Source organism: Marmota flaviventris, chromosome 2, assembly GCF_047511675.1.
Source record: "Marmota flaviventris isolate mMarFla1 chromosome 2, mMarFla1.hap1, whole genome shotgun sequence".
Lineage (NCBI taxonomy): Eukaryota > Metazoa > Chordata > Mammalia > Rodentia > Sciuridae > Marmota > Marmota flaviventris.
The window spans coordinates 80,535,689-80,647,416 of NC_092499.1; the positions used below are offsets into that span (position 1 = coordinate 80,535,689).

General features: G+C 43.0%; 5 protein-coding genes, 1 non-coding gene and 2 pseudogenes across 8 annotated transcripts; 3 read left to right on the forward strand and 5 right to left on the reverse strand.

Moving 5' to 3' along the window:
• Window positions 1-6,243: 6,243 nt before the first annotated feature.
• Tep1 (telomerase associated protein 1) lies at window positions 6,244-45,660 on the reverse strand. Its single transcript, XM_027929466.2, has 55 exons — window positions 45,465-45,660; window positions 40,128-40,646; window positions 38,832-39,011; window positions 38,454-38,588; window positions 37,590-37,751; window positions 36,998-37,159; window positions 36,629-36,706; window positions 35,158-35,282; window positions 34,794-34,951; window positions 31,141-31,250; window positions 30,525-30,615; window positions 30,129-30,315; window positions 27,557-27,725; window positions 26,907-27,065; window positions 26,200-26,277; window positions 25,169-25,299; window positions 24,763-24,822; window positions 23,889-24,047; window positions 23,023-23,199; window positions 22,456-22,576; window positions 21,517-21,641; window positions 21,128-21,241; window positions 20,917-21,034; window positions 20,555-20,749; window positions 20,263-20,438; window positions 20,029-20,185; window positions 19,713-19,892; window positions 19,179-19,271; window positions 18,775-18,907; window positions 18,466-18,616; window positions 18,072-18,205; window positions 17,797-17,885; window positions 17,416-17,530; window positions 16,721-16,961; window positions 16,415-16,538; window positions 15,545-15,669; window positions 15,322-15,421; window positions 14,990-15,145; window positions 14,634-14,846; window positions 14,233-14,386; window positions 13,920-14,132; window positions 13,092-13,252; window positions 12,745-12,858; window positions 11,735-11,842; window positions 11,227-11,359; window positions 11,059-11,135; window positions 10,818-10,950; window positions 10,543-10,679; window positions 10,257-10,381; window positions 8,951-9,097; window positions 8,707-8,803; window positions 7,460-7,565; window positions 7,137-7,354; window positions 6,919-7,023; window positions 6,244-6,668 (listed from the first exon to the last, which is right to left on the reverse strand). The coding sequence occupies exons 2-55, from the start codon at window positions 40,620-40,622 to the stop codon at window positions 6,546-6,548; spliced, it is 7,827 nt and encodes a 2,608-aa protein (XP_027785267.2). The 5' UTR covers window positions 40,623-40,646; window positions 45,465-45,660; the 3' UTR covers window positions 6,244-6,545.
• A 3,361-nt stretch (window positions 45,661-49,021) lies between these two features.
• LOC114087905 (ribosome maturation protein SBDS pseudogene) lies at window positions 49,022-49,769 on the forward strand (annotated as a pseudogene).
• A 1,400-nt stretch (window positions 49,770-51,169) lies between these two features.
• Window positions 51,170-51,275, reverse strand: LOC114088298 (U6 spliceosomal RNA). Its single transcript, XR_003581960.1, has one exon. It is a non-coding gene; the product is annotated as a U6 spliceosomal RNA (small nuclear RNA).
• Window positions 51,276-62,160: 10,885 nt separating this feature from the next.
• Window positions 62,161-70,645, reverse strand: Klhl33 (kelch like family member 33). The gene is made up of 5 exons (XM_027929379.2): window positions 70,563-70,645; window positions 69,620-70,384; window positions 65,223-66,147; window positions 64,929-65,096; window positions 62,161-64,831 (listed from the first exon to the last, which is right to left on the reverse strand). Exons 2-5 carry the CDS (start codon window positions 70,362-70,364, stop codon window positions 64,279-64,281), a joined length of 2,391 nt encoding a protein of 796 aa, XP_027785180.1. The 5' UTR covers window positions 70,365-70,384; window positions 70,563-70,645; the 3' UTR covers window positions 62,161-64,278.
• Window positions 70,646-79,936: 9,291 nt separating this feature from the next.
• LOC114087906 (growth arrest-specific protein 7 pseudogene) lies at window positions 79,937-81,154 on the forward strand (annotated as a pseudogene).
• A 9,205-nt stretch (window positions 81,155-90,359) lies between these two features.
• Window positions 90,360-97,654, reverse strand: Osgep (O-sialoglycoprotein endopeptidase). Its single transcript, XM_027929491.2, has 11 exons — window positions 97,135-97,654; window positions 95,960-96,079; window positions 95,612-95,787; window positions 94,113-94,208; window positions 93,597-93,646; window positions 93,364-93,442; window positions 91,824-91,889; window positions 91,226-91,316; window positions 90,922-90,997; window positions 90,729-90,827; window positions 90,360-90,596 (listed from the first exon to the last, which is right to left on the reverse strand). Exons 1-11 carry the CDS (start codon window positions 97,247-97,249, stop codon window positions 90,557-90,559), a joined length of 1,008 nt encoding a protein of 335 aa, XP_027785292.1. The 5' UTR covers window positions 97,250-97,654; the 3' UTR covers window positions 90,360-90,556.
• Window positions 97,655-97,770: 116 nt separating this feature from the next.
• On the forward strand, window positions 97,771-100,602 carry Apex1 (apurinic/apyrimidinic endodeoxyribonuclease 1). 2 transcript variants are annotated; one of them, XM_027929493.2, is made up of 5 exons: window positions 97,771-97,813; window positions 98,125-98,250; window positions 98,461-98,648; window positions 99,524-99,716; window positions 99,842-100,602. In XM_027929493.2, exons 2-5 carry the CDS (start codon window positions 98,193-98,195, stop codon window positions 100,357-100,359), a joined length of 957 nt encoding a protein of 318 aa, XP_027785294.1. In that variant the 5' UTR covers window positions 97,771-97,813; window positions 98,125-98,192; the 3' UTR covers window positions 100,360-100,602. The 2 variants fall into 2 exon arrangements, with proteins under 2 accessions (XP_027785294.1, XP_027785293.1); XM_027929492.2 differs by having other exon boundaries at window positions 97,776-97,844.
• Window positions 100,603-100,677: 75 nt separating this feature from the next.
• Window positions 100,678-104,444, reverse strand: Pip4p1 (phosphatidylinositol-4,5-bisphosphate 4-phosphatase 1). Of its 2 annotated transcripts, none has more exons than XM_027929600.2 (7): window positions 104,164-104,444; window positions 103,658-103,848; window positions 103,213-103,319; window positions 102,376-102,481; window positions 102,164-102,216; window positions 101,984-102,074; window positions 100,678-101,525 (listed from the first exon to the last, which is right to left on the reverse strand). In XM_027929600.2, exons 1-7 carry the CDS (start codon window positions 104,324-104,326, stop codon window positions 101,382-101,384), a joined length of 855 nt encoding a protein of 284 aa, XP_027785401.1. In that variant the 5' UTR covers window positions 104,327-104,444; the 3' UTR covers window positions 100,678-101,381. The 2 variants fall into 2 exon arrangements, with proteins under 2 accessions (XP_027785401.1, XP_027785402.1); XM_027929601.2 differs by having other exon boundaries at window positions 104,185-104,443.
• Window positions 104,445-111,728: the final 7,284 nt, after the last annotated feature.

Sequence of the window (111,728 nt, forward strand, 5' to 3'; positions counted from 1 at the left end):
ATTTAAAAGTCTGGGATATAGTTCAGTGTTAGAGGACCACTGGTTGAATCTCCAGTACCTACAAAAAAAGAAAAAAACATATATTTCAAAATTTATTATTATGATTTTTTAACATGTGACCACAAATTCTTTGGAATTTCTCCCTCCTGGAGGTTTAATTTGCTTCTTCTTGTGTGGAATAGACTTGGTTATTTGCTTCTAATAGAGTATAGTAAAGGTACAGTTTTAAAAAATAATGTTGGCTGAGGGTTTAGCTCAGTAGTAAAACATTTGGCTAGCATGGGCAAGACCCTGGGCTCAATCCCTAACACCATCAACCTCTCCCTGACCCCCCACCCCCTCAAAAAAAGAAACAAAAAAAAACTGGCAACCACCTTAATCCAAGAAATGATCAAGGTTAACATCACCAGTAATAAGTGAAGTTGTTATTACTTGTCACCTGACAGGATGCAACAAGAACACGTAATCTCTTGGATTCTCCCCTTAAATCCATAATCTCAGTCTATTTGTGAGAAAACAGCAGAGAAAAATAAATTGAGGGACATTCTACAAAACACCCAATCAGTACTCTTCAAAAGTGCTGAAAATACAGAAAGAAAAACCATCACAATTGGAGGAAGCTAAGGAGTCATGAAATATGGTATCCAGGAACAAAATAAGGATATTAGTGAAAAATTGGAGAAGTCCCAAGTGTCCGTATTTTAGTTAATATTGTAGACTTGGGCACAATGACACATGCCTTGTAATCCCAGAAACTTGGGAGACTGAGGCAGGAGGATCATACATTCAAGGCCAGCCTGGGCAACTTAGCAAGACCCTGCCTCTAAATTAAAAATAAAAAGGAATGGGGATGTAGCTCAGTGGCAAAGCACCTCTGGATTCATCCCTAGTACCAAATTATAATACAGTAGAAGTGTTTTACTGCAATCTGTGTATGGGGTGAAGGTGGGAGTTCATAACCCACTTGAATCAAAGTGTGGAATATGATATGTCAAGAAATTTGTAATGTTTTGAACAACCAACAATAAAAAATTAAAAAAAAAATAAAAAAAAAGAAGTGTTTTAAATTTTGATAAATGTAGCATGGTTATGTAAGATGTTAACATTAGAGGAAGTGAGGTAAAGGGTATCCACAAACCATCTGTACCATCGTTGCAACTTTTTGATAAATGATTAAAGAGGAAAAACAAAGTGGAGATATAATTCAGTGGTAAAGCACTTGTCTCATATACATAAGGTCCTGGGTTCAATCCCCCACACCACAAAAGATAATTTCTTTAAAAAAATTAAGAATCATCTAGTGAAAAAGCACCAATACAGATAAGTTCTGTAGGGGTATATTGTAGTTTGAATTTGGAATGTTCCAAATTCCAAATTTGGAACAGGTTTGGTTCCCTTTGCAGCAATATTCAGAGGTAGTACTTTTAAGGAAGTGATTGGATCATAAGAACTCTGCTCATATCAACAGGTTAATATAAAGATGGATTAATAATTTAATGGACTATTGGGAGGTGATGGAATCTGAAGGAGGTAACACCTAGAGGAAGTGGGTCACTGGGGAACATGCCCTAGAAGGATATATCTGGCCCCTTCTTCCTGTTTGCTGGCCACCATGAATAGCTCTGCTCCATGTTCCCTGCCATGATGTTCTGTCTCACCACAAGCTCACAGTGATAGGGCCAAGTGATTATGCACTGAGCAAAAACAAATCTTTCCTCCTCTAGGTTGATCTTCCTGGGTTATTTTGTGATAGCAATGAAAAGGTGACTGACACGGGGTATATCTGTATTTGGTTCCTGGTTCTCTTTACAGATACATGGCTGAATTAAATTTCCCTTCCCCCTTGACATTAGTATAGCCATGAGACTTCTCTGTTAATATTTATGAAATCTGAGTGGGAGTGGTTTGTTTTATTTCCAGGTGGAAGATCTAAGTGCCAGCAGTTACTTGCTGCATGAAGCAAAGTCCGTAGTGTGGATTAGAGCCCCCTCACTGGACATATACCATGAATAAGAAATCAATATTTACTATTTCAAGCTGTTGAGATTTGGGGGTTGTTACCACAGTATAACCTCAATACCTAACTGATATAGAGACACCCATCATCCAGATGGAAATATTAGATATTTGAAAGAATGTCAGTTTCACATGTATATTTTCTAAAAACTGAAAAATTGAATCCAGGTTTCATCTGATTGATTAAATACAAACTAGTAGCCATTTTTGTGAAAGAATAATGAGATGATACTTGTACCACTGGAAAATAAAAAGAATAGTCAAGTTAGCACTTATTAAATACTTAACTTAGACCAAGTCAGTTTTACACTACTCAATTCCTTTAAAACTATTAAGAGCCCCATGAAGTAGACACCATTATTATGACCATTTTTTAGGTGGGGAAAGGGAGGCATGGAAATTGGAACTCAGACAGTTTTGTCCCAGGTCCATGCATTTAGCCACTGTTACTCAGTCTCTCTAAGGAAGTATTTTTTAAGCCTTCTGTGGTGAAGAACCAGTTGTTCGTTTCTTTGTTTTAATCTGACCTATCATGAAATAATACTTCAGTAAAATATAATTACTAGTAAAATGAAATAAAAAACAAAATGCAAGGCTATGTTTTTATTATTAAATTTGTCAGCTCTAAGATTACTTTTCAAATGTCTATATAGTTCTAAATGCTTATTCTCAACCTCTATATTAATCAAACTTAATAACTTATGGGCTAGCACTAGTCTGTGAACCAAACTTTGAGGGTCTTTGCTCAAGATTTCCAAAACAGATGTGGGTATATATATATATAAAGATGTATGCCCAGTGCAGTGATGCACGCCTGTAATCCCAGCAGCTCAAGAGGCTGAGGCAGGAAGATTGCAAGTGCAAAGCCAGCCTCAGAAACTTAGTGAGGTCCTAAGCATCTTAGCAAGATGCTGTCTCAAAATAAAATATAACAAATGGGGGGGCTGGGGCTGTGGCTCAGAGGTAGAGCGCTCGCCTACCATGCATGAGGCACTGGGTTCGATCCTTAGCACCCCGTAAAAATAAAATAAAGATATTGCATCCACTTATAGCTAAAAAATAAATATTTTAAAAAATATATGTAATAAATGGCTGGGGATGTGGCTCAGTGGTTATGCACCCTCAGGTTCAATCCCTGGTGCCAAAAATAAATAAAAATAAAAATAGTTGGGGCTGGGGATGTGGCTCAAGCGGTAGCGTGCTCACCTGGCATGCGCGGAGCGCTGGGTTCAATCTTAACACCACATAACAATAAAATAAAGATATTGTGTCCACCTAAAACTAAAAAAAATATTTAAAAAATATTTATATAAAAATTTAGTATATGAGAAAGATGCTTTTGTGGATGTGTAGGAGAGGATATGTCCTATGATCCCACAGTCCAGAGACTACAACTCTAGAACTTACCCAGGCACTGGGAGACACTCAAATTTTTCACTTAATAAGAAGAACCTAAAGGATCATTATGTTAAACATAACTGGATCTTCTTTTCAACTCCTCAGGTATATCCAGTGGTCCCTGTAATGCATGGGGGACATGTTCCAAGACTGCTAGTGGAAACATGATAACACAGATGATAATATTGCACCCTATATATACTATGTCCTGTTTTCTTTTCTTTCTTTTTGGGAGGATACCAGGGATTGAACTCAGGGGCACTCAACCACTGAGCCACATCCCCAGCCTTATTTTGTATTTTATTTAGAGACAGGGTCTCACTGAGTTGCTTAGTGCCTCATTTTGCTGAGACTGGTTTTAAACTATTGATCCTCCTGCCTTAACATCTGGAGCTGCTGGAATTACAGGCACACACCACCAAGCTCAGTGTCTATGCCCTGTTTTCTTCAGACATATCTAGGATAGTTTTATTATAAATGGGGCACCATAAAAGATTAGCCACAAGACTAATTGGATAATTATAACACTATACTGTAGCAAAAGTGAGGTGTTTGGTCTCTCTCTCTCTTTCAAACTGTCTTGTACTGTACTCAGCCTTCTTGCAGTGATATGAGATAATACAAATCCTTTGGGATGAAATGAAGGGAGGCAAATGCTGTAGGCATTGTAATGTGGTGTTGGGCCACTATGTGAGGGCTACCTGAACACGAGCCCTGTAATATCATTACAGTTGATCTAAGTAAATAAATGGGAAAAGAGATGATTTGTGTTCTGGGTGGGCTGGAATAGGACGGAGCAAGACATCATCATGCTACTCAGAATGGCATGCAATTTAAAACTAATGAATTGCTTATTTCTGCAATTTCCCATTTAATATGTTCAAGCTATGGTGGAAAATAGGTAACTGAAATCACAAAAAGTGAAACCATGGATAGGGGGAACAACTGCATTCATTCTTACTAAAGTCTGTTCTTGTCTTCTCACAGCAAACATAATATGATCCCACAAATATACTATGACCTGGGTGTATATCTCCAAGATAAGAAGTGAGGGGAAGACACTTAAGATTCAACAAGGTTGAATCTATTGAACATATTAGCCTATGTTATTACCCAGCTGATACTGTTAGCCTTAACAAGGGTGTTTTTGTAAAATTTTCAGGGAAATGGAAGACAGACAACTAGAGCTTCCTTCTGCCTATAATCCATAATTTTAGAAGAGAAAAAACAAAATTAAAATCAGTTTCCACCCCCGCCCTTTTTTTCCTAGGCAGTGCTAGGGGTTGTACCCAGGGCCTAGTGTATGCTAGGCAACCACTCAGCTACACTCCCAGCCCTTTAGTAACTTTTAGAATAATGCATAGTTCTCTGCAGGATTTCTGGGTAGGATTATAAATCATAAATTTCAAATTAACCTCAAGTAGATCTTCCAGTCACAAGGTAAATATGGAAGTTGTGATCCAAAAGGTATATTTAGAGCCTTTGCATGAGGCAAATATGAAAAGATAGAAGCATGACCTATCAAAACATCAGCTGATATTCTTATCCTCTTTCTGAGAGGTCTTAGGGCATTGGGTAGAAAAGGTAAAGTCCCTCAGGTGACTTCTCCATGTAAAATCTGGAATCTGGGCAAAGTGACAGCAAATTGCAGTACACCTAAACTCCCCAAATTCTTAAAATCCATTTGTATCCCACAGTGCAGTGATATATCTATGAGAGAATCCTATTGACCCAGAACAAAATCCCTGTCACATAGTCCTGGCTTGTCTTATACATAAGTCCTTGAATTCTTGAAGAGTTTCCTTCTTCCTTAAGCCTTAGAAGGAGCCTAAAGGAATTACCTCATCCATAAGATAGAATTTTGGGAAAACAAAAAGGTTCTAGAGGGCTGGGGTTGTAGCTCAGTGGTAGAATGCTTGCCTCCCAGCGCTAGGTTCAAACCTCAGCACCACATAAAAATAAATAAATAAAATAAAGGTATTGTGTCCATCCACAACTGAAAAAAAAATATGTATTGTAGTAAGTACTTAAAAAGCTCTTGTTTTCCTATAGTAAGACCATGTAAGTCCACAGTAAGTCCATGAATAAGAATGTTTCACCTTCCAACATGTTTGAGGCTTTGTAAACCTCAATTTGAAAGAGACACAATTTTGTGATTTTTTTTTTTCCCCAAGAATGTCAATTACTCTGGTGACTAATGTTTCCAAGTCATGTGGCAAGCCAAAGGAGACTGGATCTGGTTTTAGTGCCTTGGCTTCTCACCTTTCATCTGGGCAATTAGTTCTGAGAAGAGGGCTGTTTCTACGTGAGGAACCTAAAGTTGTCCTACTTACATTCCAGTTTTGTTTTGTTTTGTTTTTCTTTCACAGTGCTGGGGATTGAACCCATGGCCTCAGACAAATGAGGTGAGCACTGTACTTCTCAACTACATTGCCAGCCCTATACTAGTTCTTTCTAAATGCCCTGATGCTGTACTTCTCAACTACATTGCCAGCCCTATGCTAGTTCTTTCTAAATGCCCTGATGCTGTACTTCTCAACTACATTGCCAGCCCTATGCTAGTTCTTTCTAAATGCTCTGATGCTGTATTCCTTCCCTCACTAACTTTATCTTCCATCAAATGAGAGTTCTTTAGCTCTCTAATCAAACCAAGTGTTGGTAAAGATCACTCTTGTTCCTCCTCCAGGAATCTAAAGCAGTTTCAAAGAGTACAGATGTGGCTCACTTTCTTGCAGTTCTAGTAATACTTAATGTGAAATCAAAATAGAAACATCAGAATATCCATATTCTTGATCTAAATGCACATGAAAACACAAGCAGGGCTGTATGTAAGAGTTTCTGACACTTTATTTTTATAATCTTACTAAGAAAATAGCCCCTGGGAGCCAGAGACTGGGGAGGCTGAGGCAGAAGAATTATAAGTTCAAAGCCAGCCTTAAGAACTTAGGGAGCACCTCTCTCAAAAATTAAAAAAGGGCTGAGAATGTGGCTTAGTGGTTAAGTGTTCCTGAATTCAATCCCCAATACCAAAAATAAAAAGAAACAAAAAAGAAAAGAAAATAGCCACTGGTGTCTTCAGGCTTTGCATCTGTAGCACAAGTGGTATCATCCTTCCCATGAGTAGTGCACTTTCATTCCCAACACAGAAAGTACACGTTGCCTTGTGTGTCTCCCACAGCAAGGTGCAGGGTAGAGTTGGGTCCCAGCCAAGGTTCCAAGCAGCTCACTGCCCCTTCACATCGGAATAGGCCCAGCTAAAAAAGGAATGAAAACAAGAGTCGGTGAGGGCTACAAGATTAGGGTCTCCTTCCTAACTTATTTTTCACTCATGTCAGTGTCTTTTATTTAGAAACAGATAAGTCAGCACAAGAGGGATTTAAGAAACAGATTTTTAAAAATCTTTTGCCCTTACCCTAAATTTGTTCTCTTGCAATATTCCATTAGCCCCTATTGCACATGCATACACACACACACACACACACACACACACACACACACACTTACCAGTTGCATACTGGGTCTCTCCCACAGCTTAACATCTCTATCCTTTGAAGCTGTCACCAGCAATTCAGGCAGCACATGGAGGGCTGTGACAGAGCCTGAGTGAATCTGAAAGGAATGGGACAGCAGCATGGTGAGTCCTCAGTTAAGGAAGCATAGAAGCCTGCTGTGTAGACCTAGAGCCTCCTCTGCTATATTTGTGACCCCTCCCTCAAACTCACCTTTCTACGCTGCCGTGTCTTTAGATGTGTGGTTGTCTGCCAGGATTCCATGTTGGTATCTAATTCACAGCACACAGATGAGTCTGTTTCTAGAGTCTGGGTTTTAGGCATTTTTACTTTTTTCTGCCAGAGATGACCTGTGGTCCATTCTCCTTCAGGGGTGCATTCAGCCAGGTTCCACAGCATCCCATCAGAACTGGCACACAAAAATGAGGACTCTGCCATTGTAAAGAGATAGTTAGAGCCAGATCTCAGGCCCTGAAGGGACTTCGAGGTCCCCTAAAACATCTTAGGGATCCTTGGGTCCTCCTATTCCCACTCACCAGATTCAGGTTTGGCCTGAGTTATTGTTATCAGGGTCCTACTAGGATTATCTAAATTCAAGTCAAAATCCGGGATTTCTTCAAACTCTCCTGATTCCTTTTGTTTCTGTGAAAAGACAGGTAACTTTGTTTAGCTATCCATATCTGTTGGATGAAGCAAGAGTTTTCTGCTCTAGGATGGTCAGGATGCTTTTTTAAAAGTATAGTATAGGGCTGGGAATATAGCTCAGTTGATAAAGCACTTGACTAGCATGTGCAAGGACCTGGGTTGAATCCCTAGCACCACATGAAAAAAGATAAATATTATAATGTAGATAAAAGTACACAAATCTTAAATGTATATCGCAAGGAATTTTTATACATGTATCCATGCCACCACCCCCAAAGTTACCCTCTTGCCCCTTCCTAGTCAATTCCAGGCTATCCCCAGAGCCAACAACATTCTGACTTCTGTCACCACAAGTAATTTGCTTGTTCTGGAACTTCAACTAAGTGCAATTGTGTAGTACGGACTCCTCTGAGTCCAGCTTCCTTTGCCTAGAAAAATGCTTATGATATAAGTCTGTATTGTTTCATTCATCAACATTCAATATAACATTCTTTTTTTATTGCCATGTAGCATTCCATTGTATAAATATTTGACAAATTATTTATCTTTTTCCTATATATAGACTTTTAGGTTGTTTGGGTTATAAAAAATAAAGCTGCTGTCATCATTCTTATACTTATCTTTTGAGAGAAGGTGCACTCATTTCTTTTAGGGATATGCTTAGAAGTGGAATCACTGGGTCATGGATAGGCTTTAATACATAGCAGGTCAGGATTTAATAAACTTTCTGGAGACAAGGGGCTCATCCTTGAAGTAAACATCTAGGAAGTATCAGATGCCTACAAGGTAACTATCTGCTAAGCATGATGAGAGAGACAAGATGCAATCCTTGCCTGCAAGATGCTAACACTCACAGCAGCAAGACAAGAGATGTGGGGAAAAAAAATGCATTGAGAAAGCTCCTAGGTTTATAATTTCCCACGATGTTTAAGAAAGTAGAACTCTTTTTTGTACCAATGAAATCTCACATATCTAAAGCTCTAAAATAGTGTTGCTCTAGCTGATAAGGATAAGGAGGATAAGGAGATTTGAAGCCAAATGCATTTCCCTTCCCCATATCCTGCATGATGGACCTCATGGTTTAAAAACACAGGTCCTAGACAAATGTCAGCTTTAACACATACCAAATAGGACTTACCCAGAAAGAAAGAAATCCAGGGTTCCCTGGCTGCAGGAAAAACACACCATACTCCTTGTGAGTGGACAATATCACAGGATGTCGTGCATACTTTTTCCTGGTTTATAAGAAAGTGAGAGGCTGAGCTAGGACCACTTTTCTTAAAGACCTCAGTCTTTGTTCTAAGTTGTACTCTACTTCAGGGTAACCACTATCCCACTTTTTCTTTCTCCAGCTTAGGGGAGAAGAGCATTTCAGACCTTACCCTATTACAGAGGGAGCATCCCCTGGCTTCATGTGTAGTAATTCCAAATCTGCTTTGGCCAAGATGAGGGAACATCCATCAGGGGCCAGGCCCAGCCCTATCAGCACCCCCACATCTTGCAGAACTTGTTTTAGGTGAAGACTATAGCTAGAAAAATGTACATGGACAGACAAAGATCCTACTTTAGTTAACCTCCCTTAGTTCCCCATGAATTCTTCATGAGTAAAGTACAAAGCAAAAGACACTAGTGCCCCCTCCAAACCCTGTTCCTCATTTTTCTGTTTGTTTTTGCAGGACTAGGGATCAAACCCAGGACCTTGAGCATGCGAGACAAATTCTCTACAACTGACTGATGTTCTCAGCCCGTATTTTTCTTATATTCACCATCACTGTTCCTTTGCTTGCTCAAACTAGGAATTTCTAACATTTTTATTTTTCCCTCATATTCCTACCTGCAACTGATCAATAAGTCCTGTGGATTCTATCCACGACACATACTTAAATCTGTATCTTTTCTTCTCATCTCTACTGCCCATATCAGGGCTTATACTGTGTCTTCTCTTAGTATTTCTCCATCACGGTCCATCCTGTATATTATCACTAGAGTTCTCTTTCTAAAGTTCAGATCATGGGGAATAGGGGTGTAGTTCAGTGGAACAGTGTGTGCTTAGTGTGTGTGCAACCTTGGGCTTGATCTTCAGCACCAAGAATATAAATAAGTAAAATAAATAAATGATAAATAAAATTCATATCATAATTCTACTCAAAATACTCAGCACTGTACTCTCTACAACCTAGCCCCAGTTTACCTTTTCAACCTAATCCTCCACCTGCCCAGCTGCCTCTCCCTGCAAGAACCCAAGATCTTGGCTACACTCAGAACATTATGTACCCTCATGCCCTCAGAACTTCATTAATGCTACTTCCTTTTCCGGAAACACTAAAAGAAGGGAACTTCTTTTACTAGTCCAGAAAAGTCCTTTCCATTCTTTATGCCCAATCTCAAATGTCAACTCTTTCCTACAATTTCTCAAATTCTGCAGTCCCCAAAACAACTGTAGGCTTCCTTAGTTAATAAAATTCATTTGTATCTGGTTCACACTGCCTGGCCCAGAGCCTGTCATCAAGTGGGCATTTGAGAATTATTCATTTAAATTGTCATGACTGGAAGCAGAAAACAATTGCCTGCACAACAACTAACAACCTATTGACCTTGTTCAGAAGCAGGAGTGGAGTTATTTGAATAAAATCCCTAGTACAGGGAAACGACCATTCCTACTACATTCACCCAGCTGCTTTGTTTCACCTGAAATTTCTGGATGTTGAATCCTTCTGTAGTTCCACTTGCCACTCACTGATCTTTTCATCAGCACTGAGGACAAAGAAGGTGTGTGCTGAGTACCAGATCAGAGCACTGACACGGCCTGGAGCCTGGTGCATAAGACAAGTTTCATTCAGTATTTCTGAGGACCCAGGATTAACCTTCTTTCCCCTCCCAGACATACAAGCAACCTCTAGCCATAGCAGATACCAGGAAATACACAACCAGGGCAGAATTCATGTGGACAGAGAAATGAATTGCCTCAACTCACCTGTGCTGTGGCCACAGACTTAGCTTCCTGCCACAGAGTTAATTCCCCAACTTGATTGCCAGACACTGCCACAGAACCATCTGGTGCCCAGGCCACAGCAGTGATGGCTGCAGAACTCTTAGGTCTGTATATTTCATCTGGAAAAGGCAGGAAGTGATTTGTTAGGAGTTAAGCTACTGCCAGGCTACAAGAAATGACAGCAGTTACCCTTGACCTTATCTGTGTTGGTAACACAACCCTCTCTCATGCCTTGCCTCTGTCCATACCTCACTTACCTGTTTCTTTAGGTACCTGCCAGAGCCGCACAGAACCATCCTCTGAGGAGGTGAGCAAGAGGCCTGAGGTCTCTGAAACAGCAGCTGCACTGACCGGGCCACTGTGTCCCAGAAGGGTGTGTTTTTGGCACACCTAGGAGGAAGGGTTTCAGATGGGCCATTAAGGGGTCTGCCCCTACAGATGATTATCCCACATACCTTCTACACCTTCCCCCACCCCAGTTTTTTGCAGGGAACTCACCAAGAGAGGATGCCACAACCGTGTGGCCCCATCCAGTCCAACAGTCACCACTAGAAGCTCTGATCCAGGCTGTCCAGCTGATAAGAGACAGACCAGGTCAGAAGAAGGAGAGAAGCAAGGGAGCAGAAAAGAGGCAGGGAGGAAGGGAGATGGGTGACATGTCACTACCTGGGCAGGGTTCCAGAGCAGCTGCACAGTGGCTGATGGGTCCTGAGTGAGCAGGGATGCTGGTCAGCTCCACGCCCTGATGGTCCCACACCTTCAAGGCCCCATCCCGGCCCACGGACACCACATGTTCCTCCTGCCCCCAAGAGCACAGGATCAGAACAGGGTCATACTGAGAAGGACATGGGAAGTAGGACTCCCTCTAAGAGCATCAGGGACTGGGAAGATGTCAAAGAATGAGGAGAACTCAGGAACAGTGGAGTTGGGTGGCTCAGGCCTACAATCCTGCCACAAAGTCATGATACTAAGATGCCATATTTTCATGTTTCCATCTCTCTCTGTATTTTTCTCGCCCTCTCTCTTTCCTCATATCAACCCTCAGCCTCAACCCTATAATCCAGTCCCAAGTATCTCATTCTTTTCACTCCTAGACTAGGTACTCAATGCGTCCAGCCTCCCAAAGCCCCCTATCATTTCCAGAAACACCCAGAAAACTCTATTGCATTCTCACCACAGCCACTACAGCGCTCACGGCACTCTGATGGCCTCGGAACTGGCCAAGCTGCTGTCCCGAATCTGGGTCCCAGAGCCCCACAGAGCCATCCGTGGAGCAGGAGAGCTGCAGAGGCAGAAGTCAGAAGAGTGGGACTATTGGCATCTCTTCAGCATCTCTGTATGTTCACAATGTGGACTGGAGGGTAATAAGCCTTGTAATCAAGAGCATGGGCTATCCCAGGCTCAATCCCAGCTTGACTATTCATTGCTTTGTGATCTGGGGCAAGTTTATCTCTCTGAGCCTTGGGCTGCTCAACTATTCAAGGAACATAATGATAGTGTATCTCTTTTGAGACAGTGATTTGGGAGCTGGGTGCCTCTATATAAAGGACTTAACACTCTGCCTGGTACACAGAGCATAAAAATTATTATTCTTATGGTTAATATTACGTCAATCAACAAATCCAGATAAAGATGAAAAATCCACAATGCTAAGGAGAGCTCTGTCTGTCTAAAAGGCAGGGGTAGGATAAACTATTCAACTGATATTCCCTCCTTTCTCATCTCTTCTCTACAGTGGAAAGCTAGGCTTTACCAACACTAAGTGCAAAATTTGAGACTCAAGTTGTGCCTTAGAACCAAAGAAGTCATAGCAGTACCTTCAAGCTGCAGAGCCAGGGAATCCCAAGCTCTAAAGAGACAGTATTGTCTTATTGTTAAGAACATGGGCTTTTCTATCAGAATGTTTATTGGCTTAGCTTTATAATTGACATGACTTTGGAAAATGTTCATTATTCTATCTGAATCTGTAAAATAAAGATAAACGAGTAGGTACTTTACAGGGTACTATAAAGATTAAATGTAACAATATTATTCAAAGAGCTTCAAATGAGCCTGGCACTCAGTAAACAGCACTAAGTACTTTGTAAATGTTAGATATGATTATTATTAACAAGTGCTAGAAAAGGAGTGTTGTCTTCCCCCAGGAATACTGCTGGACTCTGCTGCCCCTATTCTGGCACTCACCAGAAGGTTGTTTTTGGTCCAGGAGCATCCAGTGACCCAGTCACGATGACAGGCAGGGAAAGAGCGAATCAGAAGAGGGGTTTGGGGCATCCTCACGTCCCAGCAGAGAAGATTCTGGATAGGTTCCAAGGACAGCAGACAATCAGGATCATAGGAGGGAGATAGGAAAACAAGGGCCATTTCAGGTAAAAAGTTTTCAGGAGAGGGAGCACAAGAGATGATAGAAAGATTTGCAGGAGATTTGGCAGAGCAAAAAGCAGGAGGAAGTGCTGGGAAATGGGTTGTTTAAGAAATCCAGGAACCCGAAAGGCTGCAGGGCCCTGGGGATGTGTCCCTGTTCAGCTCACCCGATCCCTGCCCCCAGTGGCCAGTCTGCCTCCATCAGAGCTGAAGCTGCAGCAGTTTACAGGGCCCTGGTGTCCCAGGAGCTCAGTGTCACAGGGAAAGTCTTCTGCCTTAAGCGGCTGTGTCAGCAACTGCCTCGACCACAGCCGCACTGTGAAATCCTCTGCATTGGAAACAGAATAGAAGGATTTCTGAAGGAAGGAGCAAGATAGTCCTGGGAGGCCAGAGACAAAGGCAATCACGTGGACTAAGGGTGATGTCTAAAGCTACAGCTTCAAGGGAGGGAGGCAGTGAGTCACTTGATGTGGAGAGGCCCTGGTCAAGGGTCACACAGAAATGCTCGGCAACTCCCAGCTCCAGCTCTGTAGCTTAGGCAAGGAGCTCCACATCTCTCTCTAACTTCACAGGGCAGCTGCTCCAGGGCCCTCCCCTTCTCAAGGGTGCAGTGTCACTTTCAGCTTACTATTTGTGAACATCAAGCCTCTGGCCACAGAGAACCAAGCCCATTCTGCATTTTCACCTCACATCTCTCTCTCCTCCTGAGGGAAACCCATCTGTTCACACTTTTATGTGTTTCTCTCACTGGGCAGAAACTCAAAGCATTACTGGAAGTTTAGAGGTCCCAAAATGAGGGTAGGGGAACAAGAAGAAACAGTCTACAATGATTATAGAAGACAAATGCATTCAAAGCACCATGAAAGTTGTAAGCAAACAGACATTGCCCATGTGTATGTGTTCTCATACATACATGTATGTAATTATAACTTGAAGGCAGGTATTAGCATATTTAAAGGAATAATTTGGTAATCCTGCCCTCTGTTCAGTAGTACCTGAGGCAGCAGCCAAGAGTTCCTGGGAGGTGGCCAGTCCCAGCACAGGCTTCTGGGATCTGGACAGGAGCCAGAGGGACTGGAGGGAGTGTTTGTTGAGCACCCAGCCCTGCAGGGATCCGTCTTCTGCACCACTCACCAACACCTTGGAGCTTAGCCAGGCCAGTGCAGACACTGCTACATCTAGCACCTGACACTGAGCTCCCTGGGAACCTATGGAATACGAGAAGAGAGTAAGACATTTGAAAAGGGGTGGAGCAAGACGTATGCTCTTTCCAAAGGTACAAAAACCCATCCACTTTCCCTTTGGTACCTGAAGATATTTTGTAGATCCTAATGCCATCTGCTCTGTACCCAACAGCCACCCGGTCACCATCTGGGCTGAGAGCCACAGAAAGGGCAGGAGAGACAGGAAGAGAGCCCAGACATCCCCGAGGCTGTCCCAGAGACCCTGACCACACTTGAACCTGGGAACAGGAAAAAATGACTTAAGGATACTCTATCTCTACCACCCGGTACTTCCCACCAAAGGTACAGTCACCCCAGTAATGTCCTTCCATGAGAACTGCCCATGCATATACCACACCACTCTCCCTGTAGCTGCCACCATCTGTGACTCCAATCACCTTGACAAAGCCCCCTGCCTTCACTCAAGTATTTTCTATCTTCACTACTCCCTCCTAGAAACCCACAATGTGCCCTCTGTAAACTGACCTTGCCATCCTCTCCAGCTGTCAGCAACTGGCACCTGGCATTCAGGAAAAGCACAGCAGCAACAAAGCCACAGTGGGCGGAGAAGGCAGCCAGTCGTGCCCCATCTTGCCAGGCCCACAGCTCCACTGTCCTGTCCAGCCGGCCAACAGCCACAACCCTTCCAGGAACATTGAAGGCCAATGTCCGGACAGAGGCTCCTGGGGCGCCCAGTTCCTACACCAGGAGACCAAAATGGAAATGTCAGGGCCGACTCTTAGCATAAGCCCTAAGTGATACAGAATGCAAATGTCCATCATTTCCTTCCTCCCACTCCTGTCCTCAAGTGCTTCCTCCCCAGGGATTACACAGGACCTTACCTTGATGACTTGGAGGCCATCCACCCGGAAGAAGCTGACGCTGCCACCCCAGCTGCCTGTGGCTACTACCTGCCCTTCAGGGTGGAAGGCAATACAGTTCAGGGACTTGGGACAGGTGTGTCGAAAGGCCAGTTTCCCACGAACTGTGTCCCACAGCTAAAGAGAGAGAGAAGAAGCTTCAGGGTATGAATACAGATGCCAGAGTTTCTTAGTCCCAAAGCTCCAGAGGCTACCTTGTTTAGTCTCCTACCTCAGCAGGTAGGATCTCCCTGCCATATGGAGAGAACAAACTTACAAGGCTCACTCACAATTTAGGACCACTTTGTCATTACCTTTAGGCATCCTCCAAGGCACACAGTAGCCAGCAGCCTGCGGTCTGGGCTCAGGCAGCAGCCGGTGATTTGGTACTGGTGAGCCTTGGTCTGAAGCACCCTGTCCCAGGAAGACAAAGTCAGGTCTCTGGGGCTGCCTAGCCATAGGCTCCCTCCTCATTCCTTTTTCCCAAGGAAAGTAAAGGGAGTCCTCACTAGGAGACATGGGGAAAGAAACCCTTACCGACAACCATGCTGCAGGTCCCAGAGCTCCAGTAGCCCATCGAAGGCAGTAAGGAAAAGGGCACTCTCTGAGAGGAATGCACAAGAGGAGATTCCATCACAGCCACTCACCACAGACTTCTCCTCCTATGAGAGCAAGCAGGGAGGCATGGCTCGGCCACTCCCTCCACCCTCCATGTCCAACCACTCCAGGCCCCAACCAAAAATGAGACTAAGACAAGAAGGGCTTAAGCCCTTAGCTCTCTGCATTCCCAGCTATAACACAACTTCTAGTGGGGCTCATGATCCAAGTAGGGAAAAATCTTCACTCCAAACCCTATTCCTGTTCCCCAAGTCACGGGGTTTCATGGGTCTGAGGGAGTGAAGTTATATACATATATATATGGGGGTTACAACAAGTGGTAGGAAGAGAAGAAGGAAGCTGTGGCTATGGGACTCCCCTCCCCAGCCTAATCTGCCATTACCTTCTGCTGACATTGTTCCCAGAAATTTATAAGGAACATCTCCTGTGTCTTTTCTGAGGCTCCTCACTCAACCCAAAAGGCCTACCCTTCTCTATTCTGTGTCCCTCTTTCTAATACAACTCACACAGCTCTTAATTATGGCAACAGCTGTTCTGGTTCCTTTCTAACCTTGTCTGTGTTACCTCCCAGTATGGCTGATCACTTAGTGGACAGAGACAATGTGCCAAGACCAAGCTCCCTGCAATACTTAGTATTGACTTTCTGACCAAGTCCTTTGACCCACTGTGAGGGGAGTCAAGTTGCTAATCAAACAGGATGATTATGGGTGTGTCTGGTTTCTCCAGGGCTTCAGGGTAATCTATGAAGGTTTTCTGAAGGTAACTTCTGGCCTGCCTTGAGTGTCACACCTGCCAAGTTCTCAGGTCCAATAGGTAAACTGTCCCATTGGCAGTTCCCACAGCCGCTCTTTGCTCACTGGGGGAGAAGGCCACAGCAGTAGGAGATGAGGAAACTGCCAGAGACAAGCTGGAGCTGGAGGAAAAATAGGAATAAAGAAAGAAACTGAACGGAAGAAAGCAAATGGGAATATATTTCATTTCTGTGCCTGAAATTCCCCTCCATGGTGATTCTGGTCTGTCCTTTCTTCTCCAGTTTCAAAAAGGGCTATAGCTGTTCTCTGTGGGCTTTGCAGGACTTGGCATCAAGGGTCTTACTTTTGCTGATCCCCCATGGTCTGGGGTTTATTAAGCCAATGTAGTGTACGCTGGAGGTGCCAGCGCTGGGACAGCAAAGGAGCCTGGCAGCAAAGAGGTGAGTCCAGAGGCTGGTTGACTGCCTGCTGGTACAGGAGTAGTGGGTATTGGCTGAGGATTGGAGCCTGCTGCTGCAGGAAGGTGCGGAATACGGCAACATTAGCCTCAGGGACCATTTGTTCCTCTTCAGAGACTGAAGAAGCTATAAAAAAAAAAAGTGAAGTGAGATAGAGTGTCACTGGGGAGCCAGGCTAGACCCCACTAACTTCAGTACCAAATAAAAACATATGGTGTGCCTCAAACAGTAAGTCTCAAAGTGTGGCCTTCCAGCCTCAGATCAGAAACACCTGTTCAAAGGATAAAGCTTTGGGCCCCACTCCAGAGCTAGAAAAGCAGTATCTGGACATCTCTGGAGCTGCCATTCAAGCAGGTTTCCTAGATAATTTTTTGTGCACTAAATAAAAGTCAGAACCTCTAATCTAAGAGATTTAAGCAAAAGATCTCCTGAGGCTCATTCACTTACCCTCTTGGTATTTTCAACCTGGAATGGAAATTTGGCTCTTTTTCCCATTATACCTCCCTCTGCACAGGTCCCTTATGATCACACTCAGGAGTCCCATGCCTTAGAGAAAAAAAGTCGCAGTGACACATCTCACCATAGAGAGCATGAGCCTCCAAGAGCCGAGGGATCAGACCCAATTCCAGGTGTGCGGCCACCACATGGAGACTAGTGAGGAACTCTGCAAGAAGGCCATGGTTCCCACTATGGAGCTGGGGAGGTCAGATTGAATTCATTAGGAATGTGAAGAGGTCCCTGAGAAGGGACAATCTGCTCTTAGCCCTGCCTGTGCAGCCAAGACCTACACCCAGGTTAAAGGACCTGAAGAAGGAAGGCAGGAAAAATAAAAGGAGAGAGGCAAATGGAATGTGGAGGGCAGTAATGGCAGTGGTGATAGTAGTAGTGGTCAAGGGGAAGGGTCTAAGAATAGCCAAAGACATTATTTGGGAAAAGGTGACTATGAGGTCTGGGGACTAACCAGGTGGTAAGGCAGGTCTCCCAGAGCCTCAGGAGGGCAACTTTGGAAGGTGCTTAAGGCATCAGGACCACAGGTTTTCCAAAGCTGAGCTGTAACAGACATAAAAAAGAGCTCACTCAGCCCTGCAGTATCCCCAAGATCATATCTCTCATGCTACAGCATACTCATCTGCCTGCTAGAGTAGCAAGTGAAGTGTCCAGCAGATAGGAAGTGCCAGCCAGTAGGTGGGCCTGGCCTCCAGGTCCAGTACCCAAGCTGATGCGGGTTACAATCACCTGCAATGAGGATGTGTGCTGTGTTCTCCAGCCCTGGCCTCTTCCCATAGCGATGTTTAGCTGCTGTCCTCAGGGGCCCATCAGGAAGGCAAAGGAGGGCACCAGGGCGCTCCAGAGGGCCTTCTCCCAGCAAACTGTCCTCAAGAGAGGAGAGGAGAGGAGCAGAGGGGAAGAAGGAGGAGATCTGTCATTGAGCAACCTGGCAGAGCAATGGGCTCCTGTTATCACCCCCAAACAGTGGTAACTAGAGCAGCAGCTCCCTAAAGGCTTGGAAAGGAGGCATTGGGGCTATAGGAAAGGAAGTGTAGGATGAAGAAAGGATTACATGGAGCCCTGGCTCAAAGACGGGAAGGCAAAGTGAGGTTGGTGGGGACTCAGCTGGGGACACCTGTACCTGCGCAAACTCTGGATGAGGTAAGCGAAGGGGCCCATGGGATAGGGGTCTCCATTGTTAACAGCATCCACTGCTTCTTCCCAGCTCTGAGTCCTGCTGGGAAGAATCTGCCACGCACTCAGCACTGCATGCAGCTGGTCCATGGTCAGACCTGAAAACCCAAGTTCTCTGAGGTCCAAACCTAACCACACAGTGTACCCACCCCTATAGCACTTGATCCCTCCTTCACTACTGGCAGAGATCCCACCAGAACCAAGTTTATCTGACCCCTAAACCCTCAGCCTTTCCCAGTCTTCCCCAACCACTAACCATTACGTGTGACTTCGAGGGTGGCCAAGGCTTGGGGGAGGACATCATGGCCATGCTCTTGCTCCAGAGTGCTCAGGATGTACTGCAGCAGCAGGGGGAGAGTTGCAGGCAGGGTCCGCAATCTCTCAGACACCTGGGAGAGGAAGGAGACTAGACTTTGTCATTGCAGGAGGCGGAAAGGTAACTTTGGTGGCAGAGTAAGAGAGAAGCAACAGAAAGAAGAGTGGGAAGGAATGAAAAAGTAAAAAGAAACAGGTGGGAAAGAAGTGGTGGTAGGGTACGGTGAGGATGGGAGTAGGTGATCACAGATGGCAAAGGATGACAGATTGGAGGTGAGATAAGTCCAAGAAGCTGAAAGAAGAATGGGAAGTGGGTCAAGACTTAGAGATTACGGAGCAACCAACCTGTTCATAGACTGTAAAGAGTCTCAGGTGATCAGTGACCAGGCGCAGGTAGAGTGGCAAACCTGACCCCCTCTTCACCAGCAGCAGCCGCATCTGATGAGACCTCAGAAGATTCAGTGTAGGAACCAGGAAGCCAACCACTGCCTGCCTCTGCCCCCAGCACCAAACTAAATGCAAGACAACTCCTCTTCTGAGAGTCCCATCAGGGGACAGGTCCATGGCATCACCTCAGGATACAATCATCCCTCCTACTTCCCAGCCAGCCTCTCTGTCAGGGAAACTTTCTTGGCTCAGCCTACCCTCCAGAACCACAGCTTTACTCAACCCTCACTCCAATAGACCACTCACCAGGGGAAAACATCTGGGTGATTTTACAAGGAATCGTGTTATCGTATTAACAACTTCCCCTGGTAGGGAGTATTTGAGAAAACAAAACAGCTGTCTCTGTGAGGCAGCTGGCAGCCTCAGTACACTACAGCTTCAGCACTTCCAGATCCACCCCACATACCCAGTCAACCCTGGCCTGGGTCCAACCTGGTTGTTAAAAGGTGACTCTTCCAGCCGCTTTCCATACAGTACCAGCTCCTCTCTCACCAGCTGGGCCAGGGCAGATGGCTCCAGAGGCCCCAGGGCCACAACGTGAGCACCTTGGCTCTGCTCAAGGGTCTCCCCAAGACCTGAGTCACTAGACATGCTCAGCACAAGGTGCACCCACTGGGATAATCAGGCAAAGGACCAAAGAAGTAGGAAAAAGATGGGGAGAACAACATTAGAGAGGCCCCTCTCCTCCCAATACCATCCCTCCTTCTCTCTAACCTGTCTCCCACCCCCACTTCCATTTCATACTCACCCGGGGAAGGGACTTTGGGATCCAGTCTGAGATCTGATGCCCATTCTGGTCCACCAACCTGTCGGCCCCATCAATGATCAAGACCAGGGACTGGTCAGGTTGCAGGCACTGAGCAGCCTTGGGCAGCAGCCTCTGATGCAGCTCCCACACCAGGCCTCTGCATGCAGAGGAGAAGCCAGGGTTAGTGGGAGACAGAGATATAGCAATGAGGCTGGGTGACCAGGGGATACGTACCGGTAAGTGCTGGGCAGGGCACTGGATTCTTGCAGTTTTCTGTGTAGATATGTACAGAGGCGTCTGAGCAAATTGAGGGCAAGACCCTGGTCAGGGCGGGCCCCTGAAAAATGGAAGAAGACTAAGGGGGCCACCTTGGCCCCATCAGGAGCCTGCATGGCTGACACAAGGGATGCCTGCATGGGAAAGGAACAGAAACACGGTCACATTTTATTACATGCCCAAGTGCGCCATGTCCCACCTCCTTAGCCCATACAGCCCTCCCCCCTGCTTGGGCCTTTGAGATTCATACCAGGAAGGTCGTCTTTCCTTGTCCTGACTGCCCAGTCACCAGGCTCAGCCTCCCATGGGGCTGCATCAGCTGCCGCACTGTGTCCTGAAGGAGGCGCAGTCGGGCAGGACTTGGTGGGTTCCGCTGCTGCTGAAAGGTGGCCTGGACCAAGTCATCATCAGGGATGGGGACTGGCTGTTCCATCTGGGCCCCAGGCTGAAGGTATATGGGGTATAGGTATATAAGGCATATAGGTTCCATGTTTTCATGCTCCTCAATACCCCCAGGCCTAAACAGAGCCCCTACCCTGATACTTCTCATGCAGGACTACCCAGACCACTTATACCCTCTCCTTTGCTCTGGCTATCAGCCCTCATGCTGACCTGTAGGTAAAGATTCTGGATCATATTCCACACATCCTGGAGAACCAACTGCCCAAACTCCTCCAGTCCCCCAACATAGGGCCGGCCAGCTGCTACGCCCCCCCATTCACAGGAATATCTGCAGGGAAAACAAGCACAACCACAGTCAGAGTGGTCCTGGCTCCCCCACTCTATCTCTATATACAGGTGCTCTCTACCTCCCTCAGCTCACCTGCGGCAGGTAATCTCTTTCTGTCTGCTCAGGTAGCTCTTCAGTTCTGAGATGCGATGTGCAGCCTCTTTTGACTCAGAAATAAAGTCAGGTCTCCAGGCATCTGGAACAGAGCTGAGCACCAAAGACACCCCAAGAATGAGGCTAGACTCAGAACCCAGTCTTCCACCTCTAGCCATCAGATATGGGTGTGACTCCCTGAAACTCCTCAAATATAGGTCTCCTGACTTCAACTCCAAGGCTAATTTGGGGTGCAAAAGCATGCTCTCTGAGTATTGTTTCTCCCTGAGTACTATTTCAGAGAGTACCCCTGAATGTTGGGGAGAGAAGACTGAGCCTGTTTGGCCTCCTGGGGATGAAAAATTGGCCCTGGAGGAAACAGAAGATACCTGAGGAAACTGGAATCCCGAAAGTAGATAAGAGCTTGGGCAGAGGGCTGCAAGCGTTGGTTCCGATTCAGAAACTGCATCACCTCCATCTCTGTCACAGAGCGCCCTGAAGGGTACTGTTGCACCTGCAGAAAGAGGGCACAGACACAGATTCAGTCTAAGGTCATACAAATCTCTCCCTTGAACTGCAAAGGCCCTAGGGCTCTCTTGTTATAATAAAGACCTCCCTCCCTTCAGACACATTCAAGAAAAGATAGCTAACAGCTAACATTATTGAATACTTGACATGCATTAAGCATTTTTAAGATAGATTTTTATACTGGGTGTGGTGTTGCACGCCTTTAATTCCGGCGACTCAGAAAGCTGAGGCAGGAGGATGGCAAGTTCAAGGCCAGCCTCAGCAACTTTGCAAAACCCTCAGCAACTTAGCAAGACCCTGTTCAAAATAAAAAATAAAATAAACACAATAAATAAATAAATAAATAATAAGAGAAAGAGCTGGGAATGTAACTTAGTAGTAAAACACCCGAGTTCAACCCTCAATCCTAAAATATATATATTTCTCATAATAACCCTACAATGTAGAAGTTGTAGCATCTCTTTAACAGGTAGGGAAATTGAAGATGGGTTAGAATACATTGCTTCCAACAAGGCTGCAACACCTGTGCATGTCAAATCGGAGATCAAAATCCAGATTTCTCTGATGGCAAAACCTAAACAGATCTCTTACCTCTCACATCTCTTGGCCAATTCTAGAGAGATTTCTCAAAGGAATTTCCTCATGTAGGATCTGGTCAATCACAGAATCATCTGCCTGTGTTTCACCTCAAGCCTCAAGGACTTTTTTTATACAGTCCCTGTATACAGGGTTCCTGACAAACTGTGACTTTTCCCCACCTGTTTCCTCCCCAACCCCTCTTCCAACCTTGTCTGCCTTACCCAGGAGAAGTGAGGATGATCAGGGAGGTTGTAGTTGGGGGGGATGTAGCCATAGCGAGAGCCCAGGATCCCCACAAACAGCTGCGAGTTCTCCACCTCTCCGAGGCACACTTCCAGTTGTCTGTGGGGATGGTTATAGGAACATGCAGGAGTCACTGGGGCACAGTGTCAGGGAATAAATACGGCACAAGTACAGGGGAGATGGGGACCTAGCTCACACTGAGCAAAGTGAAGGCAGGCTACTCTTTTTTTTAAATTTTTTTTTATTCTAATTTGTTATATATGACCAGGCTACTCTTGACGGCATCCAAGAGGCAACTAACTCCCTGCCTTCAGGCTCATACATTTTTTTCAAAAAATATTTTTTTAGACGTTGATGGGACTTTATTTATATGCACTGCTGAGAATCAAACCCAGTGCCTCACACATGCTAGGCAAGCGCTCTACCACTGAGCCACAACCCCAGATCTGGCCTCATCCATTCTTACAGCCCCCAGACTGCCCACTACTTAAGTTCCCACTCAAGCCCCTGGCTCTGACCAAGCCCCTTTCTCTTTGCCCCGGCACCTGTTCCTGTGGCTCTCCTCCTCAGTGATGCCCCAGCGCAGGTCTATGCCATGAAGGCTGATGCGGTGGGGGGCTGCTCGGGCCTGTAGTGCTGGCAGTACAGACCTCAGCAGCAGGTCACGCTCTCCATGCATGTCCCGGAAAGTGGATGAAATGAACAGCCGGATGCTGCGCCACCTGGAGGTAAGCAGAGGGCTGGGCTCAGTCTAGGGATCAGCCACCTCTCAAATCCATACAACACTGCTGCAATCACCCTTCAACACTGAGCAACAGCCAGGTATGACAGACAGCAGGAGGGTGCCCTACAGGCCTCCAAAATGCAGAGCCCTGGAAGTTAAGCTCCACGTGCCATTTTTCCTGCACCCCTCCTTTTCCAGCTAATGATTATTATGTACTTACTATATGCTCATGACAACACTGTGAAGTAAACATTGTCTCTATTACCAATCAAAAAGCCATTGCTTTAAGAAATTAAGCAACTAACCCAAAGTTCAAACTACCACTTGGCAAAGCCATGTTCCTAAGTCCTCTGCCTAAACCCTGGCTATATGGCTATAAGGCCTCCCAATAGAGAAAGGTACAAGTTCACAATCTGACAATTTCTGTTTTTAGAGAAGACAATAACATGCTTCCTCTTTCTCTATAGTGAGATGCAGCAGTTGTGGAGGAAGATGTGGGAGAGGGGAGAGTTCCACAGGGACTGAGCAGTACTCAGAGAGACCCACTGGACAGCCAAAGACTGTAGGTACTTTAGTGAATAAAACAAGTGCCATCCCAAAAGCCACAATGTAAGTCATGAAATTTCTCAAGGTCTTGACTGCAGCCCTCCCAGTTCACAAAGATTGTTCACGGAAAAACAGCCTGACCTATGCTGGGAAATAGGAGCCAAGGGACGCAGGGTATCTTCTTCTAGTGGCCGGAGAGTCAGGACCTGGCTCTTCCCTGAGGGTGGTGGAATCTTGAATATTTTGTCCATTTGGCCCACATGCTCTAGAAGACGGGAGGCCCCATGCTCTGCAATGAACCTAACAAATAGCAACAAAATAAATGAGAGTAGAATCTTAGAAAGTCTTCTAAGAATGAGAACAAAAATATGGCCAAGTTAGGCCACCCAGGTTAACTTGAGCTCCTTAAGAAAATGACCAGCAGCAATGAAGGCAAAAAAGAGGCAAACAGACTAGAAAGCACTGATGATCTTGTGGTACTGGGGGTTGAACCCAGGGTCACTCTACCAATGAGCTTTTCTTTTTTCTTTTTCTTTTTTTTAATGTTTTTATTAGTATATTTTAGCCATACACAATAGTGTACAATCACTTTTATATGCTATTTTGACATAATCACACATGCATGGAATATAATTTGTTCTATTTTGGTCCCCGCTGCCTCCTCCCTCTCTCCCCTTCTCCCTGCCACATGGTTTTCCTCCTCCACTCCACTGGCCTTCCTCCTATTTATTTATTGTTTTATAAATTGGTAATTCATAGTATACAAAATTATACTATATGTAAAGTTGAAACTCACTGTGATACATTCACATATGCACACAGCATAATTTGGTCAACCTCATTCTGCTTTTTATTTTGAGATAGGGTCTCACTAAGTTGGCCAGGCTGGCCTTAAAACCGTCAATCCTCTTGGCTCCATCTCTCAAGTAGTTGGAATTACAGACATGCACCACCACACCTGGTGTCAGACAATCTCTTAAAGACATTTTAACTGCAGTGTCCATCTTGTACTCACTTTAGTATCCCATCAGTACAGCCTGCGAGTGTCACATCATTGGGATTCAAACTTGGTAATCTGGCAAAGGAAGAAGCGGTCATTAAGCATCAGAAACTGTGCCTGGGACACAGAGTCACTGTCACAACACCCTCAGATATACATCCCACCTCTGCATTTTTAATAGGATTATGTATCTGAGGATGTAGATCAGTGCTAGAACATTTTCCTGGTATGTGTGAGGCCCTGGGACTGAACCACATACACACACACACACACACACACACACACACATACACACACAGGGTTAGGTGCTAGGCTAGATAGAAGGTGCCAGACAAATGAAAGCTTCCAAGCTTTGGCAGGAGTAGAGTGGAAATATGGATCATTATCTTCTGACACTGGTAGGGAGTACAGGCAATCTTACATGTATTGTGTTTTTCTTAGGCAGACACCAACAAAGAGACACTTGGAATTCACATGCTCCCAGAAAAGCTGTTTGGCTGCATTTAACATTTCCTCATCCATCCTTTGGCCAAAGAGGATGACCCTGTCCACCTGTAAGATGAAAGGGAACAATAGAAGAGAAACTAAAGCAGTTGGGACATCAAGAAAAGAGAATTGAAAGGATTGGGGGATTAGGAGAACTCTGAAAAGGATGTTAATTGCCTCTTCTGAGAGTACTTAGTATGAGGGAAGCCGCTATCTCCAGAACTTGGGCACATCACAATGGAGATTGGGGTGTAGGCAGTGATGTGCTGTGGCTAGCTCATTTCAGCTCATGAGAGCTAACTGATTAATTTCTAGGCATTTTTGAGCTAGTTATTAAATACTGACATTTTATCTTATTTTTTGGTGCTATGGATTGAAACTTGGGCCTTTTGCATGCTAGGTATGGACTCTACTGCTGAGCTATACTCTCAACCAATATGGCCATTTTAAACATTAAATTATATAAACATGAAATTAAATAAATTAAGGTTTGGGGATGTATCTCAGTGACAGAGTGCTTGCCTAGCATGCACAAGGCCCTGAGTTCCACACTCAGCACTGCCAAAAAAAGGAAAGAAAAAGAAAAATAGAAAAATTAATTACATTTAAGACAAAGGTAATAAATCCTCAAAACTTGTCACTTCCGAATTATCTTATTATCTACTCTTGAGCTTATTCACAACCCTATCAGTACTGTGGAATGTGACGGAGCAACATGATATCAGTAGCTTGAAGTCAGCCATGATTGGACTGCTTATTATGGAAATAAGCAAGCACTATTAATCAAGACTTATTTCTCCAAACTGCTGGTTATTGAACATTCATCAGCACACTACTGGGTAGGAGGCTGCAGCAAACAGGGAGATGAACACTGTAGATAGTGTGAAAAATTAGCTTTGAGGGGTTAAGAAATGAGATGCAGCAGTTATGGGGGAGAGAGTTTCACAGGGACTGAGCAGTACTCACAGAGACCCTCTGGACAGCCAAAGACAGTAGGTACTTCCCAAAAGTATGCAGGGGCCATTCATCCTTTTCCTCTAACTCCTGAAGGAGAAACTCATGTTAGAGGTTCACATAAGATGATCCATGCTCTGGTGTGGATTTGGATTGAATGTGTTCCCCCAAGCATTCATGTGTTGAAATTTGATCCCCTTTGTGACATATTAAGAGGGTAAAAACTTAGTCAAACTATAGTATTAAGAGATGAGGCTCATTGGAAAGTGTTCAGGTCATTGGCAGAGTTGTTCTTAGAGGAGACTAAGGTAACTCTCATGAGACCCCTGAGCTCCTGCAAGAAGCAAATTGTTACAAAAGCCTAAGCCTGGCCCATGAATTGCTCTGTACTTTCCCATTTCAGGATGACATCTCTTCCTCTTGCACATGCTCTCCACCCTGAGTTGCTTAGCAGAGCCAATCTGATGCCAGTGCCATGTCCCTGAACATCCAGAACTGTGCATGACATAGACCCCTTTTCTTTATGAAGTTAGGCCTTCTCAGGTATTTTATCACAGCCATGAAAACCAAACTAACACAATCAATAAGCAAGAAACACCACAGTATATTTGGGAAAATCTTCAGAATGGTATATATCCATGCCTTTATTAACCATTTGGGCTGTTCCCGGGTCTGTGTCCATTTGTGTACTGTTTTGATGATGGGGGTGGGAATCTGACCTGGACGTGAGCCTGGAGCTTGATGGCAGTCTTCAGGATACCTTCTTCTGCCTTAAGCACTATAGTCTTCAGTGTGCCTCTTCCACACAGCAAGAGATCCACGTGCTCTGCCCGAGCCATCATCATTCCAATCAGCAGCAGCACATAGTTCAGCGAGGGCTGAGGACAAGCATTAGGGTGAAATAAAGCTCCCCTGTTTTGGAACCCACCCTTGACCACCTTCTCCTAGGGGCCAAACACTTTCACTGGTTTGGGGGAATGGAAAAGGGGACAAAATCTCCAGTTAGGATGGTCAATTTCAGTGGCCCTCAGGAAAAGCTGACAGGGAAAAGGGTAGGGAGAAGCCAGGATCCCTGCCCAAATTCAAAGCTAGGATATAATGAGGCAAGTGAGATCAATTTTTGGTGACAGAAATTTAAAAATATGAAACACCAGCCAAATGTGAAATGTTAGTATTATAATCCATATACCAGATTGAGATCACATCCTAGCCCTTGTCACTAAGGAACCAAGGACAGATACTTGGAAGCAACCATGTCATTTATTTCAATCTGTATGCTTCCCTAGGAGAACCAGGTGCAGCATCAGGATACCTGTCAGAATCCCTAGCATCCTACCAACCCCAGGGAGGATGCTTTTTGGTTTTTTACCCCTTGTATGTTGCTCTTGGGACAGAGCTTGTCTGCATCAGCGTCTGTCAAGTAGACCAAGAGGGTGCGGCCTGGCAGCGGGGGAAGGCTGTGCTTCACAGAAAGGTTCACAGCTGCCTCCAGGGCCTGTCGATACTGGTCCAGAATCTCCAAGTCATAATTCCCTTGTCTGCAAAAAAAGACACAGACACAAGGGCTCAGGGGCTTATCTGCTGCTATTTTGAGGCAGGGAAGACAAGAACTCGCTGCTCCAGTTTACCAAGCCCTCTTTCTCCTCAGGCACAAGAGTTTCCCTTTGCCCCATTCTACAGGACTAGTAATCCATTCTTAGGGGAAGTCACCTGGAGAGCCCTCTCAGAAATCACTTGCCATACTTACTGCTGATCCATATTTACATATTTTTAAATTGTATTTTAAAGAACAAATACTAACTCCTTACTCTAAAAACTTGCAATTAAAGGAGAAAAAGATTCATCCTACCTTTCCTATACAATCTCTATATCAAGGTAATTAAATAGCTTTAGCATATGAGGGAGATTTTTTTTTGTTTGTTTTTGGATTTCCAGCTAATAAATATGAGAGAATGATGGAAAATTCCTATTCTGCAACTGTCAATGAAGTAATTGGTTCAGAAAAAGATCATAAATGGATGAGGCTATCAACTCCCTAAGAGCACTGATCAGACTCTTATCCCTTTTGATCTTTCTTATATTTTATCAAGAGGCCCAGGATGAGATCTCTTCCTCTTGCACATGCTCTCCACCCTGAGGCCAGCCTCAGCAACTTAGTAAGACCCTGTCTAAAAAAGGAAAAGGGGCAGGGATATAGCTCAGTGAAAAAGTAGCCCTGAGTTCAACACCCAGTTCCGAAAGAAAGAAAGATTGATTCTTCAACACCAACAATAACAAAGGTAAATCTGAATGTACTTAGGCATTTAGAGTTAGTTCTTAGGGTATACAAAATAGAAAAAACAAGTTAGAAGATACCACGAGGAAGTAGACAAATCAAGAACATGGAACATTGTGGGGTCCCAGAGCCTGGCTTCTACAGCAAGTCAATAACATAAAAACAACTTAAAAGATTAAAAGTGATTTAAGAGATGGGAACAATCAAATGCAATGTGTAGACCTTGTTTGGATCTTGATTTGAATAAAACTGAGAGATAATACTTTTAGATAATTAGGAAATACGAATATGGACTAGATAATTAATGATAATTCCTAGGAATTGCTCTTAGTCTTATTAGTTGTTTTTTTAAAGCAGAGAAATTTACAGGGATAAAATAAAATGCGTCATATTATTTGGAATTTGTATTATAGTCATCTTCAAAAGAAAGAAACAGAAAAAGAGAAAAGGGAACAATAAAGAACATGTGATAAAATCTAGATTATCACTGAATCCAGCTAACAGTTTTTCACTACTGCTTTGAGTTTTGTTTTGCTTTGTTTGTTTATTTTTTCAGTGTTGGCAATTGAGCCCAGAGCCTCACGCATACTGGGTAAACACTCTACCATGGAGCTACATCTCCAGCTCTAGCTGACAGTATTAAAATAGTCTATTATCCTATTCTTATGTACATATTTAAATTTTTTCATTATACTTTTCAATCTAGACAATTCATTAGTCTTACCTACACTGTCCAATAGAATTAAATCATAATTAATTAAATTAAAAGCACACACATAATTTAAGATCTAGAAGGCACATTTACATAAAGTAAAAAGAGCTTGGTATGTAACTCAGTGGTAGAGCATTTGCCTAGCATATCTGAGGCCTTGGCTTCAATTCCCAGCACTTTAAAAAATAAAGAAAGTAAAAAGAAACAGATGAAATTAATTTGTTATTCAATTTCATTTAACCTAACATAGAAAAATTTCACACCAACATGCAATTAATACAAAAATTACAAGAGATATTTTACATTATTTTTTTAGACTGTCTTCAAAATCCAGCATATTTTAACACAGCTCAATGTCTTAACCCAGACCAGATACATTTTAATGGCCAAATAACCACCCATGGCTAGTTAACGGTTACTACACTGGTCTGGATAGCCATACATGTTAGATTGGTATCAAGTTCAACCTCAGCAACTTATTAAGACCTGTCTCAAAATCCAAAAAAGACTGATGATGTAGCTCAGTGGTAAAGTGTCCCTGGATTCAATCCCCAGTATGGGGGGAAAACAATACAAAAAGAAAAAAGAAAAAAAAGACCAAACCACAGGTGTCACAGAGAAGAAAGAAGACCATAAACTAGAGCAGTGAGAGAAAAAACTAAAATAAAAAGGAGATGCTTCATAGACTCAGAATTATGGGAAGCCATGAAACAACTACTCATAACAAAGTGGAAGCTGGAGGCACAGCTTTTGTTTCAACATCTCTCTATGGAAAAATGCTAAAGATAAGATGTGCTATGCTAGAAATGACTGGGACCAAGCAGGTCTGAGTCATGGATGGCCAATAAGCAGACCTTTACAAAAAAAGAGTTGGAGTTCCCAAGTGACTCCTATGTCCTGTCACCACCGTGCCTCTTACTGTCCACTTAAGGCTCCCAGATGGTGCACACACACCTGGCCTTGAGTATTTTCAGCTTCTCCCTCTGGAGTTGCTCATATATCGCAGGTATTTTCATTGCTGCTCGAAGCTCCCGACGACTTAGGTTGCAAAGATGCTTCCAACTGGCAGGCCTCCTGACCTTTTTTGATTTTCTTATCATTATCCGCCTCATCAGGTTTATATTGGAAGGAAAGGGCAATGCTGTGTGATGACAAGTAAATATCTGAATCAGGAAGCTTCTATTCCCTCATCTTGCCCCACCAGTGGTGTGTCCTGAGCCCTGATCCTTAGGGCTGTCAACTGTCCGACGTCTGCCCACCCCACACCCTGAGTCTTTAGGGCAAGAGGCTAAAAATATCAGAGGGGCTGTCTCATTTAGACACGAGGTAAGCAGGCGTTGTAAGAATTACCTCTATTTCTAAGTTGAGCCTCAAGGTTATCAATGGAATCATGGGCATTAAGGAATCTGAATGGAAACTGCCGACTGTTGATCACTGACTTCTGAAAAGCAAGAATGAGGACATGAGCAGAGGACGGGGAGGGTGGGGGCCAACAGGGCCTCAGGGATCAGGATGATGAAGTAACTACTTCATTAAATTTTGGGATGGTGAGCAAGGGAGAAAATGGAAGAAATACAAAGAAGGGAGAAGAATAAAAGAAAAAAGTTGTCATTTTAGAGTATGAGAAGAGGTAAAGATGGGGAAATAACAGGAGTCTCATTTCTTTCAAAATACACTCCCTCTGAAGTCAGTTAAATTACGGAAGGTCCTCTTTCTAGTAAGTCAATGAGCTCAGAAAATAAAAATGCAAGTTCTTACACTGTAATTTCTCAAAGGACTGGCGGAATCCCCAGGCCCGTCTTTCCCAAACATGTCTACTTCCAAACCTATTTATAGCCCACATGAAAACAGACTGGTAGTGGCCATGGCCTTCCTCAGCCATCTGGGAAAAGTCTGGCTGCAGCAGCGGCACCTCCATACCCATGTCTCATCACTGGGCCTCAGTGGACCCCCTGCCCACATGTACCTCATGCTGGAGTCTCTGGAGAATGAGCCCATGGTGGCGGGCACTGATGCCAACCCGCAGCAAGTTGCACAGGTTCCGAAGCATGGCCATGAAAGGAAGCTTCCCATTGTCTGTGGAAGGTGGGACACCAGGTGAGGAAAGCAAAATGAGGGATGAGAGAGAGGTCAGAGGCCAGAGCAAGTTCAGAGGCCATGTGGAAAGTTCAAAATAGAGGGAGTGAGGGACTAACATATGATCTATTCTACTCAAAAAGTTTTAAAGATCTGGAAAGACAGAACCAGGATTGGCCTAAAGCATGGAGCAAAACAACACTGTTTATACAATAGCTGTTTCAATAAACAACTTACACTATATCTGATGACTCTAGTCCTGAGATTGGGTTCAACTGACAAAATGTATTCTCTAGTTAGGGCAGTGGTTTCTAAACTTCTTAGATAATTGAAGAGAAATTTCCTAGAGTAAGTTTGTTTGTTTATAAATTATATATATGTAGGGCATTCATTAGTTAATATTTCAAAGCATGATATATATACATGTAAGGTGTCACTATTTATAGTAACAAATATAAATCCATATTTCAAATATTCTTCTTCCTAATTTTTTAAGTTTTTTGGGCCAACTTCTCATAAAATCCAATTACTCATTATTTTTCATTTAAATATATGTGAAAAAGATTTGCATGGTCAGTACAACTTCATGTTTGTTGCTTTCTTATTGTTCACTTGTCCTTGTGATAATAGTATCTCTTTTTTTTAAGAGAGAGAGAATTTTTTTAATATTTATTTTTTAGTTTTTGGTGGACACAACATCTTTATTTTATTTTTATGTGGTACTGAGGATCGAACCCAGCGCCCCGCGCATGCCAGGCAAACGTGCTACCGCTTGAGCCACATCCCCAGCCCAATTTTAGAAGCTTAGTTTGGTTAATACTGAATATCATTCTAAATGCATCTACAATTCAAAGATAAGTTTCTTTAAGTCATATTATGCAAAATCAGAACAGCAAAGGGTACCCCCATTGCTCTCAGGCAGAACACCTACTCTTCCCTCAGTAAACCTCAATTATTGTATGTACTACATTACCATATAATATTTGGACTAGGTAACTATATGGTTTCCATCTCTATGGAAACATTCTTTTCTTTTCTTCTCTTTCTTTCTGCTTTCTTTCCTTCCTTCCTTTCTTTCTTTCCTTTCAGTGCTGACGATCGAACCCAGGACCTTGCACATGCTAGGCAAGTGCTCTACCACTGAGCTACATCCCCAGCCTTCATTCTTTTCTTTTAAACCAAAGTGAATATAAATAGGAAGTATGAGCTTTCTTTCCTGAATACTCCCAGAGGTTCATTGAGACTACTTTAGACCCCAGGCCTATGAGCCCTCCACTCTAAGGACTCACCCTGAGTACTAGCCCATACCACCAGCAGCTTCCACCCAGAGGATGATGGTACCTTTTTATCTAAGTCTCACTGCAATTGAGATAGAAGCTTTCAGCCTTCTGGAAGTTCTATGATTCTCTAGTCATAATTCTTTTTTGGTGATGAGTATTGAACTCAGGGCTGCATGCACGCTAAGCCTGCATTCTACCACTGAGTTATACTCCTAGCAAACAAGTGCTTTTTTTTTTTTTTTTGAGACAAAATCTTGCTATGCCGCTAAGCTGGTCTCAAACTCATAAGTTCACGAGTAACTGGTACTACAGGCAGGCACCAGTAGGCCTGGTTCCAGTCATAATTCTGATTCACAAACTGTATGGAAAATACTGTAGACATAATGTAAATGATGTTTGGTAACTAAGGCATGAATGCATCCATTATCATCTCAAGTTTTTCTCAACTGTTGCTTGAAAAACTATATGAAAGGTTTTCTAGATCATTTTTATAAGAAATAAAGTCATATTTATAACATTAGAAAATTAAACATTTATCTTTCAGATTGAGAAATTCACTGATTTAATTTAAAAAATTGTTCATTATTTATAAATGTTTGTTATTAATGAAACCTATGGTCTCCAAAAAAGGGTCTCTATACCTAACTACATTTTATCTTATATTTTTTACATTATACTTCGTGTGTGTGTGTGTGTGTGTGTGTATGTATACCTTGCTTCCAATTAGTTTCCTCTTTCATCTTTGAAAATTTAAAGTCAATTTCTCCTTTTGAAAAACATCTAACTTTAGACTTATATATACTTATGGTTATATTTGTTTTATATTCCCTTCTTTTATATTTATTTATGTGTGCATATAGATAATTTTTTTTCTTTTTTGCTGATACTTGGGATTGAATCCAGGGGCATTTTGCCACTGAGCTACACCCTTTTAATTTTTTTTATTTTGCAACAGTATCTCAATAAGTTGTCCAGGCCACCCTCAAACTTGCTGTTCTCCTGCCTCAGCCTCCCAAACAGCTGGGTTACAAGTCTGTATCACCATACTGGACTGGCTATATATTTCTATTTATGCATTTCCTAGAGTATAAAATATATTAGTACAAGAAGATAATTTTTTTTTAATTTGGTTCTAAGGATTTTTTTACCGCTGAGCCACATCCCAGCCCTTTTTATTTTTTATTTTGAGATGGGGTATCACTAAGTTTCTTAGGGCCTCACTAAATTACTGAGGCTGGCTTTGTTCTTGCAATCCTCCTGCCTCAGTCTCCTGAGTCACTGCAATTTCAGGTATGTGCCACCCACCATGCCCAACCAACACAGTTTAAATTTTCAGGGTCACTGGTTCTTAACCAGAGAGAGGAAGTGAAGATGGTACCCACAGGATCTTCTGCCTATACCTGCTGCCACCCAGGCTCCTTTATCCTACTACACCTTAACTTGTTTCAGTCAGGCAGGGTGTATGTAAATGTGTGTTTTAATTCCCAGGTGATTCTGAAATATACACCACCAGTAATACCTACACAGTGGGAAATAGTGACAAGCAGCTATGAAATTCAGGCTTACTTAAGTACAATCTATAATGGGCAGTGCACAGATTAAAGAATCAAAGACATCTGGGCTTCTAAAGTTCCAAAATATGAAGTCTACAAAACTTGGTCAAAAGATGTAAAGTTAGATGTTTTTCAACAAGGAGAAATTGACTTTAAATTTTCAAAGATGAAAGTAGAAACTAAATAGAAACAAGATATACAGAGAGAGGGTGGGGGAGCCTTCTATTGTTTAAAAAAAAAAAAAAAAAAAAAAACCTCAGAGAAAAAGAGGAACTTGGTTCTCCCGAATGTAAATTTTTTTTTCCTTTTTCAGAGTGGGCAAATTACCTAAAACTTCTATGTCCTAAATATGAGTTTCTGTAGAGATTCCAATATGCCAAAAGCCAGCCCTACCTTGTTTGAAATGAGTCAATGTTGATACAAGTACAGTCAGAGAAGAGGTACCACTTTTGTCACATGTTGATAAGACTTGTATACCACCAAATCACATCTGAAATAATGATCTATTTAGTGATGCCAACACTACTTCAAAGCAAACACCACTTTCCACTTCGGTGGAGTCAATGGTATACTTTATAAATCAAATCATTTTCAGGATGCAGCTACCAGGCAAGAGAAAAACTGCATCATGCCACAGAAGTCAGGGGTTTAAAATGTAGTGGATTAAATGAGGAAGAGAACAAGGGAGCACAATGGCAAGGTCACCCTACCAATGAGTTCCTCCCAAACGGAAGCTTTGTTCCCCCGCAGGCTCAGCTCCCGTTCCCAGGTCTCTGGCCGAGAGAGCTTCATCCGCTTCCCAGCTCTGCTAGAATCCCATGGTCCAGGGAGGCCACTCCGAGAAAAGAGCTGTAGGTTGGAAGGGTACCTAGGACAAAGAAGAAAGAGTTTCTCATTTCAAAGTTAACAGGAAATGAAAAAGGGAAGATGAGTCAGTCAAAGACAGTCATGTTTACAGGTCGTTTGCCCAAACGCATGTTGTTGGGGTTGAGAACTCCCAGAATTGGGCCATGGATGTTGAACTGTGATGGAATTACCTTGATGGGATGTATGTTTGGGCTGTAAGTTTCTCACCTATAGCCCAGCAGGGCTTGAACATGCTGGGCAGGCTCATGGATATGCAGTCGCTGTACCAACTTCTTCAAGGTGAACCTCGGCTGATTCTTTTTCTCTGGCACTGCATTGTAGGTGGCCTCAAACTGTGGAAAAAGCCCCAAGTTCCCACAGAGTTTGCTTCACTAGAATCAGGGCCTTTCTTCAGAAAGCAGAACCTGAGACCACCCTATACCTATGAGAAAATTTCTTTCCCCCAAATAGACTTGGGCAAAGAATAGGAATAGAGGGTAAAAACCTATAGCAACAAGAGCTTCCATGGCAAGAAAGATAACAGATTTTAAGATGGGCATAATGGTGTACCTGCACCTGGCTACTTAGGAGGCTGAGATAAGAAGGTCATTTGTGCCCAAGAATTTGAGGACAGCCTGAACAACACAGGCCCAATTTCAAAAAAAAAAAAAGAAAAAGAAGAAAAGCAGGTTTTGGGGGGTCTCTATTTTTCATTCACATAAGATTGAGTTATTAGTGGTTAACATGGGATGACTGGCTTATGAAAACAAAGACAGAAACAGAATGAACACAAAACATCCTTGTTCTCTGAGGGAAAAGGAAAAGCAGCTCTTGTTTAAGTCACAGAGCTTCTGAACAAGTAAATGAAGGTGTTATGGTTTGAATGTGAGGTATCTCCCAAAAGCTCATGTGTGAGACAATGCAAGAACATTCAGAGGTAAAATGATGGGTTATGACAGCCTTAACTCAATCAGTGAAATTAGTCCCCTAATGGGGATTAACTGAAGGCGAGAGGGCATGGCTGGAGGTGGTGGGTTTGGGGGTAAATATTTTGTATTGGTGAGTGGAATCTCTCTCTGCTTTCTAATCTTCATGTGAGCCGCTTCCCTCTACCATACTCTTCCGCCATGATGTTCTGCCTCATCTCAAGCTCTAAGGAATAGAGCCAGCTGCCTATGGACCTCTGAAACTATGAGCCCCCAGATAAACTTTTTCTCCCCTAAAATTGTTCTTGTCAGGTCTTTCAGTCACAACAGAAAAAAACAAAACAAAACTGACTAAAACAGGAGGCATCAGCACAATGCAGCCTGTGAGGAGTTAAAAAGCTCAAAGAATCTTCTATGGCAAGAGTTGAGTTTAGGATATATTAATAGGATGAGGAGGAAAGAAGAGTTGACGAACTGGGAATGTGTCATTTTTTGTAATATCAATATATATTTTCTTTTTCTTTTCTTTTTTTTTAGAGAGAGTGTGAGAGAGAGAGAGAATTTTTTTAATATTTATTTTTTAGTTTTCAGCAGACACAACATCTTTGTTTGTATGTGGTGCTGAGGATCGAACCCGGGCTGCACGCATGCCAGGCGAGCGCGCTACCGCTTGAGCCACATCCCCAGCCCCAATATATATTTTCTTAATAAACTGTTTCAATAATGATGATGGTAATAACAGGACATATACCTCCCCAGAACAAGGGACTCACCTCAAGCTGTTCTCTTTCAAGAGGCCAAAGGGACTTTGCAAAGTATCTCTTTTGCTCAGAAAATAGAGGCTCTGTCCTCTACAGGGAAAGGAGAAGCAGTTTCAAACAGGGAACTGGACATTATCCTTAGAAACAACCATTCCAATAGGCCTGAAAATCCCTCTCCACCAGAATGAAGCCAGCTGGGAAAGAGGCCCTCCCTGCTCTTTCTACCCATCTCCTCTTAACCCCTCAGACTCCTTTAGTTCCTGGTGTAGAAACAGTCAGACTGAGTATTAGGACCCCGGGATCACCATGTTCCTTTGTTCCTTCTTTCCCACAAAAAAGGGGCCTAGATTGTGAATGACCAGGGCAGAGGCAGGGACTTACTGGAGGGCGGGGCGGACGGTTGGGGCGTCTCTTGGCACGATGCTTTCGTGGATTATACTTAGCCAGCTGGTATTCATCAAACTGTGCAAATTTGTCTGTCATAGCAGCACGGAGGCAGGCAGGCAAGGGCACCAGCTTTGTCTGGTCTCCTTCAGCCAGGCTCTGTCAGAGAGAGGAGCCCATCAGAAGAAAGACCCAACCACACCCTCCTAAACAAAACAAGGCTCTGGTGTTGAGTGTCCACCAAATAGGGAGCAAATTCCTAGCACCAGTTCTAAAATGATAATTTTGGTGATTGTGAGCAAGTCAGTAGTCTTCTCTGGTTTTTGTTTTCTTTTCTTTTCATTATAAACATAAGGTCCAGAATAAGGTAGATTTTTTTTTTTTTTCTGAAACTATAGTCCAACCCTTCTCAACAATACTCTTCCTGTTAGGCAACCCAGTCTGGTACAGAGAGAAGCTACTATCTGGGCACCAAAGCTGAGGAATGCTGAGGCAAGGCAGAACTGTCTCAGAATTTTCTCTAGGAATGCAGTGAGCAAAAGAGAAGAAACATAGTGAGGGCCAAAGCTCAAGGAAGTGAATGCCATACCTGGTAGAACTCTGCTACCTGGATCCAATCAGAAGGCAGGTGAACAATGGCACAGAAATATCGTCGCAGGTGTGGGCGGCACACTGGCAAGAAGGCAGCAATGGCCACGACTTTATTGGCCAAATCCCGGATATTCAGCTGCTGCCTGGCGTATAAAGCTGCCTAGGGCACAGAGCTTGTTTATTGAATCTGCCTGCATAAAACCTTTCCAGAGCCCTCCATATTGCCTACGAAATATAAAACCAGAGCCTCTTGGCTTAGCATATTAAACCAGGTTAAGCCATACTCTAGCTCTTAATTTCGTTTCTAGCAGGTCTTCTTCCGAGTCCAGATTGCCTTCCAAGTCAACCAGCCTCTTCCCTCTTTGGAAGAGGGTTCAGATCAACATCCATCAAAAAACTTACCAAAGGTTCAAATTGGTGATTAAACCCACACTCTTTCAAAGCCTTACAGAAAAATGTCTCCCACCCTTTTTCTGCTAAATAAGAAGTGCTAACTAATATTCTGAAATATTCACTTTCTACTACTCCACTTGCATTTATATGATATTTGGAGGAAGTGTTTCACTTTCCTAACAACACTATAAGTGCCTTAAGAGCCACAATCACATTTCATCATCTGCTGAGATAACCCTTGCAGCCTGGCATTGTGTACTTGCTAAACTAACCAACCCTGGTATTCTGTTTCCCAGGTTTATCTTTCTCCACTCTTCCCAGAACCCCAGGGACCAGGCCTCAGACTCACCCAGAGATTCTACATCCTTCCTAAGTGAAGTTTCTTCCACCCACAACAGAAGGCTAGTCACCACCTCCCGCATACGCCATAACCAAATTCCCCATTCCCACCCACTCCTTCAGACAATACCTTGAGGATGAACTCAGGCTCCAAGGGAGCAAGTTCAGTACAGACTTCAAGGATGGAAACCTGGGTAGGGTCATATGCATCTTTTACGTTTACATTTGAGGCCAAAGTAGAGCACAGCAAGCTCATGAGAGCCATCTAGGAATTGGGAAGAAGAGAGAAGGAAGGAGTAAGGTAATAAGCATCCATGCAGGACAACTTACAAAGAAAATGGACTCCAGGTTCGGGAAGACATCTGTCCAACTGAGGTTTGAACGGGGGATTAGGAAGTGATAAATAAGAGCTTGGTCATATTCCTCCTGGGGAAGGGCCCTAATCCAGGTCTCCATCCCAACCTCCCTTCCACCAACACCATCCTCTCTCCATCTCTATAAGTTTCACCTTTTTTTCCTGAAGGACCTGGTCAGTGGGCTCCAGATGAGATTCAGAGTCCTCAGAGGTGAGTTTCAGGGCCAGTTCCTCTTCTTCCTCTCCCAAGCTTAGACAATATAAAGGCATTGGGGCTTCTGCCCCTTCCTTCTCCTCTGGCTTTTTCTCTTCTTCTGAACAGTACCAATGACCCTAGGGATAGTGGTAGTTTTAAATCACAGCATGTACCCATGGCCCCTCAAATAGACGGATCTTAAGGCAGCTCCCAGAGGTAAATAATGACCACATTTCTATCTAGCATCCATAAGTCCCCTTCTTCATCCACCCAAATGGATAGGCATTGGTCTATCCTGTCTCTGACTTAGTGCTCTGTCACCCACATCTTTCCCAACTCAACCTTCAGAGCCTTTGCCCAGATGCTTTTAGGGCTTCCGCCCAGCTGTCATCTCCTTATTGATGTCATAGCCTGGGAGTCTAGGTCCCCTCACACCCTTCTAGAACAATATTAACATAGTTTTAGAGTCAGAAGAAAAGGAGCCAAATCCCATATGAATCCTCCAGAAACCCTGAATTGCTTAACTTCAGCTTCCTCATTCACTACCACTTCCCTGATAGGGTCGTTAGGAAATTAAATGGAATAATGTATGTATGACTCTGCCAACTGCAAAGCCCTAAATCAGTGTATGATGGCAATAGTTATAATCCTGACAATAACCCTGTGAAGTATGTTTCTACTGAATTCATTTCAAAGGTGAGACAACTAAGGCTATTCTATTCTGAGTCTTGGCCAAGGTTGTCTACTTGTTGTCTATTAACAGATAATGTGGGGCTCAGGTTAGCATTCCCTTAGCTCAAACCCCAAGTCCACACAGAAGAAATGTGTCCTTGTCTATCAATTCTGACCTGTACACTAAATGTGCTTACATAAGTGTGTTTGGTGAACATATCTATAAGAATACAGACAGAAAACTGAGCTCTGATAGAACAGATATACCTCATGCCTGATTTCAAAAGCATGGACTGACTAGTATGCTAGAGTAATATCACACTGGTGCTCCTCCTAAGCAGAGGCTTTCTAAGGACAAGAACTGTTTTTGATCTATCGTCTAGTCTCTGAAATAGATCTGTAGTAAGAATAAATATGTTAAAGAAGACAGCCCCAAAGTAATGAGCACCTCAGAAGAGGCTCTGAAGAGAGAAGATACCCAAACACAGAGCAGTACAAAGGGAAATTGAGGCACCAAACACTAGTGACAAGAGCATTTAACAGACATGACTGGAGTCAAGATGAGTGTCTGGAGGTATTACCTTTCTGAACTCTTTCTGTAGAGTTCCTTTCTGAACTCTTTCTGTAGCAGAGATGGATTTCAGGACCTTGGGGCAAGTCAGAAGGTCTAGTCCCTCAGAGAGACCCTGAGTACTCCAACTGGGAGGCTCGGAGACCAGAGGATTGCTGGTGTTCAGGCTGCACAAATCAGTTTGCATCATGTGAGGTATCTGGAGACACTGGAACAAGGGGCTGGCAGACTCAGTACTCTTTACACTGGGGAGGGTAGCAAGACACCGGTTCTCTAAGGAGAGGATATCTGGGTGGGCAGACACATGCCTATGTGGTTTTTTCATGGCCTTCAGATCAAGAACTGTGACCAGGCACTGGCTCTTCAAGGAGAGGATGTCTGAGTGAGCAGACATATTTTCATATGTTTTCTCCAAGGGCTGCAAGACAGGGAGCATGGCCAGGCACCGATTCTCCAATGAGAGGATGTCTGGGTGGGCAGAAACATGCCCACGGAGTTTCTCCATAGCTGGAGCCCAACTTGCATATACCTAGAAAGAAAGAAAGATAGGTGATGAGAACTGGCAAAAAGGGAATGTATTTGCCCTGGCAATATGTCTTCCCCATATCCCTCCTGGTTATACTAGTGATTTTCAGATAGAAAACAACTAATAGCAGGCTGAAGCAGAAGCATCACAAGTTCAAATCCAGCCTCAGCAACTTAGCAAGATCTTGTCTCAAAATAAACTTTCTAAAGGGGTCTGGGGTTGGAGTTTAGCGGTAGAGTGTCCTGGGTTTAATCCCTGGTACTGCAGGGTGCGGGGAGGAGAGAAAGAGAAAGAGATGGGAAAAAAAAAAAAAAAAATATATATATATATATATATATATATATATATATATATATATATATCTATATATATATCTCCATCCCTAGGACAGGATTCATCCCATTTACCACCTAGGGAATATCCAAGGGAGAAGGGTAGGAAAGGGCAATGCAGAAACTTAAGAACAGGAAAATTTAAGGAGGTAAAAAGGAATAGCTGGAGGGGCAGTGTTACAGTTTGGATCTGGAATGTTTCCCCCAAGGCTCAGGTGTTGAAGGGTTGGTCCTTAGCTGGCAGGAGGTGGTGCAAACTTTCTCAGAGGTGAGACCTAGTTGGAGGAAGTAGGTCACAGCAGTGGGGGGAGGAGCTTAAAGGATAAACCTCATCCCCAGCCCCTTCCTCTTTCTTTCCCTTTGCTTCCCAGCTGCCATGAGATGAACAGCTTTGCTACACCCCATACTCTTTGCCATGAAGTTCGGCCTCACCTGAGGCCCAAAGCAATGAGGCCAAGAAACCATGGGCTGAAACCTCTGAAAACATGAGTCAAAAATAAACCTTTCTACCTTGAGTTGATTTATCTCAAGTATTTTGTCAACAGCAACAGAAAGCTGACTAACACAAAAAGGGATATGTCTTCTCATGAGGAGGTAAAAGAGACCCCCATGACTATTAATATGATTGAAACTTAGTAAAGGGATCTCACTTTTTTCTTCTTTATTTTCAGTACTGAGGATTAGACCCAGGGATGTTCTACTACAGAGGTCCATCCCCAGCCCTTTTTATTTGTTGAGACAGGGTCTTGCTAAGTTGCCCAGGCTGGTCTTGAACTTGTAATCTTCCTGCCTCAGCCTCCTGAGTTGCTGGAATTACAGATGTGCACCACTGTATCCAGCTAAAGGACCTCACTTAAAATGTCGACTCGAGAGTCAGAGCTGAAGAGAACAAATATTTTGATCAAATTGTTTATGCCTACCATTAAAATTTCCTTGTCCTCTACTCACTCTTCAATCAGCTAAGTGGGATTCTGTCCCTATTAGTCTACCAAGACTGTCGTCTTAGATAATGAATAGACTTTTACCATAAATGCAAACACACATTTTGGCCCTCAAGTAGAATATGACACTGTTGAACTCTCTTTGTTTTCCACAATACTATTGTCCTGATCTTCTTTCTTCTTACCACTATAGTTACATCTTTTATAGGGCTCTTTTTCTACCATTTCTTAACAGTGATGTTCCTTACAGTTCTATTCTAATCCTTCTGCATACTTTCCTGGGGTGGTCTCACTGTACCTACTGTATAGTACCAAGTAACATTTCCATGCTGCCAACTCACAAATTTATTCCTTGACCTAGATCTTTCCTCTGAGCTCCATATTCACTTATCCATTTGCCTTTTGAATATCTCTACTCAGATGACTAAAGATTCCTCAAATTCCACAGATCCCAAATGTATCATCTTTCCCTCCCTCCCACCTCTGTCTCAAATCGATTCCCCCTTTTTGTCACCTCTGTTCACAGGGTTTGGAGCGACACAGACCTGACATTGAATCCTGGCTTTCCTACCCTGGGACCTTGGACAAGTTACTTAAATTATCTTCGTCTTTGTTTTCTTATCTACAAAATTAAGAATAAAGCCTACCCCACAGAGTTGTGATAGGAATAAGCAAGAAAAAAAAATTTAAGTAGCAATTAGAGCAGTGCTTGACACTTGGTAAATGTAGACTATTCTTGGTAATGGAGACTATTCTTTGTTATTATTTTCTAGTATACTACCAAATTCTATTGATTTTACTCCCTGAACATCTTTCAAATCTATCCAATTTTCTCCATTCCCCCTGTTACTATCTTTGTTGAAAACCTCTAACCCAGCCAAAAAAGCAATGCAGGAGGTATCACAATACCGACTTCAAATTATACTACAGACCTTTAATAAAAAAACTATATGATTCTGTCACAAAAATAGACATATAGACCGATGGTACAGAAATTGAAGACAGAGACAAACCCACACAGATAAGGTCATCTGATCCTTGACAACAGTGTCAAAAACATACATTGGCAGGGCACAGTGGTGCACACCTGTAATCCCAGTGGCTCAGAAGGCCAAGGCAGGAGGATCATGAATTCAAAGCCAGTCTCAGCAACTTAGAAGGTCCTAAGCAATTCAGCAAGACCCTGCCTCTAAATAAAATATAAAAAAGGGCTGGAGATGTTGCTTAATTAGACAACCCTGGGTTCAATCCCCAGTTTCAAAAAAAAAAAAAACATGCACTGGAGAAAAAACAGCCTTTTTAACAAATGATACTGGGAAAACTGGTTATCCCTATGAAGAAGAATGAGACTAGATCCTTATCTCTCACCATGAACAAAAGTCCTGGATTAAAGGCCTAGGAATTAGGCCAGAAACTATGCAACTCCTAGAAGAATATGTAGGGTCAATACACCAACATATAGGCGCAAGCAATGACTTTCTTAATAGGATGCCTAAAGCTCAAGAAATAATGCCAAGAGTTAACAAATGGGATGGTGTCAAATTAAAAGCTTCTGTACAGCAAAGGAGGCAATTAAATATGTGAAAAGAGAACCTACAGAATGGGAGAAAATCTTTGCACCTACTATTCTGACAGAAAACTAATGTCCAGAACACATAAAGAACTTTTAAAAACGTAACATCCAAAAGACAAATAGCCAAGTGTGGTGGTGCACACCTGTAATTCAAGTGACTCGGGATGCTGAGGAAGGAGGATCATAAATTCAAAGCCAACATCAACAATTTAGCAAAGACCTAAGCAATTTAGCGAGACTCTGTCTCAAAAATAAATAAATAAATGGATGGGAATGTGGCTTAGTGGTTATCGGGATGCTGAAGCAGAAGGATCACAAGTTCAAACCAGCCTCAGCAGCTTAGTGAGGCCCTACATAAGTTAGGGAGACCCTATCTCAATATAAAAAATAAAAAGGGCTGGGGATGTAGCTCGGTGGTTAAATGCCTCTGGGTTCAATGCCTGGTACCAAAAAAAAAAAAAAGATTTTTGGAGACTGAGGTTGGAAGATTGCAAGTTTTACACCAGCCTTAGCAACTTAGCAAGACCCTGTCTCAAAATAAAGAATAAAAAGAACTGGGGACGTAGCTCAGTGATAGAGTACTCCTGGGCTCAATCCCCAATGCTGCAAAATGACAACAACAACAACAAAAAAAAAAGGTCTCAGAAGAAAAATGAATAGAAAAATAAAACATGTAAAAAACATTTTGTTGTTGTTGTTACACTAGAGTTTGTGAAGGGAGATTTACACAACTGAAAAGTTAAAAGTCCTTGCCCCATATCTAGTTCCCTTTCCCATAGATAACCATTGCTAATGTAACCAGGGTCCATTTCATGTTTTGAGTTTAAAGCTTGCAGCTTGACTGCAGATGGCTTACTGACTGCAGGGGGGTTGGGGACAGGACCAACACCTTTTTCCTTCCAGGCTAAGTAAGCTCTCATGTCCTTTACTTCCTGGAAGAGTGTCACTGCTCACAAGAATAAGGAAACTCCAAATCTAGAAATTGAAGTTATACCTTTCTGAAGGACACCAGTTGGACACAAATTAATTTTATCTACTGATAATATTGGGTCCCAGCTTTTGTATTTCTCTTTTTAAAAGCCTTGTGTTCCCCCTAGCAGAGAGAATCACAGCCTCTGAGACAGTAGTCTCCAGTATTTCCCCTTTTCAAGCAAATCAATAAACTTCTTTTTCCTTTTTCTCAAAATCTTGTTACAGCGTTGGAGCTGTAGCTCAGTGGTAGGCAGCTTGTCTAGCACGTGTGAGGCACTGGGTTTGATCCACAGCAGCATATAAAATAAATAAAATAAAATAAAGATATTGTGTCCATCTACAAATAAAATTTTTAAAAAATCTATGGATGGGCAGTGGAGACAAGGACAGAGCTTTTTTTATCATGAACAACTTTATAGTGTATCAATTTCTATGCATATACAATTTATATATATAATATATTATGTATATATAATATATTATGTATATATAATATATTATGTATATATAATATATTATTTATATACATTATATATATATATATATATATATATATATATATATATATATATATATATCTTCTCCATCACCACCATCTCTTTTTCTTTTGGTTTACATAAACTGGACCTCACTTTAGACACTATTCTGGACTTAAGATCTTGGAGACCTTGTCGCATTAACACACTGATAGCCACCTCACTATTAAGAGGCAATATATAGCAGAGTTATGCATGCTCTAGGCTTCTGCTAATACAAAGCGCTCCGTTCCGGACAGCTACTTCTCCTCCCAGGAGCGCAAAGGGCAGAAAAGACGACTCATTCTCCCTTGATCTCTTCCTCCCTTCTCTTCTGTACCCCTCTGTCCCCCATTCCTCCTTTTCTCCTCATCCTTCTCTTCCTTTCTCACCTTCCCTTTCACACACTGCATGCCCTCCCGGGGTTGCCTGGAGAAGATTTGTCCCCACCGGCCCCCGCCCAGCCGGGGCCTCAGGTGGCTACTCACACTGACCCAGTCCCTTTCCACCGGCGCTCAGCTGCCGAGCCAGCGCCCAGACCCCAGGCCAGGGCAGGTTCCACCTGAGCTCGGACCCTCCTTGGAGCGACCGGGGGCTGAAGAAGTGGGTGAAGGACCTGGGGATCCCGGTTCTTGGCAATCGGAAGCACAAGTCCGGCTCTGGGCTCTGCTCCAGGGAGAGGTGGAAGTCGGAGGAGAAGCGAGGCGGAAAGCCAGGGAGGGGACGGAGCCGCGCAGTCCCAGGAGACGCACGGGCGGGGCGCGGACGCGGAGGCGGGCGCGGCTGCTGGAGGGACTGCCCACAGGGAGCCGAGAGGCCAGCAAGGAACGCCTAGAGGATACCCGAAGCTTTTTCTGGCGTCTGTGTTTTTCTTTACGCCTTTTTCTTCCTTAGCCTTCTTTTCTGCTGTTACTCAGACTTTCCCAAGTTCCCCTCCTTGTTTGCTAATTTTCGTGTCCTTTTTTTTTCTATCTTCCAACACTCTTTCTTGGAAAGGACTGGCATGTTCGCTGCCTGTGTACCTTTTTTCCTGGTATCAAAGATAATTGGACTCTTAATTTATCCTAAAGTTTCTTTGGGTAAATAAGATTAAAAGGGGGTGGATTAAAAGGAGACTAAAGAAGGATTAAAAGGAGATTAAAGAAGTAGAGAATTAAAAGGCCAGCCTGTAAAGAAGTAGAGACATAAAATGAAGCAGGGTAAACTGAGAGCACGTCCCACTCCTGTCCCTTGGGAGGGAGATTCCTGGTTGACAAAACATCTATCACAAGTCTTCTGAATGGCTAATATGGAATCGTTTCCCCCCAAATAGAAACAGGCTTGGAAAAGAGATAAGTCACCTGTTAGGGTGATAATGCTAGTGCTATGTTATAAAGATGAGGGCCAAACAAGTAGAAGCAGAGAAACAAACTTTCCTCATGCAAAATAGATTAGCTGCCTTCTGGAAAATATTATTGCTTCCCTTAAGGAGGTACCCTTGAGTCTCAGGTAACAACTGAACTTTGGTTCAGAATTGGTGGCATTCTGTTTTATCTATTAACTTGTCACAGGAGGTACCAGAGTTCCCACAGAGGGGCACCTTGACTCAGAACAAGTGGGGTTCTTGGCATACTTGATGGAGAAGGATTCCAACACCATCACTCAGAGACACGGACAAAGGTTTATTTAGGGAAGCAGATGTACATTCAAAGGAGAATGTGGGCTGTCTCCAGAGTGAGAAGATTAGGGGCAAAACAAGGAATACACATTCGAGGGAAAAATGAAGGCCATCTCCAAAGGGAAAGACTGCAACCCCTTGGTGTGGGATATTAATATTTATAGAGGAATGGTGGCTAAGGGTAGGTCTGAAGGTGGAGTCGGTCCAGTTACACAATTTTGTGCCAGTTTTCTCTGCACATGTGCATTGCCCCATGTACAGGCAAGGTGTGGGTCAACGGCCCAGGCCAAGGCTATGGGCTGGGTTGCTCAGAAATTTGTGAAGGTTCGTGACATTTCCAACATTTCATTAGTTTGTGGGCACTTCTCTTGAAACTCTTTCTTTTTTCTGTATCCCCAAATTCCTATCTCAAACTGATCCTGATCCCACCTTCCTTCATTAGATACCTCCATTACAACTCATCCCATCATTTCCACATTCCCTGCGGTGGACTGCATTTTCATCCCCCCTGCCCCACCCCCCGAAAAGTTCAATATTGAAATACTAATCCCAGTGTGATAGTGTTTAGGTGGTGAGGCCTTTGGGAAGCAATTAAGTCATGAAGGTGGAACCCTCACAAATGATACTCCTGGCCTCATAAGGATAGGGCTGAGAGGAAGCTAGTTAGCTCTCTTTCTTCCAAGTGAGGATACAATGAAAAGTCAATCATCTGCAACCTGGAGGATGGCTCTTGCCACACTGGCATCTGATCTTAGACTTCCAGCTTCTAGAACTATGAAAAATAAGTGTTTGCTGCTTAAGCCACCCAGCCTATGGTAATTGTTATAGCAACCCATACTAAGACACTCCCCTTTATAATAAATATATAAATATATCCTTATATTATCCTAAAATACAATTCATAAACAATATAATACATACCCACACAATGTAAAAGATAGTAAAATGTGAGGCTGGAGATAGAGTTTAGTGGTAAATTGTGCACTTAGCCTGTACAAGTCCCTGGGTTTGACCCCCCTAATTAACAATAACAATAATAAAATGTCCTAAAAAGATATATAAGAAATGTTTGGGCATAGCTGGAGATACACCTCAGTTGGTAGAATGCTTGCCTTGCATGCACGAGGCCCAGGGTTCAATCCCCAGCACCACAAATAAATACATAATACATACATACATAAACCAATGAATGTTGGACATAGTATTCAAGAGTATTCAAAATTTGGTAGTTAGATGCTTACTTACTGTATAGAATTACCTTGAACATAACTACTGCAAATGCAAAATGATACAAACATGTTATAATGGTGATACAGTTTGGATCTTAAATGTCCCCCAAAGGCTCATATGCTAAAGGTGTGGTCACCAGTCTGTAATGCTACTTGGGAATTGGTGAAACCTTTAGAATGTAAGGCCTACTACCTCACAAGGGCATTCCCTCAAAGGGGATATTGAGACCCAGCCCCTTCTTTTCACTATTTTCCAACTATCCATCATTAAGGTGATCAGTTTCCTCTTCTATGTGCTCCCCACCATGATGTACTGCCATGCCACAGGCCCAAAGGCAACATGACAAAATGACCATGGACTGAAATCTCTGAAACCATGAGCCAAAATAAATCTTTCTCCTTATAAATTGATTATTTCAGGTATTTTGTCACAGCAACAGAAAACTGACTAAGATAAATTGTGATTCACATACCATGAACAGAGTTACTAGTATAACATAGTTTTCCAAAACAATGAATAACTTCTGGCAGATTTTTGAACCCGACAAGGCATGATCATCTCATGATTTTTAGGGTAATTGCATTCCTGAAAAGTTTAGTGTATATTAAAGCTATGCATAAAATGCCTTGTGTTGTTTATATTTTAAATAAAGTCAAATCCTAATTACAATGGATTTCAACAACATGAATGACTGAATAGGCATTCAACTTGGAAATATAGGAATGTCCCACATTATATGGGAGTGCTTTGCACAATTGCTAAATGTCTAGCAATCTTGAGTCCTACTCATCAAATAAAAAAGAAATCTTAATCATTGTGAGATTCAACAAATACCCCCAGCGTTACTGTCCTACCCCCACATTAAGAACCACCAATGAAACAGGCAAGGTGGCACATGCCTATAATCCCAGTTACCAGGGAGGCTAAAGCAAGAGGATCATGATTTCAAGGCCAGCCTAGGCAACTTAGACCCTGTATCAAAAACTTAAAGTAAATTAATTAATTTTAAAAAATAAATTTAAAAAATGAAAAGAATTGGAGGGTGGCACGCTCTGAGCAGTAGTTAGGTTGTGCCTGCCTGGGGTCGTTGGAGGTGGGTGCCAGTAGTCATGAGGGGTAGAGCTCTGGTTCCCTGGCTGCCATCTGTAAGCTGCCTCCATGTCCATCTTCATCCCTAGCAATCAGATCCATCTGACAATGTGGCAGCAGTTGGCATGAAGCACTCGGGCAAGTGCTTTGAGATCACCTGTTACAAGAATAAGAGAAAGAGACCTTGATGAAATCCTGCAAACCCACTCAGTGTTTGTAAATGTTTCTAAAGGTCAGGTTGCAAAGAAGAAAGATCTCATCAGTGCATTTGGAACAGATGACCAAACTGAAATCTGTAAGCAGATTTTGACTAAAGGAGAAGTTCCGGTATCAGATGAAGAAAGGCACACACAGCTGGAGCAGATGTTTAGGGATACTGCAACCATTGTGCAGACAAAAGTGTCAATCAAGAAACAAAGAGACCATACACTGTGATCCTTATTGAGAGAGCCAGGAAGTACATCCAGTATTCAGAGAAACCCACCAAGAGTATAAAGCAGCAGGCTTTAGAAGTGATAAAGCAGCTAAAGGAGAAAATGAAGACCTATGTGTTCACATGAGGCTGGGTTCATTCTTCCAGTGAATGAAGAGAAGGAGCTGAAGGACAAGCTCAAGCCATTGATCAAGGTTATAGAAAATGAAGACTACAGCCAGCAGCTAGAAATCATGTCTTTTTGATGCAGGCTCCAAGAAATTGATAGGCTAATAAAAAAAAAAAGGAAATAAAGGCAAAGGTTCTTTGGAAGTACTTAATTTGAAAGCCATGGAAGAAGGAGATGAGAATTTGAATGACGTTCATCAGTCTCTTTGGCTATAAAACACTAAAGCAAATGTTTCTGTTTCTGATAGCACTGTTTTATTTCTGTGATTTGCAAAAAAAAAAAAAAAAACTTACTCAGTTTGACATTCTTGTGTTAATGTGTATATAAAAAGACTCCCTACATGAGTATAATGTGGGAATGATTTTGTTTTAATTTTAAATTGGTGTTCTAAGCAAAAATGAAAACTCAAAAGTACCAGGTTCAGAAGGTCATTTTGCTGCTGTTTCATGTCTTGATAGCTTTCCAAAATGAAAGCTACTTGAGACAACTCTTAAGGCTAAAAAGTTAAGTTTTGACATTATATAAGTAAAATTATTTGGTGAGTATGTCTTTATGATTAAAAAGAATTATCTACTAGAAAAGGAAACGTGTCTTGTTTCTATGTAATACAGTCTGAAGGGGTAACTATAGTGTCAGTAAAGCTTGGATGGTGACTTCTTGGTTATGTGAAAATAGGTATGTGATGATTGCAGGACTAAATAAGTATCATTGAACATGTTGCTGTAACTTGGATTATTCTTGATAAAATATAAAGTATATTTTACCATGTATTTATATTTATATATTTATATTTTACCATATATTTACAATATATTTCTAATTCTAGAAGTTATAATATATATTAATATAGTTAAAATTATGTGTAATCAATAAAACTACTATTTTTTAATTAAAGAAAAAGAATTGGAGATGTAGCTAAGTAGTAGAACACTTGCCTACCATGTGTGAGGCCCTGGGTTCAAATCCCACTACCATAAAACCATGTATACATACATACATACAATAAATTTTAAAAAGGGATCAGGGAGGTAGTTCAGTGGTAAAGCATTCCTGGCTCAATCTCCAGTATTGAAAAAAAAAAAAAAAACAGTCGGGGTGAGGGTGGAGGAGAACCACCATTGAAGATCTGTCTATGGAAAAAGGAAGATTGCTATAAGATCTAGGAAACATGAAAGCAAAAACTGACCAAGGTGACTTGAGGCTAAAAAGTTAAGTTTTGACATTATATAAGTAAAATTATTTGGTGAATATGTCTTTATGAGTGGAGGCATATCCAGAAAAAGGAAGCAAGAAGAGGCAGGACCCACATAGGATATTTCTTCCTTTTGGGGTTTGTGGCAGGGCAGGGGGAAGGGCTAGTCATTGAACATAGAGTTTCAAGGCTAAGCAGATTACAACCCCAACCCTTAGTTTGAAGATCTTTGTTGTTGTTGTTGTTTTCGTTTTTTTTTTAAATTAATTTTTAAAATTTATATATGACAGCAGAATGCATTACAATTCATATTCCACATAAAGAGCACAATTTTTCATATCTCTGGGTGTATACAAAGTATATTCATACCAATTCATATCTTCATACATGTACTTTACATAATGATGACCATCACATTCCACCAAAGATATGGAATGCTTCAAGGATTTGTATGTCATCCTTATGCAGGGGCCATGCTAATCTTCTCTGTATCATTCCAATTTAGTATACGTGCTACTGAAGCTAGTACTAGTTTGAAGATCTTAATTTTCTTTGTTTGTGATTCTAGAATTGAGCAACACTTTATTTCATAGAATATAGTAAGTGTTCCTATGGGTTGAGCAGAAGAGTTTTGTTTTATAGGCAAAAAATCTTTTGTTTCTAAAGAAAGAAGAAACAAAAGAACAAAAAGCAGATTGGTCATTTCAAAAGTTACTTTCTTCTACTAAACAGTGGCATGAGGATTCAAAATCATAGAAAAATAATTGGTTAGTATCAGCTTATTTCAGGCTACTTCTTTTGTGTTAAGGATTAAAGCTGAGAAATCTTCATTATCCTGCTAATTGAAACTGGCCTCTTGGGAACTTTGCAGGTATCTTTCTAATCCTGGTTTCTCAGAAAATCATATAAACAGCTTAGTTTTGGCTGGTGATATGTGAGTAAAAAACTCCATTTTTATCTGTAGCCTGGTCTGTTGGGGTCTAGTGTAGAAGTTTAGTTCAAAATGATTGCCTCTGATAGTTTTTATTTAACTAGTTTAATAAGGAATGCACTTGCCACACCTGAATTGCATGTATATAAATTAAAAATTTGAACAAATTCCCAGAGATTCTATTTCCCATCAGACAGTAACTGATCCCTAATGACTATTTCAGCTGGGTTTGGGAGGAAACCAGATAAACTATCTTTGCTTGAACAGAGAAAATCTTTCAACTAATAAGATGTTCATGAAGTTCAAATTCAGCTTTTCTTTCCCATGGACAGTGTTAAATGCATTGCCAATATTTGCTGCTTTGGGGGTCCTGTTTTCCTAGTTACTCCCTTGAGTCAAAGCAATATTTCTTCAGATTACAATCATTGATCAAATCAGGAGTTTTGCCAGTCAAGAAAAAATCCCAAAGCCAAGGAAACATTCTGCCATTTCCCACTGGATTGAATTCTTTGAATTCTCACAAAATTATCTTATTTTCCTTATTTTTCAGGTTCTAGATTTCAGGACCACTTACTTTTTCCTACATATATGATCTACACCCTTAATTGCAGCTCAGTGGTATTGTGATGCAATGGCTACTGAGTGCAGTATCCAGAATGATATATCTCTGGGACCAAGGAGTGCCACCTCTTCAGTCTTTGGAGACTCTTTAGGGAAGAGTCCTACCACCTATTAAAATTGCTCACTTCTGGTCAGTTTTATGCACATTCATTGTGAAACATCTGCTAAGCACCTATCAAGTGCATAGTACTAATTCCTGTGTAAAATGTGTAAATCATGCCTTCTTTTCAAGGACTCATGGTCCCCAAGACAGGCACATACAGAAGTCACAGAAACACATGGAAGATAATGAGAAGCGCTATATTAGACTAAGGAACAAACTATAGGTGTTTATGGTTGTGGGGAGGGATCTCAGGACACTTCCTGAAGGAGATGGACTTGGATCTGGGAAGGGCAGGCCTCTGATAAGAGCTGAGAAGGGAGTGAGCTCATGGGGAGTGGAAATGTCATTGGTTTTACTTGATCCCCCAACCCCCTGCTCCTTTTTTAATAACTACCAATAGATTCACAGTATATTTCTTTTTAATCAAATTTGGGGAAATAGAAAAGGAAAGGTAGACTGAGTCTCAAAAGAAATGCTCATGACTCATGACTTTGCCTGCAAAATTTAACATTGGGGCAATGCACAAGCACAAGAAAAACTTGCATAAAATTATATAACTCTGCTCTGACTCCACCTCTGGTCCAGTCCCTTGTGATAGTAAAAGCAAATGTGACTCCATTTCATTTTGTGACTCCATTCTGTAAAACAACCATGCCAAGTAGAAGGGTCATGACTGGGGCAAGATGTTCTTTTCCTTTTGCTATAGAAACCTTTAAGAACATGGAACTACCTAATGGGACATTGTTTCTGTAACTAGGGTAACAGGGCTCTGTTTCTGTAACTGGGGTGATTGGGCTAACTGTGATTGGTTAGGCTTCCCGCTTCAGTAACCTGGCTTGCTTGCATTGGCTAGACCCCCGAACATCCCTTTTGCAGTTTTCAAGCTTATAAGGAGCACCCTTGCAATTGTTCAGGGCTGATCAGGGGAACAGCTTTATGTTCTGGTCAATCGCCACTAATGTGCTTCAATAAAGGCTTGATTTGATTATACGTGAGTGGCCTGGAAGTCAGTTTATGAAACCCTTTAACTATAACACCCTAGCATTCATTCCTCTATAAATATTTACACCTTACACCAATGGGTTGCTGTCTTTCCCTCTGGAGATAGCCTGCATTCTCCCTCGAATGTGCTTCTGCTTCTCTAAATAAACCTTTATCTGTGTCTCTCACTGGGCGTGTTGAAGTCCTTTTCCATCCAATATGCCAAGAACCCCATTGTCCTGAGCTGGGAACTCATTGAGAGACCTCCTTTCTCCAGAGAAATCTCTTCTCCTGTGATATCACTACTACCAACTTTAAGAGTATCACAGAATCTGTGATATATGAACAAGTGCCGCAGTCCGGCTGCAGCAAAATAACCAGGGGGTGGGGGGGGGGGTGACGAACAACTTGTGTAGATTGGTACAGCAGGAGTAGGAGCCGTTTATTGTAGGACAACAGAGGTATTTATACATTCCACACAGCTTATCTTAATTAGCATAAACTAGATACATCAGTCAACCAATAAGAAATCTTCACACTTAATGGCTCGCTGGAGTTACTTCACAAACCACTCCCTCTGGCACTTTGCCAGGCACCATCCAGACTTGTTTACGAACTCTAACATTCCCCTGGCAAAATGCCAGGTGTTATTTTGACTTGTTTACAGACTCTAACAAATGATAGCCCTTGACACCCCAGATAAGCCCTTCTGGGCCACTTGAAAGCAGCAGACACCAATCAGCAGATTAAAAAAACCTCAGGGTTTTAAGATTCCTTTGACTGAAAATGAGCCTGCATTTGGTCTGGTAACTGTTAACATCATCTTTCTTCATTTTCTATTAAGGAACATTCCCCATTTACTAGACTCCCTTATCAGGTATGGTATATGAAAGGAAACCACATATTCTTTGCTTCTCCTTTCACTGAGAGTCTGATTCCTTACTTCAATCTGGGCCGAACAAGTAACTTGCTTGACCAATATAACACGGCAGAAGTGACATTCCAGGACTTCAGGTCACATCAAAGGAAACTTTCACCTTCTACCCACGACTCTGAAATATTTCCTTGGGAAGCCCTGATTGCCAAAAAGTCCAATTGCTTTGAGACTGTGTTATTCAAGATGCCACATATAGGTGCTTCTGTCAACAGTCTCAACTGAGCTCAGTCTTCCAGCCACCCCCACCAAGGCCCCAGACATGGGAACAAAGCTGTCTTGAGCCCCCCAGATCAGCCCACCTATCAAATGAATATCATATAATTTTTTATCATTGACACATGAAATAGAAGAATTATCTAATGGAACACTGCCCAAATGTAGTGAAACAAATAACACAAAACTGTGAGATACACAGTAGACCTACCCTTATTCATGGTTTCACTTTCCAAGGTTTCAGTAACCCATGATTAATAATAGTCAGAAAATATCAGATAGAAAATTCTAGAAATAAACAATTCATAACTTTTGCAATCTATTGTTACAATTGTTCTATTTCATTATTAGTAATTACTCTCTTTCTGTGCCTAATTTATAAATTAAACTGTACTCATTAACTTATTTATTTGGGGATGGAACCCAGGAGTGCTCTACCACTGAGATCCAATGGTTTTTGCTTATTGGTTTTTGCTAGTTGCCAAAGCTAGCCTTGAACTTGTGATTCTCCTATCTCAGCCTCCTTAGTTGCTGGAATTACAGGCATGCACCACCATGCCTAGCTTATAAATTAAATTTTATTGCAGGTAAGTATATATAAGAAAAACCATGTATACATAAAATTTGGTCTGTTTGAGGTTTCACACATCCACTGGGGGTCCTGGAATGTACTACCCAAAGATAAGGGAGGACTATTGAAATAAATGATTATTCTAAGTCATTAAATTTATTTATTTATTTATTGGTAGTGGGGATGGAACCCAGGGGCACTTCATCACTGAGTTTCTTCCCCAGTCCTTTTTTTTTTTTTTTTATTTTGAGAAAGGGTCTTGCTAAGTTGCTTGCTGAGTTTGAACTTGTGATACTCCTGTCTCAGCCCCCTGAGTCACTGTGATTATAGGCAAGTGCCACCATACTCAGTTTAAGTCATATAAATTTTGAGCATTGGTACAATTCAGACAAGTGTCCCCCAAAGGCCCATGTGTTAAAGGCATGGTCACCAGCATGTGATATTATTGGGATATGGTAGTGTAACTGATTTTGACCCCCCAACTGAAGGAAGTTTTATTTATTTATTTATTTGTTTGTTTGTTTATTATTAGGATTGAACCCAGGGTTGCTTTACCACTATGTCACATCCCCAGCTCTTTTTAAATTTTTTATTTTGAGACAGGGTCTCATTAAGATGCTCAGGGCCTCGATACATTGCTGAGACTGACCTCGAACCTGCAATCCTCTTTCCTCAGCCTCCAGAGTCACTGGAGAATACAGGCATGCACCACCACACCCAGCTAAGGAAGGTTTATTTTTAACCGAAAATAAGAGAAACAGGGTAAAAGAAATGAGAGGAAGGGCTGGGGATATGGTTCAGTGGTAGAGTGGTTGCCTGGCATGTGTGAGGCCCTGGGTTCATACCCAGTACCACACCCAAATAACATGCTCTTCCTTCAAGTAAAAACCTTGGTTGGAGGCTGGGGTGGTGGTTCAGTGGTAGAGCACTTGCCTAGCATGTGTGAGGCACTGGGTTCGATTCTCAGCACCACATACAAATAAATAAAGTTCTATCAACAACTAAAAAAGTAAAATTCAAGTTAAAAAAAAAACTTAGTTGGGAGGATAGGCTAATAAAGGAGAAGAATTTTCATGTCTTTTCTGAAAATAGGTGGAGATTTTGGGGGCATTCAGACATCACTTCTTTTTTTTTTAAGAGAGAGAGAGAATATTTTTTATTTATTTATTTATTTTTAGTTTTCGGTGGACACAACGTCTTTATTTTATTTATATGTGGTGTTGAGGATTGAACCCAGCGCCCCATGCATACCAGGTGAGCGCGCTACTGCTTGAGCCACATCCCCAGCCCAAAATCACTTCTTTTTGATGGTTTTATGGTTCTTCCTGGTCATCATTATGGCAATTGTCATTGTCATGGCACGGGGTAAGAGGAGCATCATTTAGCATGCAGATGGATTCCAATGAAATTGGAGGTTTCCTGGTGGTCATGCTGACAGCTACATAGATCCAAGTGGTTTAAGCTAGCCCATCTGAAGAGGAACTACTGGCCTTCAGGCAACCTGTTTCCTCAAAAACAAGCAAGATTAGGGAAGGATAGAAATTTCACTAGTTACGTAGGCAATACAAGAGTGGAGCAGGGTAAGAGCAGAAGCTTTAAGTGGTCGGGGAACTTAGTGAGCGGAAGTTGGATCCCTGGGGGTATGCCCTTAAAGGAGATGTTAGGTCCCTCCTCTTCCTTCCTCTCTCTTTTGCTTCTCTGCTGCCATGAGATGAGCAGGTTAAGTAGTAGGTAGACATGAGCAGTGGGAATGTGGAATTGAATGGGTTGATTTTGTAGACTGAGCCTACGTGCTAACTCTCACCTCGTCTTTCTTTGCAGCAGTTCACACAAGGCCATTCTGACCCAGTTGTGATTTTAAAAGATAGCAGTGTTTACAACCCTTAATAAACTTGTTACTCTCAGGGATATACTTCATTCTTAGGAACGAGGAATGTAGATCCAAAAATTCCTTCACTGATAACAAACAAGTTACCCTGATCCAGCTAGACCTGAATAAAAGAGGGCCTTTGTGACTTTTACACAAACCAAAATGACCAAGAGTTGCCTTTTGGTAGAAATATGCATAATAAGGACTTTAAAAAAATCTGACTTTAAAAAAGTCCTACTATCAGTCGAAAGTTAAGAGGTAATGCTTGGGCAGAATTCTCCAGAAACCTCCTTGCCAACCCTAATAATATTGAACGCACAAAGAAGTGAGTTGTCACTCTCCTCTCCAAGAGGACCTACTCTCCCCCTTGAGAGTATCTTTCCCTGATTTTTTCTCTTCTAATCAACTTTGCTGTACTTTACTAAGTCTTATATCTTGCTTGAACTTCTCTCATGCAGGAGCACAGGAGCTGAGAATACAATGTAATCTCTGCTAAGATCTTACCTCAGGTATCAACTTATCTCCATTATCAAGTGGCTTCCTATCTCATCATTACCACATGCTCCCACGTGATGTACTGCCTCACCACAGGCACTAAAGGGATGGGGCTAAGTGATCAAAGACTGAAACCTCTTCAACCATGATCCAAAACAAATGTTTTGTCCTTATGAGATTATTTACATCAAGTGTCTTTCTGTGTGTGAAAGTGTCTTCAGTGCTGAGGATTGGACCTAAGGCCTTAAGCAAGTGCTCTAACTCTAGGCTTGCCCTTGCTTAGAAATTTCATTTTGATACAGGGACTTGCTAAATTGCTCCGGCTGATTTCGGATTTGCAATCTTCCAGCCTCAGTCCCCAGATAGCTGTGATTACAGGTGTGTACCACCTGGTTGTTATTTTGCTCTCCTGATTTCTTGAAACCCAGATGACAACTTAGTTTCGTTCTGGTTACATGAAACTTTAGTATGAATGGCTTCATTTTAATTTTTACTCTGGTTTGTTGGAGCCACCTGCAGGAGCTCAGTCCAAAACAATGGCCCTCTGTAACTTTTTAAGACACTTAATTCCTAACACATTGGAACTGTGCAGAAGGTTCATTTAGTGGACTTGCTCATCTTGGGTGGTAGGTTAGCCGTGATACATGCTAACCCATGTGGCAAGCTAATCTCCCTGGACAATGAGATTCACTTCCACAGTTTGTTATGCTCCCTCATCATTCACCCAACAAACAATTATTAATTGGCATTTTCAAGTTACTCAACATCCAAACTATGCCCTGAAATATATGCAGTAATGTCACGTTTTTCTAGTAGCTGTACAAACCTAGAGTTGGAGTCAACAAATCCAGGGAAACATTATGGTGATCCATAAAGCTTAGCACTTCTTTCCCTCCTCATGTAATCAGGGAAATGGTATGTTTCTCAACCTACAGAGGTATTAGAAGAGGTCTTGTTATACGATAATGGACAAATTTAGCGCATTATTCCCACATACATCTGCCTTTTGCATAAAAATTAATAATCAACTTCCATACCATCTTGGGACATTTGTTTAGAAGATACGAAGGCTAAACTCTTGATGTCTAAACCCTGGCCAGGAAGTAACTTTAGAACTTGTTTTTTGCATATTAGCAAACAAATATTTGAACAGGCTAAATAAAAGGTCAGTGGCTATTTTGAGTAGCTATACTCTTCTTATTTATTCAGTGCTAGGAATTTAACCCAAGACCTCAAATACACTACACGCACTCTACCACTGAGCTACACCCTACCCTGAGTGTGAATATTCTAGATTTGTAGCCACAATAAAACTTCACCAACTTAACCATAAAATTTGCTCTGACCAGCAATCTAGCCAGCTTTATTACCAGAATGTCAGCCCTTGACTTCTATTTCTTAGGCACACTCTGGGAGCTGTTGCGACACCTGCTGGAACTGTGTAGCCAGTTACATAAAGAGGGATTGACATTGTTACTTTAGCTTTTGGCAAATCCAAAAGGAGAAAAAGTGAAACTGGTCTAGAGAGGAGAGACTAGAACACATATTACAATCTGATAATCCCTGAGCACTGTCTCTTGGGGGAGCCTGGAAAGAGGACTGACAATCCTAGAGATTGAACAGAACCCAAACAATCCTACTTGCAGCTTGCCAGCCACATTTTAGCAGTTGGTTAGAAACAGCTATCCTCATTTTCCTAACTACTCTCCTATTTCTCACTACATAGTTGGTTCAAATGGTGCAGAATGGCTTGCCCAAGTTTAAATAGCTGGTTGACACAGAGCTGACATTAGAATGCAAGTCCTCTGATTTTCAATCTGGTGTGTGGCCAGAGTAGCACCTGCTCCCTTTGGCATTTCTTCTGCTTTTTTTGTTTGTTTGTTTTTGTTTCATGGTACTGGAGATTGAACCCAGGGCCTTGTACGTGTCAGGCAAATGCTATACTACTAAACTACATCCCCAGCAATTTTTATCTTATTTTGAGTCAGGGTCTTAGTAAGTTTCCCAGCTGGCCTTAGACAGCAGTCCACAACTCTTGGAAGATGGGGCCTGCCGGAGGAGTACAGACTTACGTCAAAAGAATAATCACATTAAAATGAGGATACCTGATTTCACATAGGATTTGAGTGCTACTCTTGAGTCAGGAGGGCATTTGGAAATCAAAATAATGGACTTGAGGGAATATTTTAATGTCATGTAGGAATAATGAAACAAACTGTGAAATTTGGATTGTTAAAACAAAATTCTTGAGACTTAGCCATCTCTGAAAAAAAAGGGGGGGTGGTTATTGAGATATTGTAGATGCTAGCCAGAAAAGGATCAGGTCCTAGAACAAGTTTCCACAATTACCAGCACTAGGACTAGGTACTAGTTGGGAGAATGTCCCTGGACCTCCAGTTAAGAGTATTTTAATAAACTTTGGGAAGGAAGGCAATGTTTACATTGAATGTTCATTGGGCTATAGATAGGAGGGGTGAAATAACACAAAGCAGGGAAAGTTTTGGGGTAGGAGAGAGGTACTTGATGGAGAAGTACTTACTGCTTTGGATTGCGTGGGATTAACAGTCCAGAAAGCTCATATGCAAAGGGGTAAGGGGTTCCTGGTGGTCTGCCATGAAGGCATTTAAGTCCTAAACAGTCTTTTTATTGGTTTTATCTATAACTGTTAACTGACCTCAACTAATTTTCCTAAGTTTTTCCTCTCTCCATCCTTTCATTCTCTGACTCTCATAATTATAAGGGTGGTAGTGTTGTCTTTCAGTGCTGTAGATGGAACCCAGGGCTTCATGCATGCCAGGTAAGCTCTCCACCACTGAGCTATATGGATCCTTGCAATTAAATTTATGACATCTTAGACTTTTTTTTAAAAAAAATCAGGTCTTAGGAGACATCTGGAATACTTGTTTATCATGTTGGAATAATTCAAGATATGGGTGGAGACAATATAGTATATACTAAAATATGGTTATTTAAACATGCACTATGGAGTTCAACAGACCTGTGTTTAAGTCCTCCTCTGTCACTGATTAGCACTGTGACTAAGGCTACAAAAGAAAACATGATTAGGGGCTGGGGTGTAGCTCAGTGATAGAGTGCATGCTTAGCATATACATGCTCCTGAATTCAACCTCCAGCATTGCATATGGAAAAGAAAAGACGGTCAATAATCTCATAAACCCTCTCAGTGGGACTAGAGGCTGATTTTTTTGGCGGAGGTGGGGGACAGATTCTGAGTGCTGGCCTCAAAATTGTGATTCTCCCTGCCTCAGCCTCCTGAGTCACTGGAATTACAAGTGTGCACCACCATGCCCCACTGGAGGCTGGTGCTTGAGTCTGCAGTACGCAGAGCATGCTCATGTGGCAAAGGTGCAAGGGAGGCTCTATTGTCACTGGGTCCTTCTTTTAAAGTCTCACCGGGTATATAATTCGCATAATAATACTTGCCCCAGCGTATCCTAATAAATGAAACAAACTGTTGGAAAGAAGAACCCACTACCTCTTGCTCTGCTTGAGCTCCTTTGAAATTTACAGCTACTATGTATTATAGAAATTGGATGTTAGATTCCTCAAGACCATACCTCTATGCCTCCAGTGCCACTTATACTGGCTACTTGCTTCTATTTGTAGAGTCCAAGTATGAATTTCATGAATAAAGCCTGCTGCTCAGTGGAGATGGATCTGCATTAGAGAAATGGCAGAACAGAGAAAGCAGGCTCTCAATTCCTTTCACCAGAGTTTAAATACCTACTCAACATTTACAGACTCTGAGGCTTCATGTGAGCTACTTAAGTCCTCTGAGCCTCAGTCATCTCAACTGTAAAATGGGGATAATAATAACATCCCTTTATGGGATATGTCTGCATTGGTTATAAGTGGTGGGAAAGTAGCTCAGAGGCAGAGCACTTGCCCTACATGCCTAAGGTCCTGAGTTTGAGCCCAGAACAACAAAAAGAAGAAAACTCAGACAAGAATGATTTAATCACTGCAAAATCTTTATTTAAGCCCCTGTTTAGGTACAAATCACAAAGAAAATGTTTACAGACGTTCACCCAACTCTTACTGTTTCTCATCCCCTCCAATTTCCTGCTTCCTTTTCTTCTTTAATTTCTTTTTTCTTTTATATATCCCACTTATCCTTTCTCATTTTCAACTATATTCCTTGTCTATCTTGTGTGTGTGTGTGTGTGTGTGTGTGTGTGCGCGCGCGCGCGTGCGCGTGCACGGTACTGGGGATTGAATTGAGAGGTGCTTTACCACTGAGCTATATCCTCAGTCCTTTCTGAATTTTAATCTATTATCATTTTCATTATTATTTTGGAACCCCAGGGGCACTTAATCACTAAGTCACATTTCCAGCCTTTTTTATTTTTTATTTTGAGACAGGGTCTTGCTAAGTTGCTTAGGGCCTTGCTAAGTTGCTGGGGCTGGTCTGGAGCTTAAAATCCTCCTGCCTCAGCCTCCTGAGTTGTTAGGATTACAGGTGTGTGCAACCACACCTGGCTTGACTATCTTAAACAGAGACATGGGGGAAAAAAAAACCTTAGTAAAATAATGAAATCACAAAAATATATAAACACAGGTTAAGAACTTCTAGGGACAGAATGAAGAAAGGTACAAAGGAGACTCCATTATCACCTTTAGGAGTATGAAAATCTTAAACAATGATAATATAAAACTGACCTATGGCAAAGAACTCATTTTTCTTTGCCCTGAGCAGCCCAGGGGGCAGAAATAAAAACACCAGAGAGGAAAGATTTAGGGGAACTGTGTGGGGAATGAATATACAATTAAGTGAAAGGAACTGTCTTCAAAAAGGCTCCAAAGAAGAGGGCGCTAGAAACAACAGTAGAGTTCTCTGAAGAATCTCTGGAATACCCACTTGTCCTTTGCTGAGAAGAAACAAGGCACAGAAGATCCTCCTTTCTTCATTTTTTTCTATCTAAGATGCATTCCACCTTCTCTGACAAATTTCTGTATTTTTTTATTATTTTATGCTATTTCTTCACAGTGCTGGGGATCAAACCTAGGACCCTGTGCATGCTAGGCAAGCACTCTACCACTGAGCTACATCCCCATCCTCAAATGGTAAGTTTCTAGACAGCCTTCAAGATTCAGGTTGGCCGGGCACAATGGCACACACCTGTAATCCCAGCCACTCTAATGACTCAGGAGGCTGAGGAGGATTGTAAATTTGAGGCCAGCCTTGGCAACTTAGCAAGTCCCTAAGCAAATTAGCAAGAGCCTGTCTCAAAGTAAAAAATAAAATAAAATAAAAAGGGCTGTGAGGTTGAAGCTTAATGGTAAAGCACCTCTAGGTTCAGTTCCTACTGCCAAAAAACAAAAATTCTAGTTCAGACTATACCTATTTGATGATGCCTTCCTCAATGGAAGCTTCCCTGAACAGAGTTCTCACTTCACGGTCTGGACTCTCACAGGGCTTTGCTCAGAGTTCTACATCCACCATGACACCCGTGTTGCTTTACAAGTCTGTCCTCTGATCAGGAGCTCTCTGTGTTATGTATTCTTGGTGTTTCACACAGTGCCTGGCATATAACAGGCAATTAATAACTATGTGAGGGAGAAAAAAAAAAAAGAGGCAAAAAACCAAACAAGTCCACAAGGAAGAGAAGGCTGGAGGGAGAGAGAAAACATCTGACTCAACCTTGCCTGAAATAAACTTAAAACAACTCTGGGGACAGAGACTGACAAGGAGAAAGGGCTTTTCCGTCTTCTCTGCCTTGTGCTCTTCTTTCAGCTGTTCCCTTTCACACTACAACTATCCCATTTCTGCTTCTGGCCCCTCAGTTTACCCAAAGGGAAGGAAAGAGGCCAGATAGGTCTCTAAATTCTTTAATCCCATCCCTTCAGACCACATTTCTTTTCCACTGTAGGCATATCCTCCTGGGCCTCTTTATCTCCCCATAACACACACAATACGCTCACCTCATTGCCCTGGAGAGGTCATCAGGCATCTGGGTCACCTATGCTGTCCAGGTTCTGATGGGAGCTTCTGTCTCTCATGGAAACCAAAAGACTCTCATGGAAAGCCTAGTCTCTAGGCTGGAAACACTAGACTCAGTCTACAAAAATTGCCTAAGAAAGAATATTATGAAGAGGCATCCCAGGAATGGCAGTAGAAAGGAGCAAGTGCTAGGAAAAAGGAGAGCTGAACAGTTCCTCTCACACGCCTAAGCTCATGGATGGCCTTTCCCCATTTTCTCCTCAATCCATGGATTAGAATTTCTTTTCTAACTATCCTTCATGTATGTCTCCTATGCTTTGCTACTGGAGCTTTTGTTTTGTTTTGGTTTGGTTTTGCTTTATTTTGAGACAGAGTCTTGTTAAGTTGCATAGACTGGCCTCAAACTTACAGTTTTCCTGCCTCAGCCTCCCGAGTAGCTGGGATTACAGGTATGTGCCAATGCATCAGGCTTTGATCTTTTCTTTTTTCTTTGGTGCTGGGGATGGAACCCAAGGCTTCATGAATGATATACCATTGAGCTACACCCGCAGTGTCTACTGAAGCTTCTTAACTCTTCCCAACCAGATGCACTTCCCCTACCAAGAATCCCTAAGCCTTGTGGAATTACTCCTGGGTTGCCTATTTTACCCAACTATTCAGCTGCCTGGGTTTCCCCAACACCTTTTCCTCAGTGGAGATCATATGTACAAAAGCAGTTTATGAGCTGTAAAATACTGAATGAGAATAAAATACTATCAAGAAGCCTTCTCTGTCTCTCCTCATAATCTCTGTCCTTCCCTTAAGATATTCCTTATCCCTTCCTCCCCTGATACACTGCTGCTCCCTCTTCACCCAGCAGGTTTGGTTTGGTGCAGGGTGGGAACCAATGCTATGTGCTGTACCGTGGGGAGTGTCAGGATGCAAGCAGGCATCTCAGCCCGAGGCCTTGGCAGAGTTCCCAGGCACAGCCATCGGCCCAGGCCAGGACAATAAGCATGGATAAGGTGGGAAAGGGCATAGGTACGGTGGCTGTAGCCTCCTAATACCAGTAGCTCCCCCTGGAGCACAGCACCTGCAGCACCCACATGGGGGGAAGGCAGGGGTGCCAGGCGAGTCCAGCTATCAGTCCTTGGCTCATAAGCCTCAAAGCTCAGCAAGTCCCCAGTCTCACCCAGTCCACCTGCCACATATAGTCGTCCTCCCAGAGCAGCCATGACATGGCCAGCCCGAGGTATGCCCATTGGGCTCAAAAATGTCCCTGGTTTCTCAAGTTTGGGGTCGTAGTGCAGCAATGAGCCCAGGTATTGACCAGTCCCATTACAGCCACCACTCACATACAACCGGCCCTCCAAGATGGCAGCTGCATGGGCAAAGCAGGGTGCCGGAAGTGCAGGTGCTGGCCTAAGGGAGAACAGGATATAAGATCAGGCAACCAGCATCTTCAACTCTGCTTCTACTCCAAGTCTAATTTCTCCCTGATGGCCCCCTGTCTGCTTACCTCCAGATATTGAGTTCAGGGTTATATGTTTCCACAGAGTTGAGAGCAACATCATTGTATCGTCCACCCAGGGCATAAAGTTGTCCATCCAATGCCATCAGGGGGAAAAAACTCCGAGCCTGGCATAAAGGTGCCACCTCCTCCCAGTCCTCTTGACTGGGGTCCCACCTGGGCACAGTGGGACAAGAGATGGAAAGAATGACTCTGGGAGCCTATAGTTAGTTGCATCATCAATTTCTCTCACCTGCCCACCTTGGGGCCTGCCACACCCTGCCCATTCTTAGAGGACCATACCTGAGAGTTGAAGCCAGAGTGTTGGAGTGGCTGTAGAAATCCTGTCCCCCACACACATAGAGTTCACTTCCTGCCAAGCTTGCAGCCCCATGCCGGAAACGACCTGGGGCAGGCAGGGCAGGCAGCCGCCCCCACTCCACAGTTCGTACCAGTCCCATGCCACAGTGGAAGGCCCGGGCCCACCACACTTTTCGAGATGGCTGTCTTCGGGCCATATCAGGTCTGAGCTCGTCCCCACCAATCACCACCAGTGCCCTGTCAGGTTCCCTCCGCCTCTCTTGACCTGGAACCTCAGACTCCACCATCAGCTGGTGTAGCAGGTCTGGGGGCAGGGTTGGGGGTAGCCCAGCTGCCCGCACCTTCCTCAGCTCTCTGGTAGACATGCGGCCAAAGCGGACACATCGCAGCAGGGCCCTGGCCTCTGACTCCTGGGTCTCAGGGTTGGCAGCTAGCCAACACCGTGCAGCCACAAAGGCCTCAAACTCTTCTTGGACATGGAGCTCATCACTATCCAGGAGCTCAGCCAGGAAGGCAGCTGGCAAAGAAGGGAAAGCAGGGCACAAAGCCACAGCAGGCAGGTGAGTGAGGAGGTAGTGTCGGGCTTTGCTCCAGAGCCTCTCCAACCCGGGGGCTTCAGCCATGGGGAACAGGGCCAGGCATCGGGCAGGGCTGAGGTCTCGTGCCAAGGCTCTCTGACATAAAGCCAGGCAGGAAGAGCTTTGGTATTGCAGAGCAGCCTGGGCAGCTCTCAGCAGTCCTAGCCATCTTGCTCGAACAATTCCAGAGTAGGCAAAAGAGACAAGGAGTCGCAGGTCCTGGCTAGAGATGGTATGCAGAGACACCTCTGTGCCCTGGGATTCCCTCATCCCACTCAGGAGCATAGCCCCAAAGAACTCACTGCCACAGGCCAGGGCTGCTCGGTGCACTGCAGGAGAGAAGAAGCAGAGGAAGACCCAGAGTGTTACAAAGCACAATCCTGAGTTGACAACCCCAAAGTGGGCCAACCACCCAAGGCCACAGGCCAAATTATGGTGTGCACTGGAATACCACAGAAGGCCTGTTAAAATGCAGCTTTCAGTGCCCAACCCCAGGGATACTGATTTAGCAGATCTGGTCAGATTTATTAGGAAAGCAGATATGCTTTCAAGGGAGAATGCAGGATATCTTGGGGAGACACATCTTTTGGAGTAAAGTAAGAAATACATATTCAAGGGAGGATGCAGGCCATCTCCAGAGGGAGAGACAGCCAAGAATTTGAATTTTAACATTTTAAGCCTGGTACAATGGCACATGCCTATCATCCCAGCCACCCAGAAAGCTGGGACAGGAAAATGACAAGTTTGTGGCCAGCCTCAGCAACTTATCAAGACCCTGTCTCAAAATAAAAAATTAAAAAGGTTTGAGGATATAACTCAGTGATAAAGCACACCTAGGTTCAATCCCGAGTACAAAAAAAAAAAAAAAGAAAAACCACAAAATATTTTTGAGCACCCTGAATGAGTCTCATATTTAGTGTGGCTTCAAGATGCTTTAGTTTTTTGGTTCCAGGTGAGTTAGAAAACAAATCCTGATGGATCAAGTTATGAAGACAACGTCATAGACAGTATTTTCTATAAGGGGGCACAAAATAAACTGAACAGACCAACGTGCAACTTATATAAGTCTCTCTATATTCACAGAATAAAGTTCTTTTCTTTACAACTGCAAGAGCCAGTGCCATAATCCATTCTGTTAGATTTTGCTGGAAAAGTGGTACAACTCAAGAATGGCTATAACCCAACCCCATCTGATTGCCATCTCCTCTTGCCTAAGATTTAATGCTTAAGATTTCCCATGGGTCCCAACTTTCCTCTGTACTTCCCTCTGCTCATCTTGGTATAGTCCATGAAATCACAAGATTTGGAACATCAGTGTTCAAAATCATCAAATTCATTTACGTGTTTTAAGAAAAGGAAACTGAATCTTACAGAAAGGATGTGATTTATTTTCTATTTCCATCCAGTGGCTGTCTGGGCAGATCATTACCATCCATTGTCACTGACATTAACCTGCAACAAACAATCTTGTGTACCAGTATTTTGGTTATCTGCATGGCCTTCATGACTATGAAACTGTCCTATTAACAAACATTGTCAAATATTTAACCTAAATCTCATTAAGCCTTTAAATCTAAAGTCAAGTTTGTAAGAAATTAAAAAACTAAAGAAACTAACAAAATAAAGCCATAAGGGAAAATCAGGAAATAGAATATTTTATAGGATAACTAATCTTGTTTCTTCAATATACTAAGTCATAAAAATGTGGAGAGAACACTCAGCTAGATTAAATGAAATTTAAGAGACATATGACTAAATACTGTATAGCCCTTTATTGGTTCTTGGGTTGAATAAACTAGCACATTTTTAGGATCTGGGAATATATAAATGTGGACTAAGTGATTTTTTAAAAATATTTATTTTTTAGTTGTAGTTGGACACAATACCTTTACTTGTTTTTATGTGGTGCTGAGGATCGAACCCAGGGCCTCAGGCTTGCTAGGCGAGTGTGCTACCACTGAGCCACAACGCCAGCCCCTAGGTGATATTATATTAAAGAATTATTGTTAATTTTATTGGGCATGATAAAGATATTGTAGATATATGAAAAGCAGTTTTGTTTTTTGTGGTGCTAGGGATTGAACTCAGTATGTAGTACATGCTAAGCATATGCTCTACCACTGAGCCACATCCCAGCCCAAATGTCCTTCTTTTTTTTTCATCTAACCATTTATGAGAAACATGTCATAAACTTCCTTTAAACTTTAGAAAAAAATAGAGATGAAATGAGTAATAAGATGTTATTTGTTAAGTCTGCATGAAAAGTATTTGACTTTTCATCTTAATATTCTCTTTACTTTTCTATATGCTTGAGATGCTTCATAATAAAAGGGGGGAAATGCTGCTAGAAGTCCTCTCTGACAAGTCACAGAGGAGCCAAACTCTTAGTGAGGTTTATTAACTCCATGCTGTTTTGGCCCAATATGATGTATGTGCCTCTCTCAAATGGTAACTGATGTTGATATGGCTTTCCATTGTCTTTTTAAGCAGTAGGTAGTGGCCTAGCACTTCCCAAGAACGTCAGTGATAGTTTTCTATTATATATTGTCAGAGAATATCTACATTCTAAGCCACTCAGCTTCCATATCATCAATCAACCTGTAGCTCAGATCCAACTATGAAAGGGCTTACAACCACTTGTTCTTGTCACTGCCTCCTAACACTTTAAGTGAGGGGTTCCTAGACGGTGGTAGGGATATATTTAAATTTCAAGCCCCAGTGAAATTTTTTTTTTTTTAATGAAATTTTAAAGTCCCCTTCCATCAAGTGCTATCAGAAATGATAAAAAAAGCTTTTGGGATAGTTTTCCTTCTGGGAGTTCCAGAAACACTCTGGTCCCCAGTCATTCCTGTACCGAGCAGTAACTATATGACTTTGGACATGTTTTGGGGTCTGGTTTCTTTGTCAGTAAACTATAAGAGCTGAACTAGATAATTTCTAAACTAATTCCTTGTAACTTTGAACTTTTAAGTGTCACATCCATGTTCCAAGTCGTATGTATCTTGGTATAACTGCAGAGGAAGTAATGCAAGGCCTAGTGGAAGCTGACTGAACTAATAAGAGTGAGCTTGTATTCGTGTTTTCATCAGCTAAGAACTCTTGAGTTCAATGTTCCTTATCTGCATCTAGGGGCAATGGTTTCTATCTCACTAGTTTTCAGTGAGAATTGAGAGAGATGTCATGTGTAAAAATTCCTGGTACCCTGTACTTCACTAAGTATTAAAAGAATCTGAATAATACTCAATTTATTCAACCCTACTTTACTTAGCTTTCCTAGTGACTAAAGTCAAAGTGCCATGGCCTGCTAGCCTTAAGATTCTGGAAAAAAAAAAAAAACAGTACCAGACCTTGCTCATTAGCTGCAGAACCCTTAAGATCTGCCATGTTGTCAAGCACACTGTTGACACACTGTTTTCCACCCAATACCTCTGCCTTTTCCTGTGTACTACAGAAGATGCCAAGAAGGGCCTCTAGTTAATCTGTTTGAGTCAGTCACTTTCTGCTTGTTCTACTGCCACGGATTGTACCCTTAAATCCAGCCAGCTGGCTGAAAATTCCTTGTTAGTGAGCAGGAAAAAACCCAGAGCCTGAAGGGTCATTTTAAATCTATCCGGACGCCTTGGCAAAACAACTGTACTGCGCACGCGCAGTTCTCGGTGACTGGCTGAGCGCCAGACGTCACCCTGGAGAAATTGACAGCAGTACCAAAATCGCTGTGGTGGAGTTCAAACCACCTGCTGCTTGCACACCATTTCTGTAGCATCTGCACCTGCAGCCATGTAATGCCCCACAGGCCCTCACCCCGCAACCTGTAGCCGTCTGCCTCCAGCTCCAGGTCACACCCGACGCCCTCTCGGTACAGAAGCTCTATGCTGCGCAGATTCTCCCTCAGCTCCTCGGCCTGGCTGAGCTTCTTTTCTTCTTCCCCGGCGTTTCTTGGTCCCTCGTATCTCCGCTGTGCAGCAGCCTTTACCCGGGGCGCCCCCAAGGCATCGGCCGCAGCCAGCACATCCTCCAATGAGGCGGGGCCCAGCACCCCCTCATAGGCAAAGGTCAGCACGGCCTCCCAGCCCCCCGGGGCCACATCCAGGCTGAAGCCAAGCCGCGGCGCTCCGCCGCTCAGCAGCCTGTCTCGGAAGAGGCTGCTGACTGCGGCCAAGATCACCCGGTGCACACCATACACCCGCCCCCTGACTGTCACCTCCTCGTCTAACAAGAGCCTGTGTTCCCGCAGCCTCTGGGCTTCTGCGAAGAACTGGCTCGGATGCTCCTCACTACACAGTCCCTCCAGCTTGGCTGTGTCTCCATCGTCCTCATCCTCTTCCTCTTCCTCTAGGAACAAAGCGGGGGAGGGAAGATTCCCTGGGACCAGGGATCTGGGGCCATGCTCTTGCAGAGGAAAGGACAGTAAATCAGGATCCTCATCTGGGGAAGAAGGCCAGGAGTTTCTTTCAGCGGGCAAAGGGTGTCCAAAACCGTCCTTCTGGAGGGGAAGGGAGACGGGCTGCAGGTCCGAGGGATGATGTGCTGTGTCCAAGAGGCTCATGGCCTATGTCTGCTGGATTGCTGCAGGTGAGCAGACAAGAGAGAAGGTCATCTTAGCTGTATCCAGAGAGACCAGAGGTACCATGTCTTCACCTCATGGAATTGTCAGTCCCTCCCCTGTTCCAATCTCCCACCCCCACCCTAAGGTGACACTCAAGTCTAGAATAGTGGGCTAACCACTGCCAAGCATGGGGTTTACCCAGTGTAAGGAGCATGCAAGAAATGTAAAGATCCAAGACCAGGGACCCAACCCCTCCCATCTTGCCCCCATTCTTTTAGTTCCCATTAGGAGACACCAGCCTTCTATTTGCTCTCTCACTTGAGCACTCTCTCTACTTGGGACTGCTGTGTGCACAGGGAACTCACCCTTGTCCCAGTCAGTAGCCCCACCTGGCTAATTATAGCTGGTACAAGAGGGCTAAAGGCTGGGCTCCCAGTGCCCAAACTCTGACACCCAATCTCCTGGGTTCTGTCCTGAGATGACTCCCCTACCCTTCCACCTGTAAGTCACTAGGAGGTGCTGAGTGAGGGGAATTTGGAGGCCAAGGAGCATGTGGGCATCTGGTAAAGTGAGCCAGGCCAGAGGGTTGTGGCCACCCAGTGGGCTGTGGAGTAGGAGGCTGAAGAGTCTGGACTACACTGAGTTGGACAAGAAGAGTGATTTAAGTTAGTCCTGGGCTTTGACTGATGACTCTTCAGTGCATGATAAACTTGGGACCCTGGAGCAAACAATACTGATATGAAACGCAAACAGCCTGGCCTGGTTTGCACAGGGCAAAGGAGAAAGGGTTAGTGAAGTGATGGGGGTCAGTGTTACATGACTAGGTGCCTCACCTTGGCAGAGCAGAGCTTCTTCTGTATTCCAAGGTGAGATCCCAAAACCTAGCACTGTGTTTTTGGAAGACTCTAACCTGGACCACTGGGATGAGGACAAAACAAGGGGAATGTGTGGGGGACCAGTGTCCTGGGCTGGGTATACACAGGTATTCCCAGTGTTTGAAGTGGCACACCAACAGCTACTCCCTTCTTTCTCATCCTGAGATTGAATGCTTGGTTGAAAATCCTAAAACAGGATAATCACTTTGCAAGGTAGTTATGGGTATCATCCTGGGGAAAGAATTTAGGAAGAGGATTGAAATGTATTTCCCTTCCACTCTCTAGGGAGTTAGGATGGGCCAAAGGCTGCTAGGGGTGGATGCCCTCATCTATAGAAGGGCTGGCCCAATCTTGATAGGCTGACCAAGAAGCAGACTTATCAAGGGAAAGAAATTATTCAGGTGAGTGGGCTCTTATGGGGGTGGAATGGGAAGGTGATTTTACCAATACTGCATCCCCTCCAACTTCTGGAGTTGTCTCTGTTTCCCAATTTACAGCCCTCATACCCTGGTAACCAGGGGTAGCATTCCTTGGGTAAGTCTAATCCTCAGGCCACACTCCCCAAAATGGGTTGACTTAGAGAGGCAACTCTTGGTAACTAGGCTAGGGAAAGGGAAGATAATGACCTTTTTCCCAGACCAGACATTCCAGACTACCTGTAGCAAAACAATGCGGTCAGCATCTTAAGCCATCATCAGTAAGTGGAGGAAATACATTTCAGAGACATACCTCTAGCTGCCCTCTGGTTGTCATCTGCCTCTAAGGATAGGGACTTTGGATCCAGCTATGAGTGGTATGACAATTCTACAGTCCCAGGATATCTGTGCCACAACCAACAATTCCTGGAGGCTCTGTGTGGCTCCACTATGGTAAGAAAGACCCATGCCCCACAGAGAACTCTCAAAGATAGGAAAAAATCTGCTGTCTGAGCCACCACTCACTTCCATTAAAGCCTGGGACTTCCCTCCTCCCCCAAATCCTTCCTGTCACCATGCTCCTGGTTGCAGAGCGGTCATGGCATTTCAGTCATGTCTGTACAGTCTCAGCCAGAGGACAGCATGACTTCCACCTCTGCAGAGAAGTCCTGTGCCAAGCCACACTCTTGAGAAGATGATCCAGATAATTTCCGGGCCAGGACCGGCAAGACGCCAGAACACTTTGGCTGGGTCATGAGGATCATGTTAAGACTAGAGCTCACGATTTCCAAAGTAGGGTATGTAGGTTGATGAGGGACTTTGTTCCAGAGAACGTAGAGGATACTTCTGAGCAATGGAGAAGAGAGCTGGAGAATTAGTGTGCACTGGAATGACCTCCTCCCTCACTTCTTTGCTCCATGGATGTGCTATGTGCTCATCATCTGTGGTGTCATATTCTATCTGCTTTTGCCTTGGATGACTGCTCAGGCAGACACAAGTATGAGCTCAGAGCTCTGGGAAGTAGGAAGGGATTTAGGGAACAAGGCCTGAATGAATGAATTCTCATTCCTACCCAGGGCTCACATGGCTCATCATTCTGTTCTTGGCCTCAGTCACTAAGATTAGCACCTTGCCTATCACAGGCATCTCAGCCAATGGCAAAGTGAAGGCTGGTGAGTCTGTTGTGACTGTTATCTCTCAGAGCCCCCAGTCCTGTTAGGAATCTCTGAGATCACAGACCAGCTCTTCCTTTCTCTTCTCCTAGGTGGCACATATTTTTTCATCTCATGTAGCCTGGGTCCAGAGCTTGGCATTTCCATGGGGATCATTTTTGCTTCTGCCAACACTGTAGCTGTGGCTAGGACACTTTGGGATTTGGGTAGTGCTGATTCTTTCCCTCTTTGTACTTCTGTCTCAAGTCTGTTGTACTGGAAGGTCTTACCTTGCACTGTGACTCCAGCTTGGGCAAATCTTTCAAATCACATGAGGGGGCATCAACTCAGCCAATAAACATTCTATGATGTGTGCATTCTGCCTTTCCAGAAACACTGGGTACAGCAGCTAAACATAGATCCAGAAGATGAGCTACTGGTGGTTGGTGTGATGACTGTGACTATTCTTCTGAGAGTGACACTGGTCTGTATGAGTGGGAATCTAAGGCAGGTGCCAGAGAATTGAGGTTGGTGAGGAGGCTGAGGGAATGACGGTGAGAATTGGATGGGGCTACAAGAGGCTAAGGAGCAATGGGGAAATATGTGGGATTGTATGTGGGGGGCAAAAGCAGCTGCAGCTGAATAGGCCAAGTTAAATAAGGAGAAGGAGCTGGTGAAGCAGATTCCCATGGACAGTGACCTGAAATTGGATGGTTTTGCTGGGAGAGACTCTATATCACAGCTCCTCAAGGGGAAAGAAAAGAGGCCTTATTCTGAGGATCTGTTGGGATGAGTGTTGAACAAGAGTGGGGGTGGGGGGAGGACAGTAGATAAGAAATATTATTTACTATTCCCGGATGTTTACAATTTTAAGATCCACCCCTCTGGCGTGGGGAGGAATAACTTGCAGTTTGAGGAAAAAAAATAAAAGGATGGCCATTTTGCCAGGACTCCTTTCTGGGAAAAGGTTGGTGGGAAAGGGAACTATAGAGTTGAGAGGAGCATTAAGCTAGGATGAGGAAAGTGAGGAGGGGGAGGAGATATCCCTCCCCTTCCATTCACATTTTTGCCTTTCTTTTGTCAGGTCCAAATTATTTTCTTCTTCCTGATTCTCTTCTCATTCCTGGGGACACTCCTCTGCTGAGACCTCAGTCAATAAGCCTCTAGCTTCTTTGGGTAGAAGGGTGAGACAGTAGGAAGGTGGCTGAGAAATTAAAGGGAATGAATGCCTCAGAAAGTCACCTCCCCTTGGATCCCAGAAAAGTCTCAGAAAAGACCCTTGACTTCCAATTATCTTTGTCACTTGCAAATTGATCATCAGACCAGTCAGAGTCATCTAAGTCCTTGGATGAGTTAGGAGGCAAAATTCCCTCCTTTCTAGCCTAACAAGTCACTGACTCACTGGGAAGGGGGTAATGAGGATCCTAGCTGAGTGAAGGGAGGTCAGTGACTCTCCTTGCTGTTCTTTCAAATAGGAAATATTTTCTTAGCAAATGTGGTCCCATAATGGCATGGTCCAGAGGGCAGTTTGAGGAGCACTTTGTCTATATTCTTCCTAAAGGGAAGTCCTAAAGGGAAGTCCAGGCTCCTGTAGTCCTGGCTGGGGCCAGTCCTCTGGGAACCTCAAGGTAAGAGGCTATCCAGGATAGGGGTGCATTCCTTCTCATCCTTCTCTCCACGAATGGTCCAACTTTTGTTCTTAATACCCTGCTATGATTATCCCCAAGGGAGCATAGTGTGAACCATACTCTTCAATTTGGGCATTTGGCACCATCAAGAAAGCCTTCTACCTGCCTTCTGTGCAGAATGACTTAGAGCCCTGGTTTCTACCTCCCCAGAGGATTAGGGTATAAGTGATTATGCACTCATCACTCACATTAAAAGTAGTATACAGCTGGGCATGTTGGCACAGTCTGTGATCCCAGAAACTCAGGAGGCTGAAGCAGGAGTATCATAAATTCAAGACCAGTCTTAGCAACTTAGGGAGAACTTTTCTCAAAATTAAAAAAGGGGTGGGGACTGGGAATATAGCTCAGTGGAAGAGCACTCTTGGGCTGTACCCTTACTGGCCCACAAAGAAAAGAAAAAAGTGCACAGGCAGTTATCTTGTGGTACCAGCCCTTACCTCTTCTCCCTATGACTCTGTTAGTGAATTGTATGATGTTCTTTGATAATTAAATTTACTCCTGCTACCCCTAGGCATATACTTCTGTTCCCCCTTTTGATACTGGAGGTATCTACCTAACCAGACCTACTGCTTTGGGGTAGAGTTTTCTTCTTATAAAGGAATGTCTAATCTGAATCGCATTTTTCAAGCTTCCATATGATTTGAGATGCTTTAGGAAATAGGACTGACGTGGGTGTGTGGAATAGGAGCTGTCTGGGGCTGGAGTGCCCACATGGCTGGGATTTCAGCAGTTGTAAGACCAAAGGTCCTGCCTCTCCCAGAACAGTATTGCATGCCTATAATTCCAGCAGCTCTGAAGGCTGAGGTAGGGGGATTGCAAGTTTAAAGCCAGGCTCAGCAATTTAGCAAGACTAAGCAACTCAGAAACACCTTGTCTCTAAATAAAATATAAAAAAATGGCTGGGATTTTGGTTCAGTGGTTAGGTGCCCTGGTTTCAATACCTGGTACCCCTCCACACACACACACAAAAAAAAAAAAAAAAAAAAAAAAAAAACAAACAAACCAGAATGAAGTCTACAGCAATGAGGAAGGTGAGCAAGCAGATAGCCTCATGAAGGCTCTTCCTTCTTGTCATAGCTTTCCCCCCAAAAAAGCCAATGACTGAGTACAGTTTATCCTAGGGAGGGTCCCACATAGGAGAATAAGAGCCCACTACTCTAAAGAGTCAGGAGAGTGGAAGCACAGAGGGAAGAGTTGAAGGAGCCTAGGTGTCTTAATAGGAAGAAGAAGATTAACATTAAACAGAGATGAGAGGTGGGAGGGAAAGGGAGAGAAAAGGGAAATTGCATGGAAATGGAAGGAGACCCTCAGGGTTATACAAAAGAACATACAAGAGGAAATGAGGGGAAAGGGAAAAATAATACAAGGGGGAGAAATGAAGGTCAGTAGAGGGGGTAGAGAGAGAAGAGGGGAGGGGAGGGGAGGGGAGGGGGGATAGTAGAGGATAGGAAAGGTAGCAGAACACGACAGTCACTAGTATGGCAATATGTAAATCAATGGATGTGTAATTGATGTGATTCTGCAATCTGTATATGGGCTAAAAATGGGAGTTCATAACCCACTTGAAGCAAAGTGTGAAAGATGATATATCAAGAACTATGTAATGTTTTGAACAACCAACAATAAAAAAAAAAAAAGAAAGGATAGAAGGAGTGAGGTGTGCTAAACCTCCTGGAAATGGGAAGGGAAAAGACCGTTGAGAGGCAGATAGAAGACTGGCACCATTTTCATACTTTGCCTTGATTTACAGGTAGACTTTAAATTTTGCTGTTTGAACTTGGACCATCTCCAGAACACCAGCAAGTCACTGTCACCTCCATTTTTTAAAGTCACTATCTAACTCCTTGGTACTGAGAAATTAGCCCACTTTTGCTGTTCTTCCTCCCAAAATTATACTCTTGGGATGGCCCTGTCTACCACATTTTCTCCTTTCTCCCCTAAGCCTCTTACCAAGATACCAACTAAACTGGAAGACAATGGGGGCTGAAATAAAGCAGGAAAGGGCAGAGGACAGAGTGGCACTGAGGATTCCAGATGACATTAGGAGGCTGAAGGCAGACTCCATGCTCATGGTCTGAGAAAAAGGGCATGAAATCAATGCACTTTGGTACTGGGGATTGTCCACCAGGCGACCAGCACGCTGGTTTCATTAAAGAGGTTCGTGGCATAGAAGTTAACTAGTGAGATCAAAATAAAACACACAGACTCAATTACCTTTTTCTATGACCAGGTCCAAGACGGCTCTCACCTCGAACCACCCTGTGGGGCAGCAAGGCTTACTCAGGGCTAGCAGGAGAGAGAGAGACAGCACGCCAGGGAGTGGCCTTTTATTGGGGAACAAGAAATTCAGGGGAAAATTCCATCCAATGAAGGTCGAGGGGGGCAGCATTCCAAGGTCAGGGTCAGTGATTGGCCTAAGGGTCAGTGGTCAGTCACACCCCCACACAGACAGGCTCTCGCACCTGGAGAGGGTGGGGATAGCTCCGACACAGTTTGGCCAGAACGCCTCACACCCAATCCGGGAGGTGCCCCATCACATGCGAGAATGGCTTCCCACAGGATTGAACCTTCCGGCATGCCTGACCTGTCAGCCACATCCCCAGTCCCTTTTATTTTTTATTTTGAGACAGGTTCTCCCTAAGTTGCTTAGGGTTTCACCAAGTTGCTGAGGCTGGCTTTGAACTTATGATCCTTCTGCCTTATCCTCCTGAGTTGCTGGGATTATAGGAGTGTGCCACATTGTCCCACTAATTATAGATGTGCCCCTCTGTTTCATTCTTATTGGTGAGTGCCCTCTCCTCTCAACTCCCTCCCAACTCTACTCCGGACACTGTTAATTACCTTTTCTCTCATGACTCCCAGAGCCCTAACTCTGGTTTCTAGGGCCTAATGCTTAAGCCTCTTTTCTATCTCTCCAGTCCTCAAAATAAATGAAACTTGTCTCCTAACATGGTAGTGGGTGTTGATACATGTGTGCAAGGGAATGAGGAATTGAGAACAGGGAAAGGGAAACCAGAAGACAATGTCTTCAGCTCTCTAGATCTTGATCCCACGACACTAATTTGGAGGCTGACCTTTAGTCACTCTCAAAGCCGAGCTGAATGCCATTGCTCCCATCATCTCCAACTGTTTCCTCTACTCCTATGCCCTTATCAACTTCACTTCCCTTACCCAGTTGCCTGGTTAATATGGACGGGTGTTAGGGTCAGGTCCAGGGCTGGCAGAACTGATTAACTTGGACCATCTCCAGATGTTCCTCTAGCACCTAACCACTGAAACAAAGTCCCAGCCATTTTTTATATTTTATTTACAGACAGAGTATTTCTGAGTTGCTTAGGGTCTTGCTAAATTTCTGAGGCTGGCTTTAAACTTGCAATCCTCCTACCTCCGCCTTCAGAGCTGCTGGAATTATAGGAGAGAATCCTTGGGTGCAAGAGTGGTACTGCAAGGGCTGATACCCTTCCTTCCACTGGTACAGTCCTTGACTCTCCCTACTGGGCTCTTTACCCTGCCTGCTCATCATGTTCCTCCTTACTTGGTGGGCTACACTCATTGTTGTGCTATTTGTCCTTTTGCCACTGCTCCATATGTTCTACAAGAAACCTGGTGAATGACTGGGCAGGTGGTGAGTGAGGAAGTGAGCTACAGCAGGAGGCTGACCCCCATAAGAAGCCCAGAGCTATCACCATCAAGTCTCTATTTCTGCTTCTACCTGACAAGCAATGCCTTACCTTTAATCCTTATTTACCACTCCTTCCTTTGTGCAGATGTGAACTGGAGCTCTTAAGTCAGGTGGGCACCTATCACACGGCATTGTCCTATTCATGAGCCTGACCAATGTGCAGGACCATCTTAAGAACTTCTGGTAAGGGAATCTCTAGGGCAGCGGTTGAAAACTGATGGTCATGAACTGGATATGCAAATGAGGTTTGTTCAAAGGGCACAGCATTCACAATTTTCAAAATATATTGCCAACATTTAAGATCCAGGCTTGTTAATTCTGGGCCTCCAACCTACATGATGTACTTTGCCGGAACCGATAGCTGCTGTTCCTGGAGACAAGGCATGTACTTTTCAGTTTGCCACAGTTCCTACTTAATTCACATTATTCTTTATTATGTCACAGGTTCCTGTAGACTTTTGAGTTCTTAATCCTTGCTCTAGACATAAAGGAAATCAGCTTTCTAAATTCTGAGCAGGGCAGTAGAAGAAAAGAAAGGAACAGAATTCTAGAGGAACAAAAAGGTGGCAGAAGAGATGAGTTCCCTAAGAAAGGATGGTTTCATGACAAGACAGAAGCCACAAGAGTGAGTTCCCAGCTTCCACCATCATGCCATGAGATGGAGAAGCATCTCTAACACCCTTTTATTTTGTTCTAAAATTCTAAAATCCCTCAATGGGTGGGGAAGAGTCAAGCATTATTCTCAACATTATACCTTCCTTCCTTTCTATAGGCCTCAGTGCCTGGTGCTAACCCATCCCCCATGCCCATTGAATGTCCAGCACAGGTGAATTCTGTGAGAGCCTTACCAAGAACATGAGTCCCATGATCTGTGGGAATGTGCCCTCTGTAGACTAGAGAAACAAAAAAGAGGTGGAGAGAATGACAAGGGAGTGAACACAGAGAATGTAAGAACTGTGAGAGGAGAGCAGAAGGGTACTTTAGAGGCAGTGCAGTCCTCACCACATTTCTATTTCCCCTTATTAGGAGCCCCATGCCATTCAAGAGTCTGAGAATCATGTCAACTGGCTGAATGTCTGGAAGATTCATTCTGCCTATACAGTCATATCCACCTGCAAGTTTCATTCTGGGACCCAGAGTCTCTGCAAGTCAGCTGGATTAACTGGATCATTTTTTGTCCTTCCTTTCCCTACCTCTCCCCCTTCTTTCCTCACTGCCCCTCCATTCAGGTCTCAGGTAGACTAAAACCCAACATTCTGGTCTTTGGGTGTAAGCATAATTGGCAGAAGATGCCTGTATCTGCTGTGGAGTACTATGTAGGCATTCTATAGTAAGTGTGGGATAGAGAAGCAGAAGATGGACATAGAAAGGGTCAGAAATGAATGAGAATGAAGTCATATAATCATGATGAGCCTTGTTACCCCCAGCTTACCAGCAGTGCCTACATAGTACAGGAAAGGTACACCTATTTCAGCTCTTTCTCCTGTATTTGTTTTTATTTCACACACCTCCCTCCTCAAAAGTGATGCTTTTGAGGGTGAGCCTTCTGGGTCCTGCAGTGTGGCAGAGCCTACAGAAACCGGAGCCTGGATCTGCGAGTTTCTGGAAACCTTCAGGGACACTTCAAATCTACAGAGTAGAAACTATCCTGCCTCAGATCCACATGGCTAGATGGGAAGACACACAAACAAAATGAAAACACAAGGGAATAAAGTGCCCCAAACAACCAAGTTGCTCCCATAAGAGAATCCATCGAAGAAATGTCGGAGAAGGAGTTCAGGATGTATTTAGTAAAACTGTTCTACGACTTAAAGAATTATATAAGAGAGCAGGAGTTATGCAGTAAAATAACAGATTCGCTTCAGGAGATGAAAGATCACTTCTGTAAAGATATATTAGAGGTCCTGAAAAGAAATAAAGAAGAAATCCTTGAAGTGAAGGAATCACTAAACCAACTTAAAAGTTCAATGGAAAGTATCACCAACAGACAAGACCATTTGGAAGACAGAACCTCAGGCAATGAAGACAAAATATATAATCTTGAAAATAAAGTTGACCCCACAGAGAAGATGATAAATTGCGTGACATTCCTTCACCCAGACACCATGCCTGAACAGCAACTGCTAAAGCCAACCAAGTGGAGCTACTGTGACTACTTCTGGGCTGATAAGAAGGATCCCCAAGGCAATGGCACGGTGGCTGGGTTCGAACTGCTGCTCCAAAAGCAACTGAAGGGCAAACAAATGCAGAAAGAAATGTCTGAATTCGACCGAGAGAGGATAAAGATTGAAGAAGAATATGCAAAGAACTTGGCTAAGCTCTCTCAGAACTCCTTGGCTGCACAGGAGGAAGGTTCCTTGGGAGAAGCCTGGGCCCAGGTGAAGAAGAGTCTGGCAGATGAAGCAGAGGTTCATCTCAAGTGCTCCACCAAGCTTCACAGCGAGGTAGAGAAGCCCCTAATGAACTTTCATGAGAACTTCAAGAAAGACATGAAAAAGTGTGACCACCATATCGCTGACCTCCGCAAGCAGCTCGCCAGCCGCTACGCGTCGGTGGAGAAGGCCCGGAAAGCCCTCACAGAGCGGCAGAGAGACCTGGAGATGAAGACCCAGCAGCTGGAGATCAAGCTGAGCAACAAGACAGAGGAGGACATCAAGAAGGCATGGAGAAAGTCCACACAGGCTGGTGACGACCTCATGCGTCGTGTGGACCTCTACAACCAGGCCCAGTCCAAGTGGTTTGAAGAGATGGTGACCACCACTTTGGAGCTGGAGCGGCTGGAGGTGGAGAGGGTGGAGATGATCCGGCAACATCTGTGTCAGCACACACAGCTGCGGCATGAGACAGACATGTTCAACCAAAGCACAGTCGAGCCTGTGGACCAACTGCTTCAAAAAGTGGACCCAGCCAAAGACAGAGAGCTGTGGGTCAGAGAGCACAAAATGGGCAGCATTTGCCCCGTGGACATGGAGATCTAGACACGCCTGTGTGGCCCCGGGGGTCCTGCCCAGGAGAGGGGCTGGGGGTCCTGTGGAGAGGGGGTGGTGGCTCCCGCTGGATGAAGCTGCCCTCCTACCCACTCTCCTGTCCACTGAGGAGAGAGGAGAGAGCTGGCAATTCCAGAAGGGTGATCTGGATGGCTCAGCTGGGGAATCCCAAATATTCCCAGGCCAAGAAGACAGACCTGCAACCCCGCCCTTGTCTCCAAGACTGAAGCCCCCCCACCCCAAACCCCGTGCCGTGCTTGTTGCTCTGAGAACAAACTGAGGCTGGAACTTTGTGGTCCCTGCTGAGTTCCATATGGGTGGCCATCACACACTTGTGCCCTTGGATGCCCCAAAGCCCATCCTCCAGCTGGTCCCTTTATCTCTGGGGCTTTGGAAGATCAGGGAAGAGCTGTCTCTGCCTCCAAGTCAATATTAAGAACAGAATCATGGATAGAAGGCGCCGTCAGCTCAGCCTGCACCTAGAATCCTTTACGGCCCTCTCTCTATTTTTCTAATTTGCGTTCTGGGAGCCCAAATCTGGCTTTTCTTGGCCACTTTTCATCCCCATGGGTCTTGGGAAGGCCTGTTTTCTGTCTTCCCTGACCAACCCTGCCCAGAGAGGTGAGGATGGAACTACCTCATTCGACAAATTAGCCCCAAGTCGGAGCATTGATTCACGGTTCCTATCAGACCAGGCATCATCTCTGAAGTCTTTGGAAATCCCAATCAATCCATTCCTCAGCTGCTTTCTCAAGGCAGTCCCCACCCCCACCCTACCACCCCTGCCCATCTCACTAGAGGGAGCTTTCCAAAGTTCTCTGCCAGGGAGATGTCCTCCTGCTGTGTGCATGTCCAAAAGCTTTGAGAGATGGAGATGAGCCAGAAACCACATGGGTCTGTCTCCCATGGTGTCCTGTCCAACACTGGGCTACCCTGACCCCGGCTCTCCCAGGCTGCCCACCAAAGGCTTAATAGGGCTAGGTCAGTCCCATATGAGAGACAGGTTAGGGCAAGTCTTTGTCAGACTCCATCTGCTTATGCAAGATAGGGCTTGGACTGCTGTCCCTTGTATGCGCATTGCAGACTCTCTTTGCTATCCAGGCATGCCCTGCCACCTGGGCCTCCAGCTCCTCTGAACTTTCCAGAGCCCTGCACAGAGCCCTCGCTTGGTGCCAGTACCTCCTTTCCCTTTGTCCATCTTCCCTGGAGAAGCCTGAGCCAAGCGTGACTCTTTTCAGCACTACCCCTGGGTTCAGCCAGCCGCTTTCTTTCTCGACTACAGCAAACACCATCTACCCCATCTTAGCCTAGAGAACCAGCCTGAGGAGGCTGGGAGAAAAAATTGACCCAGTGAGCAAGGAACAGCTTCTAGCCAGAAACCCCTGCCCTGAGAGCCCATCTTTCTTCATCTTTCCCATTGATGGCTTTCGGCTTGATCCTTCCGTCTTCCATGGGGGCAGAATTCTACCAGCATAATTCATGGATCTTTCCCTCTGTTTTACATTGCTAATAATGGATGTTGATCTCGAATCTTTCAGCATCTCTTCCATTGAATTAGAATGGCTTTCTCATAGTTTATTTTAGAAAGATATTCAATATACTAAAAAAAAAAAGTGATGCCTTTGACTACAACTATGGTGTCTGCCTCTTAAGGATGCCAGGAAGGTTAAGTTTGGCTGCCCAATATCAGTCTCAAGGTGAGTCAAAACAGGTGGGCCTAAGAGAAAGATTAGGTGTGGGAGTATAGAAATTGTCTTTCAAAAGCGGTGTGAGAGGGCTGGGTGCAGTGGCACACACCAGTAATCCCAGCAACTTGGGAGGCTGAGGCAGGAGGATCATAAGTTAAAAGCCAGCCTCAGGGGTGGGAGGGGAAAGGGGCAGGCATGGGGTTAGAAATGATGTGAAATGTGATGGACCTTACTATCCAAAGTACATGTGTGAAGACACATGAATATACTTTGTATACAACCAGAGATATGAAAAACTGTATTCTATATGTACTAAGAATTGTAACACATTCCGCCGTCATATATAAATTAAAAAAATTAATAAAAAAAAAAGCCAGGCTCAGCAACTTAGTGAGACCCTATCTCAAAATTTAAAAAGGGCTGGGGCTGTGGCTCAGTGGTTAAGCACCCTTGAGTTTCATCCCTAATACAAAACAAAATATGCAGTCTGGGAGGTAAGAGAACATATCTAGAGTTAATAAGACTGAAGAGAATTGGGAGCCAGGATATAAAAATGTGAAAGAAATGACTTTTCCTTTGAAGAGCCTACCAGTATGTTTAGTTCCCCTGAAACTTTAGGGTATGGGGAAAGTTTTAATATTTATCTAAATTCAGGGGGGAGAGATTTGGATTAAAATATATAAAGTAGCAGGATAAACTGGAGTGGTGATATCACCCAATTCTAGAGTAGGGTTTCTAACAGTACCCCAATTCTAATAATACTGCATATCTTATTCTTGGAATGTCCTCACTGAATAGGTGGATTCAAGCAAAGATGTAAAAAGATAATTTTCTTTTTTGTTTTACCTCATCATTTCCCAGTAAATCCAGGGTATTTGGATGACACAGGAAGAGACACTCAATAGTAACTCCTTCTAAAACAGGTTTTGTTTTAGGGAAAACAGAGTTGAAGAGTGGAGAAGAGAAGCAGGCACCTAGAAAAGTAAATAGAAAGGGGAATGTGGCTAGTCAATGGGATAAGAAGCCATATAACATTTCTCTGGGATAGCAACAATTCTATTAAGGAGTTTTGATACTGAGTTAGGAGCACTTGTACAGCTGGATAAGAAAGTATTTTCATTCTTTTCCTCTCTTTTTGGGCAGTATCCTTACACCAGCAGCCTCAAACCACATTCCAGTCCAAGCAGGGCCAGTGGACAGAGGATGTGTCCTAACTCAGTGATAAGAGTAGGTAGGGGGTCTCTAGCTCCTGAAAAAACACCAACTCTCCAAGTTTCAGAAAACAATAAAGGGAAGTTAGCTATTTAAAAATAGGAGGAAGTAAAGAAAAGCAAAATAAAGCAGAAAGGGCTAGAAAATACACTCTGCATTGACAAAACACACAATGTCCTCCTCCCACCCCTGAGGCCTTCATGCTCTACTGTCTTTTTCAGTCTCAAGAAAAGGTGCATGCCTATAATCCTAGAGCCTTGGGAGACTGAGGCAGGAGGATCATAAATTCAAGGTCAGCCTCAGCAATTTAGCCTTAAGCAACTTGGTGAGACCTTGTCTCACAATAAAAAATAAAAAGAGGTTGGGGATGTGGCTCAGTGGTAAAGCACTCCTGGGTTCAATAAATAAATAAAATTAAAATAATAAATAAGCAAGCAGGAAGGCTGCTTATCTCCTCTCCTCTTATCTTTATAGGGCTGACTCTGAAGATCCCCTATCTAGTGATATGCAAGGAAAAAATAGACTCAGTGTCTTTTTTTTAAATATTTACTTTTTAGTTGTAGTTGGACACAATACCTTTGTTTTATTTATTTATTTTTATGTGGTGTTGAGGCTCGAACCCAGGGTCTTGCATGTGCTAGGCGAGCACTCTACCGCTGAGCCACAACCCCAGCCCTCTCGGTGTCTTTTAAGACTTTGTGAGCAGACCCTCTGCGTAGCTGAGAAGAAATTCAAACAGTGAGCTGAACACAGAAACTCAAAGTTATGCTCAGGGGCTTAAAGAGCAGAAGATAGCAGGGGAGGGAAGGGTATTGGGATACCTGCTGTTGATGGAAGTACAGGAAAGTATAGGGAAACTACTGGGAGACTAGGTAAAATATCCAGTTCCTGAGCTGGGAATATAGCTCAGTGGTAGACTGCCTGCTTAGCATATGCAAGAACCTGGGGTTTGATCCCCATCACCTAAAGAAAAAGTGAAAGTCCAGTTCCTGTCTTATCTTTGTCTAGGATATGTTCCTTCCTCAGAACCTGTGGTTGATGTCCAGTGCCTAAAAAGTAAATAAATAAAAGTCCAGCTCCTATCATGTCTTTGCCTAGGATATGTTCTTTCCGCAGAATATTTCAATGCATGGCTTCCAACGTGTGTTGATACTGCCTGAACTCATAGGCAAATCTTAAAAACAAAAGAAGAAAGAAAAGGTCAGCACTGAGCTCTCTGCCCTATATACTTCTCTTCCCATCTTCCACCTTTATAGCTAAGAGTCTAAAGAAGCAAGTGTCAGGTCAGACAATTTATAACTTAATTGAATATGTGATAAGCAAAAAAGGAAGAGGGAGGAGCTGAAATTTGATGAAAGAGGACTACTGTGAGGATATGGCTGTGGGGAAACAGGAGCATTAGCTTCTATCTGTATCTGAATGGGTTTATGGTTACCAGTTGGGAAGAAATGCAAGACTAGGCAGTAAAATAGAGAAAAACCCAAGTGAAAAAGCCCTGTTGTTTCTCAATTCCCAAGGACAGACATTTCAGATGACAAATACTCTTTACTCCTTGCTATATCTGAGACTTCCTTTCTCTGCGTCCAGAAGTCATTTGAAGACTTGGTGACCTTACATCAGCTGCAGGAGCTACCACCAAAGGGGGACTTGAACCTTCCTCTCTCAATACTCTTTCTTCAGGTTATATCTCAGAGCATGACCTGCAGAAGAATCAAACGAATGTATACAGGAACAGGGCCATTGTCCCAAAGTGGAACCTGACAATAGCAGCTCTCCCTGTCCTTTGTTCATTCTTCCTAACCAAGTTGTTAGAGTGGAACATGTGTCCTCGTGAAGTACTATGGCAATATTCCCAAAATGCTGTCCTAGTCATGTGAGTCTGGAAAAATTTCAAACTACAGGGGTAGAGATTCTAGCAACAGGTCTATCCCAATGACTGGACACACCAAGGGACAGGCTCCATGCCTCATGCTGCCTTGTACCAGGAGCCTACCTGTGATCTCTTGGATAGCCAGTCTTGGGGTCCTATACATGACCTGACATGGCTGAAGATGCTGTTCAGGAGTCTGGAGTCCCCCATTGACTTCTTTCATGGAAAGTAGCAGGACCCTCTATCCTACGCTGCTAGTAAAAGCCTCAAGAACTGAGCTGGGAAGAGGACTCCCCAATTTAGGGCTAAGGAGTCATAATTGTAGTTTCTTTTCCTTCCCTTCCTCCTTCCTTTACCCCTCTCTTTTTTTTTTTCTATGATACTAGGGATAGAACCCAGGCACCCACATCAGGCAAGTGCTCTACCACTGAACTATACCCCTAGCCTGATTTTATAGTTTCTTGGCTTCACAAATTGGAAAGAATTGAATGATACTGGCCAAATTATACTGTTTGTACATGTACAAATATAACAACAAATTCTATTATTATGTGCTGCTATAATGCACCAATAAAAAATTGGAAAGAACTCCTCAATTAAACAATGTGAACTGGGGCAACAGTGTTGAAGAAGCTCTTCTTTTCAAGATCCATTCCACCTCATAAAATTAATAAAACTTGGAAATTAATACCTGAGGCTAATGTGTAGTAATTACAGCTGATGCTCATTTATAAAATTAACTTCCCAAGCCTAAAGAGACAGAGATCACTCCTGTTCTTAAAGACATTCAAGAACTTATTCTATTTGTATCTATTTTCCACTCCAAAGTTTCTGATTTTAAATCTCTATCTCTCAGTACATTTTCAACCAACTGCCTAATTTCTTGTAAATAAAAAAAGTGCAGCCACTTTCTATACAGACATAGAAATTTACCTTCTCCAACCTCATATGATTCTAATTCTTTTTATCGTCGTTTGCAATACTGGGGCCTCACACCTGCTGGGCAAGCACTTTGACACTGAGCTAAATCCCCAGCCCCCAATCCTTTTATCTCTTTCTTTTGTAGTCATCTGATCAACCCTTTGGTTTACTTTTCCAACTTATTCATTCAGCAAAATGAATGGCATATATGTGATAGACCATATTCTAAGAGTTGGAAGATAGAGCAATAAATAAAACAAGATTAAAATATTCCACCACATTCCCAGTAGGGGACACTCACACACAAAAAATGATTAAGGTGGGCAAGTTAGCCAATGCCTGCAATCCCAGTGACTTGAGAGGCTGAGGTAGGTGAATTTCAAGTTCAAGGTCATCCTGGGCAATTTAATGATACTGTGTCTCAATATAAATACAAAAAAGACTGGGGAATGTAACTTAGTGGTAGAGCACCACAGGGTTCAATCCCTAGTTTAAAAAAAAAAAAAAAAAAAAGAGTCAAAAACAGTGTAATCCACACCTGTAATCCCAGAGACTCAGGAAGCACAGGCAGAAGAATCACAGATTCAAGGCCAGTCTCAACCTCAGCAACTTAGTAAGGACCTGCCTCAAAATACAAAAGGGCTAGGGATGTAGCTCAGTGGTAAAGTACTCCCGGGTTCAATCTCTAGTCCAAAAAAAGAAAAAGATGATTGTATAGAATGAAAAAAAAGTAAAACAGAGAAGGGCTTAGGAAGTGCTGAAGGAAAGCAATTTTAAGGAGGGTTGTTGGGAAGGCTTCACTTGGTGGTGGTAGTGGTGGGGAACTGAGCTGAGCAGACTTGGAAGACTATGATGGAGTGACCCTTCATCTGGGCGAAGATTTCCAGGAAAGTGTGAAGGTCTTAAGGGTCAGCATACCTGTAGTGCCTAATGTACAACAAAAGAGACAGTGCTGCTGAGACAGAGAAGCATGGATTTGAGTAGAAGAGGTCAAATTGGTAAGACTGCAGGAATAAACTGGCAAAGAGATATTTAATTTGGGATATGTTAAATTTGAAATGCACATTGAGTATCCAAGATGCTAATGGGCAACTAGATATATTTAGAAGAGAATTTCTTACTGAAACTATAAAACTGGGAATCACCCACATCAAAAATGGCTTTAATGCACAAGACTGGATGAAATCAGTGCAGGTACCTGTGAAAACAGAGCAGCCTGAGGACTGCACTCTGCAAAGTCAGCAGAGTATGGCAAGAAAACATCAAAGGACATAGGGTGGTCAGCTAGGAAGCAGAGAATATGTTCTAAAGCCAGGTAAAGAAAATATTTCAAAGTAGTGTCAAATGCCACCAATATTCTGTAAGATAAAGCAGAATGCATAATTAGACTTAGCTATGACCAAGTCATCAGTGACCATGGTAAGAACAGTTTTAATACAAATGGAATTTCTGGGGAAGAAAACTCTTGCTGTGAAGTGGAACAGAAAAATAGGAAGAAGTGGAAGGGGAAATGGGGCCAAGAGGGCATTCTTTCTCAGGGGAAAAAGGGAAGTACTGACTACAAAGAAGGAGGGAGAATTGCTGAGCTATGTGCTCAAAAACTAGAGAATAAGATCCACTGCACAAGTGTGTGGACAGGATCACGACCCTGTTTGTAGCAGGATTTAACCTTAACACCACTGATATTTTAGCACAGAGATTGTGGGGCTTTCCTGTGCATTGGAGGATATTTTATAGTATAACTGGCTTTTCTCCAATAGCACCTACCTCCCAGTTTTGACACCCCAATGTCCTCTGAGGAACACAAAATCAATTATGGTTGGTAACCACTTGTTTATAACAACGGAGGGAAAGTGAAGTATATGAATACAGGTGCTGGAAGGTAGTTAGATTTAGTGGTGGAAGCTGTAAAAGTTCATGTTATTTCTATTTTCTCACCAAAATAGGAACAAGTCAAGAATCAGACTATGAAGAGGGATATTAGTTATGAGGGTCAGTAGGTATCTAAGTTATCAGAGGGCAAGTAAAATGCCTAGGGAGATGGAATATGGCTGGATAACATATAGAACCCACTTTAGGTGATAAACTTAAGACAGACCTGCAGCATAGCTGTTTTTTGCTCACCCTCTCAGCTGCAAGGATCTAGGTAAAGAGTAGGTTATGAGTTGAATAAGAGAAAAAATAAAGTAATAGCAAAGGACAGGAAGTTTATTCAATACTTACTACTGGAATTCAGCTTGAGAAGAAGGGAAATGAAGACATGGGGAATAGAGTCAGTGGAAAGGAGTAAGATCAAAGGACTGTAGGTCCTGGTGAAGGGATGAATTGCTGTATTGAGCATACTAAAGGGAAAGACCTGGAAAGACAGAAAGTACTGGTATGAGAGTGTGATATTTGAGACAGACATATGGAAGAGATACAGGTCTAGAATATGACCAGAGAAGGAGGATGACCTACATGAATACCGAAATCATCAGGATTATGACAAAAATGGTGTGGTGTGGTATAGTCTAAATGCTTCAAAGGGATATTGGGGATGAAAAAAAATGGTCTGAAAATAGTATGAGAAAGGAAGACACCTGAACCACTCCAGGCTCAATGGTACAGTGAGTGCAGAAGAGAAATCATGACCACTACAAAGGCACTAGGAGAAGCAGAGTCCTCACAAGAAATCAGGTTTCAAAATAAAAATAAAAAGAGCTAGGGGTGTAGCTCAGTGATAGATCACCCATGGGTTCAATCAGCGGTACAGGTAGAGTGTGGGGAGTTGGAATGTGGTCCAGGCCTCAAAGCAAGAATGTGAAAGGAACAGAAGAGAGATGGGATATACGGATGTTTGTAAATGACTGTTAGTTCCAGAGAGCACAGAAGAGTTTTAGGAATTGAAAGAGAGAAAGAGATGGGGAGGGGGGAAAAAAAAAAAAGAGGGTAGAGAGATACATGGTTAGGAGGGTGTAACTGATGAGGTGATTAAGATGGGATTAGTTCGGGTGGTTGTAGAAGAGAGGTGTATTTTGGGCCCCCCTCAGGTCTGCTAGCAGGAGTGCAAATAGGAGTAGACGAGAAAGTGTACAAAGGAGGGGTAAACTCTTGATTTATAAATTAGACCAGGCTATTTTGAGGAGAAGTCCTGAGTTTGCCACAGATGAGAGGTAAAGGCCCTTTCTCTTTCTTCTTTTTTTCTTCTCCCATTATTGTGGTTTTCTGCCCTTAATTACAAATTTGGAAGTTTAATTACTCAAAGAAATTAAATGAAATGACTGTAAGGTAGTCAGTACAAGGCCTAATACTAAAATACCTTGAATTGTGATGATACTACTGTTAAGAGGATGTTATGATAGTACCTATGATTTCCTCTCATGCTTTGCTATTGAGTAGCAGCCTCTGAAGCCAGCTGCAGTCAGCCAGGGTGATACCCTTGAATCCTTATCCACTGACTCCATCAATAAGAATTCACCCAGTGTTAACTCTATATTGGTCCTAACAACACAAACCAAAACCAACATACAAAACCAAAAGCATTTTATTGCTGAGTCATTTAGAAGTTCCATATGAGACATCAAGCCTCACATCAGAGTCCACAGCAAGGCCAGGTAAGAGCAGAGTCCATAGCATTGCCAAGATTCCCACATCAGGAGATTAAGGGCCAGGGTCCTTTGAGTTCTAATTAGGGAACTATCTACTCTTTTCTTGTTAATCTTGTTAGTCCCTCCAGGTCACTTCTACTTCATCTGTACGATACCTGCAGGAAAATGAGGAAAATTGGTAAGGGACAAGCCTTTAATATTTTCTATCTTTTCTACCCTCATGTTTCTGGATTTTCTGCCTATCTCCCTTATCTAATCCTATCTATCCCCTCCAAGCAGTGAATCACCTCTGTGTAATCCCAGAATCACTGATGGCCGTTCTATGTCCAGCCTGAAACATCTCCCAGCCAGCGTGGGCTATCATGGCTCCATTGTCAATGCAGAATCTATAAAGGAAAGAAAATATGAAACTTGTGATTAAGGGCAGAAAACCACAGTGATGGGAGAAGAAAAAAAAGAAGAAAGGGAAAGGGCCTTTACCTCTCATCTGTGGCAAAAAGCTTAGCTCCCCGTTCCTGGCACATTGTCTCCATCATCTCCTGCAACCGCAGATTACCTATGAAATAGTAAGGTTCAAGGCTAGCTTAGTTTCAGCCTCTCCATAGTCCAGTCATATACTTCATGTGTACTTACTAGAATAAAGCAGGGGACTGGGGGCAAGAATTGGAATACACAGGGCAAAAGTGAAACTGATCATTTTCCCAAACCCATAGATTTAGAATATTAGGAGGAAGATACATAAAGCCAAGAATATGAACCAGGAACACCATTCAATGATACATACACCCCACACCTCCCACAATGAGGGCTTCCTGGGAACCACAATGTGCCATGGCTCGCTCTGTGATCTCTACCAGCATTGCAAACACAGTTTCCTATGGAGAACAGAGAATATGAAAATGTCAGAGAGACATCCCAGCTCATTTCTGCTCTACTGTATAAAATCTCTCCTTTAGATTGGGTACAGTGGGGCAAGCCTATAATCTCAGGTATTTGGGAGGCTGTGGCAGGAGATTTCAAGTTGAGGCCAGCCTCAACAACTTAGCAAAACCCTATGTCAAAATAAAAATAAAAAAGGACTTGCTGGGGTTGTAGCTCAGTTGGTAGAGCACTTGCCTAGCACGTGTGAGGCACTGGGTTCAATCCTCAGTGTCACATAAAATTAAAAAAAATAAAATAAAGATATTGTGTCCATCTACTATGAAAATATTTTTTAAAATAAATAAATAAATAAAATTTAAAAAGACTAGGGATTTAGCTCAGTGGTAGAGTTACCCTGGGTTAAATCCCTAGTACCACCCTACCACACCCACTTTAAAAAAAAAAAGAAAAAAAAAATCAGACTTTAGCCTCAACTTTTGTCCCACCTTTTCATTCATTACCTGCAAGGAGAAACATAGATCCTCAGGAGTACACTCGCCTGTGGCCAGCATCCGTTGGGCTACATCCTACAAATAAAGGGAAAACAAAAAAATGAACAGTGGCTTGGAATGTAATAAGAGCAAAAATTAGCACACTCAAAGGATCACCATGTTTCATCACACTTCAAAGTACCAGCATTCTGTAGCACACACTGCCCTTCCTCACCCAGCTATACAATGGGCAGCATTCATTTAAGATTCAATAATTAGGATCTGACTTGTCTTGAAGTACACTGAATTAATGCTGATTGATTTTCCTGAGAGTAGGAGCCAGGGAACATATTATCAGGAAAGTTGCAAAAATATAAAGTCCTGGCAGTCTTTGCATTTCTATAGTAAATTCAGATTTGGTGGGGTGGGGCTGCTGTGGGGAGGACTGAACTTCATGAATGCTAAGCACTTGCTTTACCACTTTGTTCCATTCTAAGCCCTAATTTTTATGTTTTAGAAGCAAAGTCACATGACTGATTGATTTCACTAAACAAGAAAACCTCACCCATTTCCTATCCCATCCCCATACTCAATTATAGGAGACTTCATCTATAGATCCAGACTATACTCTTCGAAGCACATCAGGGTCTTTGCTCTACATGTTCCTTTACCCCACATCTCAGGTATTCTCATTTGAGGGTGTAAAGTTAAGTTCAAAATAATCTTGTTTTTGTATATATCCTCGTACTTGTTTAGAAAGTAGGGCAGTGGGACTTCCATTTATTTACATTCAATTTTTCTTTTACATTTGTATAAAGTTTTTTTGTTTTGTTTTTAAAAATATCTTTATTTTGTTATTTTTATGTGGTGCTGAGGATTGAACCCAGTGCCTCACATGTGCAAGGCAAGCGCTCTGCCACTGAGCCACAATCCCAGCCCTGGAGTACAATTTTTCATTTCTCTGGTTGTACATGTTGTAGAGTCACACCATTCATGTAATCATACAAATTCTGTGTTTTAATGTTTATGTTTTGTATTTTAACATTAATATTAAAATAAGAGTTTGCCCCCCCTGCCCACCCCCCCAAAAAGATTCAATGATTATTTATTGAATGCTTGTCCTGGCATCTCTCACCTCTTACTTACCCTGCCTATTTTTTCTCATAGTCCTCATAATTATCTGACATGTTACATTTCATCATTCTCTCTCTCTCTTTTTTTTTTTTTTGCTTAGCTGCCTTTCTCCATTAGGATCTGAGCTTTATGTTGTCAGGGATATTATTATTATTTTTTTTTTCCAGTGCTGGGGACTGAACCCAGGGCCTTGCACATGCTAGACAAGTGAACTACAGCCCCTAGGCACAGATTGTTGTTTTGCTCCATGCCATGTTCCTATTATCTAGAACAGTGCTGGTACACAGAAGACATTCAATAAACATGTGCTAAGTGAACATATTCAGCATCTGATATGGAGCAGAACTATCTGCAGGAAATACAATGGTGAGCAGAATAGATATATTCCACTGAAAAAGTATGAAAGTGCCTCCACCTCCTTACCTCTCACACTCACCTCAATGAAAGACAGAATCCCTGAGAATGAGACATCCATTCCCTTTACAGTATATGGCAGCTCAACAAGCTTTTTGCCTCTATGTAGAAATGAGTAAAGGCATTAAGCATACATTCAGATGGCTGCTCTCCCTCCCAAAGTCTTCCCAAACTTCATTACTATATATGCAGGGACAAAAGCATATATAATAATGGCCCCAACGGCCAGGCCTCTTCCATCATATGTTCTCTTACCGCTTTGCCATCTGTTCAATGTTGTAGCCTGGACTAGGATCATTGGAAATCTAGAAGAAAAAACAAAGTAGATGACTATACAAACACGCTAATTATAAAATACAGAAACATATTCTTGTACATATATGGATGTACTTGTCATTCTAGTGTGCCATTCTCCATACCAAGCTAAGGAAAACCTGTCTATTTTTTTGTGTATGTGTTTATGTGTATAATAAAACATATACATATTTACATATGTGTATATATTTATTTATTTTATGGAATCATGCCTACATGTAGGTACAAACTAATGTTTGTAACAAAAAATAACATACCGATATAACATACTTATTTATTATTAAACATATAAGTGCTTATTATCCATCCATGTTAAAAAGAAAAAAAGTTAATGAAAGAGGATGAAGTCAGATGTGCAAAAAGTATAAGAAGCTATTTATTTACTACTTCCTCCATTTCCATTGCTCCCCAGAAATTTGCCCATATCTTATATTATCTGCAGACTCAACAGCTTACCTTCAGCACTCGAGCAAAACGATCCAGACAATTACCAACGGCAATATCGATGGTTTCACCAAATATGCGGTAACGACGTTCTGAGTAAGCAATCACCTAAGGGCGATGAGGATGTCCATGAAACCTCAAGTCTGTAAAAAGGAGTATTTGGCTTTGGGGAAGAAAGCAGCAGAGTATCAACATGGCTGTTAGTTTCCAATGAGAAATGGAAAAACAAGTATTTTCCCAAACCCTGAGTGGGTAATTTCTATATGGTTCTTCTCTGATGAGAAGCCTAAAACCCCTAAGGATTCCTACAACAGATTCTTAAATCTATAGAAGATGACTTAGTAACTATCACTATACTTTGGGCATACACAAAAAATGTCATTACAAAAACATTTTTCCAGCTTAGAGGTTCCTAGTATATCCCTCAAAAGCAGTCTTGAGAGTATAGAGTAGGAAATGTGTTTTCCTGCTTGGAGGCAGGGAACAAGAGTCATTCTAGGTAATTCTTACCAGTGCGGTAATATTTGGAAACAAGAAATTGAAGAATTAAAAAATCTCATATGGGATTAGATACATGGCCTACCCAACATAGCAATGGCAATCCACTTATGTCCATTCTTCATATGTGGCAAACTTTTATCATAAAGAATATTTATCACCAGCTGGGCAGGGTGGCGCATGTTTGTAATCCCAGCTCAGGAGGCCGAGGCAGAAGGATATCTTCTCCTTTGTTAACCAAAGCCAGCCTCAGCTACAGCAAGATGCTAAGCAACTCAGTGAGACTCCGTCTCTGAATAAAATACAAAAAAGGGCTGGGGATGTGGCTCAGTGGTTGTGTGCCCCTGAGTTCAATATCTGGTTAAAAAACAATAACAATAAAAATAAATAAATAAAACCAGGTACAGGGTGCACACTTGTAATCCTAGAAACTCAGGAGGGTTAGGCAGGAGGACTGGAAGTTTGAAGCCAGCCTGGGCAACTTAATGAGATCATCTCCAAATAAAATTTTAAAAAAATCAAACGGTAGGAAGGAGTGGCAGCTCAACGTGGTTGTGCATGACTGTAAACTCAGCATCTTGGGAGGCTAAGACAGGAGGATTGCAAGTTTAAAGCAAGCCTTGGCAATTTTGTAAGGTATAAGCAACCTAGTGAGACCCTGTCTCATAATAGAAAATAAAAAGGGCTGGGATATAGCTGAGTTAGAGCCCCTCTGGGTTCAATTCTCAGTACTACCAAAAAAACCCAAAACTTCAAAATAGTGAAAGTCTCCTTATCATTCTTTCCTTTTCTAAATTAGAAATTCCTTATTTTTATAATCACATATAGAAAAATCATATAGTGTTCTAATTATCTTGCCCAATTCTAAATCAAAACTGTTTTGAGTCTTCTACAATACCTAGGTTCAGATAAGCCCAGCTTTGTTTTTACAGTTCCTACAACTCAGGTACAGTAGGAAACTTTTAGGTCGACTGCCTCAGAAATTATTAAAATATAATAGGTACCATAAATACCTGCGTATTTCCTCCACTGACATACAACACAGTTGGGCTGGTGGCTCCAGTGATGAGACGGCCCATTTCAATGTGGCCTATACAGTGGTTCACACCTAGCAATGGTTTATTCCATAGTTGGGCCATAGTACGGGCCACAATGGCTACAGAAACCAATGGGGCACCCATGCCAGGACCTAGAGGCATAGAAATGGGAGTTAGACTCCTAGAGATTAGAAAGAGCGGGTGAAAACAGTAGACGTGAGAGTACATGAGGAAGAACGATGGTGGCATAGGCAAGGGGTAGGCTGTTTTAACTATAAAGGATCCAGGTATTCTTCTCCTTTGTTACCCTTCTCCCAGTCATACCTTTGGTGTAAGCAATGCAGTCGATATCCTGGTAGGTTACTCTAGCTTCTGTTAGGGCCTCCTGCAGAATGTCTAGGATAACAGCCCGGTGATGCCTGGCAGTATCACCTGGAAGGAACCCTAAGAAATGGACACAGATGAAAGATCATAGTTTTCCCGTAGAAGATAAGTAGAAGTAAAAAAACAAAACTGGAGGTTTTAGTAATGAAGGAAGAATTGTTTCATTCTATCAAATTTTTAGATAGTCTTTTTCCAACTTCTATACAATCTGTTCCTCTTTCAGAACTGCCCTTCTTTATATCCAATTTCTATTCAGCTTTTGGAATTCAATTAAAGTGATACCCATACTTTCTGGTGACCTTTTCTGTGACTCTAAAGAACCCTACATAAAATTACATTGCTGTAGATGACGCAGAAGAAATATAGCACTATAATTATCTATAGTTTCCCCAGTTTAACCATAAGTATCTCAGAGCATTAGCCATTTTATTTATATTTCCAGTATCCAAGTACTTAGAAGAGTTAATGGCAAACATAAATACATATTTCTAAGTAATAACCTGTCACAATAGCACTTGTTTCTAGAGTTTTCAGGTACATGCAGGTCAACTGTCCTATCTATTTGTGCAGCTATTATAAGAGAGGCTAGGCAAGATGCAATATCTTATAAGTAATATTAATTACAAATTATAATGTGTCTGGTAGTTTCATGTAGTCCTCAAGGCCCTGAGATACAGGTGTTAATTTTCCCACTTTAAGAGCAGAATACTGAATATGAATCTTACATACTTATCCAGTTCTGACACCTAAACTAATAAGACTTTCTGCTCTCCTCTCCCCCCTTATTCTAGAAAATTCTGACACATCTGCTGTAGGATCTGTTTACATTACAAGTCCGACTCTACCCCAGGCTCATAACTCCTATTTTTGAATGTTCAGCACATAAAAGACGCTGAATAAAATCTGAACGAACCCAGAAGATACAGACTCAAATGCCTAGGACTCTATTCTAGTCACCAGCCTTGTAACATTTGGCCACATAATAATCCCAACCAGACTCTTAGCCAATGCTGTACAGGTTGACAACGTGCACCCACTTCACTAGTGTTTAGGAAGATGGCAGGTGATGCTGTGCAGAGAAGCCAGACGCAACTAGAAGTACCCTAATGACTCACCCGTGCCTGGAGGTGTAACGTAAGTTCGTCGCGGGTTCGCCAGCACGTTACCATCACGCACCACTCCCACACCAATCTTGTTGGCACTGCCTTCAAAACCCAGCACCGTCGGCATGGTAGAGCCAGAGAAAAAACGCCGGCAGGCTTCTAGAAACGGTGGAGCTACGGAGGCCCTCACGCTTCGGTGCTGGGCAGTAGATTCCGCAGCACCGAGGATGAAGTGGCAGCGACAAGTAGAAAGCAAACGGCACGCGGCCAAGGACAGAACTACGTCTAAGGGTGGCGCGACCACGCCGACCGCGCCGCAGCTGTTAAAGCCCCTTCAGGACCTGTCTTCTTAAATGCCAGGGGCGCGGGACGGGTCTTTCCGCCTAACATCCGTATCCGGTCCCCAACCTCTCTTCTGCGGTTCAGCCCAGCCCTCCCCATTGATTTCTTCCCTCTTTGCATATCGTTAGGATCTTCGGTCTAGGTGGCAGGATGAGTCATAAATCTGGCAAAAAGATAAACAGCGCTAAAATGGAGCCGTGGGGCCTTCAGTCCCCTGAAAAGAGCCAGAGAAGGGCGGGCACTTCTCTGTCACGTGGTTCCAAACAGACCAATCGCCCGCGTGCGTGGTTCACGTAACCACATCAGTCACCCACGTGGGCGCAAAGCGTGCTCCATTCTTTGTGTTCGGGTAAGGAGGTGCCACGCTCCGACCCAAGCAGGTCAGATTCAGGGTTGCTGTCCTACTAAATGACGGGCCAGCTCATTAAGGACTCATAATTAAGATCCTTACTTGGCCAGAGGGCAGGTTTTGCGAGGAGGTTACGACTCATTTTTAAATTATCTAATGTGGGTGAGGGGCTGAAGGACCTGTGATGCACTAAGGCGGGGAAAGAGTTTAGAGATAAGATAGTTTGAAAGGCGGGACCTGGTGTGTGGACGCCGTAGGGAGGAGTCTTCATCCTAGTCTTACTTGATTCCACAATTTTTTTGCGAATGTAGGCAACACGGTAAAAATACTGTTTCGGTGGGCGACGTGGTACTGGTTCCGAAGGGCGTTCGTTACAGGGATGCCAAAGCGTGGGAAAAAGGGAGCGGCGGCAGAAGATGGGGAAGAGCCCAAAACTGGTAAGAAAAAGAAATAAAATAAACCCCTCTCCCTCCAAGCTGCAATACAGTGTTTATGGTTTCCTCGATGAACCATAAATGGGAAACTGAATCATATTTTTACAGGAATTGGCAGAGAAGTCAAGGCAACTATCGATTCTCTGTGGTCTATAGTAAACTATTGAGGTTGCAAATTGCCAATTTTATCATTATCTGTTATTCATTCTGTAGAGCCAGAGTCCAAGAAGAGTAAGGTAGGAGCAAAAAAAAAAGAAAAAGAGACAGCAGGAGAGGGCCCAGTCCTGTATGAAGACCCTCCAGATAAGAAAACCTCACCCAGTGGCAAATCTGCCACACTCAAGATCTGCTCTTGGAATGTTGATGGGCTTCGAGCCTGGATTAAGAAGAAAGGTTTAGATGTAAGTGGAATTCAGGGAGGGGAAGATATATTCCATGATCTTGAGTGGTCTTGCAGTTTAATCACCTTGTCTCATTGTTTCCACACCAGGATGTTATTTTTCTCTTGCCTAGAGTTATTTTTTTGGGGGAGGCAGGGGATACTGGGAAATCCATGGGTGCTTTACCACGGAGCTACTTCTCCATTCCTTTTTTTTTTTTTTGGAGATAGGGTTCTGCTAAAGGTCTCATTGAATGTTAAGGGTGGCCTCAAACTTGATATTCTCCTGCCTCATCCTCTGGAATTGATGAAATTACAAGTTGTGTGCCACTATATGTGGCACTTGTCTGTAATTTTCTTGTGGGAAGTACAACTGGGGGCTTCATCAAGTCTTGCCTAAATGTCCATTCTATCAATTCCATTGCCATTTCTTGTTTCATGTCCTTTCCTCTTCCCTAGAATGTTGTAAAAACCTCTATACTGGACTTCCTCTGTTTTATATCCAGCATATTCTCCATCCTAGTAACTGCGGCTTCAAAATCTTAGCCGACTATGCACTGCATATACCAAAAAAAAGTCCTTAGTACAACGTGTAAAATATTATTATCCCCCACCATTAGTGATTAGTGGTCAAGTTGCATAATTTGTAATTGTTCAAACGTTATGCTTCTTGACTGTTGGAACTCCTTATGCATAGGGACTCTGCCTGAGCTGTGTATAGATAAGTAATTTCACTCATAAATTGTTCAATAAATGTCTCTGGAGGGTTGGGAATGTGTTTTAGGTGTAGAGTGCTTGTCTATCTATGAGGTCCTGGGTTCAGTCCCAAGTACTGCAAAATAAATGTTTGCTGAATTGACAGTGTCTTTTCCACCTTTTTCTTTTTTAAACTTCCAGTGGGTAAAGGAAGAAGCCCCAGATATCCTGTGCCTCCAAGAGACCAAATGTTCAGAGAACAAACTACCACCTGAACTTCAAGAGCTGCCTGGATTATCCCATCAGTACTGGGCAGCTCCTTCGGACAAGGAAGGATACAGTGGTGTGGGTCTACTTTCCCGCCAGTGCCCCATCAAAGTCTCTTATGGCATCGGTGAGACCCTATTGATTTCTAATGCCTATGATGCTTCAACCAATTGTTAGTACTTCTTTCTTTCCCCCAGTGTCTTATTACCTTCTCTTATAGACTTTTCATGCTGATTGTTTTCATTTTTATAGGTGAGGAGGAACATGATCAGGAAGGCCGGGTAATTGTGGCTGAATTTGACAAGTTTGTGCTAGTAACAGCCTACGTACCTAATGCTGGCCGGGGTCTGGTAAGGCTGGAGTACCGCCAGCGCTGGGATGAAGCCTTTCGCCAGTTCCTGAAGGGCTTGGCTTCCCGCAAGCCCCTTGTGCTATGTGGGGACCTCAATGTGGCTCATGAAGAAATTGACCTTCGTAACCCCAAAGGAAACAAAAAAAATGCTGGTTTCACTCCACAGGAGCGCCAAGGCTTTGGAGAATTGCTGCAGGCTGTGCCACTGGCTGACAGTTTCCGGCACTTGTACCCCAACACTGAATATGCCTATACCTTTTGGACTTACATGATGAATGCTCGGTCCAAGAACGTTGGTTGGCGCCTTGATTACTTTTTGTTGTCCCAATCTCTTTTACCTGCATTGTGTGACAGCAAGATTCGCTCCAAGGCCCTTGGCAGTGATCACTGTCCCATCACCCTATACCTAGCACTGTGATACCCTCTCAGAATCATTTTGAGTCTTGGAAATAGCTTCCCCCACCCTCAACGTTCCTTCTTTAGTAGCTTGCTAGAGAAATCTGCATTTTATTTCTCTTCTGTAAGAATGAATCCTTAAATGAAGCTACTGTTACTAAGGGTTTCTTTTAAGCCCAAGTTTTTTGTTGTGTGCACACATGCCCCAATTTTTTTTTTTTTAAGACTTATCTGTAAAAATAAAAGGTCATAGTTTTGTCCTTGCTGCGTTTTGTGGTTTACCCTTTGTGGGGCTGTAGAATCCCTTCCTCATCTTTTCATACATACGAGTTAACAAAGGTTAGAGTCATGACCTTATTTATTTACAAGCACAGGATGAGTCCCTAACCTCCCCCAAGACAGCAACCCTACCCAGCCCAGTTAAACACTGCAACTGGGGAGGCAAGGAAGGTTGGAAGGAGGAATTTAGGGAAATAACAGGACTGGGGGAACATACCCCACATTAAATAGTTATATACACATCAGTTCCTGTGGTTCTGTACAGAGCAGCGGCTGACCCCACCCCCACAGGACACGGAATGTGGGGAGAGGAGACTTGAGGGTACTGAGGCCAGAGCCAGCCCTGGTGAAGTGCAATAGCAGCAGCAAAGTCCTAATGGTGCACAAGAGGGAGGGGAACCCCCCAGGGCTACCCACCCCCACCCTGCCCTGGAATGTATAAGGGACAGGAATGGCTCTCAGGGAGTGTATAGGAAGGACAAGGCTAGATCCATCTTCAGGACCCAGGATTAGGGGCAATATTTTGCCTACTTCACCCTATACACAGCAACCCTTGGAGGAAAGCAGATGGCCAGCAGTGGTCTTATCCACCCCTCCAAACCTAAGTGAGGGCCTGGGTCCTTCCTACCTCTCCCCAGGGAAAAGGAAGGCAGCTGCTTGGCTTCCTTACTTGAAGCCCAGGGAACCTTTTACCCCAGCTCCCTTTGTAGTGTCACTGTCCCCACCAGGGAGGGGCCAGACACAGTCTGTGGATCATCGAGGGGCTCAGGAGAAGTTCTGGACAGGGTGGCTGACCTTCATACAGGCCCAATACAGGGCCCGGCCCAAACACAGCACAGCCAACAGGATGACAAAAGCCCAGGCTGCATAGATACCTCCATATCTCCGTGCGTGCTTCCATGTACCAAACTGATGAAGAGGAGGAAAAAGAAAGATGAGGTTGCTGTTAAGGCCCTGCCACTTCCTAAAAGCCCTGGGAACAGTAAGAATTCAAGCTTTATGTGTAACTACCTTTAGGGACCTTCCTCCCCACCCCCGCAAAAGGCTAGGTTGTTTAGCTCCCATCCCCTAGGCAGGAAAATACTCATAATCATCCCAGCCATCTGTTAGTACTTCTTGTGTATAACAATGAAGATAGGCTTCCTAATAGTAACTCAAAACTCCCTCTCCATTGTCCTAACTCCTACACAGAAGACAGCTACTTTTCACTTAAGACTTATCAGTTACCTTCAACTTTGGCTCACTTATACCTTAAAACAACCTCCCTTGCCCCCAGTTTCTTTCATCTTTTTCTAGGGTACCAATTTCCCAAAGCTTAGCCCATGATGAGACTGAAGAATGAAAAGGATTGGGTCAAGGTTACTCACAGCAAGGCCAGTGGCAGTGACTGCCAAGAGCAAGCCAAGCAAAAAGCAGCAGATACATCTTTTTCTCGGATATCTGCGCCCAATAGAAGACCTGCAGGGAGGCAAACAAATAGATACAATAGCCTTGTTGTTTTAACTCTATACATCACCCAATTACAAGCTCGATCACTAATCACTTACACTTTCCTGCAGTGAGGACAACGTGCCAAGGTTCGATCAGTGAACTCTGTCCACTATGGAGAAAGAAAAATTAATTATAGAAAATTAATTATAGAAAGAACCTTGAGGCAGAAGAAGGCTGGAAAATGGTGTCCCCACAGGACATACCTTTTCAGGATTCATAGTCATTACTCAAGCTTTTCCCCCCAGGCCTTCCCAATATCATTCCTTACCAGAAATGTATTCTTGCAATGTCCACAGATGACTCTGACACCCATTGGCTGTGGATCTGGACTTGAAGGTCCTGGATGAACAGGCCCCAAGTTGATGATTCTTTTGCTTTATGGGAGAAAAAAAAGACTGTGATTAAAGATTTCAATCCTAAGAATCCCCACACTGTTCCTCCTTTGCATTTCCCAGTCTCTATCAAGTTCTACTTCTCTGTACAAATCCTTCAACCCTTCTCCAGAGAATCCTGAGGAATAGCACTACTTAAACTTTAGGTCTCTAATGCCCTTTTTTTTTTTTTAATATTAATTTATTTTTTTAGTTTTTCGGCGGACACAACATCTTTGTTTGTATGTGGTGCTGAGGATCGAATCCGGGCCGCACGCATGCCAGGCGAGCGCGCTACCGCTTGAGCCACATCCCCAGCCCCTCTAATGCCCTTTTAACCTCAAAAAAATTCACCCAGCCCCCAACACTCCATTCTCCTAAAGAACACCATTTCTTTTTTTTTTTTTAGTTGCAGATGGACACAATACCTTTTTCCCCCCTATTTATTTATTTTATGTGGTGCTGAGGATCAAACCCAATGCCACACATGTGCTAGGCAAGCACTCGACCACTGAGCTACAACTCCAGCTGCCAAGAACACCACTTCATCTCAAATCTTTTTATTGAAAAAAGAGGAAGCTGGCTATAATATTCCTTTGGCACAATGCTCTATAGCCTTTTCTCCTTCTAAACAAACATGAAGCTCTCTCACTTCTCTGTTCTTATAAACATTCATCCTTTTTTGGCTTTCCAATGTTCCCTATTTATGCCTTTTCCTTCATTGTGCCTCTTACCAGTAGGGACGTGGGCAGGCAATCCGCTGGGAAGTCACTTTGCAGATAAGGAGACAGTTACAGGGGCATCGAACATATTTTTTCCCTGGGGGTGCATTCTTGATAGGCTAGAGAATAATGGGAACATCAGCAAGCAACCCAATCCCTTCCATTTCTCTCCAAAAACACTTTTTGATAAGAGAACAGACTGATAAGGTTCTACCTAGGAAGGAAACACACATATCATGACATTTGCAAATATGAACTACATTTAAGTATTCAGGATAGGTATGAGGATGAAGTACAGTGAACATTAGGTTCGGTGAGTGGCTTCTGGGGAAATTGCTAAGAGATACTCGCGGAACTGAAACTAGGTTTTATGAAGATCCCTTGGCCAAAAAAACTGACAGAGACCAGAAAAAGGATCCAGAAAGCAGGGCCCATTTTATAGATTTGTATAACTCACAGTGGCTTCATTGCAGACACCACATTTGACTACATGCTGATGCATCTTGCCTTCCACGTTGATGAGAGACTGGCAGACTCGGCAGGTGATCATGGGGGCACTCCCACTGTCCGGGCTGGTCAGTGGTGAATAGGGGGGCGGATCCTCCCCAGGCAACACGGCTGGATGCCCCTCAGGAAACGGGGGAAATGCTGAAGAGGAACCAGATAAAAAGAGGTGCTGGGTTTGCTTGCAGACATCCCCCACTGATGCTCCACAGGGGTAGGGAACTTTTTCTGATCTTCAACTCTTGTGAACAAACTCGGAGGACTCCTCATAATCGCCGCTTCCATCGTCTTCCTCAAAACCCAATTCCGTTCCCAGACTCTGTCGAGATTGCAGAGGAAAGGAAGCCTCGCCCCGTTACAGGTGCAACAGTCCCGCACCTGGCGCTTGGGTCCCGCCTCTGCCCTTGGCCCCGCCCCTCCGAGTACCCTCGGGAGCACCTCAGACCCGCCCCGGCTTACCCTGGGGCGGGGCATGTTTACCGGCTCCATACGGAGGTGCGGAGGGGGTCAGGCCTCCCCCGGGCCCAGCACCACTTCCGCCCGGCCCCACTAAACCGTTGCCCCCGGCGCCGCCGTCAATGGGCTCGGACAGCAGTGGGGAACGCTCTCCATCTGCCGCCATGGCCGCCACCGCCGCCTCCTGCCTGGATCAGTGATCCAGCTCCCTTCGTCGCCGCCGCCGCCGCTGCTACCGGGTCCCCAGGGCGCCTGCGCGCCGCGCGCCCAGCTCACCCCGCAGCCAGTGGCCTGTCCCGCCCCGGTCTGTCCCGCAGCACGTGATAGGCTATCCCCGCCCCCGCCATGCTATCATTCGTGGAGGTAAACCAATTCGCGGTCAGTGAAAGCAGCTCTCCTTTTCCACTGGGGAGAGTCGTGCCAACGTCACTGTCACATGACCTGCCGGGAGCGGCTGAGTTTGCAAAAATTGCACGTGACTGGAGGTTCTGCGAGCCATTGGAAGCGTGGCCCATCGCGCTACCTCCAGACCAGGAGGTGGGGCAGGGTTGCTTCTGTTCACTGGTCACGTGTTTCAGGAAACGACCCACCCTCGGTTAGGCGCCCAGTCTGCTTCTCATTGGTGCAAAGACTTCACCAAAGACTTTCCTTCACATTATAATTAGCCTCTCATTGGCTGGTGGTTTCCTTTCCCTTGCCTTGTGATCCTTGAGGCACAACTTTATTGGCCCAAACTTAGCGCCAGAACATTTGAGGCGTGGCTTAAGCATTTTAAGAGGAGGAGCAGTAAAAGTGCCGGAAGCTTGGGTTTTTCTGAGCAGCGGGTGGAAGAGGGGTAGATACTGGAGACAAAATTAACCACTGCTCAGACAAACAATAACAACAAAGCCTTTTAAAAAAACAAGGAAAAAGTCGGGTGCAGTGGCCGAGGACTGTAATCCCAGCTACTGCAGAAGCTAATGCAGGACGATCGCAAATTAAAGGTCAGCCTGGACAATTTAGCGAGACCCTGTCTCAAAATAAAAAGAACTAGGGGTGTAGCTCAGTAATAAAGTGCTCACCTAGCACAGGAGAGCTCAATCTGCAGTACCTGGCCAAAAAAAGAAAGAAAGAAGAAAAAGAAAAGCGGTCAGGGTAACAATACAGTAAGAAAATAATTTTAAAATTAAAGGTCATCACGCAGGCCTTTCTTGCTGGAGTCACTTCTAGGACAAAACACGAGACTGGATTCATTCTTCAGGAAGCTGTCCTGCAGGATCTACCAACTCCTCTCCCTAATGGAATTATGAAGTGGGGAACTGGTTATGTAGTTCAGTGGTAGAGCAATTGTGTAGAATGTGCCAAGGCCCTGCGTTCGATTCCTAGCACGGGGAAAACAAAAACAGATCATCTTTTTATGAGTGCCTCTATACTGAAATAAGAGTTCATCATTTTGCTCAATTTTTTTTTTTTTTATTTTGTGGTGCCAGGCATTGAACCTGGGAGCACTTTACTGCTGAGCTACATCTCCAGCCCTTTTTATTTTTATTTTGAGACAGAGTCTTGAACTTATTATCCTCCTGCCTCAGTCTCCTGAATTGCTGGGATTGAACGTCCACTACCATTCCTGGCCGTTTTTCTCAGTTTTATGACCAGCAGTCCTTGGGCATGTGCATAATTGAGCAGTGGGTGGAAGAGTGGTAGATACCAGAAACAAAATTAGCCACTGCTCAAACAAAGAACAACAAAAACCCTTTAAAATACCAAGGTAGTAGTCGGGTGCAGTGGCCGAGGACTGTAATCCCAGCTACTGCAGAGGCTGATGCAGGAGGATCTAAAATTAGATAGAGGCCAGCCTGGGCAATTTGTCTCAAAATAAAAAGAACTAGGGGTGTAGCTCAGTAATAAAGTGCTCACCTAGCACGCGGGAGCTCAATCCGCAGTACCTGGAAAAAAAACGAAAAGAAAGAAAGAAAAGAGGTAAAATTGTTGATTGTATTAACCAATCAAATACAAGGATATTTTAATCACCACATTTGGCAAGCGTGACAGTCTTTAAACTTGTCTTAACTTTGCCCTTAGCTAGGAGATTGCTAATGGAGGTTATTCTAATAAGTGTTGAAGATGACCTTGAACTTCAGACATCTGAACATACCTATATATCTACCTATTCATCCAAATTCATTCAGCTCAACTTTCTCAGTAGAGAAGTTAAGACCACTCCTTATTGACCTATTAAGCTGCTTACTAAATGTACAGGGTTCCCCAACAGAGATTAATTTTAGTGTTTTCCCCTAAACTGAAGGAAACTTGCTTTCTTTGTATCACGGCTTTGATGTTTGGGGACTAGTGTCAAGGTGAACAAATATTTGTTCTGAGAATGATTAGGGAAGTCTTTCTTAATTACGTAAATGTAGGATGAGTAGATTATTATTTGGGGATTAATGGTGGATAATAGGGTAAATTTTAAAATTAAAGGTCATCACGCAGTCCTTTCTTGCTGGAGTCACTTCTAGGACAAAACATGAGACTGGATTCTTCAGGAAGCTGTCCTGCAGGATCTACCAACTCCTAAGTGAATCACTACCAAAGTGAATCACCAAGAGATCTTTGTTTTTTAGTTACAGAAGTTATCTCTCTCAGTTAACCAAAAACAGTAATGGGAAGGGTCATAGTTATGAAAAGAGAGTACTGAGAGGTCAAAGGAAGATATTTTAGTTCTTGGGAAATGGCTGATTGATAAAAAGGGCAATATTAGTCAGGTGGGGGACGGGGCGTTCCACGCCTGTAATCCCAGTGGCTGGGGAGGCTGAGGCAGTAGGATCTGGAGTCCAAAGTCAGCTTTAGCAAAAGTGAGGCGCTAAGCAACTCAGTGAGACCCCTGTCTCCAAATAAAATTCAAAATAGGACTGGCGATGTGGCTCAGAAGCCAAGTGCCCCTGAGTTCAATCCCTAGTACCTCCCTCAAAAAAGGGCAATATTTTTTAATTCTGTTAGATGGAAGATCTCTAAGAGAATATTTAATAATAAAGGGACTGCTTTCCCAGCACTTAGAGGCTAGATACTACAAGGGCTAGACACTTCATCTAGGTTCTGCTATTTAAGTACAGTTTTTTTCATGCCACTTTACACAGAAACTAGTATTCTTCCACCAGTTAGGTCCTGAGTAAAAGCCACACTGTAATCCCAGTGGCCGGAAAGGCTGAGGCAGGAGGATCTGGAGTCCACTGCCCAATCCAACACACACTTAAATATTTAAGATGCAAAATGGAGAGGGGTTGTAGCTTTGCAGGGGGGACAGGCCAGTCTGCTGCTCTTCTATTTTTGGCACACAGATTCTCAAGCATTCACTCTGGGTTTGGAGTAGGTTTCATTATTTGCACCCTAGTTGGTATACAATCCCAAAACATGGCTTTTGTGATTCCCCCATCCTCACCAAAGTTATATTTCATGTTAATTTAAATCTGGTTCTGCAACATGTAGTGGCACCTATTTGTAATCCTAACAGCTCTGAGGCTGAGGCAGGAGGATTACAAATTCAAATATAGCCTCAACAATTTAGTGAGACCCTAAGCAACTTAGTGAGACCCTGTCCCAAAATAAAAAATAAAAAGTTCTGGGGATGTGACTCAGTGGTTAAGCACCCCTGGGGTCAATCCCTGGCATTAAAAAAAAAATGTGTAGCTCAGTGGTAGAGTGCTTGCACAGCATATGCATGGCCCTGTGTTCCATCCCCAGCACTGGAAAAAGAAAAAAGAAGAAGAAAAGAAAGAAGAGAGCATTGGATACCATATAAAGGATATTTATTTACTTATTTTTTGTTGTTTAGGCGCTGAAGGGAAGGTAGGATGGAACAATGCTTGAATATACCATGTTTTAGATCCCTCTTAATCCTAGACTAACCTCTGCCCATACAGGTGTCGGGTAAGGGAAAGTACAGTGGCTCTCTAAGTGCTCTTATGATGAAACTATCTTATAATAAATCCCTCTAGGTCTTCAGTTCCAAAACTCCCTAAGTTGCTGTTATGTATTCTATGAATGGACGAATCACCTATAACCCACAGTTCTAGGCAGAGCCCTTTAGGTGAATCTAAATTTAGTGTTACTCTCACACATTATAGTCTGGTAGTGGTTAGAAGATACATGCCCAGAAAACAAGGTAATCTGTGTGAAAAGGGCCATAAAAGAGGAAGAAGAAAATGTTAACAGCTTAGAGGAATACCTCTTCTGGTTCTTGGTTATCTACTACTATGTGATGAACATAGTGATGTATTTTTTTTTCTTATGACTCTCTGATGTTGGCTGAGTGGTTCTTTTATTAATCTCACTTGAACTCATTTACACACATGCAACCAGAAGGTGATCAGATACAACTCAATGGCCCAAGATGGCCTCACTACATATATGGTATTTGTATGTCCATATAAAAATATGCTGGCTTCTTTATAGCAAGGTGGTCCTTCAGGTGACAGACCAAGAGGAATAAAGGAGAGGCTGCTGTCATCTTAGGCATAGGCTTCAGCACTGTCACAACCACATTCTAGGCTAGGGATCATCGCAAATCATAAGGCCTGATTATATATAATATACTCGATGTATGATATGTCAAAATACATTCAACTGTCATGTATAACTTATATATATTCAAAGTGTGGGATCTTGAATATAAGGAGTCACAAAATATTATAGCTTTCTTTCTTTTTTCCTTCTCCTTTCTTCCCTCTCTTTCTTCCTTCCATTTTTTCCTTGCAGCATTGGGAATAGCTCCTCTGTCATTGTGCATGCTACACAAGAACTCAAAGCTATACTCCCCCAGTCTCAGGGGCCATGTTATCAATCTACCACAACTGAGAAGAATCTTAGCAATCAAGTCAAATACAAATATTTGTTAAATATCTACTATTTGTGAAAGACACTCCTTGAGAAACTCAAACTCAGGATACAGAGAGATAATAATATAAATGTTGACAGTATAAAATGTCAACACTGATATCTCTTATTACATTAAAAAGAATTGATGCTAGAAACTCATCATATAGTACATGCTTCATAACAAATCAATTAAACAATGTAATTCAAATTCAAGGAATTAAGAGATCACTTCTATCTAGTCAGATTAGTCAGGGAAAACTTTAAAAATTATTATATTATTATGCAGGACTAATTTAGTTTTTAGTTCTGTCTTGAGTAGGCCAATAGGCAGAGAAATACAAAAAGCAATGATATTTATAATTTGCTCATAGTTAGCTCTTTTATATCTGTATTAATTTGATTTCAGAACCCTTTGTGAAATGAACAGGAAAGCTAAGACTTTCTTCATTTTATAGATGTGTAAACCAAGACTCTGTAATCTAGTCAGTTAAACTAAGTGACAGATTAAAATGACTAAAAGTACAAGTCTTCTGGCTTTCATTTTTTCCCATCAGTTTTTAAATTTTTTATTTGTTCTTTTTAGTTATAAATGACAGTAGAATGTATTTTGACATATCATACATCGAGTATAACTTCCCATTTTTGTGGTTGTACACGATCTGGTGTTATACTGGTCATATATTCATATATAAATATAGCAATGTTATGTACCATTTTATTCTATTCTCTTTCCCACATCTATTCTTGTCTCCTTTTCTGTGAAGAAGCTTTTTAGTTTGATACCATCTTAGTTATTGATTCTTGATTTTATTTCTTGCACTTTAGGAGTCTCGTTGAGGAATTTGGTTCCTAGGCCAACATGATGAAGATTTGGGCCTACTTTTTCTTCTAGTAGGCCCTATTATGTTCTAATGCCTATGTTCTTGATCCACTTTGAGTTGATTTTTGTGCAGGGTGAGAGATAGGGGTCTAATTTCATTTTGTTACATATGGATTTCCAGTTTTCCCAGCACCATTTGTTGAAGAGGCTATCTTTTCTTCAATGTATGTTTATGGCACCTTTGCCTAGTATGTGATAATTGTGTTTATGTGAGTTTGTCTCTGTGTCTTCTATTCTGTACCATTGGTCTTCACGTCTCTTCTGGTGCCAATACCATGCTGTTTTTGTTACTATAGCTCTGTAGTATAATTTAACATCTGGTATTGTGATGTTTCCTGCTTCACTTTTCTCACTAAGGATAGCTTAGGCTATTGTAGACCTCTTTCTTTTCCAAATGAATTTTCCCCATCAGTTTTGAAAAGCTATTTACAAAAAGTGTTATTCAACTACTACTATATTTAAATATATCAAGCACTTCTTGACTAGATATTTCATACAAGAACTTGTACTCTATGCATACAGCACTGTTAAAGAAAATTGCACCTGTAGCAATGGTTATAATCTGGGGTAACTTCTAATATGATCATTTTGTCCTTGAATCTTTCCCTTCTGACTTCCTTCTACTTTCAGTCCAGGGGACAAGTACAGGCATAGGTGATGTTTAATGATGGCTGAAAAATATCATATCCAAAAGTCATTTACAGAGGACAAGATTTCCTATGAATTTAAGCACAAAATGTGTAAAATGTGCTAATTTTATTAACTACTTGGTCATATATTGGCAATCTCTTTAATGTGTTGAGATTAGGTGTTACAAAATTGGGATTCATTTGTCCATAACATACATTATATACACAGCAAAACAAAATGCATAAAACATACAGAAAAATGATGTCTGAAAATGTCCACATATCAGTGCAATAACATTAGTTTTGCAATTGCTTCCCTCTCACTTCTTCCACATCACTGAAGAAGGACAGATGATACTATACTGCTCACAGAGGTGGTTTAATAATTCCATTCCTAATCGACAATATTTCATATGAATTTTAGCAAAAAAGATATTTACAAAATGTATTTTACTACCTTTATATTTAATATACATTAGGTACTTCTAAACATGTAGACAGACTGATGTTTCAAGTAAAGACTCAATTGTCCACTGTGTATACAACAGTCTTGAATAAACTGTGCACATGTCACAATAGTTCTAATGTGAAAATGTCTTCAAAATATGAGCGTTCTGGCTGTTCACCAATCCAGTGGGCCACCATGCTCAAATTTTCAGAAGACAAGCTTTCCTAGGAATTTTAATACAAAACATAAAACATTTGCTTACTAATTCTATTTTTGTCATACACTGGCAACCTCTTTTAACATCTAGAAAGACTAGATGTAAATTAGGACCCATCTGTCCTTTATATACACTCTATACTGGGCAAAGAAAACAAAAGTATGAACACAAGGAACAATGGTTACTCTTGTTTCATTATAAGCACACTGGCACCGGTGCTCAGGAGAACCTCAGGGCATAATGTGCTATTCAACAGGGGGTTTGCCTATTCTGCCCACAAAACATTTCATAAGTTTTTTTTTTTTGGTAGTGCTGGGGATTGAATCCAGGGCCCTGTGCATTGGAGGCAAGCACTCTACCAACTGAGCTAAATCCCCAGCCCTCTTAATAATTTTAACAAAAAGAAATTCACAAAACGTGTTATATTTTACTATTTGTACTTCTAACATATAGCAGACACTTTAGAACATCTGTCAAGACTAGCTACTTCAAAAAATTACATAGCATTGTCAACTACATGTAAAGTAATGAGTAATGCACACA

What these genes read in the sequence shown, in the direction of transcription:
- Tep1 (XM_027929466.2), bottom strand. Translation starts at nt 40,622, where the DNA reads ATGGAGAAACTCCGTGGGCATGTTTCTGCCCACCCAGACATCCTCTCA. An exon ending in AGGTCCTTCAGGAAAAAAAG is followed by an intron (nt 38,589 to 38,831) that starts GTGAAACTTATA and finishes CCCAATTCCTAG; the next exon opens with ATGGCTCTCATGAGCTTGCT. An exon ending in AGTCTGTGGCCACAGCACAG is followed by an intron (nt 10,382 to 10,542) that starts GTGAGTTGAGGC and finishes CTTATGCACCAG; the next exon opens with GCTCCAGGCCGTGTCAGTGC.
- Klhl33 (XM_027929379.2), bottom strand. Translation starts at nt 70,364, where the DNA reads ATGAGCCTCTTGGACACAGCACATCATCCCTCGGACCTGCAGCCCGTC. An exon ending in AGACGGCTACAGGTTGCGGG is followed by an intron (nt 66,148 to 69,619) that starts GTGAGGGCCTGT and finishes TCTCTCCTGCAG; the next exon opens with TGCACCGAGCAGCCCTGGCC. An exon ending in ACTCTGGCTTCAACTCTCAG is followed by an intron (nt 65,097 to 65,222) that starts GTATGGTCCTCT and finishes CACTGTGCCCAG; the next exon opens with GTGGGACCCCAGTCAAGAGG.
- Osgep (XM_027929491.2), bottom strand. Translation starts at nt 97,249, where the DNA reads ATGCCGACGGTGCTGGGTTTTGAAGGCAGTGCCAACAAGATTGGTGTG. An exon ending in TCAGTGGAGGAAATACGCAG is followed by an intron (nt 94,209 to 95,611) that starts GTATTTATGGTA and finishes CATCGCCCTTAG; the next exon opens with GTGATTGCTTACTCAGAACG. An exon ending in ATCTATGTTTCTCCTTGCAG is followed by an intron (nt 91,317 to 91,823) that starts GTAATGAATGAA and finishes TGTTCTCCATAG; the next exon opens with GAAACTGTGTTTGCAATGCT.
- Apex1 (XM_027929493.2), top strand. Translation starts at nt 98,193, where the DNA reads ATGCCAAAGCGTGGGAAAAAGGGAGCGGCGGCAGAAGATGGGGAAGAG. An exon ending in TTAAGAAGAAAGGTTTAGAT is followed by an intron (nt 98,649 to 99,523) that starts GTAAGTGGAATT and finishes TTAAACTTCCAG; the next exon opens with TGGGTAAAGGAAGAAGCCCC. An exon ending in CAAAGTCTCTTATGGCATCG is followed by an intron (nt 99,717 to 99,841) that starts GTGAGACCCTAT and finishes TCATTTTTATAG; the next exon opens with GTGAGGAGGAACATGATCAG.
- Pip4p1 (XM_027929600.2), bottom strand. Translation starts at nt 104,326, where the DNA reads ATGGCGGCAGATGGAGAGCGTTCCCCACTGCTGTCCGAGCCCATTGAC. An exon ending in TAAACATGCCCCGCCCCAGG is followed by an intron (nt 103,849 to 104,163) that starts GTAAGCCGGGGC and finishes GTTCCTCTTCAG; the next exon opens with CATTTCCCCCGTTTCCTGAG. An exon ending in TGTCCTCACTGCAGGAAAGT is followed by an intron (nt 102,075 to 102,163) that starts GTAAGTGATTAG and finishes GCCTCCCTGCAG; the next exon opens with GTCTTCTATTGGGCGCAGAT.